This window comes from Falco punctatus (genome assembly GCF_963210335.1).
Source record: "Falco punctatus genome assembly, chromosome: 15".
Classification (NCBI taxonomy): Eukaryota; Metazoa; Chordata; class Aves; order Falconiformes; family Falconidae; genus Falco; species Falco punctatus.
In genome coordinates this window covers 9,300,248-9,444,426 of record NC_137595.1, presented here as the reverse complement: position 1 = coordinate 9,444,426, position 144,179 = coordinate 9,300,248, and the positions used below count along the sequence as shown (strand labels likewise).

General features: G+C 47.3%; 1 protein-coding gene across 1 annotated transcript; it reads right to left on the bottom strand.

The window, feature by feature from the left end:
- Nucleotides 1–66,560: 66,560 nt before the first annotated feature.
- GPC4 (glypican 4) lies at nucleotides 66,561–136,893 on the bottom strand. Its single transcript, XM_080366173.1, has 9 exons — nucleotides 136,481–136,893; nucleotides 104,727–104,885; nucleotides 90,320–90,711; nucleotides 79,571–79,736; nucleotides 73,643–73,773; nucleotides 73,292–73,438; nucleotides 72,739–72,875; nucleotides 70,360–70,535; nucleotides 66,561–69,397 (listed from the first exon to the last, which is right to left on the bottom strand). Exons 1-9 carry the CDS (start codon nucleotides 136,830–136,832, stop codon nucleotides 69,189–69,191), a joined length of 1,869 nt encoding a protein of 622 aa, XP_080222299.1. The 5' UTR covers nucleotides 136,833–136,893; the 3' UTR covers nucleotides 66,561–69,188.
- Nucleotides 136,894–144,179: the final 7,286 nt, after the last annotated feature.

Sequence of the window (144,179 nt, the reverse complement as noted above, 5' to 3'; positions counted from 1 at the left end):
ATTCTCTTCCTCCCATGCAGCTGAGGGGAGAGAGAGCACTCAGCTGTGTGGTGCTCAGTTGCAGGCTGGGGTTAAACAACGATAGCCTCATTCTTGAAGCTTCTACTTCAAGAGGTGTCAAAGTGATAGGTACGGACGGCCTTGATCAAGCACAAGTAATATGGCTTAATGCAAGACTCAGTAGAGGGACCCTCCTCTCCCTCGGATATCTAGGCCAGACCATCAGAGAGGTCTTATCAAACGCAAAGCCCAGGCATTTCTCAACCTTACCCACCTATTGAGCAGGGCTTCCAGACAGCTCCCATGAAGTCAAACTGTTCTTACATTCCTCATATGTTGCATTCCTTCTAAACTTTGTTTTCACAGTCAGCAGTTTTGTTCGCCTCTGTGACACTTGTAGTGTACAAGACCTACAAGATGATCAGCAGCTGGTGTTTCTCTTGCCCTTTGCACACGCAACAGCAAGGCTACGACTTTGTGCCACGTTTTTCAGCCAGGAAGTTATTGATATTTATAGCAGTGATATAGCAGATCATTTGGACATGGAAAAGAGACAGGAAATCAATTAGCATCGATACATGTCTCCAGACTGTTAACTTGCTCATACAAACACAAACGACCTTCCCTCTCAACACCCCATGGTGCTCAGGATGGGAACAGGCCCTGACCGTCCTCCAGAGGGATTCAGAAAACAGGAGGAAACACAAACGGGAAGAAAACAGCAGTTTCTTTGCACGCAGTAAGGAGTGCAACAGCCTCACTAAGCACTACACAGAACTAGCAAAGCACCAGCAGAATGAGTAACAATAGAGTGAAACCACTAAAACCGAGCCATAAAAGACCCAGACACAGTTTTTCCTCCAGCCTTCTGCTCTCTCAGGGATGCACACAGTGGGCAAGATGGGACACTTTGCCTGACGCTTCTAAGCCCACTGCAACCAGATGTCCTGCAAACACCGTCCTGCACTGAGCCTCATGCTCTGGCCCATGAAAGGCAAAATTTCCTGTCCCCAAGAACCCAGAACCACAAGCCAAAATTCTTGTGTGACCAAGGGGAGGGCTGGGAAGGTGGTAGAATCTCCACTATGCAGGCACTGGGAGATGCTAAAGCTCCCCAGATGTCCCTTGCCATCTTGCTGCACGTCATACGTATGACACACGTGTGGCTGCCTCTGCTGCCGCAGCACGGCAATGCTTGGATACTCCAGCAGGCTTTTTCATAGAAAGTATTCTAGTCTGGGGGAGTGGGAGGGCGAGATATACTGGTCATCTTCTTGCAGAAAAATCTGGGAAACTAGGTTTTCTAGAGGCTGTAAAGCTCTGCTGCTAAGCTCAGAGAGCTGCAAAAAACGAATTACCAAGGAGCTGCGTGATATGATATGAAACAAGTTCCTTTTGAATATCATCTAAGAGTGAGAGCATTCCCACTGGAGCTATGCATAGATGAAGGAACCAGTCCGTACAGGAGGGAGAAGCACAGCAGAGCAAGCAAACAACATCCCCGTGCTATGATACTCACCGACATCACTGAGACATGCCAGCACCCCACCTCCTGCAGGGCATCCCAGCATCCTGAGCTGGAAGGAGGATGAGTAGAGTGTGGCCAAGGACCATCATCTCTATGGGGGGGACCCAGTGGGTGTTGAGAGAAACGAACACCCACAGAAATTTGGATGTCACCTTCCAGCCCAGGCTTTTTGCCTTTAGCAGGTCCCTCCCTGCTTCCCCAGGGCTCTTTTCTTTGTGAGCACAATCCTTCCTAGGTGAGGCACCTCACAGCCCCTGTGGGAAAGCTCATTGCTTACACATCCAGACTAAATCCCTCTTTATTTGGGAGCCAAGGCAGGAAGAACTCTTGGCAAGATGCAGGCTGCCGTGCTGTGTGCTGCTGGGCTTCCCCCGGGAGGGATGCATCCCACAGGGCTGACTCACAACGGAGACACGTTCATGTCTGCTGACTCCTGCCTTGGCTTTTGCTTTCCAAAGCTAAAACAAGTCCTTGCTGTGATCCTAGCCCCACTTGACCCCCACGTTAGATGTAGGCGGTGGCACAGAGCCACACTGTTTGGTCTGAAGCAGAAAGAGGGCAGAGTCCCAGCAGGAATAGAGCTGTGCAGCTGGTGGGTGCACCCGGCTGCTGCGCACACACCGCAGGGCTCAGGGAGGGATGGGCTGTCCCCCTTGCCTGAGCTTCGTCAGGCCACATTGCTCCTGGCATCCCCACCAAGTGCTGGGGCTTGCACCCAACCCTCTCCTGCTCCGCTGCCTGCAGGCACTGCACCCACACACTTGGGAGAGGCTGTCCTCCAAAGTCCTCTAAAAATGCAGTTCACCACGTCTCGAGCTGGCTGTCCCAAACCAACAGGCTTTAAAAAAAAATAAATTAAAAAATAAAAAGAGCTTCTTGCAAACATCTGAAGGATACTGTGGTCTAGGAACAAGATGCTCCTCATGGTTACATTCCTACACCAAATCCCTTCAGGGCTATGCAGCCCCAGTTCAGCTGAGCATCTCATCATCCCGAGCATTTGGTGATTCACCAGCCTGAGCACACGCTAGGCAATTCTGCATACGTCTGCTGTTCCTGTCAATCTGTCTCCTTGTGTACAGACAGAGAGAGAGAGAGCAGAGATCTCTGACAGTGGGCAGATTAATAATACATTTATTTTCTCCATGCATCATGAGGAAGAGGAAGAGCCGTAATTCAAGAGCCTCCCTGAGAGTTTTGCAAATTCTTCACGATAGGAGACAAGAGCAGGAAAGGAGCTTTTGTGCTTCAACTCTTTAAAGCTGGTGCCACTCTGTATTTTAATGTAACATTTAAAAGGTGCACAAAGAACTGCATGTACCATAAATATAAAGTGAAGCTATTCAACCAGCTGATACAGCCAGGGCATCGTTTTTCATAAGCTCTCAAGATGAGGAGATAGCAGCAAAAAGTGGGTCTCTGTGGCATTAAGGGATCCTCAGTATCTTTAAGGAAAAGCTTTTTTAGCACCCATAAGGGGTCTGAATTGGAGCGTATCTCCATGAAGAAACCACCATGGTGCTGCAGAGCAGGGCTGGTCCGTGGCACCAGGGAAGGAAGGTCTGGTTCCCCTGCACTGCCCTTCCCAGGGAGACACATCTGCTTGGCAAGAAAAACACGTGTTTTGTTTCAGGAGAAATGCTGGGTTCTAAACATCCCGGGTGGAAATCTGATAATGTCAGAAAGAACTGGCATTATTTCAAAGCTTGCAGGCGGGAGTGTGGCAGCTCCTGCCTGCCCATGCAGTGTGCTCTGCTGCCTTTCCCACCGGCGAGGCGCTTCCCAGTGCCTCCCAGCTCTCCCTTCCCAGATCGTTTCTGTTCCCATCTCCTCTTTGCCTCTTATCTTCATGAAGTTTCCCCAATGCCTGATGAAAACGATGAGGCAGGGAGAGTACACACGGCATTTCTTGTCCACTTAAATATTGGCGTTCCCGTTTAGGGAAGGAAATTGTTATTTAAAAAGCCAAAGCTATGTCTCACAGTCCTTTTTCCCCCCTTTTTTTTTAATATCCTACCTCATTTGCACATGTGCCTACTTTCAGAAAAAAGGGAAGAAGATGAGATTTTCTGATATAGGCTTTGCTTTACATACCTGATGGGTAGTTATAGAACAGGGTAATAATGAAGGCATGCTGGTGTGTATTAATCAGAAACACACACAGAAAAGCACAGGCTGAGACTAGTAATTTATATGTCTCTTTCTTCACAGTTTTTTGAAGCCTCAAGAAGAGGAAAATATAGAGGGATAAGAATGAAATGTCTGCATTTTAGAGAGCAGATCTGAGCCAGTCTCCATGAGCACGCCAGCCCCGAGAGGTCCTGGTTTCCTTAGGGCTGCACAAACTGGAACAAACACAGCAAACTAGAGCAGAAACCCAGAATAAGATAAGCAGACCAGGATGAGCTGGGAAAAGCTGAGCTTTTGGCTTGGCCAAGAGGCCCTAATTTCACTTGGCCCAGAAACTTTTTTTAAAACAGATGTTGGCTGAGAGATTGAGGAGTATGGAGAATGCCCTTGTCTTTCCTAATGGCCAGCTACTGACCTGAGACCACAGACACTGTCCATTTAAGTACCAAAATTACTTTTCTTTTTAAAACTACTGATGAAAATGAGAGCACAGGATGCTGTTATTTTACCAATAGGCAGCATAAGCCACGCCAATAACCTGCCAAAGACAACCCCTGCAGCAGATGTGACCTCATGGGACAGTCCGAGTCCTTATGGTATCATGCAGAAGCCAAATGCCGTAAGGATGGCGAAAAACAATTTTAAAGAATCTGAATTTAGCTAAGCATGTAAGCCATAGTTTTCAACCTGTCCACATTATCAACAACTCCTATGATCATGACACAGCATTATGGAGCCTCATTTATGCTTATGTTAGGTCATTATTCGAGTAAGTAAAGCCACCGTTCCATCATCGTTTCAGTTATAAAACTACTTTGTAGAAATTAATAACAGCAATTTTTTCCCCCCTTCAAAATTTCATTAAAGTCTGCTGATAGAGCAAAAAGTGCAGGGACTTTTTTGTAGTTTCAGATGCTACTTCCATACTCTCTCTCTCACTGTAGAGAAATTTTGCTCCAGGCAATTAGTTCTTAGCTGGGACCAGTCGCTCCTGACCTCTAACATTCCAAAGAAAACACAGATCCGACACAGCCCAAATACCACTGCAAGAAGTCTGTGCAGGAACAGCGATTCTCCCACTATGGCAATGGCCTGTATGTATTATTCTCAATATTGACCAGGTCTTGTGCTCGATACAGCCAATTCCCAGTGAAAGAACATGTTAAGCCTGAACTCTGCAAATGCCTGAGTGTGTTGCAGACATGTGGCATGCTGTGGAGCTGGACGGGTCTAAGATGCTACCCCTAAGCATGCCAGACCCTGCCTGTTTTCCATCAAAGTAATGGCTACAGACTATGAGAAAAACACGTTGCTACAACACTTCACTCCATTATTCCAACCAAGCACTGCTGTGATTTACTACCTACAGTGTGTTCAAAACAGTGGAAAGAAAACATCATTTGTGAGAAAAGGATCTTTCTAGCAAGTCATGAAGCAGTGACTGAAGCCATGTCAGGGAATTGCCTCCCAGCCTCTGTCCCCGCCACACCTTCTTCCCAAAGCCTCCTCCCTACACGGGCCATGCTGGTATGAGACCAGCTCCATGCGGGGTCCAGCAAACAGGCAGCAGGAGAGGCTGGGTTAGCAACCTGGTCTCATCTAAGGTTTTCCCACCAGTGGTTTAACCCCGTGCTCTAAAGAGCTTTTGTTGTGGCTTGATGCCCTTTACAAAAGCCTCTGACCTCAGGGAGATGCCACCAGTGTTATTTCCAAACTCCACTGCTCTGTGATAAAGGGCTGCTGTCCCTTGGAGACATACCTGTGCCTCTCCCAAGGCCAATTTATCAGGCAGATTTGGAATATTCTCCCAATTTTCATTTTTTCCTCCACATCTGTCTTCTTTCCTTCTGAGTCTTTTCCTGGGTTTCAGTGAGCCAAGCAGCAGGATGGCAAAAACAATCATATTTACCTGAAGAGAAATTTAATCATAACATTATAGGATTTCCATCCGTAAGCATTCCGTTCTCAATTTCAGTGTGTTTTGTCTTGCTTTGCCTTAATGGTCAATAGAAAGATTCTCTAAGACCTTGACAGGATAAAAGAAAACTTGTTACCATAATAACAGCATCTCAGAGAATTCATTTCAAGCCACCGAGGACTTTCTGCTCCTTCCTAACTGCCTCAGCAGGTTAGTCCTGAGTGCTGCGGGCAAAGATCACATCTCATTCTTCCAACAGAGTCCTGGAGGATGGGTCCAGAGGCACCTGTAAATCAGAGATTCATGATTCACATTATTAGGTGAAAAGATGGTTACGTACCTACAAAAATACACCTGCATCTGTTAACAAAAATCTACAAAACACTGCATAAAGTCAAAGGCAGAGTTAAAATGCCAGACCCTTTATGACATACACCACGGCTGGGGACATGTGTGCATCTCACCTATATGGTACAGCCTTTTAGGTAACACCTTACACTGGTAAACTTTTAGTTAGTTTTTTTTTTTCCAGAAAAGCAGCAAAAATGTGGATTTTTGCATTTCCCACCTCCAAGGTGAGAGTGGTCAAAAAGCATTTTGCTTTAGAAAGATCAGGACTCAAATCGGTCTTTGAGGAAGGAGCAGAGAGCTGTTTGCAATGTTTCTCAGGTGCCGGGAAGCTCGTGACTTTCTTTTGGAGAAGGCTGCTGGAAAGCCGTGGCACCAGTGCTGCTGCAGCATAGGTCAGTGCTCCCCAGTGTGCACATCCCACCGCCTTTCTGGTGAAGATGTAAATCCCAGGATAGGGAATTTAAGCCTAGCTTTTGTTAGCTGTTTGGTACAGACTCCTGGAAACAACCCATACACCTCCAGGGGGTGGGCTGAACTGCAGCAATGAAAATCCAGTGGCTCTATGCAAGGAAGCTGTAATCCACAGCCCTCTCTGCTGCTTGCACGGTATTTGAGCAGCACGGGTGCAAAGAAAGGATGCTAAACACCAAGACCAGAAACTCCCTTTTTTTTGTTTGACGAGAAGCCTAAAGCAGAGCGCTAACATACCTATCATGGTTTGCAATGGGCCGCAGCACAGCTCAGCTTCGTGCAAGGCTGATGCGGGATGCAGCCAGCTCAGCCGTGTTGCTCACAGCTGGACCCGCTCTGCTGCCCACGCCGCGCAGTCCAGCTCACTGTTAGCCAAGGCAAAACCATGTTATTAAACCACAACCTGAGTGTACTTTAAAAAGTACAGTAGCTAGTTGTTTGGCTAATTTGACTATTAGATTACACTGTAAAAATAAAGATTTGGAAGTTTCAAGCAAGACAAAGCCATGAATACTAAGAGCTCCCCAACTTAGCATGATTGATTACACAAACAAACCATATGTATTGAAGAAGTGTAACGAAAAAACATCGCTTTCATCAAATTTTAAGCGAACAGTTGTAGAGTGAGGAGGGGGAAATTAATTAATTACACTCTGAAACATTTTACTGATTGAATCCGTGACCCCAGCACTTGTAAGGTCATCAAATGATAGATTAGTGCTGCACAGAGTATCACAAATGGCATTTGCGCAGGGAAGCTCATTATATGAGATGTCAGGTCATGTAAATCATAGGAAACAAATACAAACATCCATCAGAAAAATGCAGACAGTCATTACAGGCAGCAGAGAGGAGTTGAATTATTATGCAAAATTTATTTTGACTATTAAAATACAAAGAGGTGACACAAAATTGTCCCTTAAACAAACATAAACTACAAGCACACTGACAGGAAGTTTTGTTTATAAATTTTTCATCTCCTCAGTATACCACGGCTGTAAACAGTCCTGGAAAATAAAGGAGGGAAAGGGGAGAAAAAAACCCACAAACCAACGATCCAGTATTTGGGTCTTCAGATCTTTTCTTTTCTTCAAGAAAGGGCTATTCTTTCTACATCTGAATAATCAATGCAAGATAGGAAGAAATAGACTGTAATTACTGCATGTGAGTCATTTGTTACAGATCCTGTCTGCTCAGAGAGAACACAAGCGAGCACTGCTTCTTGACAAGCAATTTTTATTTTTTTAGGGAGATGCACTAAACAGTTTGGCAGAAATATGTGGGTGCTCAAGGAGAGAAAACCAAGCAGCAGGAGATACTAAACGAGAGGGGCTATTAGCACCCTCCAAAGGGCCAGACAGGAGCCTGCTTAGCTGTTCCCAACAGCATCCATGACTCCAGGAGGCGGACCGGCTTCTGCTGGAGTTAATTTCCTTGCTCATTAAAATAACCCTTGGGTGTCCTTCCTATTTCTTTTTCATTTGCTTGATGAAGCCCAGTTCATACCTGTTAACAGGACAGAAGACACTGGTTTTGGTTGGTCCACCAGGGAAGCAAGTTCTTTCTTAAGCCCAGAATACAGGAGCTGAGCACCTGAATCATAACTAATACTGATAATTTCGAAGCACTGTAAATTACAACCAAAGCATCATTTCCCCACATTGAATGCAAATTAAAAAGCTTCTTGAAAAGCTCGGTGACACAACGTTTAAAGGACACCATTTTAGAGCAACGTCATAAAGAAGACTAGTGGGTCGGAAAGAAGTTTCAGGAACCTTCAAACTGAATTTCCTGGTTGGTTTTATAAAAAGATAAAATCGGGGCTGGTGGGTCATGTTTTCAGATGGGTGCTGAAAGCCTTCAAAGGTACATCTAAATCCCCTAGACCACTTTGGAAAATCACAGCACATCTTCCTGAGCGATGCAAGTTCGTTCCAACAGCCACAGGATAATGTCTAATGAGTCACATCTCCGCTTAGTCTTGTTCCATCTCTCACTATTGTAAATCACTCTAATCTCATTTTATGAACACTACATAAGAAGGCAGGCACTGAAAATTACAAATAATAGGTCAAACTGTGATTTGTGAATAGCGAATGCAATATCCCTTCCATTACCTGAAAGTTGTTTGTATGATGGAAAGGAAGAACTGGACCTTACAATGAAACAGAATAAAGCAGATTTATTGGATCTTTTACCATCTTAAAAAATGTTTACAGTGTTTCTAATGTAAGACTGATTCATACCAACCGTACGGTTCCTCTATTGCTGCTCCGTGGTGGGATAAATTAGTATGCTCTGAACTTCCCTTGGGTAACAAGCCGTGAGTGCCCAGCCACTGCCAGTCTCGATACATTCAGTGCTGCCAATATAAATTGCCTAGTCCCTTTGCCACCAGATAAATGGAGTACAATTCCAGTAAAATAAACACAATTCCAGCACTGAAAGAAATTGCATCTGCTGGTGATGCCTTTTCTGCCCAAGCACAAAAGGAGGTTGTGACAAGGAGCTAAACACAGTTGTTAAGAGATGCAGTGAGTGGGTCTTGAGTTCACCCAGAGACAGAGAAGAAGAAAAATACTGTGGGATCCAGTTCCACCTGGCTGTGTTTTTGGAAAGCACTGTGACTACAGCTTTTGCAGGGAGCCTGGTTAGCACCCGGGAAAGCCCCTGGCCTGGTGAGCAGTGAGCCCGGCAAGCCCGTGCTAGCACCTGCAGGTGTATGGTGCTCTTGCAGAAATGCTGGGAAAGGAAAGTCGGAGTGGTAATATAGGAATGGGAACGCTGGGGTGGGGGGCGTGTGAGAATTTAAAAATCAATGCCATCAGCTGCTGTGCCATTTTGTAACCAGAAAGGCTGCTGATCTTGTTAGAGATGGTGACCTTGAAAAACTGTGAATCCTGTGGTTGAGGGGGGCAAAACCATTCCCAACCTCAAAACGAGGGTAGCTTCGCGGAGGTCTTGTTATATGCTGGGTGTTTTGATTGCCAGACCTACATCTAAACCTCCTGGCACGGGACCGCTGTGGGAAGTGCTGGTGCCCCAGGGATTTAAGGTGTTTAGGATTAAGTCTCCACTGAAGCTCTTGCGAGAGAGCAGATAGTATGATCCACCTCTGGGAAGCGGTGCCTGGCACAGCCCTTCCTGGGGAACCAGCACCCCAAGGCTGAGGGCTGGCACAGACAGTCCCCGTACATCTGTGATGCGTGGTTTAGATAGATGGCACTGCCCCACGGGATGCTACATCTCGATGCTACATCATGGTGTGGCTTAATATATAGTGTTAAACTTGGTGACATCTTTATCTTGATGCAGCAGCAGCCGGTGTGTGTTATTTTCAGCTCGCAGACTTGTTTTGAGCATCTCCCCCACTGTTGCTCGAGTTGAAGCCCCAGGGGAGTTTACCTGAGAGGGAAGAACAGCGATACCTCGGTGAGCACACAAGAATGTGCCCGGAGCAGGGAAGGAGCCTGCCGGTCTGTCCTGACCCACTCCCAAACACCAGCTGGGAGTCAGGACCCCCAGCACCTTACCTGCTCCGGCAGCCCTCACCCCTTCGGACAGGCAGGGGCTGTCCCTGTCTGCGATGGAGACCACACCAGGCTCGGTACCAGAGCACCCTGCCCCATGCCCGCTCTCCTCGCCTTGGACTTGCACTAACAATAAGCTATTGCTGTATTATTTTAAACAGGGGAAGCTTATTAGAGTCTCCTGTAAGTCAGGCCTGAAATTACCGCCGTGGTTTTTCCATAAGCCCCAGTCCTGCTGAACAGCTCACGCGGCTTCTAGTTGAAAGTCTTATTTTAAAACCACTTTTGTGGCTCCCCCATGGAAGCAGCTTTGTAGCTGTACGCCACGACACAGCATGGCCCGCCAAGCCAGAGAGGCTCTTTCCCTTTAATGACAGCCATCTGCAGGTTCCTATAACTTAGCAATGTTCCCAGCTATGATTTATGGAGGGTGCTTAGCTTTACGGTATAATCTTTACTATTTTACAGGGTTCCCTTTTTCTCAGTTAAATGTTGTTTTCTGAATAATTCCAAGCTGCCAGTAGGTTTACAGAGGAGAAAACCGGAATGAATCTCTCCTTGCTTTTATTTACTCCTATTTGAGTACTGTGTTTCTGCATCCATTTTGGAGATTTACAATGGTATTAAGGTTGCTTCCCTCATCCTCATTTTATAGATTTCTGCTGCAATCATTTTGAAAGCCAGAAAGCTGACAGGAAAATTAGGAAATTAGATAGCACGTTCCTATTCCCTCCAGTGCCTTGATGAAGAAGGGGAGAAGAAAAAGAAACTGAAGGCATTATAAATAACACTATACATCCCAGAGTCCCCTGACCACTGCTGGCACTTCCTCCAGGCATCCCACCGCATCCCACCCTGCCAGCCCTGCTCTGACCCCAGGAGCACTGGGCTGTACAGCGGCTGTGGGAGGCTCCTGCAGAGGCTGTCAAGGCAGTGGTGGTCTGAGTGCCAAGTTCACAGGCTAATCGTTTATCTAATTTTAATTTCTAATGGTTGCCCATGGTGCTGTGGCTCCCTTCACTGAAGTTATCTCAGCCAATTGTTCAAGTTTATTGAAAATAATTGCCCCAGAGAGAGAAAAGTGGCGGCGGTGACCACAGGATTTGGGGATGATGGTGGGGTAGCTTACCATGTATGTCACCCTGCTCCCTGTGACCCAAATCTGAGAGCAGAAAGGTCTCATTAGTGTGACGAGCTGGACTCACTGGCACACCAAACACTGGGAGAGCTGCAGGTGCTGCTGGAAGAAACAGCATTTTTGCTTCCAGCTGAGCTGCAGTCAGAGGTGGCCATGGTGGCAAAGGGCTGCTGTGCAGGGAGGATGCTGGGCAGAGACCATCCTGCAGCTCACTGCATGCAGGAGTTGCACTAACTCGCTCCAGCATCACCAGCTCACCAGAAAAAACACCTCCAAATCAACCTTTCAAATCATTCTCCTGACTGTGTGGACCAAATTTAAGCTTTTCAAACCAAAACAGGCATGCTGAGACTTGCAGAGAGGTTGCTTATCTAGTGATGCTTGACGGCTGGCTATCTCATGAAAGTTTGTACCACCTGCACCCAGCGGCAACCTCACCTGCAGCATGGGCAACACTCATCTAGGTGCAGGTTTCTGCTCTGCTGGAGATGTCGTTGGTGCAGGCAGAACAAAAATACTGGAAATCACCCTAGGTCACGAAGTTACCTACTTCTTCCCATCTTGGATACAAAGATGGGTGTTTTGCATAGTTTATCCTGTTCCTGTTTCCAGTGATGTGTTGACTAGGGAAGGGGTTTTACTTGCTCATTTTACCCCAGATACGGCTGATTTTCCACCTACCTTTAAAATCTGACTCATCCATTTTGTGTGGTACATCGGCCTTGATTCAGGCTCAGAGCAGGTATTTTCATTTAACAGAGAGAACAGCCATTCCGTTTTTCCTGCTTTTTATGGAAACATCTGTGAAACAAAGCAACCAAACACAGCAAAATGTTGAAATTGCCCAGGGAGTGAAATTCTGAAATTGCGTCCTACAAAAATGCCATTTCCATTTAGCCCAGTGAGTTAGAAAGAGATTCAAATGTAAAGTATCATTTTGGCTTCATGAACTCAACCTTTAAACAACATGAAGTATGACTTTATGTTAATATAAGACATAATATACAAATAAAATAGCCCCATCTTTTTACTGCATGTGTTCTTTACATTTGTACACTATTATATCTTAAAACGCGTGTTTAAAATTCATCTAAATTATAATATGAATTATTCCCTTTGAGTGACTTACACTTTGATTTGACACCCGATGTTCTGATAGGCAACAGGGGATTTTCTAAAGCTGTAAGTACGTCGGCTATAAAATATAAAGATGAAAACGCAAATATAAATAGAACAACGATAAAGTAAAGAACCAAGCATGCTGCTGGCTGCAGCGCGGGGCCCAGCTGTCCCAGGGAGCCAGCCAGCTGGGCAGCAGGCAAGGGGGCCAGGCAGATGTCTGGCTTCTGCTGACGGCTTTGATGGCATTGACATGTTCCCACAGAGCATCTTGATACCATCGAATCAGCATTTTCCAACAGAAAGTGGCTCGGGAAACTATTCTGCTGGAAAATTGTTGACCCGCTCTACTGGTGGCTGATCATTCAGCGATACAGCTGAGTCGCCCTTCAAAATAAATTAATAAATAAAGAAACTAGCCCTCTTCTCCCTAAACCGGGAGTCTGGCACTCGCCTTCTTGAATTGCAGGCAACGTTTAACCCTGTCAACCTCCACATCACTCAAGGTAGCACAGAACTCTACCCTTTCCCCTTCAATCCTGTCCTTTCCAAGCAAGAGCCCTGAACGTACTGAGCTTTTCCAATCCCAGAGGCTAGTCCCTGTGTCTAAGGAGATTTGTTGCCTTCCCCATACCTTCTCTTCTTCTCCTGCAACCTTTCTGCAATGGGCGACCAGACCCGCACACAGGATTGGAAGTGTGTGCATGCAGGGCACAGTGATGCTCCTCGTGCTCAGAGCCTTCCTCCGTCCTCCCTGTGGCCATGAGGACGGTGCCAGTATTCGGAGAGGAGCAGCCGTAAAAGTTCCAGCACATTCTCCGGCTTGAGGGTAAGTGCTAATTCAAAGCCCATCATTCTGTGTACATAGGTAGACCGGTTTTAACAAGGGCATTAATTCCTACTTACCAGCACTGAATTTTGCCTGCCAGTTTGTATCACCGACACGCTTATTTCTCCAAGATCCTTCTGCAAACCTCTGCTTTAGGGCTGGCTACCCTGGGCAAATCTGCGTCACCTGTAAACTTCATCATCTCACCACTCACCTCTTTTTTCCAGTTCCTGCAGGATTTCTACTCTAATTTCCACCCAGTGCAAAAAACTGTCATAGGACTTTGTTCCTAGTCTGCGTTTCCTAACTGTTACCAGTCCATAGGAGGTTAATGTTGTGAAAGCCCTAGAGCCATCAAGTCCTTTTGGTGATTCTCTTCTGTCCTTCAGCCCTGCTGACTTATTTTCTGGTGTGTTTGCATGCTTTTGGTAAGCATTAAATGAGCAATCTCTGCCTGTAGGCAGCATTTAAGCAACTTTTATTTTTTTTAAAAAAAAAAACTTTTTAATTTAATTCCTTCAAATTTCTTCTTAATCTGTTTCCTCATTCTCCTCTAGCTTCTTCATTTAAAATGAAATATAGCTGTGGTAGGATTTTTTTCCCATAAGGATGCTGAATTTGGTAACAACAGTCACTACTAGAGCAGCTCATCAGTACTTACATCTTGAACGAGGTCCTCAGGAATAGATCAAGAGCTGCTTCTCCTCACCTGGGTTCTCTAATTGTTTAAAAAAAATAATTAAAAAAGCTCACTTAACTGTGTTTCCAAACCTGGTCTGCGTGTCATCACCCCACATGACATCTTTACGGGGAAAACTGTCGCCTCCTTTATTATCAAGAGGACGCTTTCTTTGCACGAACTCTCAAAGTCTGTAGGATTTAACATATATATTCAGAAAAGCCTCAGCACAAGGAAGCCTGAAAGGAAGTTTCAAATCTACCTTGGCAAACCCAAAGCCCCACCGTGCTGGGGAGGGTGGGCAGGACTGTCCCACGGGGGAGCAGGCAGCATCCATCTCCCGGCCGGCACAGTGGGGCCACTCCATATTGACCCATTGGGAATGAGAATTGATTTTCGTAGCATCACATTGTTAATCCTTTTGGATCACCGAATGGTTGCATCACTTTCTTCTCTGGCTGCTTGCAGGCTCCTCAGCAAAGCTGGAGCTTTCTCCGCTGTGTGTTCGGCTGTGTCCAGAGCTCCTGCTGGCGAGCTGGGAGTGATGGGGAAGGGGCTGTCGGCACTGGGAAGCAGGCGATGAAATACTATAAAAATCCTTTCTAGTAAATCAGATTTAATACTTTTATGCTATTACAAGCTCCATTGAAAACAGTGCAAAAACTCTTAGTAAATCTGTCCCCTAGGTGCCTTATGTCTGTATTTATTTTGTCTTTTGAAATTCATTCATTTACCCAGTTCAGTTTTTGCTGCTGGGTGTTAGTTTTTATCCAACATGATTTAATTTTATACTGGGGATTGAGTTGAAAGCTTGCACCATGATATCTAAATAAGTTCATTAAATGCTCTAAGTTTCTCTGGTTACAAGTATAAATTCATCAGCATGGAAATAATGACATCTTAAACCTATTAAATTTAAAATATCTTTATGCTCAACCCCAGAGCTCAGATATGCCAGCCAATGATAATCAAATGCCACCCGACCACTCAAAAAATCCAGGGAAGAGAAAATGAGCTGGTTTGAGGATGCCTGCGAGGCAAATCAGGCTGTCAAAATCCTATCATTCTTGGGAGGAATTTACATAGCTCATATTAAACTCACCAGAGCGACTGGAAACCCAGAGTAATTAAATGCTGGGGGGGAGGTGGGATGCTGGATGTGCCTTAGCCAGGAGGCCCCTGCAAAAGCAGGAGGTGCAGGAGGGGTCCCCCAGAAGAGCTGGGGTGCGCCGGGGACTGGGGAGGCGCTGAGCTGGGCTCCTGCAGAGGGGAGAGGAGCAGCACCCCGGGCTCCCCACCACGGCTCGTCAGGGCGGTGGCTGGATGGGTAGCCGAGGGAGGAAGGCAGACATCTCTTACGCTTGAGGAAAGCCCCTTGGCTTCCCACCGAGCACGCGGCATCCTCCCCGTGCGGGGCTCGCAGGGCTCCGCGTGCCGTCCTGCCGCCCTGCAGCAAGGCTTCCTGCGCACCCATTTCTCCCAGATTTCAGAGGGAAAGCGCTCTGCCTTATTTCCATAACGAGGACTGGGAGCTACCCCCAAACCCACCAGTTTGCTCCATTCTCCTTAGCAGATGACCCTGGGCTCCAGCTGCCCATGGCCCAGGAGCAGGTGAGCCCAGGGGGCTGGAGATGGAGCGCGGTGGCTGATCTGCACAATCGTCCTTGGGTTGCAATAAATTACAGCAGAGGCATCCCCGGCCCCAGAACACAGCTCCACTGCAGGTTTTTTTTTTAAAAGGCGATCACTTTTGTTTAACACCGGTTTGCAGCAGATAGATTCTGTCACGGCACCAAGTGGAAGGGACTTTAATCCTCCTCTTATTGACATGAAATATCGTAATGGCTTCTTTGGTTACCTATCAAGTTACTGTGTACTTAGAAAGCTTTAATCTGCAGATTATTTACTCAATAGACTGTAACGGCTTCGCATAATAGCCCATAACAGCTTCCAGCAGTTATGGCCTGTTGTGTCACAAGGAGTTTGTGTTGATTTCCACCCCTAAATCTAGCACAAAGCATCTAAGACAATATACGGTATTGTGCCAGCCTAATAGGAGGTGCCTAAATTCTCACTTGGGTTGTTTTCGGTTGTTTGGGTTTTTTTTACTTCTAAAAAGTCAATATCCAGAGTAGTATTTGTTTTCCCAAAAACAGCAAGAAGGAAAACAGAAACCCCTCTCCTTCGGAGAACTGGATTTTATCCACCACCTCCCACTCTGATCTCACCTTGCTCCATCTCCTTCCAGTGTGGGCACTCCTCTGGGCTCCCTCCCCTTCCCAGCTGTGGGTTTTCACAATACCTGTAAGAATTTTGTAATTCTTGACATTTCTGTCCCACCACCCAAAGTGGCCAAAAGCAGGCAGAAAGCTCACAGATCCTGGAGACTGAACGTAAAACACCCGTATTGCACCCGTGTCCAGCAATCACATTAATGACAACTTATTTGCCCACTTTCATTATTCACCTGTTGGTGTAAGGGCTATGTTGCACCATGACAAGCTGTAATAAAAAGGTAAAACGATATATCAAAGACCCTATAAGCCAAGTTTAAGATGAGTTCTGGGTACTGCATGTCTAGAAGATGTCGTGTAAATGCTGACTGAAGCGGGCAGAGACCAGAAGGCTCTAATTCAGACACACTGTTATAACAATTACAGTAATGCCAGATTGTCAGAATACTGGCCATTCTCTGGGTAAATGGGAAGAGGAAAAGGAACTATGTGGATGCAATTTCTTAAAGGCATTTTTAATTTTCATTGTCTTTAACATGATCAGATTTTGAAGGACGTTTCCCACCAGGTGAAAACAACTTTAATTTTGAGCCTAACTGCTCCAAATTGATTTGATTTCATTTAAAACCTAGCTAATTAATTAAAACCACTTGACAATGCCCCTTTAATATTTAACCAAAGAGCACACCATACTCCAGCTGAGCTGCTAAATGTTTATGTCTTATTAGCAGGCTTCCCAAAGCTTGGAGAAAAGAATTTCCATGTAAGTTCTCACCCCATCTTTTAATTACACCTAAACAACTCAGCTCATTATGATTCTACAAAATTTGCTCACAAGAGCATCCTGCAACATGCATTTAGCAGGTACCAACAAGACCTACTCCCACATTCGTACTCACATGTCTCTCTCCATTTTTAAGTGGAATTTCCTCAGCTGAAGACCTCAGAAAGTCACCCTGCTCCATTTCTGGCACAGCGAGCACTTTGGAATTAATTGCAAATGTGAAATAAACACACTGTGATGATATGCATTAAAACCACGTTAATTAAGCAATATGGAGATTTGCACCCAGTAATCAGGAAGCTCAAGGAACCTGCAAGTAGCTGGGGCTGTGGGTGGCATGGGGAAAGGCTGCGAACGGTTCTCCCTCAGGGGGTGTTTCACCATATGCTCCCCCCTCTTTCCCCCCCACCCACAAAAGCTGTGGGCTCAGCGGTGAGCTGCGCCGGCTGGCAGCTGGCTGGGCACTGTGGGCACCCCGTGGAGCTCGCCTCTTCCAGCCACCCTCCCCACGTCCCCGTTTCTGTCCCCATGCCAGTGCTTTCCCCATCCCACTCCAGCATCCCCATACACCAACAGGGCTCCCAGCTCGGAAGGTGGGAGCGGAGCCCTTAGGGACACATCTCTGTAGCTCGCTGGCCACAGGGGCGAGACACAAGTACCGCTCTGCCAGACAAGGGTGGGGACGGACTCCGAGCATCTCCCGTGGTATTTTTCCACGGTAACAGACTCCCCCCCAAACTTGCAGATGGTTAGTCACACAGAGCAGAAATAACATTGAATTCAGCCTTCAGGCGCCGTCAGATCAGGCCTCCCTTCTTAACTCAACCTGGGGGCTGGGATGATAATTCGCCTTTGCTTAAGGAGTAATTTTTGAAAACATAAACAACATCTTGCCATGTGCTGGCCTTTTTCTGTTTACTGGGTTTGATTTCACGCCTGAAAAAAAAAGCCCGTTGCGACATCCTGGTGGAGGGATTCTGCAAGAAAATATTGGCTGAGCGAGTAAAATCATTAATGCCAGCTCAGGAGTCCTAATTGCCCCAAATGAATTGCAAGCTAAAATAGTCTGGCCCAATTATTAGCAACCACCATACCCGTAAGAGCTGGGCATGGCAGAATGGAGAGAAAGCTGCATGCAAGACACAGTTCTCAATCTTCTCCCTTTCCCCATTGCTTTTCTAAACAACTCCATCAGGATTTATACTGTCGATATGGGATTATTCCCTATACTTCTATTTCTTGTTCAAATGTATAGAAATTAATTTTCTGGTCATAATTTCAGTACCTCTGGGACATTAGCAGGCTGGAAGTAAAAATAGAACTTCATTACAGTGTCAGGTAATGCGGATGAGTGTGACTAATAACCTAAGTGTCATTGATTTAATAATCTAATAACGTCTCTGCACACTCAGCGCTCAGACTCACCGATTGCAGATAAAGATTTAAACCTGGCTGCAGCCGCAGATTAGAATCAGCACCTCAGCTTTACGGATCAGAACCAATGATAAGCAACCCATGGCTGGCATCCAAAAAATTAAAGCAGGCGAAGGAGCTGCATGGTATCTGCAAGCCCATGACACAAAGGAGGCAGGTTTTCCATTCCCCGGGGTGACAGCAGCAGGAGGTCACAGCTCCCCATCAGAGACATTTCTTAAGCTCAAAGAGAAATGCTCACCAGTTAGCAAAGGTCTGACAGCTTTCAAATAGCCACTGGCCCACCAACAGCTTGGTCTATGGTGGTCTAAGATGCAAAGGCAAAGTGTATTAATGTCGGTTATGACACAAACCTGGGAAGGTCCGATCCACAACCTTGAAACAGGAGGGAGAGTGAAGCGAGTGGGCTTTGAAGTGGGACCCAAATTTTTTGACCTGGGATAATCTGGGTTATTCATTTGCAGAAAAGCTGCCACAACAGCCCCCAGGCTCCTTGCAGAAAAGACCTCTTTCCCCTTAGAGCATCCCTTTATCCAGGCCCACCCCTCACCTCCACTTCCAGGAGCACAGCCTCCTCCGAGCAGTGATGCTGGGTCCAGCCGCTGCCACGCTGCCGTTGGAGGGTGGTAAAGGTGTTGCTTCCCCCTGGCAGCCCCGTGATGAGCTGGGAGATGGATCTCACCCACAGGGTATGAAACACACAGGGCTGCCTGCCTATGAGACACGACACCAGGTTTGTTATAACTTGGTTGGAACAGGGACTATCGACCTTCCCAAACTGCCTGTGAAAATTCCATTCCCCAGCAAGGCGCCTCCAGGCTTGGCTGGTTTGGGCTCCATGTGTTTTATTATTAATGCAGCAAAATTTGCCTCTACCTGGGACTACGCTGGCACCACAGAGGGCAAATGCATTTTCAGCAAAATCTTTGACTGTGGAAGCCTCAAGCCCCTTCCAGGGGGGATTTCCTGCAAATAATTCAGCTTTTTTTCAGACCACGCTCTGAAGGCCACATCAGTCTTCTCCAACACCACTTCATCTCAAGCATATTTACTTGTTTCCAGTTAACTTCACCCAGATAACAGAAAAACTCCCCGGGGAGTTGCCATAGAAACACCCGATGGAGACAAGGTGAGATTAGGGCAGCAGAGCCCGAAGATACCGTTAAGATTAAGAGAGATTTCGCTCCTGCTCTATAAGTATCATTCCCCTGGAAAAAGAGCAAAAATAGGAGTTAAAATGGAAAATGTCCTGCGTGGTTAGTAATGGAGTGACTGCTGATAGCTCCATTCCCCCAGGGAGATCCGCCACCACAAAGCAGCAGAAAAACCTTTCCAGGGGTCCTCTCAGAAGGTTTCCAACCTCAGCGAAGCTCTGCTGCATCTCAATAGGACCTGTGAGTCCCATCCGCAAAAAGGTGTACAAAAATGTACCCGGATCTTTTCCAATGCCTGGTGACATTGATAACCCTTTAAGCAAAGCAGTGTCCTTCTGCATAATGGACTGAGAAGGATGGAATTAAATGCAAGAAAGAAATATAACAAGAAGTCAAGGAGCTACCTACCATTAGCAGCTATTTGAGTGTCAGGCAGTCTCGTTTCAGGCGATTTACCAGCGCTTTTGCTCAAGCCATTCATTCAACAAAACACTATTATGAGAATAGCTGTTGTTAGGAGCACTTTTTAATATATAAAATATTCTTTTCTTTTCTTTTTTTTTTTTTTTTTTTGCTATTCAACAGTGTATGCAACTTCATTTTTCTATTACATTCTGTTAAATTTCCTAGAGTTTTAACAGAAAGCCCCAACAATAAGAAATTGGTGTTCTGGTCTTCTGCATAAACCAAATTTTTGGGACAGTTGCTGTGCTTCCTCCTATTTGATGCTCATACACACAAATACTGGAGATCATTAGAAATTAATTATCCTTAACTGTAAAACAGAAGGGAATTCATCAACTATATCGACTTTTCTTTGTGTGCGTAGGTCCTTTGACAAAGAGTCACTGAATAAACCACTGTTTCATTCCTGTGAAACAAATTTTAGTTGCAGAGTTTTCTTGATTCTAGCAGTAAGCTTTCCTTTGCACTATTTTTCCTCGTGTGGATTGTCAACCTGGATTTGCAGGCAAATTTCTCTTACAGCCAGCGGGGTGGTTAATTAACACGTACTCCATGAGTCAAAGGTGGGGCTGATGGTGGAGCCTAAAGAAAACCGGATCTTCATCAGGAATGCACGTGTGCCTGCTCAGGAGCTGGAGGATGGATAGCCCTTAGCAGGCTGCTAAAAACACATGCAAACTCAGAAAACTCCCAAGGCAAGAAGAAAAAACAATTGGTGCACACCGAACACTTAATAGAAATTCAGAAGAAACAAAAAAGGAAAAGAAAAACCCCAGTAATTTTATAGAAAAGGCACATACTATAGCCCCAAGTCCCTCTCTCACTCTAATTGTAAGCCGGGAGCTTGGCTGGGCTGGGTGGAATCTGTTGAGGGTTTGTGAGTACATTTATCTTAATTGCATTCATGCAGTTGCGGGGTTATTTGATTTGATCTTGAGATAACTGATGTCTGATTTTTATGTGTGTTTCTGGCAGGTGGGAAGGATGCTCGGAGCAGGAATGGATGGTCCCTATGCGCAAAGTTGTGGAAAATGTTCTTAATGCCAAAACAAAGTCAAGTATCAAATCTCATAAAGAAACAGGCAAATCCTGCATCTAACGACTTATCATGTAAACTTGTAGTCAGAGTAGATTATATCCATTTCTGTGGTTTATGAGCACCAGAGAGACACTTCATAAAAGGAAGAATAATATGATTAAAATTAATGTAAAATACCATAGGAAGCATAACTTTTGAGTTTTATTTTTCCAATACTGGGACTTCTAGAACTAGTTAGAATAAAATAATCTTCGAGCATATTGCTTTCCACTGTAATTACACACACAGAAATTAATGCTCCTAGAAACTAGCATTTTCATGAACAACAGAACCGTAATTGATCACCAACCAGCTTCAGCATCTGAGCAAACACTCCGTCAAATCAGTCAGCTGCTCCAGGTTCATTACTTGGTGTGCTAATGCCCTACACAATAAACACAACACATGAAATAGAAAATTACTCCAACCACAAAATCATTACTGATTGGTAATCCCCAGGAACAGCAAGATTCAGGGAAGAAATACCACTTTGCATAGTTTTCTGCAATGTTATCCCTGGGCACCCTTTCAGGTCTGCACCTTCCCTGCCACAGAGGAGCAGGCGCTCAGCGCTGCCTTGGCGAGCTGGCTTCCTCCGGGACACGATCCACGCGGTGAGGTCACCTGGATTGCTTTTCCCATTCATCACACCTCATCCATCCTGAGTTCTGCATTCCGTGCTGTATTCAGTCAATTCAATTTTGTGAACTTATTTACAAAACTTCATCTTGATTCTGTTTCCCCACAGGTTATTTATCCTTAAATTCCATACTGATCCACAATAATTGCTTAAAACATGATGCAGCCAAACTCTTCAATCCTACATTGGCTGAACCACACTGATTATTATGGAATATATAGCTTAAACAATGCTTACATTATTCTGATTAACCTATTTACTGGTTACTTCATTTTTACCTTAGTTTTCTTAGCACATGCAAAAGAGCCTGAGAATTTAATAAGCTGTTTCCAGTTTTGCATTGCAGTTCAGAGTGTGCTGCCTCTCCTCATATGAGAGATATATATTTCATATATATGTCCCTGCCATATATATGGTTTAATCCTTTTGAGGATGAGACGGTTGCATCAGTGACCTGTAAGGGATTGTCAGGCAACACATAACATTTGCAAATCCTTCTATCTCCTATACAGTAGAGTCCCCAAACCTGCTCTCACACAATTTGAAATGGCAGTTTTTGAGCCTCCCATCAGAGCTGTTATTTAATTTCCAAGTGGATGTAAATTAACACATTTTATTAATCAAACAGCATTTAAGTCTGAACAAGAAATCAGCCTCCTCTCAAAATTGTAGTATGGCCTGTATGAAACTCTTCTGGCTTTGCCTATGAACAGGAGCGGATCTTTTTACCACCTTAGACAGGCTCAGAGGCTAATGAAGACAAAGCCCAAGAGAAGCACATGCAAAAGGACAAAAATTTTCTTCCACGTATTAGCTATAAAAATGCAGCTTACATAGTGCAGTGTCCAGGCACCAATGAAGTCAAATTACCAGCAGAGTTAATCTTGGTGTGAAGTGTCTTAACATTACCAATATAAAAAGACAAATTAGCCACACATGTGTTGGACAGGATATTGGAGTCTGGCTCGGTAGGGCAGTACATAATTCTCCCATTCTCACTGAAAGGTAAAAAGCCTCACATTAGAGCTCATTCAGAAATTGCTGACAAAACTTCATCTCTCTTTCCTCCCCTTATTCCTGACACAGGAAAGAAAAAGAAGGGGGGCAAGAGGGTCAAAGTCAAAACTTTTCACAGCCATGTGTGAGCTCTGGGTGACTGTTCCAGTACAAAGGGTGCTGGTTCCTTGCCAGTCCTGCCAGCACAGCCCAGGGAAGGCACACGGGACCCCGGGTCTGACCTCTCTGGACCACCCAGGTAAATCCTTAACCCCTGGAATCCACGGCACTCTGTCTCTCTCCCTCTCCTTTTAAAAATATATCTCCTTATGGCAGTTTGGGTGGTTTTTTTTGCTGTTACCCATTTGACTCTGTTCCTCACATGAACACCAAATGCTATCCCCTCTAGTTTTTCAATTTAAAAAGGCACAAACAGAGAGGCTGCTGGTTCAGCACTATTAATTTGATATAGCAACATTTTCCTTGAGGAAACATCAGCACACCAGGTAAGAAATAATCCTTAGAAATGCATAGCTTTTGATTAAGCTTTTTCCTTGACAGGCCATAGGAAGAGCCCCTGCCAGCCCTGCAGCTGCATACCAGCACTGCCAGTCCAGGGTGGTCCAGTGTCTCTGAGCTGGAGGGCTCAGCACAAGCCTGTTCCCCCCATCCCAAAGAAACTGATATCCCAAGAGCTGCGAAGTCTTGCAAAAACTGCTGTTACCTTTTAATTTAATAAAGCAGCTGGAGCTGGTTCTTCACCATGCGATAACTGGCTGCCCTGATCGTCTGGCAGACCTGGGGTCTCCAGCTGCAGACGTGACCCTTGGGAGCCATCATGTTGGTTAATGAAGCTGTCCCCATCACAGCTCTCACTTAGTGAAGTGACAAGAATCACATACGTCTCTGTTCTCCCCTGCCAGGACCACCGATTGCTGGTTTTGGAAACACAAAGTGAAAATCCATAGTTAGTGGTATTCCCCAGGAGACTGGGGACTTCCACACACCCTCTGAACTGGAATAATAGCAAATCATAAAATGGTTGGAGTTTGCATGCACCTGGATTTATGGATGCCCATCAACACTGAACACAGGCATGGGACCTTGTGTTTGACTGATTTCAGCTCTAGTCTGATTAAGTGTTTAGGAGGGTCACCAGAATCCCAAGATCTTTATCCTCATAAACCTTCTGGATTGAATAGTGACAACTTCTGCTGGGCAAATTAGGCAAGTCAATTTTATAGCAAAGGCAAGTCAAATCTGCTATAATTAATTCAAATTAACAACCCACAAGCTCCTGAAGCCTGTCATTGCTAAGTTGTCGCTTCAGGGATGTCTGCAGAAACATCCAGATACAAGTCATTATTAAGAACCTTAAAATCACACATTTCACAGGAAACCAAAAATAACCTGCATGAAAGCAGGCTGGATTACAGAAGCTCAGATGTTATCCTCCTGCAAAACTTTATTATTAACATGGTCAACAAAGCAAAACACTTTCCTGTAAATTTGATTCTTTAACGTTACATTTAACTGTTCAATACTAAGCCTCTACGGAGAATTACTGGAGCGTATCCCATACTACATATGGTCTACGATAGCAAATAATACCTCTGGAACTCTGAATAGCATGATGCCATTCAGGAAATGAGAAAGAATTGTGGTTTGCAGTTACTACCTTCACGTGTCACTTGCTGATTTGGTTTTTTCCTTCAGGAAAGCACAGTGTCCCGCGTGGATATTTAACGTGATCAGGTATTTATGAGAGAGAATGTCAGAGCAAGAGCTCTAAGGCCAAAAAAGCTTGTCCTGAGACAACCAAATTATTATTTAGACACAGAAAAAAATCAGTTTTGGTGTTAGAATGTGTACACGGTCCAATCGCTTCAGCTCTTTATTTTATGCACCGGACAAGGCTGCTGGAAATGGAGGCCGGGGGGATTTTGGAGCATTGGGTTGTGGAACAGGCTCACAGACCATTGCTGGAGCACAATCAAGCTTCCTTGAGCTGTTAAATGTTAAACAGTTAATTGTACAGAGGGGGAGAATAGCCAGAGAAATGTTGCTAGGTGCAGAGGACATTATTGCTGGTGTACTGACAGCCTAAATACTGTGTGTGCTACCCTGATGCAATCTCGGGTGGAGCTGGGGCAGATCTTGTCTGCAGCGCAGCACGGATGCTTGGCACCAACCTCGCCACTGCAAGAAAATTGCTTTGGGTTTGATGTTCATGCAAGAAATTCACCTCTAATACAACAAAAATGGCCACATTTGTTGCTATCGAAAAAAAGATTTGGCTTCATTTGGTGATGAAGCGCTGCCAGAAGTCAGGAGAGGCAGTAAGACAGAAATTAAATTGGATGCTGAGTGTCCAGAGAACCCAGTGACTGGTGAGGAACAGGGAAACTTTGCCAGCAGAAAAAGCACAGCAACCACACACCGATGTGACCAGCCTTCACCCCACTGAACGAAGGAGGCTATTCGAGCAGAGAATCACATGAGAAAAAATACGCTGGTTTGTTGAGACTGGTCACCCAGCTCTACTCTGTGCCAGCCCTGCATCAGCCACTGTTTCTCCTCCCCATCCCCGGGGCAGAAACCAGCGGTTCAGCAGAAGCAGGAGGATGCTCCTGCTGCACCGTAAGCATCTCTGTGTGACACTCCAGACAGCAGCGGAGGAGGCAGGTTTCCTCAGGCTGGGTGAACCAAGGCTGCTCTGGAGATGCTTTGCATTAAATGAGACTCTGCAAGCGCCGAAACGCCCACCGGCACGGCAGGGCTGGGGAGGCAGACATGCGTGACAGGGGAGGGAGGCTCAGCAAAAAGGGGCGCATTTTCTACAGGCTCTCTTCAGACGTGAACGCACTTCTGTAAGCGATGCTAAATGACACCACCCCCCCGCCACCCCTCGCTCCCAATTGCCTACTTACATTAGCATTTGCCAGCTGTCAAGCTCTTGCTCAGTTCCAGTGAAATCTCCTGGATTTTCTCTGCTTTCAGTGATTATGTTGAACTGCTGGGAACAGCTCCTGCTGACACTGGAATTGCCAAACCACCCTCTGCTTTTTCCTATCTTTTTTTCCCTCCTCCCTTCTCCTTACTAACTTGAACCGATGCAGACCCCAGCACAGACACGATGTTCTCCAGCAGGACACAGGCGTCGCTGCTAGCCTCCTCAGGACTGTCTCCTGAAAAAGAGCTCTCAGAGACACTGAGAGCTCACGTCACTTACCAAGGAGATCGTACAGACTTCACATCTTCATGTGCTGTCTTAAAACAGAGATGAAAACAAGTCATCTCCTTCTGCTTTATGAGAACGGCCAGGCTGGCTCAGATCACAAGTCCCTCTAGCCCGGTACCCCACCTCTAACACCAAGTAGTCGTGGATGTCTACAGAAAAGATTAGGAACAGGACAAGCACACACACTAATTGCCTGGGGTGCTTTGACAGGCCCCAGTAATCAGGGCTTAGAGACTTTCTGAGCCAGCGGTGATCTCCTGGTGTGTAATAGCCATCACCGCATCACTCTGCCGTGAACACATCTGCAGTGGTTTTTGCACCATTTAAGCTTTTGGCCCACCACAGCCTCTCGCGGCAATGAGCGCCACAGCGGAATTTCACGTTGGGAGAGGAAACAGCTCCCTCGTTTGTGCTGACAAGGTCTCAAGCTGCAAAGTTTGCTCTCTTCTGCAAAAGCCCCGCGCGTTCAGCGAAGGCACCCCTTACCGTGCTAGTCCTGAAGCTCCACAGAAAGCCCAGCCTTGGGGTCTCACCCACATCTACCAGCTGCAGCACCACTTGCTAACAGGCAGACAATGTCGTTACAGGGCAGAACGGGCCCTGGACCCCCAAAAGGCTCATAAAAAATATGAATGACTGAAAATTAAGCCTGGTTAAAGTTTTGCTTTCTCACGGACCCCACGGCTCAGCAGCTGCACTTGGACAAGCCTTTAAACATCTGGCTTACCTGAAGACCTTTGAGCCACCCTGGGCTTTAGACCAGAAGATTGTACCAAAAAAGCAGGCATGTAGATTTGAGATATATGTAGGCATATAGAAATCCCTCCATTCCACTCATGAGGTTTTTAAAAATCATTTTCTCCCAAAGCCCAATTTAGCAACCACAGTAGAGACTTGGTGTTTTTATGCAAATTCTCGAATTTACAGAAGTGCTGAGCTGAACTAGGATTTGAAGGGAAGGCTTCCTTGCTATTCCTCCTGCCATTTAAACACCAAGCAGGGGTACACTGGCAGAGGCAGCCAGAAATAGATCTGAAACTTCAAAAGTGTCAAAATTGAATCCTGATGAACTGGGGATTGAGAGAGAGCCAGCCAGCGCAGCCTGGGTCTCAGAAGTCTGAGCACTCATCCGGGGCTTCAGAAAATAAGGTTTAGATAATAAACTCATCACTGGTGAATGCCATAACCCTTGTGTTTTGCTGGAGCTAGTACTCCGTGCCAAAAGTTTGGGGCTGGATAAACTAATATTTTCTGTTGAGAAATTGTTTTTCTGAAAGTTTCTGACTAGCTCTCCGTATCACATCGCACCCAGATGCGGGATCACAGCCTTTGCCAGATAACATATTTCTGCACTGTGACACTCCACCCGGGCCAGCCTGCAAAAGTTAATTTACTGTAAGTTACTGATAGTGTCACTGATGGTTTATCATTCCCAGATTGGTATGTCTTTAATCTGATTTAAACTGGTAACAGCTTGGATCCCATTTAATTGCAGTTTGAGTATAGCTGTCTGGTTATTTGTATAGGCAAAAATATTGGCGTGCCAATCAGGTCATAAACCATCACTCAGCCAGATCACATAGAGGAACAGCTAAAATGCCACGTATGTTACTGTCACAAGCATCACTCCTAATAATTGTGTACTCCGTGAAATACAGTTTTTAGCAAGCTGTGTTTAAAAAACAGATTGTATTTCTGATACGCCCTGCCAACAAGGTATTTAACAGGGGCGCGCTGACTCTAATGTCCCTCTTTTGCATCCTTTCAGGGACAAGAACAGATACATCACCATCGTGACATTAGCAAACATGGAGACTGCAGACACTTTGTGAAATAAATTGGGAATGGCAGGCTAAGTACTTGAATTGACAACGCAGGAACCACTGGGCCTGTCACACTACTGCTGGGAGAACCCACGGCACACCTTGCCATCTCCAGCATTAACAACCGCAGCTTCGTCAGCCACGTGAGCCCGGGGGTACGGCTGGAACATCACCTCCACGCAGCCCAGGTGAGGCAAAATTAAGGTACAGCCGTGCCTTGGTGGGGGAATCTTACAGACCCGCTGCCACCCTGCTACTCCACCTGCCGCGTACTTCACCTGCTACTTTAAATGTGGTTTTTCTCTGTAAACGCCTCAAACATTGCAGCGCCAGCCTGTCACAGTGCCTTCACGAACAGAATGACCTGCCAGATGAAAAGCTCTTGACCTGATCTTGGAGTTGATGAAAGAATGGTTAAAAAAAAAAAACACAACAAAAAACCCCAAAAAAACCCAGAAAAGAAAAAAAGGTTACATTAAGGACTAAAAATAAAAAATATAAAAGTAATTATTTAATTTAAACAAGCAATTGAATAAAAAGGCAATCTGTTCATGTGTTTCTAATCTAGAAGTCAGGAAGAAAGTGTCATTTCCAGATATTTTATCTAAGCTGTGAGACAAGGTGAACCAGAAGGAAGCACGTCCTTGACACTCAGCAGGCGCAGGCTGCAAACCCAGAGCACGGTCTGCCCGCCACCAGGTGTAACCCGCCAGCACAGCATGCCACTGCCATACCCACCTTCCCTGCTGCTGGAGGTGCGGGCTCTGAAGTTCACCCAGAAGCACCATCTCCCATGGCTCCATCATCATGATGCCCCATGGCCGTGCAGAAGGCACGGGCCTGTCGGACAAACCAGCGCCTGCAAAAAGACCGGGTAAACCAACCAAACGCTGTGTGTGCAGTCTGACAATAAGAAGGTGGGAAATGACCAACAGATTTCCCAGGCAAATCACGGCAAACCAATTTGTCAGGATAATTAGTGTGGAGGCAAAGGGGAGCGGTAGATGTGATACATCTCGGCTCAGGAAGGCTCTTGACACCATCCCATTTAACTTTCACACAAGCAAAATGAGGAAATGGAAGCTAAATGAAAATTTGCCGCAAATCTACGCTCTCAATATGATTATCTGCAGCTCACTGTCAAACACAGCCCTGTCCTGTAGCTCATCTTTCTGCTGGCACGATGGCTAGTTCACCCACAAACCTGCAAAGGCACGGCTGCAAGGGGGCACGGCGCTCTGGGCAACAGGATCACGGTTCAAGATGACCTTCCGAGGTAGGAGAGCTCACCCAGCATCACCACGGTGAAGTCCAATAAAGCCATTTGTGAGACAACCCAACAAGTAGGTTGAGGCTTTCCAAAGCCATCCATCTTCCTCTTGGAGGAAGAGACAGTCCCTTTCCTTGAGAAACCTTCTGCTGAGCCTGCCTTGAGAAATTCTCCTTGCAATTAAACCTAAGAGAGCGTTTCCAGCAACAGCTGGGTTTCATCGGTGCCCGATTTCCAGACGGATGCAGTGTACCTTACTCCTGGCCCTGTGCTGCTGCGTCCTGAGGGACCTGGGTGGTTACCTTTGTCCCAAAGCTTGGGCCACAAGTCTTTTGGTGACTTTTGCAAGTGAGACCGAACCTTGAAAAACATAAATCTGAGTTCTTTCCCAAATTTTAACCCTACCCTTAAGTTTTTCCATTTTTGTTGGGTGTATTTTTACCTTTTAGCACGATACTGCCTTTAAAACACCACAAGCAACATTTCAATAGATAAATAATTTAAAGACAAGAAAATGGATGCTTTATCCGAGTACCCAGCTGTTCAGCCATCCGGCAGGGCATGCTAGACTGGGGACAGTCAAGGGCTGTGCAGAGACCTGATTGCCCATTAAAGAAGCATACATTTCACAATGCTGCAATCAAAGCTCTCTGGAGAATTAAGCATTGTGCCCACGTGTAATATGTCAGTTATTTGGCAGCAGGGGAAACACTGTAAGAAGTGAATGAGTTTTACTCTGTTCAGTGACATTACTAATGACTCATGCAGGATTATGGGTAACAAACCTTTGAAATGAGAGGTTGAGTTGTACACTACATTATACATCTGAATTTCATGGTATATTAGTGACAGTGATTGGTAATACAATATGATGGGAAATTGCTAACATCAGAGAGAAGTTAATACGATGCACTTCAATTTCTCAAAGAGTCCCATACTTTTTCTAGCGCCACCCATAATCTGCTCATTATGGTTTGGCAAAGAGCAATCCCTCTCGAGGAGCGAGGGGCACCAGCGCTCTGACAGCTGGTCATAAATTTGAATAGAAGATACGCAATCTGAAATGTTCATGTTTCCATGGATCGTTACCCAATTGTATCTCCTCTAAGAAGCAGGTGATTTTTTAACATCCTTGCGACAGTTTGTTTCTGCCGATATTTTCTCTCTCCAGATAAATCTGATGCCAGCTCGGTGCCTTATAGCGTTTCTTCCCCGTCTTGTTCTATTAAAATGGCTGATACAGTCCACAGGCGCGTTAACTAAACACCAGGTAATGGAGCGTAACTAAGAAGAATTAATGTATTTACAAAAAAAAGTATTTCTCGGCCATTAAAATAAGTGTAAAATGTCTCACATAAGGCATTAAAACTACAAACATGACCACAGATTTATGTTTACAGACTCTGGCAAACCTTGTGGCCACATGTGTCCCCTCATTCCCTCCTGTTCCAAACAGCAAATGTTTAAACTCTTTACTTGATAGTAACCTGGAATATTCTGTGTCTGTTTTATGAAGCCAGTAAATGCCCATCTGACCTTCTCCATTTCTAGGATATTTGGTGTTTCCTGGGGAAAGAGCCTATAAATAGAGCAGTGTCCTGGAGTGATGGCCCTGCAGACCAAACCCCACGCATCTATACAGCAGATGCACCAAGAGCATCACCTTCGCAAGGAACTTGGCGCAAGGAGTCATTCCCAAGACAAGGTGGGAACACCATTCTCCATACTCACGCCAAACCCACTGTTGCTGACATTCATTTCTCCTCCTCTGTCTGCATTGCTAGAGGTGGCCGCGTACAAACGTTTCTAGCTATTTCAAGGTCATTTCTGAGCCCAGCCACCAGTGTGCAGAAACACTCCAGGTTTAACAGCGAGAATGGCTCGTTTTTATGGTTCGCTCATCACTGACACCCACCTGCTGGCCAGCAGCAGAAATCTCTGCTCTTATATTGCCCTGTGGAGCTGAAGGGATGAACAAAGGGGCAGCACGAGGCTGATCAGGTAAGTTATTGAGGGGTCAATGGGTCTGAGGCTGAAGCAAAGTCACCTTTGTACAGTCACGCACTCCTCCGTGTATCTGCTCTTCTTCTACTGCTGCTCTGTGCTGTGCGTTCACACCTCAGCCGACCAAACATCTCCAGGGCTGCCCCTGCAGAGTCTCCAACACAAAGGAGCCTTCTCCTCTCCTAGAGGCCACCTGTGATACCTCGAGATATGTAGAAAGCAGAAGAATTACACATCCTGCCACCGATACTGCTCAGCTCCCAGGCCAAATCAATGGGTTTAAAGACTGCATTATTTGTTTTAATCCTGCTTTTGCTGGAGAAGCGCTTGGAGGGAGGCTCAAAACACTTTGCATAGCAAGTCCATTGAAAACCATAGCTGTGATCCCATCAGCGGGTAGGACAGGAACTGGATGGTAATTATGACGAGCAAATGGAAGACAGTATCTCCCTCCAGCATTAAATTCAAGCCCTGACCTTTTCCAACATAATGACTAACTCAACCTTTACATAATAATGTGTGTGATATTTGGAGAGTATAACATATGTGTCATTTTAATTAATTGAACAGAAATAGATTCACAGAAGAAAAATGAATTAACCAATCGGCAATCACCTTTCTATCTATTTGATGTCAGAATAATTAGTTTATTCTCCTAATCTCTTGACCCCTCTAGAAATCATAACCTTGGTGACCTCCTTGAGAATAGGAGCTCATATGAATAGCACCATAATTGCACTCTGGGTGCATTATCATCTAGTTTCATTTTTATTAAGGTAGTTTTACCCCTTCTTATTATGTCTCTCTCTGAAAGGCTGACCCAAACCCTGGGAAAGAGCGCAGGACTTTGCTCAAGAACATCAGCGTGCTTTGGATCAAGACTACAGACAGCAGAGTCCTTCCTCCTAGAAGATGTGCTGGTTTTGTTAGCTGGAGGATCAGCAATAATTTTACCGCTGTTCTGTCTGTGGACAGCAATATTCAGACACGTGTCCTGACATTGGCAGTTGCAGACTGTTACCAACTAGCAAATGCTTAAACAAGATCACAATTTGTTCCAGAATGATAAAATGACCCTACGAAGTGAATTACACTGTGAAAAATAAATGTAAAATACTGTGTAGATGCACAAATGATTATTTCATTATCTGGCCAATGTATGAACGACAGATACAAATTGTTCCAATCATAGAGTGATGAAAGAGTAATGAACAATGGGTTCTTGAATGAGCACAGGAAGAAAATAATGAATTGCAGTTTAAATGAAATCAGGAGTCAATGGACTGGATCACAGACTGTCCTTCAGACATAGGAATTCTGCATTAGTTAAACACTATCATTTGGAGAAACGTCCTTTAAGAGGCAGGAATCTAAATGGGTCAGAGAAAGAGACAAATATGATGAGCCTGGCCACTGGCTTGCTTTTAGCAAGCTGGACTGGAGCATTCCCATTCCTGCTGCTTTGCTAATTCACATGGTGATCTACTTCAAAGTAGCAGCTTGCATTCTGCAAAGCTAACATACCATTTGTACTTCTGCCTTTTCCCCATTTTAACCTTGCTCTTCCTCTACTACTCAATTACGTTAAGGCAACAAATTACACATAATCTGGGCACAGAATAAAGACCAAGACACCAGCAGTTTCTGGAAAGGAAAGTGTCAGTTACGTAGAAATAACATACATGGCAAAAGTCCTCTTATATTTTTGTTGGAAAACTTTCTGCAATAGATGGATTTATCTTCTTTTCCTTTGTTTCATACCAATAAACCCAGAATAAGCCAAGGATTTCTAACAATAACGTTAGAAATCGAAGAAACATGTCACATTTTGTGTATCATATCTATCCATCACATGGCACAGCATCTTGTTAGACCTGTACTGAAGTACATTTCTCTTGCAAGTGCAGGACATCTGACCAACTTAGCTTGCTGTACAGAATTCCTTTACATTCCACAAAGATAGAAACTTAAAAACTGGCAGAAACTAGTTGGTTTCACAGGCAGGGCTCAAAAGTCTCATAAACCAGCTCACTCCTACTGCTGCTCTGCTCCTGCTGCAGCCAGGGCCCACGCTGCTCCCCAGCATCTGCCCTCCTGCCCCTCACACAGTAGCAAGCAAAAAGCAAGAGACAGCGCTTGGAGCCTTATATGCCTCAGCAAAGGGGATGGTGCTCTGGGCTGGGCATCCCCAAGGGAAAGGTCATCTTTGATCACCTGGTACCCAATAGCCTCAAGACGTTTAAAAACCAAGAAAGTACCAAATCCAGCAAGCATGAGCGCCTTCAAAACCCAGAGTATGGCAACAAGATGAAAAGCAGGGGGAAATAGTCTTGCATTGTGGACAGAAATAAACATTTATCGGAGAAAAAACTAAGGGAGAAAGGTGGCATCTCTGCTGTGTAAGTGACTGAAAGGCCACCTGCTTCTGCCTAATTCAATGACATCTGTGAAGGGTCTCTCCCCTGCAAGGTCAGGGTAAACTTCGTGTGCATGTGAGACATCATCCATAGAGCGCTATCCGTCACTATATGTAGGCAGCCTGCCCAGGCTGATCAGACCGCAACCAGCCCCTTACTCTTCCCCTAACCAGACTCATGTTTCAACAGACCCTGATGCTGAGCACACGAGCCCTTAAGCAAACTTCCCTGCAACTCCATCAGGGTGCCCAGGGATACTGGCACAGGCTAAGACAACCAGCCTACCACACCACAAGCAGCCTATGGAGCTATAGGGTACCATTAACGTATAGAGAACAGGGGGAAAATACCTTCCTGGGGATTTTTCCTGGATATTCAATCCAGGAAAAAATTTACCTCATTGACTCAGAGAAACAGAATTCTTGTCTGACAGATGAGTTTTACAAAACGTGATGACGACTGTGAACTCCAGAGCATTTTGGTTCCCCATGCAAGCCTGGTAGAGGGATGAAACACTGTGCTGCAGCTCTGTGGAGTGGAAGGGAGCTCTGAGGACAGGCTCTCCTCTCCTGCTGTGCCTGTGTCTGGAGAGGTGCTTTAAGGCACAGCCACCTCCACCCGCTGCCGTGCCAGAGGCCTTTTCCACTTCCATCTCTGTCCCTGACAAGAGCATCAGAACAAGGGGATCCCAATCCCCTGGAGTCTGATAAGCATCCCCCTACTAAGCCATTAGGCAAAATACCCCAGCATCAGACCCAAAATCAAGCTGATCCAATGCATTAACTTATCACTGGCTTGCTCTCACACCTCTTCACTGATTTGGGGTCTCAGATCATCAATGGCATAAAATGACACAATCCTTTCACTGTCTCCTCCACACAAACCTGGTGTCAGCAGTTCGTTCAGCCAAGCAAAATGGCAGTTCAAACATCTGGCTCTAAAGAGCCACCCAGCCACCACCACGGATTTGAAACCAAACAGAAAATATTTATTCCCTGGCGCGTGCTGCAAAGAGCGCTGCTCCTGTCTGGTGATCAGATCACTGCCTGCAAAAATCCATGGCACCCTGCTTGGGTGACTGGGGAGTCCAATCCCAGACACTGGCATGTGGAAGACCAGAAGGATGCTCCCCACTCCTCCTGCCTCAGTTCCAGTCCTTGCCGTCTGGTTTGATAATAATCAACACAGCTTTGGTCTGAAAGAGACTTGGGCTTCAAAGGCTCCAGTCAGGCTGAGCGCTGCTTCAAGATGAAAACAGCGAGCAACGGTGGCAGCACTGGCTTTTAGATGGGAAAACACAAACGCATTAGATAATTTTGGGTAGCCAGCCTCGAGATGTGATCTGGCACAGGCACTGAAGACAAAAAGGATAAACTGGGCACATCGTGTTAATAGTTCGGAGCCCCGAGGCAAGGCGAGACCCCAGCTCCCTGGCCCACAGCCCGTCTGCTGCTGCTGTCGGCAGGGAGCCCTGGCCCTGCAGCGTGGAGGGGGCAGGATCTGACTCCCACACAGCAGTGCTCTCATCCCACAAAGCACAACAGCCCCAAGGTGCTGCAGCGGCTCTCCACAAGCGAACTGAAATCAAAATTACAGAAAAGATACACCCCGTGCTGAAAGGGGTGTGCTCCGGCCAAGCCTTCTGCTCCGGTGGCCAAGTCCTCCTTCCCCAGCAGAATAACTGTGTCAGCAGAGGATGTCAGCACAGCCCAGTTAGCGCCAGCGCCAGCAGCACCAAAACCTTAACTCAGGCTAGCAGCTAGTGCCCCGCTCAGTCCTGCCTCGTGTTGAGGCCCATGCTCTCTTGGCTTCACCGCTTTTGTTATCCGGGTGCTTCGATGCCACCAGGAGAGGAACCATCACCTGCATAGCAGTGCTGTGAGCTGCACGCTCACCCTGCAGGATGGAAGCTGTCTGCCTGGCTGGGCTCTTGCATGAGCTGCATCCAACACGTCTCCCTGGCGTGAGGTTCAGGCAGTGCTGCACTTCCAGCCCGACAGTCCCAGCGGGATGGACAGCCAGCCAAGCCCCAGAGGCGAGTGGTGCTGTCCTGCCACAGCACTGGACTCCGCTGGCTGCACAGACTCTTCTAAGACAGTGGACAGGTCAGAACATCCCTGCCAGTGCATCTCCATCGAAGTGCTGCTGCTCACACCATGCATGTAGCAGCTGCCAGATGTTAAGCCGCAGCATCTCTACCTGGCACCAAGCAACATTGCTGCTGGGAAACCTGGGGAAGTTTTGAGCGACACACCTCAGCTTGGAGCCCACCTCTTGTGCTGCTCAGACCTGGGAGCTGATTCTGATTAAACTGATTAAAACCATAAGTCTCACAGCCAGCCACTCCATCTGTGCCACCAGCCCCCCTGGCTGGCCAAATTCCCCTGTGGATGGTGCTCGCCAGCTTATGAAATGCCTCAACAGGCAAAAGCTGCTTGCCAAAGGGTTGGTCATACCTCCTCACCCCCCTCCATCATCACAGATTTCGGAAATAACCACAAGTGCCTCCTTGCTTTGCTAACAGTGAGTGAGTGCTGTAACAGCAGGCTGCTGGGAGCAGCAAGGCGATGGTGCACGTTGCAAGACTGTGCAGGAAGGAGGGGGTGAGCGACAGGAGCCAGCCTCTTCGCTAAGAGTAATCTACAGCAGGGAAATGCCTGGAAAACAGTGCACTACACATCACCCGGGTGGGGTGGGGGGAGGAGGGGGCGGGAAAAGCCAATACAGACAGTGGAGAACACAGCATCGCTTCTGCTGGGCGATACGGGAAGAGGTAAGCGCTGGCGATGGGGGAGGTGTGCGGGCTGTGCCTTAGGAACGTGCCCGAGTAGCGCAGGGCTCTCCGTGGGCACACGTTTGTTGGGCTGGGTTTGTGCCCTCCTTGCCTCGGTGTGCATAGCTGCACGGGCAACGAATGCGCCTATTACAATCCAGCCAGAACATTTGTCTCTGTAGCTGGCAGAGAGGCTTCCACACCTCGGCGATACGCTGCGTTTGTTTGCGTTTGCTCTGAAAGCTCCACACGCTTGGTTCAGCGCTTTTAGACTCCGAGGCAGATGCATTGGATTGATTTCTAACGTTAACTTTCATAATTACTTATACTTTGTAATGGTCTCAATGCAAACATGAAGCAGACTTGGAGGCACAGACTCCGCTGCATTACACCATAGCTTCCCACATACTTTATGTCGTTCCAGGGCACGGTGCCTCATTCTGGGTTAATATTCGCTAAACAGGAGCTTCAATTACCCAGTTGCACAAAGGACAAATGCGCAGTTAGTAAGCGGGCACAGCTTCACTGAAGTCATTACTGGTTACATCGCAAGCACTTGGTTTTCTAACTCCAATTTCACTCAAACTTGGCTGGTTACAGAAAATTTGCGTGAGATTTCAAAATCTCATCAGAAACAAAATTAATAATAAACTGCGCTGTTCACAGTGCTCAGTGAGGAGTCCAGTGTGGCCTTTATCAACTGAAGGGCTGTTAATGCAGAAGTTAGAGATGTTTTGAGTGAGCTTTCAGCTCTCAGCATTTCCCAACTCCTACACCTTTGTTTTTCCTTTCTTATCATTACATTAACGCTTTTATGTTATGGAATATTCATGATGCACACCACACGCTTAATGGATTTCCTCCTTTATTTGCAGTTAGCCTGCATTAATACAAGAATCACAGTATTCAATCTGAAAGCCATCAAGGATTCCCGGGCTTAATATCACCGCTGCTTTTAATGGGAAAGGAAATCTGTAAATCAAATCTGCAAAAGCAAAACCAAAGGCTGTATGGGAGCAGCGCAAGCAGTTCAAAAGCATCCTTCACATTAAAAGCATCTAGAAGTAAACTTCTGCTAATTGAACCAGTTCTAAAGCTGTGAATTACAAATAAACTCTCTGTCCTAAATGACAGCTATAGTTCCCCAAAAGTAGACACCCACACACCATCATGCATCCCTCTCCCTACTGCATATCCTGCAACATGGGGACACCATGGGCAACATGAGAGGTCAGATGGAGAGGTCAGAGCTGGCCTTGGGACTCCAGTGGTACCCAAAACACTCATATTTATATCTCTTGTGGGAGTAAGAAATCAGCTGAAGACAAAGCATGCATTATGGTATATTTGCTTAGATCTCATTTGCTGGGCATGAGCTGCTTGGCCTTGTGCTGTCAGCACAATTAGATGCAGATGAATACTCACCATTCCTCAACCCTGTCATGTCTTAGTGCACCAGTAAATCTCCAAGCATGTGTACAGCAGAAGGCGTTGTGTCACTAGGGCAATGTGGACCATCCTCAGCCAGGGAATTCTCTGCCCAACGTGATCAACCAGCTATTGCTGCCAACTGACGCGATCCCACAGAGTTCCACGATATGTTTTTGTTTATAGAAGTCATTCTTCCCTATCAATATTTTCTCATTATTATCTTCTACACACACACGTGCACAAAAGTTAACCCTGAGTATTACCAGAAGCAACAAATCTTGTTCCTAATGAGACCACTGCAACCCCACATAAATCAATCCAATTGCACGAAGTAACAGCACAACATTTAGTGCCATTTAGCTGCAAGACGTGCACTGAAAACAAATACGTAGGTGCAAAGACAAGCTGACGCTTTGCAGGTTAAAAAACCAGCTAAAATCAGTAGGTGGTACTTTCCTGAAAGACCCCTAAGAAGCCTTCAAGGCCAGACCTTCTTGGATATACACCAGTGCAGACCCAGTGGGACCAGCAGAACACCTCACACTTCTCCAGCGGAGGATCTGACTCTGCGTACTTACTCTCTGTCAGCGGCAAATGTCCCTGAGCTGGTACCTCGAAAGGAACCTCAGCACCAGCCCTTGGGTGCACTCACTTCTCCAGCTACTCGAAGCACAGTCTCAGCACCGGTATGTGTAAATTTGAGCTCCTCGTATTTCTGTTTCAGCAAGGGACCTCAGGACATGCCTAACTTCCAGCTACAGCTCTCTCCCTTTGAAGATAATGGGGTAATCACACATTTAAAGTTAGATGTGTCCTCCTCTCTTGGTAAAAGGGGTCCGTAATACCTCCAAGTTTAAAAGAAGACCTTGCAATATTTCTATTCATCATCATGCAAAAGGCAGAAGTTGCAGATTTGAGAGTGGAAGGTAATTTTCCCTTCTGAGCTCAGCAACAAAGAACAGTGCTGTAGGCTTTCTAACAGCAAATCCATTTTGGTACTTCACTGACAAGGTTAAAACAGTCAGAAATATATTGTGCCACCCTTGGAACAGAGGTTTTTTGCTCATATGTATCTAATTTCTACCAAGATGTTGGTTAAGGAAAAAGCATTTGATAATCTGAGTTTGTAACCAATGGCGGAGTCACCAGGTAGGAAGCAGAAGGAATTCAAACACAGGCTAGTTTGCTATTTGCCAAGCATTTCATTTCCAAAGAAAGGAACACATTCAACAAACCAAAGTGAACCTGAAGGTGCAGGAACAGAGCTGGGGGATGGCACATCGCTCCCAAAGAGCATCCAGGAGAGAAATGGGGACTAAGGGGATGTCACAGGCTGGAGACAAAGTATCCCAAGACAGCTCCACTCTCCTCTGCAAATCCTGATGCACCACCGCTCAGAAATGGGATGCCGTCAACTTCAAAAGCACATCCCAGACAACCCTAGTTCTGCTCTTGCCTCCTGGGTGCCTGCAGGTCCTCTCTGCTGCGCTGACACTGCCTGTTTCATGGTGTGACATTGATGGGGAATGGTACCCAGCCTCTGACTGAATCCAGATGGGAGGCTGAGATAAACGAAAGGAAACTGATGTCTAAATCAGCACATGAAAAGAAGCAAGCAGAAAAAACCCAAAGATTAATCTGTGCTACAGTGTTCCTGCTCAAAAATAGGAAAGCCTGCTGCAAACTCAGACCCAAGGTCAGGGAAAAAGCCCTTAAGAAAGCAGAGGGGCTCAGGAACACCACTGGTAATGGGCACTACTGCTCCATAAAGAAAACACACACCAGGTTTTGACAAAAAGCAGCTTCAGCAGAAGGTATCTCGGCAGGATGGGCTCCCCAGCAGCACGCTGCAAGGAATCCCCTGCCAGCACTGTGCCGCCCACATCCAGCGCTTGGCTCCAGCCACACTGCAGCATCCCATCTGCAAAGCACAGATAATGCTCCCGTGGCCTCCCGCCCGCCCAGCGCTTTGGATTTGAGGCTCGTGGTAGTACAAATCGCCTCCTGCACAGGGACCCTTCACTGAGCCGGCCCCCAGGGTGCCAGCATCATCACCCCGAGGAGCGGGTACCACCAACTATGCCTGGACGAGCCGCAGCCTGCCCCAGTTCCTGGCTAAACCTGTGCCAAGGCTATCCTGGAGGCACTGCCGCTGCACCCGGGCGGGCTGGAAGCAGCACAAACCTGTGCTGGAAACATTTCTTTCCTGGAGAAAACATCACCTGAAACTTCACAGCTTTCTGAGCCACTCTAGGGGAGCCCAGCTCGCACGCCTGGGCACATCTTGCACACTCAGCCAAGCTTTTGTATTGCATTATTCCATCTTTCCAAAAATAACATTTTGAAGCAGGGTTAATTTTTTCCCTCACACGCACCTCCAAAGATTAAATAACGGTGGCACTGGAAATGGATGAGCTTGAAGCTGAAAACAGGGTCACTTGGTGTGACCTTCAGAAAAAAATAGTAGGAAATAGCAGCCTGGGTAGAGTTTGAAGCACCTGGCCCCTTTTTGGCTGCTTGTAGTAATTAGCTCATACAGGGGCAGTGCCCTTGCAGAGCGCCAGCCCTGCGTGTAACTTACACCAGCAAAACAAGGTGCGGTGTCAAGAAAGGGAGGAAGGTACAAGGGAGCCTGCTGAATGGGTATCAATCCTGCAAAGAGTGTTTAAGCTCCACCAGCAAGTGCAGAGCATCCGCTGCTGTATCCCAAACATCTTCCATCCACACTGCTGCCAGCTCTACTGCAGCATCTCCTGGAAGTCTCCAGGATCCACGCACTGGGGATTACCAGGGGTCACCCCCTTGGCTCCAAGGCTGACGCTGCATCTGTAAGCACAACTTCAGTGTGGGTCAGAAAAACTATATGCAGAACCAGTAACTGCAACACGGAATTTGAGGCTGGTCTTGGCTGAAATTCAGCAGGTCCACACCATCAGATTTCACTGGTGGCTGAGACAGACCCCCCCGGCATTTTTAGATGACTTTGTGATAGTTATCTTCCCTTTCTACTATTTGCTTTACGCTTGAAAAAAAAAACTTATCTCAGGAGTCCTTTGAACATTAAAATGTATGCCACGCATGCTACTTTCTTCAAATATTTTAAAATATTCGAAACGTAAGGACCTTGGCACAGTGCCTGGGATCCTGTCTTTTCGGATAAAAGTTTCAGATAACCGACACTTCCAATTACCATTTCTCCCTGAAGAGGTCATCTCCACTTTGGCTCCAGAGCAGAGCAGGGGAGGTACCTGAGGTCCCCGAATTTCACAAAAGGTTAAAAAATCTGCACAGTTGCTAATTAAAGCCAACGCACTCTGTGTCTGACCTAGTTCTGCCTTGCTTTCGGGAGGCTTTACCTGAGTATCTTTCAAACCACTTAAAAATTAAAATGGTTAATAATGCATCAGAGCCAAATGTTACCCAGGGGCTCACTACATGGGGAACTGTAGTTTTGCTTGCAGATGGCATTGTTCATTGTTGCAGTGGGTGGGGAACACTACCAGCCTGATTCCTGCCTTTACTCCAGCTGTGCGCACCTTTATGTCACTTACTGATGCCTCAAACCTCTTCTGGCTGATTTCTGTAAATGCTGAAGAGTACACTGGCCGAATCAGGGGGCAGAAGTTGGCTGAGCTGTTCATCTGGTCCCCTAAGCATCCATCCGCACGCTCAGCTTCTCCTAAGAAAAACCTTTACGTATTCCTACAACCTCTGCTGTTGCCATCTCCTCCCAAGCTTTAATAACTAAGGGTAAACAGTGGGGTATTGCCAAGCTCAGGAAGAAGGGCTTCGAAATTTTCTTTTTGCTTCTGCGCATTGACACGGGATGAAATATTTATTCGGGAAGGTTTCGGAGCACTATATTTTTTACTTGACTGCCACCTAGTGGCAATGTGAAGTAATAGCTGGGGAACATGTACGGGCAAACCTGCAAATCAATCCGGGATTTCAGTGACTCTTGCAGGCAGTGTGGGGCAGGTTACCTGCTCAATAAGTCAGTTTTCACCCAAAGCATTTTCTACAGGTTATGAAGAACATAATGGACTTGATATTTTTAACGCTTTTTTTAAAGGAGATGGGATGTCGTAATGAAGGCAACACCCATCTTGCGGTGCTTTTCATTCCTAAGAAAAGTTGGTGGTGTCTACCAGCACACACCTGTACAGGCTCAGATGTCCATCAGCTCCCCTGGTAAGGCAGATGCAGCATCACCGGTGAGCCTGCTGCTGTCACCACCCCACCAAAAGGGTCTGTCTTCCATGGGGAAAAAATATATACATGTTTCTTCCTGAAAAACCAAACTTCTGGAAAGTGAAGCGAGCTGTTTCCTACACCCCAGCACCATATCGCATGGCAATTCCCAGCACGAGGGAAGGATACGTCCAAGCTCCCACTTGCCTGCCGTGTTGCAGCTGCTCTTCTGAAGCAAAACAGTTGGTTTATCAAGTTTCTGCTGAAATGTCAATATTTCCTGTGGAAATGTTGGAAATAAATCATGGCATTGTGATTTTTTTTTTGGGGGGGGGAATAAATCTACACAGTAATTATCACACTAGGGCAGCATTTTTAAGAGGCAAGTGACATTTTCAAGAGGGGAGCTTGCACGCTTTCTGTGGAGCCTCTGTGCTCAAAGTCTGGCATCTCTGAGAGGCAGCAACTTTCATTTCCATAAGTTTCGTTTCTATCTCCATAATTGCACTGGAAATATCAAAAAAGAACATTTCTTTTTTGGTATTCTCCATAGAGGTGGAAGAGAAGGGGCTGAAATTACAGCATTCTGAAGCCTTCACACTGCAAATGCTTTAAGTTTATCTTCTTTCTTTTCTTTTAGAACTTGCATTGATTAATGCTGAGACAGATTGCTTGGTGTGAAATAGAGGTAAGTCCTTGTAACCAGACCCTGAACTGAAAGCAGCAGTAATGTTATCTAATGTAAAATAAAGAAGAAAGAAAGTCAGCCAAGCTAAAAAAAAATAAAATAAATAATGGTAATATTCAAACCTCATCCAAGCCCCCAGTTTCACCTCTCACTCTAATCACAGCTCCTGCAGAAGCACCATCTTGCAAAGTCACCTGAAGGGCTCCCCTGCACCCAGCAAGCATCGCCACTCAGCAGCATCCCTTGTGCACTAACCCTGCACACATCAGAGCACCAGCAGCAGCTTTTGCCAGACGGGGTGGCAATATATACTGCCTTTTGCTCTCACATCAAGCAGATAAGAGACACCTTAACTCCGTTTCCTTGCTGTATCTGAACTCATTTGGAGACCTTATCACACCAGGACCATGCTGCAGCTCTGCTTTGCCCTGCATTGCTTAAAATCATCCCAGGGAATGGAGGAGAAGCCCTACCAGCCCATGTGCAGAGATGCTGTGGACCTCTAGGTCCTGCTGGCAGCACGATGGGGACCCCTCATCTTGCCCATGGGGACTACAGCAGCACCCTGACACAGCAAGCTCAGAAATAGGTCAAAAGATGCCATTTTTTTTTGTGCTGTGAGTTTCTTTGTGATGAATTGTAATGGTACTTCAGATTAGTTAGGCTGCTGAGAGCAGTTTGCATCCCATTTGAACAGCTCTACCTGCACTGGCATTAAGATGAAATGTTTATTTTTCATATGTCTGCACTTGAAGCTGTGTTGCGGAATCCAGCTTTTCAGAGCTTGAGCCTGCCTAGGCACCTAGATCCCTTTTCATCCGCTTTATCAATTGTCTCCTTGAGGAAACATTTTGCCAACATTGGGGACGATTAAAGGCTCAGGACAGCATGCCAAGAGACAGCTGGGAGCACTCTGCCATGGGAACATCCCCCAGCAAATGCAACAGGACCCTAAAGCGGGGTGACTTCATGCTGTTGCCAGTACAGTCTAATGGGGAAAGCACCAAAGGTGCGGGGAGATCCGCAGGGTTGACCCATGGGAGCAGCAGAGGCAGGGTCTGCTCTCCTGATGCCATCATGGTCGGCTCCTGATGTCTCTCCCTGGGAAGCAACATTTTGCACAGCCCATTTCATCCGGCACTCGTCAGGGGTCGGCTCAAAGCCATCCCACCCCAGCCAGCCCCTCTGCAGCTCAGCAAAGCTAGAGCAAGAGCTGGGCTCTGGTGGACATCTCCACTCTGACTCACGATACAGCACAAAGTAACATCTAGCAGAGCAACCTGCTGATAAAGAATGCACACCAAAAAAAAAAGTCTTCATGGCTTCCATGACACTGACTTTGCTGGACTCATTTCCAACATATTTTACTCACTTTGAACCATAAGAAAGACTCAGATGGGGTGTCCTGGCTGATGTGGATGGACACAGCTTCACAGCCAGCTATAGATAAGAGAAAGCAGGGTAACTAATGGTCTTGCTAATAATTACATGTAGTTTATTGGGTCTAGGAAGAGCCATCTACAACAGGCAGCTGCAGGAGCAGGTAACGTTTAGTTCATTCCTTGACAAGGAAGAGCTGAGAGTAATAACATGGAATCAATAAATATAAATGAGCACAGTAAAAATAAATCACCCAGCTGGGATAAAACAGAAGCAAGCTGTCTGTAGCTGAGATTCAAACCTACAACATTTAAGGCACAGTTGGTTATTGGGGGCTCTCTTGACCTAAAGATACTTTGCCTTCTTTGGGAAGATGCTTCAGAACATCTACAGGTCCTGGTAAGTTTTGCTTGCCCGTACGCAGCGGGGGGCAGCCCCCCCCGGAATGCACTTGCCATGCCTGTTTCATGCTCCCAATGCAAAGTTCAAGGCACTTTGTAGGTGGGAGAGATGCCCCTCACCAGCATCCCGGAGCGATGGGCTTGGCAGGGCGGCACTTTTCCCTTTGAGAGAATATTTTAGGGAAAATGGGATAACTGCATTTTTGTAAAAAGAGCAGCATTAAAATTCTGCCGTGCTAGCCTTGCCTTGCCCAGGGCAAGTAATTTTTTTGACAGGTGAATAAAATATCATTAGTTTCTCCACTGTCATCAATCATCAAAGTGAAGGCTGGGCGAGTAACCTCTCCAGACAGTCCTGGGGACTGCATTAGCCCCTGGTTTCTAAAGAAGCAGAGAGGGGCCGAGCTGGGAGGCTCCCTTTATATCTAAATGCATGGGAGGCAGACAGCTAAAACCTCTCCCCAACTTTGACTTTTTTCCCCTAAGTGTTAGAAGCTGACAACAGCATAGAAATGGAGATTTCACGTTGTCACTCCAGCCTTGCCCAGCTATTTGTGGCCAGGTAGCCCAAGCTGGGCTACATATTGTATCGGGGCATGGCTGAGAGCGGCGGCATAAGTTAAGGAGAGAGAATGACAAATCTGAAGCTTTTGTCTAAAGGTCACACACTTGATGCTTCTTTCACATTTGTGTGAGTTAATTTACTTTAAAAAAAAAAAAAAAAAAAAAAAGGAGAGAAAGAAAAAGTCTTCACAACAAAGAAAAATGAACAGAAATCTGTCCCTGAGACTGCAGTGGCCATGAACTTCCAAAGCTATTGTGATTTCAATAGAAGAATAGGAGACATTGCCATCGAAATCGCCATTGATATTGTAACAGATCATTGCCTAAATAGACCATAACAGCCCCGTTTCAATGGTTACTGAGAAACGCGTTAACCCCTTCCCGTCTGAGCGCCTGCACAATCTCTGCGTGACACATCAAAGGAGACACACCAGATAGTACGAATTTCACACCCTTTTTCTGCCTCTGTCAGCTCCTCTGAGCTTCCCCGTCCCTTTCCTTTTCCACACCGCATCAGAGCCAGCCGCAAGGGCAAATCCTTTTAAGCACAGGCAGAAAACCTGGGGTTAGCGCACTGTCTCACCCCCCCCAGCCCCGCTCCCCAAACCACCCAGGAGAAGGCAGAGCTTTCCCCAGAAGTCTTGGACTCAGTGGTAGCTGAAATGCCAACACTTTACAAAAAGGATATACATATTATTTTAATATGTTTTAATTCCCAGTGGACTGAGCCCCAAACGCTTCTGACCCTGAAAGGGCTTTTGAGGAAAAATCGAAAACAAACAAACAGCATACTACTTTTCTGTATTTTTTTTCCTTTTTTTTTTTTTTTACTATGGCTCTTCTCTTCCAGACCCAGGGAGGCTATTGCAGTAGACCCCCATTAAGCTCCTCTTTCAGGTTCCTTGTTTAGCTTGTTCTTGAACACTTTGCCATGTCCCACCACTGGGACCTCCAGAAATACCAAGCTAAACATCTTTCAAAATGTGCCTTGCCTCCAATCACCTTGATTTACAGATCCTGGGGAGGCAGAGTTTCTTTGGAAAAAAGGACTATTTCCATAATGCTCCACATTAATTGACTCTCAGTCCTTTAGTTCTTTACTAATTGAATCTGAGGCCACGTTTGCTGTTACTTGCACAGGCCAGATGCCAGGCTAACCAGTGCTGGCTACACAGAGCATCCTCCTGCCTTTCCTGCACCATGCCCCAGGCAAACACTGCTCGGGATTTGCGACATGCATTCATTTCTTCTATATGCACGTACGTATAGGTGCTACCTATATACATGTATCAATAAATATGAATACAAATACAGCATGCAATCCCCCTGCACTCCTCCTTACTCAGTTGTTCATCTTGAGTTTCTCCAGGCTGATTTTTTTCTACCGAATGCTACCCTGTTATACTGCAGCTGTTCGCTGTTTCATGAGTTCATAATCTCTTAGCTACAGTCCTGCAGCCTCTTCTCCAGAGGGATACAAGTAAGAGGCACACCAGAAGTGCCCCAGCTTTCCACAGGCGAGGGCACCTGGCTGCAAGCTGGGACCCTTCCCCTGCTGGCAGCCCATGGCCGTGTCCCCGAGTCCCTGCTCAGTCATTTGCCACCCAAAAGCACCAAGGGGCCACCAGCCAAACAGGTACAGGGACCTTTCTTGGGACTTCCAGCTGTTACCAGACAGCATTGAATTAAGAGAAAATTGCAAGGGGTAAATACACTTTTTGGTGAGTCCTGCAGGCAGTGGAGGTCCTGGGGAGGACACCCCTTGGACTGAGAGTTCATTAATCCTAACAAAAGGACCAAGGGCTCATTAATCCTGCAAAACTCAGACTCCTCAGGGCCTCCCAGGGAAGATCCTCAGCTCATTCTGACATCCCAGGCAGAAACCCACCCTCTCTTGAGCCTCCAGTAAGGCCCTGGGCACATCCCCCACAGCAGCTGCGATGGGATCAAAGCTCTTTGCAGCCAGGTGCAGCTGGACCAGCGGCTGCTTTGGGAGGTGCTGTGTGGGCAGCAAGGATGCTTTTGGTGTCTGGCATGGACAAATGCAGCACAGAGACAGGCAGGGATGCTCTCTGTGTCTGGCACAGGCAAATGCAGTGCAGGGGCAGGCAGGGATGCTCTTGGTCCCTGGCATGGATGATGCAGCACCCACGCTTCGGCCTGCTTCACTGATAAGGTCTGAGCGAGGCTGAGAAGACACCAACTAGGACATTATTTGCTTCTCACTTCTGGGGAGAAGATGGTTATATTTTCATTTTGTTCCCATTATTTATGAACCTTAATTACTTTCACTTTTCCAGAAGATTCAGAGGCAAATAGCCCTGACAGCCTCCCCTCTCTGCAAACAAAAAGGCAACCAATTCAGAGAGCTGTCACAAAACGACTCCTATAACCCCCTGTCCTGTTTCATGGAGGCCTTGGGTGAGCCCAGTACAACAAGAAATAAAGCTACACTTTGCAGGGCTTCAGTGGCAATTTCCTCCCCATATGTTTCTCAAGACACTCTCTTAATTTAGTTTGTCTATAATGAATTCTGTCATTATTCCAAACATCCATTCTCATGACCTAGTCTTATAGCATATCACCACCAAGTATCTTTTTTTGGCTATACAATCTCCCGGGGGAACTGGAAATTGTCTCCGTCTGCAGCACAACTATGCTGGGGAGCAGCCTGGAAAACAGATCTGAGATTATTCCTTTCTGTGTCAGTCATTTAAGCCTCTTTGTGTTAAAGTTGACATTTGTCTCGATGCTGTCTCAATAGGCCCCGCTGGCTGGGTTTCATTCAGCGCTTTGAGCCGGGGGGAGAACTTGCCTCTTGTTTTACTTTCAGGCCATTATTGTGCCAAAGCGTGAAGGGAGGGAGCTGAATAACCACAAACAGGTGAGGCAGGGAGAGGTTTTCTGTCTCCGCTCTCAGCTTGCGAGAGCTGAGCTCTTTGGATGCCTTTCAAAGCCAGGAGAAGCCAAAAGCAATAATCCCCGCCATGGGAGCAGGCAGGAAGGAAGGGGATCTGGTGTTGGCCAGCGATGTCCCAGCGCAGGGGAAGCGCATTCCCGCACGGTGACATCGCAGCGAGCCAGGACAGCCTCGGCGGGGCCAGAAACGCAGAATCTGAAAAATGTCCAAGCTCCACACCCACCTCGACTGGAGCTGCAGAGGAGCGGGACAGCGAGGGAGGCTTTTTAAGTCTATCCACATGTGAAACGGCTGCTAAGGGGTCTTTCCACTAGCCACCACAGCCTCTGCCCACCCCCGCTGGCGGTCTGTAGGTGTCTCACGTAGGCTTCTTGGCAAACCACAACCACTCTTGTCCCCTTCTCCTCCTCCCTACCCCTCGATTTCATTCTATCAGCCTTGCAAAAAGAGCTATTCTTTTCACCTGACCTTCACACGGCTGCAGGCTGGCTGGCAGCGGGTGTGTGCCAACGGGAAGCACAGGGAGCATCCTGCGTCGGATGCGGGGCTCCTGCCACATGCCTGCTGCTCGTGGCCTGGTCTTCACTGTGCGGTGCTTTTGTATGCACATCCTCACCACCAAGCTAAGAAGGTGGCATTTTCCTGAGGCACCCCTGAAATGGCCACCCCAAACTGTACCCAGAGGCTCTCAGGGGTCCCTAGGAGCAGGAAAAACACATAAATGCTCTTGGAGGCAAACAGGATCAACTGTTTTTCTCCCCACTATTCCATCCACCCTGGAATCTCAGCCATGGCTCCAGGAGAAATGTTTGGCTAACGCAGTCACCCTGTTTGGGAAGGCTCTCCAAGGCATGGCAAAGCGCACAGCAAAGCATCCCGCCTTTGGGAAAGCACAATCAGGCACCTGTAGTAACACTCCAGCAATATCTGCATCCCTGCCCTGGATGGCGTCCTGGCTCTGTCCCAGCCCACCTCACTCACTTCAGACTCCATGTCCTGAGGAGGTGTACACTGTTATGCCAGCATCGCTCTGTAAAGAGAGAGAGGGAACAAGAGCGCATTGTTGGTAGCATCATCCCTCGTAATTGTGTCAGCCGATCAGCAGTATTACATGCATGTCTCTCGTGCGACTTCAGACACCTCACCCCAACAGCTCCTGTAGCAAGGGATTAGGGAAGATGCTGGGGAAGTTAAAAACTCTCCACTAGAAGCTTGTTTCTTAAGAAAGGTGCTTACAGCCAGCTCCTGTTCAGAAAAGGGGCTGCTTCGTCTGTGCGTTACCTGGCAAACCCCAGGGCTGCACACACTGAATGACCAGCACCGCCGGCCCACTCTCACCAAACAGCCCTGCAAAGACAAAAGCAACCAGCAGGAACGTGGTACCCCAGGCTGAACCTGCACCAGACTGAGGACAAAGCATCTGTACACACCTTGTTCTCTCGTGGTAAAAGTCCCGGTTTAATTCGGACAGGCGCACAGGGTCCCTCCACCACCACCCAGGAAGCTTTGTGCGATGGAAACAAGCCCGTGCCCTTGGAAAGGCGCAGGGGCCGCACTCACTGCTCGGGGGTATTGGAGGGGATACCCCTGAACTAGGGTCAAAGGCATACACCCACCCACCCACCCCCAGCCCCAAATCCAAGTATTGCGTGAAGCAGAATGAAATGGAAATGTTTGTGGTAGAAACAGCGATTTCTCAGGGCCCAGTTTGGATGATGCATGAAAGAACATGTTTCCCAGCCAACATTAGCTGGCAGAGCTGGTTCGTAATCAGCCAGGACAGATGGGAACACACAATGCCTTGAACCCAATCAAGAAAACATCCCAGGAATGCCTGTTAATGCAAACCTTTGGAGGGGTCATTCAAATCAGAGCAGGATGATTGATACCAACCTAAGAGAAAAGCACAAATCAAACTGATTCCTATCCGGGGAGGGGGGGAAACCCTGTTTGATCTGAAGCAAGGCTTGACAGCAGATGAATTCAAATTTTTTCAGCTTCCAAGATAAACTAATACAATGGGAATCTGGATGCATAGGCACTGAGGAAAGCTGTAAGTCCTGTTTGGAAATTTTGCAAAAGCAGCTGAAAGGTAACACTCAAACTATCATGAGTATCGCTTTTCCTCCTCAGAAGCATCCTTTTCTTCCCTGCTTTACCTGTAAACCACCTTTACCCCCAGGTGTGTCACTGCAGTAGTAAATCAGAGCTGGCCCTTTGGAAGGGCTTGGGCAGCCGCTCCAGTTCACCTGAGAGGTCACCTCCTCTTCTTAACATTTCCCTCCAATGTAGAATTATAATCTCATGTGTCAGTATGCATTTTGGTTTATAAAACAGGCATGCAACACATCTAGAAGAAAAATTGCACCTGTCAAATGCCCTACCCCATGAAATAAACCTGTGCAATTTCACTTTTCACCTAGTAAATACCCAAAGCGCTCTCCAGAGCGGCCCCTTCCAGTATTCAAATCTGTTTCCATTAATATTAGAAGTTAGGAGAGTTTGAGAGAAAAGGAAGGAATTGATTAAAAGCAGATGGTATTCATTATCTTGCTAATCACAATCCTGCAAGGGTTTTTGCAAAGAAAAAAAAAAAAAGAGAAAGAAAAAGCAACATCAAGAAAAGGTCATGCTAGTACTTTTCAAATAAAACATTAGAAAAATAACACTTCCAAGGATTTACTCCCCTCTCATGAGAAAATCAGCTTGTTTCATATCACAGCTCAACCACACTGGGAAAATGTCTTCGTGATACAGACATCATTCTCACATTTTGTGCTGGAACTGCAAACCTTTGCCGAATGTCTGAGAAAAAACCTGTTGAAAGGGTCATTACCATGTGCACCGTCCCACAGCCCCGACCCAGTGGTGCTGCTGTACCTCCCAGCCTCTTTTTTTTTTTTTTTTTCCCCTAAAGGGACATCACAAATAAGCAAATAAAGCAAACAAAACCAAACAGAAATAAAATAAATAAGCAGTTTATTGACCTGAACCAGCATAGTGGGAAAATCCAAGGATGGATTATGTTCAAACTGCCTGGCTGGAGCTCACTCAGAACAATTTTCTTGGGAGGATTTTCGCTCCTGGTATCTGATCCTGCTCCCATTAAAGTCAACAAAAACGTTGTTATTAACCGTCCATAGCACTGGGAGGGAGCAATATGCCTATAACAAAGACCTTGGCACTTTTTCCCATTATAAAGTCTCCAGATTCAAAGGGGTCACATTCAGCTTTGCTTCAGGACAGCAGAACAGGATGCCATTCGCGAGGAGGCAGCTTGCAAAACAAAATCCCAGTAGTATTTTTCAACTGCAGGAGCAAAACCATTTGCTTGCTCACCACCACGCTCTCCTCTGGCTTTTCAAAACCCACCAGCCCTTCAGAAAAACTACCCAGAAAAAGCATTAAACCAAACCTACGGGCGCTCCTGCTCACGGCCGTGCTGCTGGGTAGCCAGGGCAGGGGGGACTGGTCCCCCTAAGGTAGCAGCATCTTGGGGTGGGTTCAGCAAAGACGGGATGCAAAATCTGGTTAGGGTATGCTCAGCCTCTCTGAATGAGAGGCACTAGGAAACCACAAGCAGTTGTCACTGACAATAGACTTTATTCTTTTCCTGTGATATTTTTTTTTTAAATAGGAAGCGGTTTTACAACACACGGCCAAAATGTTCCGCAAGTAGACATGGTGCTGCATAAGCCAAAAAAGCTATGCACTGGTGAGATTTTGTGGTCTTCGGGCTGAGATTCCTAAGCAGCTATTTATATGATAATTTATTTTTTAAGCCACAACGACTCAAGACTGCCCTGAATGGCAGAAGATTCATTGTTAATGGTCTTTCTGTGCCATCTCACAAGGTACTAAATAGCTCAGAGACAAGTGAGTCCCAAATATGCCTCAACACCACTCCGTCTGGGTACGTACAGTTATGCTGATATTTAGACTTGACCTAAGGTTTTCCTTCAACTATCCCCAGCTTTTCTTGCTGTCATTTTCTTGCCCTCAGGTCAGTCCTTTTGCAAGGCAAGGGTCTCATCTGCAATGCATTTAATTTTCAAGATAAGGTGAAAAAGTATGAAAGAGAGAAAGGTGGATGTATGTCTTGTTTGTAGGCACACGTACAAGAAAAACAAGCAGGCAGGCCTGTGAACAGTTAAAACTTAGGAAACTTAGTTTTCTGCAGCTTTTGCCTGTGGGTTTTCTGAAAGCAACTGAGGCTGAGACTCACATGCTGCCACCTTATCCCCACAGGGACCAACCTGAGTCCCTCTCCACCACTCTGCTACTTGTTTTTATGAAACGTGGAAAAGCTTGACCTCTTTGGAATACCAACCCACGTGTCAAACAGGGCTGGAATCAAGCAACTGGGTCAAAAGCTTTTCTGTTTGTTTTTTTTGTTTGTTTGTTTGTTTTTTTACCTAAGCACCATTTCCTTATGAAACCAAACGAAAACTCCAAGGCTGTTCCTTGGGCACGCGAGGAGGCAGCACACTGTATCTTCAGAGCTACAGCTGGTCTCCGCATCCCACGTGCACGCATGGCTGCTGTACGTACGTTTGGTAGAACATGCCACCAAGGCTGCAGAAGCCTGTGCCCGCTGCAGTGAAGAGCACCAGCAGCCGGGCTCCCTGTCGGGGCTTGGCTCCCATCGGGAAGGGGGTGCTTTGGAAGACAGAGACACCCACATGGCTCCAGCCCAGTGCTGCATGTAACATCCCACCTTTCCAGGTTTGAGCTTTAAGTGCTCCCACCACAGGACAGAAATAAAACCAGAGCAAAACTGGGGCGACGTAAGAAACACTGAGAAGAAAATACATGACTATAGCATCTCCTCAAGGAGCTGGGCGATACTAAGAGCTGTCATTTCCAACACCCCCACGATGCAAGGGTCTGCTCCCCAGCCCACAGTGTTAAAACCCAACCGTTACAGGCAAGGGCTGACCATTCACCCGGGGTTTTGTTTGCTGTTATCTTGCCTGCAAGGACCAAGTCTCTGCGGTATTTGCAAAAGGAAAGCTGGAAAGCATGCATTTCTGGTTAGCACTTATTAAATAAAAGAGACTAGATGAAAGAAAGGGATAGTGTGCTAATGCTGTCGCTCAGGAAGATAAATGGCAGCCTGGAGTCCTGCGGGGCTCTAAGCTATCTAGTTAAATAAACTGCCCCACCCTGCACGCCGAGAATGAAGTGGGGCAGCGACCGCCCGGCGGTGAGCTCAGCCTGACAGCCCAGCCAAGAGAGACCACCACACCCAAGAGAAGCAAAACCCTCCAGGAAACATGATTCTCCTCGATGTCGGTTTTTGTTTTAATAATTTTGTTTCATTTCCATTTAAACTCCTTGACCCGCAAGCAATGCTGCTGGGTCAATCTTCTATTTGCCCAAAGCCACCAGCCAAAAGCTCCCCCTTCTCTCTCACTCCTTCCCCCTCCATATGTATGGATGTATTTAAGGAAGGGGAAAAAAACCCCAAACAATATTTCCATCCATCCCCACCTGAACACCATGAGCTCTCAGGGTCACACAATGTGCCATGATGCTTTGGTGGAGCCAAAAACCAAGTCACCTGGGCAGAGAAAAGGCAAAACATCCCAGTAACGCTTGTGATCTGGCTGGCTTTTGGGCCAGGGATGGCTGCCCAGGCTCGGTGGGCTCCTTGATGGCTCCAGCTGCAAACTCTTCCATGCACTAGTCTTTCTCCCTCACCCAAGTCACTTGGTTAGATTTAGGCTAGATCTTTAAATGAGAATCTTTTGGGCTAGGACCAATATGGCAAAACTTCTGCCAAAAAGGCCAGCTTCTCAAAGGAAAGCCTGCTTGCCAGGACAGGTGCAGGTGGTCACAGAGGGAGGAGGGACGTTTATTCATCACCCACAGCAGGGCCATCAAAATTTAGCCACAGGGGGCTTTCTTGGCTGGTAAGACACCACCAGCCAAAACAAATGCTAAACATATTCCTTGCTGTATTTCTTAAATTTTTGGATTTTCTTTTTTTAAACATGGTGATTTTGGGGCACAGGGGATGTTTGCTGGCTGACTTCCTTGGGGACTTTAGCCCTGGGAATCCACCCGCATTACTCCTGCGCTTACAACATAACCACAGTATCTGTGCCCAGGGAGAGCATCCCTGAGCCACCAGTGCACAGAGCAAAGGAGTGGCCATGGGAACTTCCAGCAGCTCCCTGGGCCTTGGGAGAACGTCTTTGCAGGAAAGGGCTCCAGCTGAGCACACAAGATTTTTCCTAAGACAAAATGCCTTTCTTAATTTTTTTTTTTTCTCCTCCTCAGAGTTGATGGGAAACTGTTTGCAAAACTAGAAATATCCCCTATGGAAAAGCCTAAAAGAATTCAAAAAGAGCGAAACAGCTGCATTCTTTAAAAGTCACTGGAGTGGAATTTGATAGAAGGTAAGATCTTCTCCACTGTGTTTTCTAATGCCTTTAAGAATTTGGTGGCAGAGATCTAATTTTCTGTTAAGTTCCACAAGGAGGTTATGAACAAAATCCATCAAGATAAACCCCACTGTTCAGTATTGCACACTTAAGGTTTTTTTTTTCTTTCTTTCTTCCTAGATAGTCAAACCTTCACCTAGATACTAAACTGCAGAGGTTTAGCTGTAATTTTAAGATAGAGCTCACATTGAAAGACAGATCATGTCTCAAGCATATTCTGAAACATACTTTTAGGTATTAATTCTGTTATGAAAGCACTAACATCAGCCCCCAACTTTAGACGGAGCTGGCTCTGCACTTACAACACAGTTAATGCTGATACACATGGAAACTGCAGCACGGCTTCTTCCTGCATACGGCATCCCGAGCCTCTGACTACTGATACTGCTGCAGCAAGGCAGGCTGAGTTTGCAAGCTGGACTCACAGATTTGCTGGTCGCTGGGGTAATTTGGGAGTTACTACTTAATTTTTTGAGATCGCCTTCAGAAATGGATAGTTTGCCATCAGGCTACTTTTTGCTCTGATTTACTTTGATGCCAAAAGAGCACAGACCTGCTCCAACTCCTTCATTCAGAAATCTACCTGTAAGAGTGGGAGGGATGGGGGGGATGTTGTTTAGCAGCAAATGGATACCATCCCTCAACACAAAATCATCTCAATAATAAAGACAATGAAGCTTTTTATAATCTGAGAATGACGCAGTTTTACAACCTTTCAGAACAGCAAAAGCGCAGCACATCACAAAATCAGTATGTCAGTCTAACCCGCTGTGTTGCTGTTCCTCAACAGTGGTGCAAGGAGGCATAATTTAGGATCATATAAATTTCTAAGTTTCTACTTTAATTTCTTTTAACTTCTAATGACTGCCCGTGCCTGCAAATATACCCTACGTTACCCACATGTGGACTGAGCACCAACCTAAGGTAGTTTATAACTGCTCAGCCCGAGCAGCCGGAGTCACCCCTGGTTTGTCATCCCAGGTAGCACAGAAATTACTTTAGATTCAACTAATGGCACATCCCATGGAGCCAAAGGAATTGCTCTTAGGACTGGAAAAAAACCAAAACACAAAAGCACACAGCCCAGAAGTGTCATGTGCTGAATTGCTCAGAAACACATCAGGGTGGGAAACTGCTCCGCGCAGCGGAAAGCAGACAAACGCTGACACGGCGGTGCAGAATTTACCATCATGACGCACATTCTCCTATTGATAGTCAACGTCCCACTGACGTGCGAGTTGGAAAGACCCCAGTGGGGATCAGCGGTTTGTGGTTCAATGAGGTCCCCCAGCACCAGCAGCTCCACTGCAATGGGCTGCAAACGGCGCCCTGCCCTGCCGCCACTGCACGCCCCGAGCGTGGGATGCTGAGGCGGTGCAAGAGCCACTGGCAGTAACACAGGTAGGAGGATGCATCACTGCACAGCATCTGGCCCTGGCTGGGAAAGATATTACTGGGAATTGCCCGAGTTAAATGGGAAGCTTTGGGTCAGACTTTTGGGGAGAGTTTCTAACCTGCTCTTCCAGATGAAGTCACCATGCAGTCCCGCAGCCTCCAAGGCAAATCTCACCGAGAGACTTCCGCGAGACGCTGACTGCCTGGATGAGTAACGTGCAATGAAAGTAGTCAAGCCTGGCAGCATGAGGGCCAGCCGAATACTCACACAATTTAATTGTAAATACAAGTTTCTCACTGTTATTTACCTAGCAGATGAACACCACTCAGAGTGACTGGTGCAATCATAATATTTGGACACCGGCACTCCAAGTTCATGCATACGCATAACTGGCTCCTTTAATAAAGCTGGAGACTTTGACACACTCTTTTACCCTTCTCTTTACAAACACTTATGCTTACAGTAGTCTCAAGGATTATATCCATACATATGCTTCCTAATTCATCCCATTAAGACAGATATTAGAGACGCTGCCGCTTTATTTTCATGGCTTTAAAGATACAGGCACTGCTTGGGGCCCGGTTTTTTGCACAAGGAATGTATGTGGTTTGAGATCACATGAATCTAATGAGATTTCTTTCCTGAGTGTGCAGCAAAAATGCATGTTGCTTGTCCACTGCAGAGTCCCTGATAGGGATGTTCTGGTTCTTTCAACATGTCACATTACCCAGGTCTGCAGGAACACCAAGGAGTGAGCTGCATTTTAGGTTAGTCAAATAAAGTGCGGACAGCAAATTAATACATTTTATGGTGGCAGATTTTTTGGTTCCTGAGACAATTGGTACGTTCAAATAACTTAAAGGAGAAAAAAAAGAATTACAGTGCGGCTCAGCATTAAAATATGAACCACCAAGTTCTTGGAGGTTTGCTCAGCAACCCAAGCACGAGACCCTGCACACGCGGCTGGCTCACGCTAATGGGAGAATTGCTGTAATCCATCAGAGATGGCAACACACGGCACTGGTGGGGCCACTGATGCGGGGCAGTAAAGCAGGGGTTAGCAGGAGCGGAGAGTCCTGCAGCAGCACCTTCAGCTCGCAGCTATCTTAGTTCTTTGCTACAGATAAGGTTTTAGGTCTGTTCCTCCAAAGGGGTAACAGAGACAGAGAAGGGACTTGCCAAAGATCATACAAAATATGTCTCATACAAAACAAGGCACAAAACCAAGTACTGCTGATTGACAGTGCTGCAATGGCCCAAACAACACACTCAGGCCAAGTCCTCCTTCCGGGAAGCTCAACTGAGCACAAATACCTCATCTTCCAAAAGCAGCTCTGTTCAAAGCCTTGCATCTCCTGGTCAGGAAAGACAGCCAGCTCCCTCTCCATGGAAACTTGAATATCCAAAGTGGTGCAAGCAGTTCTCTGCGCAACCAAACACTCACTCACATGCAGATAAATGTATTTTGCAAGTCTGCAGAGCAGTGCTGCATCCTCAAGTCTCCCATATCACCAGTTTTTAGGGGGTTCCAAAAGGAGCACAGAACTCACTGTCCAAGGGGGAGATTTATCCTGAAGACTTTTCATGAGCATTTCTGCAACTCCTACACTGATCATGTAGCCGAGCAGCTTGGAAAGTCACACAGATACTTTAAGATGCTAACACAACACAAATAATATTTTTGTTGATCACCAGATCTACTGGCAGCCACACACCAGTACCCTGTACAGACACCCCAGGCAACCAAAGGGAACTCTAAACAAAAAATAATCCAGGATCAACCCACCTGAGTACCCTGGGATGACACAAGCTGGAGCCAGCCGGTATTTCTAGGGAAGCATATCCTTTGTTGACTGCCATCTGGGAAAGCAAGAACTCTGTTTCACTTGAATGCTACTTGGGATTTTGTTTTCAAGAGAAACTGCAAGGCAGGATACAAACAATGACACATTTGTCCCAGCGAAGCCTTGGGGCTGGCACCTGCAGGGCAGGAGGTGCTCACAGGTTGGAGCACAAACACCCAAGAGAGCACCAGGTAGCCCCAGCTGCTCAGCCCCACATTGTTCAGCATCCCAGGGCTGCACAGGGGGGTCAGACATCCTGGAGAACCTGCCCTGGGACGGGTTTCATGCTTTCAGATACACGGCTCTGCTGCAGACCTACCCTAGGCATCCCTCCTGGATTTTACTGATTTGGTTTGCTCTCTGCAAAGGGATGCAGGGCCAGCAGAGCACACAAATACCAGCAAGGTACCTCTGGGCCCTTAAAAAGCCTCTCAGAGTCCAAGGAACAAGTGACAGTGCAGGAAGACTCAGAGGTTTACAGTTCCTCCGTTTTTGGCACGCTTTCCTGGCATTCAGCACCAGCTGCCATACCCACAGAACCAGGTAACAACCGCTCAGGTGCACCCTCTTCCCACAGCGTTCCGTTCAGCACCAGTGATACTGACCTTAGCCCAGCACGCACAGCCGGGGCAGGAACGGAGGTGGGCAGGATGGGTGCAAGGCTCCCTCCATGGAGACAGCGAAGGGAATAGCCTGAACAGGGGACCGAGAGGTGCTGCTTAACTCCTGACGTCTCTGGTATTTAGGTGCCACCCCAAGATGCCAATGACCTGGCCTCTCTCATATTTGGCCAAGTCACCTGTAAGGGGTTGTTGGCCGCAGCAAAGACAGTTTCTTGCTCTGTGCTCGGCCAGTGCCCAAAAGCGGGACCCCCAGCTGAGCCCCAGCTGCTAACCACCGGCACAACCCCCAGCCCAGCCACGCCGGCTGCACCAGCGGCTCCGGGATGCCCAGGCACCAGCACCTGGAGCTGGCTTGGGTCCGACGCTGCAGCTGTACCGCACTCTCCCCAGCAAAGAGAAGCTTCCAAGTAAAAAACCCTCACAAATTATCCTCAACAGCACCACTGATGCACAGAGTGCCCCAGAGCTCGGATCCACGCAAATAACGCCTGTTACTGGAGGCTGCCCAAGCACCACCCAGGAGGCTGCTCAGGTCGGGCAGCAGTGCAGGGTGCCAGGCAGCGCCGGGGGCTGCAGCCCCTCGCCCCGGGCCACCGAAGCCCACTCCCCGTCGCCGAGTTGGCAATGCCATCTAGTGCATAGAGGCAGAAATAGCAGAGAAATAGCACGGCCGGCGGGCAGGCGCGCACGGCGCCAGATGTGCAGCCCAGATGTGCTCCCAGCCAGGGCGGCGGAGATGGAGATGGGCATGGCCCCATACTCCAGCCGCGGGGTACCGGTGCCCCTGGCCACCCTCCCTGCCCTCGTGCCACACATCCACGCAGGCTGACACATCGCATCACCTGCCCGGCGTTTTTCCCACCCAAAAAGAACCTGGCCTTGCCCAGAAATCCCCGCTCGCCCCGAGAGGTAGGGGAAATCCTCCCATTTCCCCAAAGGGTTGCAACCGAATTGTTCCAGCTTCATCAGCCTGTGGTCTTTACGGCCGACATAGCTCAACATTTTGGCTCTCTGGCGTCACTCGAATGTAAAACATCTCCCACAGAAACCATTTTTTTATGCAAGGCAAACACTCGCACAGTAACAAGAAACATTTTTCTCAGACATGAACAAAGGGTGAGGTTTCTTCAGACAAAGGAACCAAAGGTTTCCTTTTATTGAGAGCGCTCTGACGCAGACCAAAATCTTTTGCGCGTTGGCTTGGTTTTTTTCTGAGCGTCTGCTTTTTCCAAAAATATATCTAGGCTGATTATAATGTTCTTCTTGTGCAACTTTTCTGTAATTTTACCAGTGATTTAAAACAATTTTTTTAAATGGAAATCATTTGGCATTTAAAAATATTTTAAACCAAAAACCTGATATGTCTTTCACTAAGAATGTGTGACCTCTACAAGCAAAATATTTCAACAGCTATTGAAAACAGATATTTTGTTGAGAAAATGTTGAGTTATGAACTTTTTGTTTTGTTGAAAAACAGGTCCATTTCTAGCTCTGTAAGGTACAGCTCTGTCTCCGATTATTTTCCTAAGTTGTTCTTTAACCTGGTTTAAAGGAGACTACTTTCTTTTTTAAAGCTTTCCATTTTTCCCATACCTTTAACAAAACACTCAAGACTACTCTGTTCCTCATTACAAATTCTTTGCCTTACAAGCACTTTATACATTCAATTGGAACAAAAAGTCAGAGGAGGGGGGAAATTGGTCTGTCTGGGCTTGATTTAGAAATAGTTTAATACACACACCAGGTCCACCCTGCTTGTTGCTGAAGGTGTAAGACCCAGACTGGCTCTCCACCCTGTACCGAATGAACAAAATTATGTGGAGGTAGAGCAGAGGGGATACTTCACGGTGGCTACTGCTTTGCTTGAAGCCTTAAATCCACCTTGGTCATGCAAGGACCGGCAAAGGTTCTCTGCAGATGAAGCCAAAGCTGTCTGGGCTGGGTGAAGGGGGACCCAGAACAGGTTCAATCCAACCGGAGTCCGTCTGCGGGAGCTGCTCCGCAGGCTTGGAGCTAAGTCAAGGCTTAAGTAGGAACTGGAAGGATAAAAGCTTGTGGGATCAAGCCTTAAACCAACAGCTCCCAACTTGGTACAGCCTTGGAAAATGTCTAAAATAACCAATACTGTTACAGGCCCATATGTTAAAATTAATGAAAATCAGTAACATTAATAGACATTAATTCATGTTAATAGAATCACTGCTCCAAAAGCAGAGTTAATAAGCCCAGCTAGACCACTACCACCGTCTACATATTAAAAAGATCCAAAACATTTAAGTATTGACCACGTTCCTTCCCAAATTAATAGTATTTCCTTTGGATTACACATTGATCACAGCTGAGCTGTAGTTGACATCTGGAGCAGTTAAAATAGCAACCTGAACAGCCACAGTCTGCCAGTAATTTTGTAAAGAAAAAAACCCAACAATTTTAACTTACATGTTCTCATTAAAACCACCCCGCTGTCTCAGTGCTGGGCCCAGAAGAGGAGAGCCACGAATCCATCACCCGGAGACAGCTGAGCCATGGCTGCTGCCGGTGCCGGAGGCGGCTGTACCACCACAGCCCAGCTCACCCCAGCTCAAGCCCTGGGGCTGTTTACATGGGTCCCCAAAATCCCCATCTTCCTGGTGGAATGGAACCTAGTGCAGAGCCCTGATTCGTGATGAATTTGGGTTCATTACAGCCAGGAATGTTCCTGTGCTGGGTCCTGTGCCATGGAGCTGCCCGTCCCCCTGGGGACACACAGCCTCAGCACAACCTTCATCACTGCAGACTCCTAGGAAGCCTCCTGCATTGCCTCACCCAACCGTGCACATGCCCCTGGGGCTGGAGGGGGTTTGTGTGCTGGTGGGGTTATTTTCCCTTTAATATGTTTTTGAAAACCAAAGGATAGAATGCATTAACGCATTGCTTCCTCCATCCATTGAGACGGGACAAAAATACAGGCTCGCTCATGGTTTTACTCAAGTTTTCCATGCACCTCCAATTGTATAGGTTTAGCAGCCTCTCACAGCTGGGGTTCCTGCTTCCTTAATGCTGTGGGTGTGAGCAGCAAGGGCATGAAAACGAGGAAGTAAGTAAACCCTCTTTGCAATGCAATGACAAAAATCCTAACGGGGGAGGTTTCCCCTTCCAGAAGCCTCAAATTCACGTCTGGTTCCTGCGATCGCCTGGAGGGCGCAGCACAAAATCCACGAACAAACCTGGCTCCTGTGCCCTTCTGTCAGCTGCATCTCCCTCCCGAGCTGCAAACAAAACGCTCTCACCCTGCAGCAGGGTTTAAATGCCGCAGTAAAAAGCACAGACTGGGTAAGCGTGGCTCTGTCGGGAGGACAGGCAGCGAGAGCCTCCGCAATGCTTGTTGCAAAGGTGGCCAACAAAAGAGAGAACACGGGAAACGCTGCAACCCCGCTGCCTTTTGATGGAGATCGCGCCCCATGGCAGAGAAAACCAGCACGGGAGTGTGGGCCAAATGATGCTGCCACCAGCCCCTCTCAGGAAAGAAGCTGCTAATACACCACCACAAGGCAGGCCGCTATTTAATGCACTTGAAATAATCAAGAGTGAAAGCAAGCACAGAAATCAAGTAAGTGGCAAAGATGCAGCTCAAGTGCTGCCCAAGGCACTCATCTCACATCTCCCTCTCATTTCCAACCATCATCTATTGGCCCCACAACGCTGGGAGCTCCTGGATGAGCCTCTGACTCATCCAGTGCCACACCTGCACTAACGTGTTGGAGCACACCAAGGAAGGGAATTGCTACCCCTGTTCTAAACGCGTTTGCAGCCGAACATGGCCTCTGTGGCAGGTTACACTTCCACCCAGGAGCCAAAGGGCAGCTCTGCCCACCCCCCATCCAGCTGGCCACGAGCTCCCCAGGCATCTCATCCCCATCCCTTTGGTCAGCACAAGGCTCCCCAACAGCTTCTCCTTCTGTTATAATCTGTGCAAACTCCTCCCCGGGTGCAGGCAGCAGCGAGCAGAGCTGTCGTGGGGGCGGCTGACAAAAGACCAGCTGAGCTATCTGCCGTATATACATTACCCCTTTCGCTAGGAAGCCAAATGTCAGAATTACTTAGTACGGAACACACAAGGAATAGAACATACCTAATTTATTTAGCTAATTATTTTCAGACAACGAGGCTCCGGAAGACCTCTGTCAAAGACAACGGCTTCTTTGTAATGCTGACTCTCCTGGCCTCTGGCTAGCCAAGAGCCCTCTCTCTCCCACGTGAGCACCGATTCCCAACTGTTCCTGCTCAAACCTGAAAATCCCACCACTATTTTGTAGCAACAAATTCTTATTCGATACTAAAGTGCTTCTGAATGCACAACCAAGCAAAGGAACTAATAATAAATAAGCAGTGGTTATGTATTTTAATTTTGTTTTCCAAATTTGGAAAATTTTTTTCCTATGCAAGAAGCCAAAGTAGCAAAGCCATGGCACACCAGCCAAAGTTCCCACTTGCCCCAAGACACAGCAGCACCATTCTCTCAGAAGTCAGCGCCTCACCTCATTCTCCAAGGCATTTTACCAGAAGCATCCTCATGAAAGCAGCGTGGGAGATTCAGAGCAAACAACAAAGTCATTTAGGACTGTTAAGGCGAGAGCCACTTCTCTCGCTCCGCTACCCCACACGTTTATCAAGGTGCCCAGCTTCTCAGCTGCAAATAGGGCAGGGTGGCTGCTCACCCAAAATCAGAGGGGTGGTGTGAAGACAAATGCATTGAAAGCTGCCTCCAGAGCCCTGTCATACAGGTATAGTTATTTAGGATTGCACATCGCAGCTTCGATACAAACACATCCTGTTATGGGGATGTGAACAAAGGCAGCCATAAAAAAAAAAGAAAAAAACCCCAAACAAAAAAAAACCAAAAAAAGCTCTTGGTTAAACCAGAATAGTTTTCGTACTGCAGCACCCCAGTTGATAAGTAACTGTGACCTTGCATCCATCAGAGTCCCTGCAAATGCAGATGCACCCCCTGTTAACGTCAGCGAAATGCCTCCTGTGGACTGAACCGTCCTCAGATCTGCTGCTTGCACAAGACAGCAAGCGCGTGTGTGGTACTGGCATGGGGGAAATGGCTGAACATGTACAACAATTAGCTTTAAAAATGTAAGATTTCAGCTATTGTTCTAGTTGCCTGTCCCTGGGGATCCTCAGCATTACTGTATTATTGATGATGCTAAATGGGGTTTTCAACAAAGCTGGTTTGAAGGCTTGTGAATGCCAAAACAGCATTTCAACCCATTAAACTTCACAGACGAAACAATTTCTTCTAAAAATAATCATCAGTTCTTCCCACCAGAAAAAATAAAAGCCTGGCCAATTCCTAACGTGCCAAGTTTTCAGGCAGGCCTGATTTTTATGGCTGAGCTTATAGAGCTCTGAAGAAAAGCAGGTTTATAATGGGAACGCCAACAGAGCTGCGTTACAGGTAAAGAGCAGCCACCCTGCACAACAGGGCTGCCAGCAACCGTTGGCAAACGCATTCCACCTTGCTAATCCTGAATTTTCCCAATCAGAGGAAAAGATGAGATGTCTTAACTCCTGCTAACATCCTCACCATTATGTCGATGCAAATACAGCCATGAGGCAATTACCAGCCCAGCCAAGGGCCAGCCATTGTGGGGCTGACAATGGCTTGTCAGCCCTTCAGAGAAGAAACAAATACCCTCAAGCTTCTCCAAGATTTTAAGTCTCATTAGTATAAATCAGTAACCCAATTAATGAGGGGTTTAGCATATTGATTTGCACCAGATTACATGAATTAATGACACACGTAGTAGGAGACAATGCAGCAGGACACACTGGGAAGATGAACAGCTACATAGGGGAATTGTATTGCCGCAGTACATGAAGAGGGGCACGGGCACCCCAAATTTTATGATGGGGATGAAGCCGCTCCCACTCAGCTCCTATGTGACCGCTGGGGAGGCAGAGACATCACCTGGCTGTTGAAATGGCTAACAACCTGAGGCAGATTTGCCAATATAAATTTTAAGAGCTGCTTTTTCAATGAAAACTCCTGTTTTAATGCTTGCAGCAGTCTCTGGTTGAGAGTTAAACGGAGATCACTTGCAGAGGAGACCACCAGGTCCACGGGGGAGACACATCCCTGCTCTGCTCCTGCTGGGACACGGGGCACACGTAAAAGAGTCCACCACAAAAAGCAAAGATTTGGGAAAAAGCAGCCAGGGCAGCAAGAAAACACAGGACAAAGTCACAGTGAGCAGGCTGGAAGGAGCCCAAAAGGGCAAAGGCAAATGAGGCAGAGCAGGTTTAGGGAGGAAAAACATCTCCACCAGCTACCCACCGGCACCCAGCCTACAGCACACAGGTAGTAAACATCAAGAAAGCAACACAACATCAGGACACTCCATCAGCATTCCCCAAAACTCACCAGGTTTAGCAAAAGCCTCTTCCCCACGGCCACCCACCCCTTCTGCACCTGTCTGGGTCCCCAGCTCTCACCAGGCTGCCTAGCCCAAGGGACGGCTGGAAAGGATGGTCCTCCCTCCCAGAGGAGAGGGACAAAGGGCCATGCCCAGGTTACCTTCCCCTCCTCTCAGGGTGGGAGCCCCTCCTTGCTCCAGTAGTTACAAAAGGGCTCTCAATCCATTAGATACAAATTACAGCAATTTAAGCACACTTGACCCAGAATTACAGCAAGTCCATGAAGAGCTGCCTCTTCCCAAGCAATTTACAGTCACAAGCCCTCAAACAAACTACAACAGAGGATTAAAAAAAAACAACAAAGCAAACCAAACCCAGAAAACATGATACCTGAAACAGCATTATCAAGAAATGAAAAAAAATTACTAGGCTTAGTTCACATTCAGGTGGTTCTAAAAACACCACTGTTGCACAATGCCTAACCAACGTGTGTTTTGCAGATACCTCGAACCGTTAAATCACAGCCACCACAACGAACACGCCACGAAGCACAGACCCGTTTGGGATGGGGACTGCAACCCCCCGGCCAGGGGACAGAGGCAGGAGGGGCAGTGCTGACCTGGTGGCTGCTCGGCCTCCTGGGGTGGCTCCCTGCTGTGAGCCCCCCCCCCCCCCCCCCCCCCCGCCATGTAGCAGCTCAGGACAATAGAGATCCCACCAGCCAGGAAGGGGATTGCAATGTTCCTTCATCAATCTTCATCCCCTTCTACATTATTTTTTTAAATTTATTTTTAAATTACTAGTAATCCTAGATAGCATCCCAAGGAAGAGAATCAGCAGAGGACAGGCCACCCTCCTGCCTGCCTTGCAGGCACTGCAGTGATGGCTTATGGACCACTGTAGGCAGGTGGCCACTGGCCATCACACCAGGCAGAGACTTGAGGCAGTGACACTCCGCAGTTCTCCTAGATACTCAGCCTGGCTTACATGGAAAAATAAAGCCACCGGCATTAAAAAAAAATATATGTTAAAAAACCATGCAAGTTATTTTCTTCCAGTAGTCCGAGATGGATTTATCCAGGCTTGGGTTTCCTTTAGCAGCCATGCCCACCAGCTTCCACACACACAATCCTTGGTCCACAGAGTCCCCCAAGATGCTCCAGGGCCTGCCTGTGCCGGCAGAACCTCAGTGTCTCCGCTCCTGGCTGTGGAGGTATGCCAGTGGCACAGGCTTTCCCAGGGACAAGAAGAAATGCCATGGGTTTGTGCTGGCAAGCGAAGGGTGTGAGCAGGAGCAGGTCAGACTGTCACTCATCTGGCTGCCACCTCCACCACAGGGGGACACTGCTCCATAGGAGGGAAGAGGGTGGCTTTGGGTGGAGGGTGACAATCAGAGCCAGCAGTTACTGTGGGACACGTGATAATTAAAAACATCCAAACAGACTGAAGAGATTTTTTTATGTGCCTTGCTCTAAAACGTCCAACACCAGACACTACCATGAAAGCAGCCAGGACCGTGCCAGAGGTCTTGCCAGGTCCAGCAAGTCTTAGATCCAGCTAAAGCAGTTAAGAGGATGGTGATGGAAACTTCAGCACCATCAGGTCTAAGAAACGACCAATGTACTGAGAGGTCGCAGTTTCCAGAATTAATACACCAACTTGCCCGTGAGGACAAAAGCTCAGCTGGGGGCAGGGGCAGGACCCTGCCCCAGGGCTGCGGGGGGACTCCTCTTGCTGCCAGGGTCATGTGTCCCAACTTAGGGCCACATTACCACCACAGCACAGAACAAGAGTCCCATTATGTGCTCTCCTTTTCCCCCTGCACTGAAGCACAGACACAGCCGGAGGAACCCAGAGCAGCCTGCACACGCCGTGCAAGCGTTGCCTGCGAGGCTGTCGCAGCACACAGCTGCTAAAGCAGGTCCTTTCAAGGGCTGTATTTTTTTATTCCAGCTCTTTGGGAGACAGCACCTCATATGCTGCCAAGAACACCACCTTCCTGGTTCGTTTTGCATTTGAAGCTCGTTACCAATGCCATTAATTTTAATTATTAATTCTATGTATGGGAATTTTTCTTTAAATCATGCTTGTAACGGCAATGGTTATGTGAAAAAAAAAAACCACAAACCATACTTGAAGCAAGGGAGCACATGCCTTCCTCGAAGTCAGCAGCATGCCTCGTCCCTGCTCGCATGGTTCAGTTTACAAGCTTGTGTCAGAGAGCCGATTTCACACACAAACACAAAATAAAAGCAGGAACACAACTTTTGATCATCCTACATTGATGTTTACTCTTGTTTTCTGTAGCCCCAGGTGACAAATCTGTCCTTTATATAGCAGAGGATTGTTGTGCTATTAACAAAGTCAACTGGACACACTTAAAACTCACCACAGGTCTTTGCATTGGTGGCTTGTACCAAACTAAGGAATAATAATTAGTTGTAAAATGATAAATATAAATTCAAAAACGTTTTTTTCTGAGCAGTAACGCTCAAAAGCAGGAGAATTTACAAGCAACTTTCTTACATATGAACACTTATGCCAAGAAGGGAGATGTTGGAGAAGTCAGCCCCTCCGAACACAAGGGCTTTTGTTCCACCACTCTCTGAGCTCTGAAGAAGTTTAATTTTATTTTTTTTCTCCTCATTTAACTTTGCCAGCCTGCCAGCTGGGTATAAGCCAGAAGGGTTATCCAGTCAGACCTTACTGCGATATATTTACAATGGTAGTGCATCTAAGGTTTGTTTATTTCAGGATTAAAATTCAAATGGCTAGAACCATTTAAATAATTAAAGGGCAATCAGAAAATGCCATGAAACCAAACAAATCAGGAAAAGTCATGGAAACCATCAGCAATATTTAATTCAGAAATTCTCTTTGTTAGGGAACTTAGCTGAAAGAAAACAGCTGGATGTAGTTCAACCCTCTAAATTAAAAACAATCTAACAAGGTCTATAGGGATAACTCTTTCAGCTACATATTGGAGACCAGATTCACTTCTACCAAGTAAATGTAATAGCACTCAAAGCTAGAAAGGAAATTCCTCAGAACTGAGGTAGTTTCTAAGTATCAGCACATTTTCCAATTCCTTGCAAAGCAACTTAGCTATTTACAATCCATTTTTTCCCACACATAAATTTATAACTTTTTCAACTTTATGGTTCCATGATTTATTTTCTAAAGAAAAATAATCTAGCCAGAATATCCCTAACTCTACTAACATCATGTTTTAATAAATAACTGGCTACTTCTAGTAAAATTAAGCCTCCAGGATTGTTTATACCAGCCAAGAATACTCCGTCTTTATAGCTTTGCAGAAACTTGGTGTGAAAATAAAAGTTGAATATAACGCTGACCCTGAGCTAACAAGTAATTAATGCTTCAATATAAAAATAGAAAATTATCCTTACAACACAAGGGTGGAATACAGCAAACCCTCTCTCTCTGGATTGCTCTCCCAGCTGGATCCCAGTATCCAGCCAGACCTAAAGGCTACCTAAAGCAGGAGGAGACATGCAGAATAATTTTGAGTCTTTCCAAAGACTTTGTTTTCCCTAAACTCTTTTAAAAATTATTTAATCTCTTTTCTTAAAAATATACATTTCTTTTATTAATGAGTTGCTGTTCACCACAAAACTGTTCCAACTACAAAAGCGCAGGTAGAGAGAGGAAGGTGTCTCAGGTAGTGCCTAAAAGCTACAGTCGCTGGGCATCAGCTCCCAGGAGACCAAATACACTGAAAAAGAGACATCTTCAGCCCTGCCAGCTCCTGACTGCTCCTACTCCGACCTGCCTGCAACGGTGCCGCGGGGCACTGCCCGCCTGCTCCTTCCCTTTTGCCCCCCCATCAGAGAGAAAACACAACTCTTGCAAGAACAAACTTGGCACCCCCCCGCCTCCCCCTTGCCAGAGTATTCCTTAAAAACAAACAAATTTTAAAAAATCAATCCAACATTCATCTTAACAAATTTGCAGACAAGACACATGTTGGCATTTGGATCTGCGAGACGACACGTTGCTTCCAACCGAACAAGTTTAATGCCTTATTCCCACGGGGGATGGACGTCGGGAACTGACCTACAGGTTACAGCTAATTGCAAGGATCCTGGGGAACAAACGACAGCTCTTCTTAGCACCTGCGGAATTGGAATTCTCTGTAGACTCTTCCAATTTAACCAAACCTCCTGTAAAGAAAGTACAACCTGCTCCTCGCATTAACGCCCTATGCAAACAGGGCACTTGGCACACCGACCAGCTCTGCCTTCACCTTCTGTTTCACCACGTAATAAAGACAAATTACTTCCACTTCTTTCCAGATAAGGCAACTAACATAATGTGGATAAATGGGAAGTTAACTACATGAAACACGTTTTCTGCTTGTTGGGCAATTATTTTTTTCCCCCATAAGATAACATGATAAATAAAACCTGCTTCTGTACAGATATTTCTCATTTCAGAAACACATACTTGTTACAGGCCAAAAGAAGACCCTGGTTTTTTTTTTTTGTTTTCATAAGAAATATAGTAAAAAAAAAAAAAAAAAAGAAAAAAAAAAGAAAAAAAAGGAAAAAAAGAAAAGAAAAAAGTCATAAAGACACAAATGCAGAGCTAACTACAGGCTTGTATATACATTTTTGTTATCCACCTCTAATATGGATTCTTGGTGAACGGGACAGACTGGTAGCCCCTGTCCATTCCTGTTATTCCCAGAATAGCAAGGGAAAAAAAAAAAATACATCAGTATCTTAAAACCAGTGGCAACGTAGTAAAAACTGTACACTGTTGTCCATTAACTTAAAAAGCAATGTCCCTAGATGGTATAAAAGTGAAAGCAGGTGCCTTCTAACTTTGATAATTAAAAGTCTTTCCCCACCCCCCACCTACGCTGCACAATTATCTCCATTGTCTTTGCATGGCCAAGAACAAAATGCTAAGGAGCAAGGCTGCTTGTGATAAACCGCTCCTGGTAGCGGCAGAAGTGTTCACGTTCTTATCACTCTTGTTGGAGTTCCCAGTGACTTCGGTGGCATTGAATTCGAACTCGGCGGAGCACTGCTGGAGCTCGCAGCCACTGCCGCTCTCCTCCCCGCTGCTCTCCTCACCTGTGGGAGACAAACACACGCACTGTCCTCCTCTGCCATCTGCAGCACCAAGCTTCGCTCGCAGAAGGCAGTGGGGGCAGCGAGGAAAGCAAGCGCATGGATGTTTCAACATTTACGCAACAGAAGCCCAGGTCCTCTGGTTAATGTGGCTTCGGCGTGCCGTCCATCGCACCCATCCGTGAGCTGGCAACGTGTGCTCATGGCCCAGAAAGCCAACCATAGCCTGGGCTCCCAAAAAGAACCATGGCCAGCAAGGTGAGGGAGGTGGTTCTGCCCCTCTGCACTGGTGAGACCCCAGCTAAGCACTGCCTCCAGCTCCGGAGTCCTCAGTACGGGAAAGACATGGACCTGTTGGAGTGAGTCCAGAGGAGGGCCAGGAAAACGGTCAGAGGGCTGGATCACCTCTCCTATCAGGACAGGCTAAGAGATTTGGGATTGTTCGGCCTGGAGAAGACAATGCTCCAGGGAAACCTTATTGCAGTCTTTCAGTACTTAAAGGAGACTTATAAGAAAGATGGGGACAGGCTTTTTAGTAGGGTTTGTAGCCATAGGTATAAGGGGTAATGGTTTTAAACTAAAAGAGGGTAGATTCAAGCTAGATATAAAGAAGAAATTCTTTAGCGTGAGAGTGGTGAAACGCTGGAAGAGGTTGCCCAGAGAGGTGGTAGATGCCCCATCCCTGGAAACATTCAAAGTCAGCCTGGATGGGGCTCTGAGCAACCTGATCTAGCCGAAGACGTCCCTGCTTATTGCAGGGGTTGGGCTAGATGATCATTAAAGGTCCTTTCCAACCCAAATCATTCTGTGATTCAATGGAAACAAGCCTCCTCACACAGCCTGTTGGAGATGCTGTTTCCCACCCTCTTTACCAACATGCTTTAGCCACAGCTGAAGCTTAACCAGCTACTCTTGTGTTAGCATGAAATGCAATTAAAGAAAAAGGCAAACAGGAGCACACATACTTATGTCAATGAAGTCGACATCGTTCCCACTGTACGCATTCTTCAGCTTGTTGGTCATCACCCGCAGAGCCATGATTTGCCGGCGAATCACCATGTCTGGTTTGGTAATATCAACTTCTACCTCCGGGTTATTCACTTGACTTGCTAGGCCGTTTCCAGTCACCGCAAAGTCATACCTGAAAAGAAACCACTCCTGCTGGTACCAGAGCTGCAGCTTGGCAGGGTCCCACACTGATGGGCAACAGTGTGGGAACTTGGTGATGCCACCTTTGTTCCAACCTGGGAGATACTCTGAGCCCAACGTGATCTTCCCACATAATAACCCTCATGGAGCCCTTCTCCAGCTTCTTACCCCATCTCCCCTCCCTGCAATCTGAGCAGCATGTGGAATTAAACACTGTTTTCACATACCCTGTGCCGCAAAGGCAGGGGAAAGAATTTTCTCCCCAACCTGAAAAGTGAAGGAAAATCTAGGGCTTATAGTAATAATAGCTTACAACAGCATAAATCAGCTCACTGCAGGCAACAGAGAAAAACAAGCTGCTGAGATGCCTAGGTGCCTCGATGCCCAGTTAGATGACCCTTCCAGGAAAACAACCTTTGGGGCCATAGTTATCCCAGAGAAACCTATAGTAACTGTTGGAGCCAAGCGTGTCATTCTGGCTTTGCATAATGCACCTTAACCATCAAGCTGGGGTATTAAATGTGTACTTCCCACCACGCAGACATGAGATGCAATTTCCCTAATAACCCCAGCAGGAGAAACATCTGTGATGTTGAAGATGAGATAACATAACCCCATGCATTGAAGCAGAGAAGAGACGAGCTGCTCAGCCTGAGGAGGTGTGCATGCTCAGAACTGAATACACATACAGCGTCTGGGTTTAAAAGAGACTGAGCAACAAACCCCAACAGAATACATCTCCTGAAACAGGTATTTGGAGTATCACCTTACAGAGCAGGGATATAACAATTTTTTCTCTCCTCCAATTACCTGACTTGACAAGCAAAAAAAAATAATCATTGTTTAACTGAAGAAAGCACTGCTTTTCTTAGTTATGATGCCAATGTCAGTATCACAAGAGAGAAAAAAGCCTTTAGCACAACCTACTGACCCTTGAGACCAGGCAGTGAGATATAAGCATACATATGAAGGGCATGCTCAAATCCTATCCTATATATGGAAGGCTTTATTATTATTATTGGTTTTGTTACTATTTGTGATCAATATTATATGTTTCAAAGAAGTCAGAGAAACCACTGAACTTTTAGCTTATTGGAGCCACAGAGAAAATACTAACAACAAAGCAAAATATAAGATATCCAGCCTCCCCTTTGTCTCCTTGCCCAGTGCTGCAGAGTCTCCATCTCCCCTCCTTACTGGTGCTGGCCCCTGTGCGCACTGGGGAAATCTGCTGTGGAAAGCCCTGTACGTGCTGCTGATAAACAAAACCTGAAGAGGACTGAGTCATTTCTTGTCAGAGAGACCTAAACCATCACCCCGGCCAAGTGAGACGAAGTTAAAGGCGCGCACACAAAACAGCACAAAATTTATGCAGTACGGCTTTGCCCTGTGCCCCCAAAATAACAAAGGTAAAAACTACTATTACTTAGAAAAACTGCTGAAAACCCTGGTAGACTGTCTTGGTTGTTTTTTGGTTTTTTTTTCTTAATGGAACATCTTCGATTTTGCTTATTTCCCTTAGTAAGCAAACAAAATAAAGAAACTTCTATTTCCAAAACAAAGGTTAGTTACACAAACAATATGACAGAAAACCTTTGGCTTATTCATATGTTGGCAATTTCTTCCTCACAAGAAAGGAAAGGGGGAAAAAAAGATTTGTAAGTATTTTTCCACAAAAAGCATGCAAGAAAACCACTGGCCCCCTTGTGTCACTGACCTCAGCAGTGCAGAAGAGGACCTTTCACCAGCCTCTATCTCCCCTGCTCTTGCTCAACAGGGAGCCCAGCAACAGCTTCTGGTAGAAACACCAGCTGGGGGCACTGGGGCCACAGCTCTGTCAGACACCACAATCATCCCTACCCTGTGCCCATGATACAAGATTTTGTACAAATTACCTCCAAAAACCCGTGAGCAACCAGTAAGAGGTTTAAATCCAAGGAGAGATGCCTTATCTGCATATCTAGTCTCAGTTCCCTCCTTTAAAACAAACCACTACACAGAGTTTGAACAACCCTTTAGCTTTGTGTTCAAGCTCTCCCACCTACAAAAAACAAAGGGGTAATAGCAGCAACCTTTCTTGGGGGAGCTGGGATCACTCCTGTAGGAGAAGAACACTTGGGGAGAGGGGCCAGTGGGCCAAGAAAGGCTGGGGTGAGGGGAAAGAGTTAACTGGGGGTGGCCAAACTTCGCCAAACCTGCTCTTGGCGCTCCCATTCCAGCACTCGTTCTCATTGACTGTGCCTACAGACATCTTTTCATCATTGCAAATGTTGCCAGGGAGAGATGACCAAAATTTTTTGGCTTGCTTCAACTTCTCTTTCACATCAGTAACCTATTAAGTAAAACAAAAAAAAAAAAAAAAAGAAAGAAAAAAGAAACACGGCACATAATCCAGAATACCACTCATTAAAAGTGAAGCTGGAAAGGTATTTTTTATCACAACAGATGTGTATAGGCCAGATCTTCAGGCTGCGTGTTTTGATGGTTGATTTACTTTTTTTAATACAAAATTAAACATGGCTCCTCACACACGTATTACTCATAAGCCAAGCCTTAAACACAGGCACTTTTCTAACATAGAAGTGTTGAGGTAATTCATGTCTAGAGCCATGGGCAGATTACACCCCTCAGAGAGTTTAAGACAGCCAAGGAATATTAAGAAACCCTATAAATTACAACTGGAAAATTATATGCTATGGCACATGGGTGCAAAGCGCCTGTGCAGCACTAGCAGGATCAGGCACTCACCAGTCGGTCCAAGCTCGTGCCGGCCGCTGTAGTTGGCCGCTCCTCCGGGTTGTAGGGTCTGAAACGAGCGCTGAAACCGCTTTCAGAGACAGAGCGAGCAGTCCGGCCCTGGGCAAGCGTTTTTGGCTGGCCGCATCCTTGGAAAACCTACACAAGAGGAGGAAAGGGTTTTATGAAATGGGAGGTCACAAGAGCCTCCCTTCTCCAGGCTCCAACCCAGTCCCTGCCCAAAATAATACGTCAGCTTTATATACCTACTTGAAAAAGCATCAAAGAAAAAACATTGACAAGAGTGTGAAAACAAAACACGTTGGGATAAATAAAGCCTCAGTGTCTTCTTGGCCCTTTTACCTTCTGAGACACCTGCATACTGTTCTCCTGCATGTTCATGATTGCATCAGAAATTTTCACATCAATGGGGTCCATGACGGACTCGATATTGAAAGGACCCTCCAGCCTCTCTGCTACCAGCAGCATCGAATCTAACACAAAGAAAGAAACAAAGGCTTTTAATGGTGGCGCTTCAGGAGTAACAGTAACAAGGATAACAGATTGAGCACACAGCCATTACCCACTGCAACATCGCTTCTGACCAGCACACATCTCCAGGAAACATTTTGCTGTTCCCAGAGCCTACAGCTTCACCAGGCACGTACAGGCTGCCAGCATCGAGCCATGGGCTCATATACATCAAACACCACATTAAATGAGGGAGAGCCATCGCAGCCTGCCAGCAGGCAGCCTGTAATCAGCTCCTCCCATTAGAACGAGCATTACTAACACTCTCCTCTCCGTGCCTGTTTATTAAAAGTTGCCTTGTGTCATTTGTTTTTCAAGACTGCTTTCAAATCCACTGGCTTCCTCAGGCTGGTCCTGAATACAAGACACCAATGCAAAAGGGCACAAGATGATCACTGCTACCATCTCTCCCTTACGGAAGGCTACAGGCTTTGTCGTGCATTGGGAAGCCAAGGGGTCGCACCTTCTGGCATTACGTGGACAATCTGCACAAGGGAGACTGCATGAGACCAGGGTAAACGCTGTGCACTAATATTTGGCACATTTCCAGGCAAGGGGAGATGGAAAAGTCCCTCAGCCGACACGGGGTCACTCCTCCTGTGCAGACATGCACATCTTCACCAAATACATCATTAAACAGAGCAGCTACTGAACATCCAGCACTTCTTCTGAGAAGTTATTATTGGCACAAAGACCTTCACCCTGCATTGAATTTAAGCCTTCTCTCTGGTTCTCCCCTAGAAGGTGCCTCCAGGTACACACCTGGTGCTCAGCACTTGTCTCTTCTCACCCATCGCAACCTTTATTTAGTTTTCACTGTGGTCCCTCAACCCAAAAGCACTCCGTTTGATGGCCTCCTCTTCTGCGTCACTTCATGACACTCTGCCATAAACTGATTTCCCAGTTGTGTTTCAATTTTTCCTAGCCTTGTGACATGGAAGGCCAGGGCACAAGGGCCCCACTGGCCTAGAGGTAAAATAGTCTCCCGAAGAGCTCCTCCCCACTCCCAAAATAGGCTTGTTCCCTTCCGAGAAGGAGAAATGGGCATTTCACAGTCAGTCTATTAATAATTCATGAAAAGGGTTTCTCATGACGTTCACCTTTCTCCTAAGCACAAGAAGGTACTTCCAACAAGCAGAGAACTTCTGTGGGCTCCAGTTAACCTGTTAAAGCCCTATAAAGATATCCCACATACTGAACAATTTAGTAATACCTCTGCCTGAGCGCCCAAGTCATGTTAAACTACAGTAAAAAATCCACAAGCTGACGACAACTATATAACTAATCTAGTTGTACTTAAATTATTATTGTAACATTAATAAATAGTAATAAAAATTAAAAAAAACTACCCTACACCAAAACCCCCACTTAAACTGCAGGTGCTTTCCTAGCCTGTAAATCCATTTTTTTCAAGACAACTCAGTATCCTAGAGATTTGCTGGGTGTTAGTTAACGGTCTATCAGTTGATCAATCCATCCTAAAAACCGTGTCAGCTAGGACTCACAGAGCTCCACTAAGGTGCTGGTGGTGTTGAAGGAGTGAACCCTGGGAGGAGCTGGAGCCCCCAGGAAAGCCACTCGCCCCGCAAGCACACACCACCAGCATCAATGATGGAGCTGTTGCAGGGCATGGCTGGAATTTAGCCGTAGGTCTGAACTAAACACATTTAAAAAAAAAAAAAAAAAAAAAAAAAAAAAAAAAAAGGAAAAGAAGAAGGTAATAACAAATGAAACAAAGAGTCTTAGACTGTATTGTGGTGGGCTCCAATAAAGTGATGCTTCAAATCTCTGAGTAATGACTGCTAGCATGAATATACCATTGTGCCGGAGGGGAGAAAAATGCTTTTGATGTGCTACCAAATGGAGACTTTTGTAAACAAGTGGAGCACAACTTAAATGTGTTCATCATTGTCAAAGCTTTTGGGGTTTTTCACGTGCATAAAGAACATCCCAGTGCAGTTTGCAGGAAGCCGCTCATTTCAAATAAAAATATTATGAATAGACAGATAATAAAACACACAAAATGCATAGTTAAAAAAAAAAAAATCATTCCATTTTGTAACTACTTAATTCTCTGAGTGGCCAGGAAAGGCCGCAGATCAATAAAGTGTTTGTGAAAGACTGAAAGGAAACATAAACCCCAATTCTTCTGGCTGTTTGGCGTCTTTGTAAACTTTGAGCCGGGCAGGCCATCCACAAGACCATGGGAATGTAGAGCGAATTGGGTCCTTTGTTAGCAGGGGTGCCATGGCGTTACATGTATCACAGCCCAGGAATGCAGCCTCCGCTTTGACTGCCGATAGAGAAAATGCATTCGGCCTCCAGCAGAGCTGCCAAAGCTGGCGAGAAAAGATAAGGAAAGTAATAATTGCCCTTGGAAAATATATTCAACTGGAGCTCTTCAGGAGCTGGGATTGATACTGGCAAGGAGCACTAAACGAAATAAACTTTTATTAAAATTTAGAATGGGGGGGGTGGCTCTACCTCATCCACAATTTTGATTTTGGAAACATCCTGCAAAAACTTTTACCTCCCACCAGGAGCTGGCTGGTGTCCCCACCAGCAGTCGTGGTGAGCAGCGATTCCCTCTGGCAGCCACGTTTGACATTAATAAGGTTGGCTGGGGTTCAAGATAACGCTAGCATCACTGCGCGTCGAGAGGGGAGGCACGCTGCACTGACACCAGAAATGAAGCTTCAGTACAATTCATCTCCCAAAAAGACTTCCCACTTCTGGGAGAGACAAGCTGATTATAAATATCAATTATTTTGCCCCAGCTGTGGTGCAAAATAATTGATATTCATAAACCACGGTGAGGCGGCTCAGATCTGCATCACCAAAAAAAAAAAAAAAAAAGTCTGGCAGAGTGAAAAATGTACCCTGGGCACTTATTACAAATACACAGCACGACAAAGACTGTCTCTCCTCCCTGTGATGGGGAGACAGAAGTGGATTTGGCGGGGGGTGGGGTGGGGTGGGGGGGAACCCCAACCCACACCATATAGGCCATCACTTAAAGACCCTTTTCCTCCTGCATACATTTGTCCTTGCTACTGGCATCGAGACAATCCTTGGCGACAAAGCACCTCACTCTCATGAAGGAAAGCAATTCTTTCGCATTGTGCCACCAATAATCAGAAACCCACATCTTCAGCCTCACTGTCTGACTTGAAGAACAAAAGGCAGTTTTCAGTCTTAACCCCAAGATCTGATTTAAAAGGGGAGGGAAAGAGGGGGAAGACCTTGACCATTCATCAACAACAATCTTTTCTTCTTTTTTTTTTTTCTTAAGGGGAAAAAAATTCTTTGCACACAAAGTAGTACTCCAGATATGTGTATGGAACCTAAATTTGACATCTCTGAGCAGAGTGAACCTTTGGAAGGGGGGGCAGGAATTATGAAAAGGCACTGGAGATTAACACTGTTCATTCAGGAAAGCTCTAACTCCCCCCGAAGAGCTTGTTTGAAACAAAGTCTAATTGGTGTACAATTGTGCCAGGAATAGAGGGTGAAATAATTCAGATAGTTGAATGGAAGAAAAGAGGGTAATTCAGTCATTATTTCATATACCACAACTTTAAAAGGTACTTTGCAAAGTAAGGAAGTATAAAGTCTTGTCTTGAAAACCTGACAAACTTTACATCCCAGTTTGGAAATGCTTTACATAACTGACTTATATATAGACCCATTAACACATGCACATGCATATTTCATATGCACATGCACCCAAATTCATATATACTTGCAACATTTGTTGCAACTTCTCCCATTAATTATCTTTAAATTATTTTGCTAGGTTCAAAATCTGCTTTTCACATGTAATAAATAATTGTCGTAACATAAAACTTAAGTTTTGACATAATTTAAACCCACAATGCAAAACAGCATTGACCCCATGCAGGTGGGCTGATTTTTATTGGGGGGGGGGGGGGGGGAGGGGATTTTTTTGTTTGTTTGTTTATTTATTTATTTAAACCTTTGAACACACATGCAGGTTGTATTTGTGACATATGCCCTGCCCCAAACACCAGATCTATTTAATTTAATTTGCCTCAAGTGGCAAATTGCAATAGAAACGAAAATCTGGAACATAACCAGCACCTGTTCAGGTATTAAACCATCTAAAAAAGCACAACTCAAGTTTTCAGTATACACACTCCACCGCACGAATCAACCCAGAGCGCAAGAACCAAGTAAATACTGCCAATAAATGTAACAATGCTTAATACCATACTTAAGTAATGAGCAAGCAAGAAGCCCCTGGGGAGGAAGCACTGCAAGAACAAAGCTTTGCTTCCAACCTAGAATCACATTTATTTATTTTGTCTTGTTTAATAATCTTAATTATTGTATGCAGTCCCTGATCAGTCTCGTGTGACAGGGCTCGCCAGCTTCCCCTGAGGTTCGTTTTTAGCTGCATACCACCTACAGCAATTAGCTGCTTGTGCTTTTGTCTGTTTTCTGGCATTATGCCCTTCCCTTTCATGGGATTCCTCTTTTCTACTTGGACTAGATGTTTGCAAGTCTCCTGGCTTTGAGCTATTTCAGCAACAATTGTAGCTGAAATACTTAATATTCTCAAGAGAAAGACGGCTGGAAGGAATGGGGGGGGTGAGGGGTGTCAGCCTCCCAGAGAATGACTTGGAAACCCAATTTAATGTCACATTTAACTCCCTATATGGAATACACAGGCAAAAAAATGCCTTCTGAAAATAATACCCTGCACACATCCAGTCAGCATGGGCAACGAAGTGAAAAGCCAGTGCACAAAACATGAGAAAACAAGTTCTAAGATTTAAATCTAGCTTGAAATGCCAATTACCAGCAAGTTTCCTTTTTTTAATCTCACGGCTTAGTAAAGGGAAATTTTTCTTTCTAACAGTCTTTTTCTTCCATGAGTGGGATGGGAAGAGTACTGCAGCCTTGTCAGTAGCAGCAGATACTTTACATGTGCACTTCATCACACATCAACTGGAGTGAAATGACTGCTCCCAAAGGATGCTCATTCAGAGATAAATCAAGCCTTCTGGAAAAGGAGCACAAATGAAAACATTAAACATTGCCTATTGCCTGTGCCCCCAAAACATGATGCATCACCAATTCTACTGAGCCTTGACCCAAGGTAGAATTTAACATCTCAGTCTAAATTTCATGTATCAAATAATAATGTTCATGAGCAGATAAGAGACATAACAAACAGGAGGAACAGGATGGTGAAAACACTTGCAGAGCACCACGTAAGGCCTATCAACATCTCAAAACGACAGTGGCCAAGCACCAAATGAGCTGTTTAAGAACAGATTCAGACACATGTCCCATTCAATTTTTTAATGTAAAATAGAGGCCTACAGCTTTTCCCAAAGGTCACCACGGCTGGCAGGGAGACTCCCAGGCTGTTGAGCAAAAAAACTGGCTTCAAGAAAGGACAGCTGTATGGTGACAACGATGTATAAGGAGTAGTATGGAAAAAACATTTGCATACATGTTTGGTCCAGCAAGTAGAGACACCCCAAGCCTACAAGCACACTGCACCTCCACCCTCCTAAAGCTCGCTGCCGCAGAGGTCACTAGCACGACAGAAGTCTTATTCATTTAGAAACTAACGTGAACAGCAAAAGGTGTGCTGTATACAGAGATGTGGAAGTAAAACATACCCATCAAAAACCTGCTACAGCTCAGCACAGCCACTCACAAAAACTGTTCAGGTGAGGGATGCAGTATCAATATATACTCATGCAGTTTTAACCCCTGTTGCCTTACCCATAAAGATATTCCACTCGGCATCCAAGTCCCCTTGGTTGGCCAAGCAGCCTCTCATGACGTTAAAGCAGTAGTTGTAACAAGGCTTCACCGATACCAGACCTCGGCAATGTGGGCAGTACATCATTTTCAGCAGTGCCCGCGTACCCTGCGGTGTGGGGTTCACCTTTAAAAGAGGAAAAAAGAGAAAGAAGAAAATTAGCCCTCTGTCACTGAAGCAAAAAACTTCACGTATTTACCCCAGGGTGGGTGGGGACAGAGCTGTGCAGAGGAGATGCAACAGGATCAGCCACCACCAACCGGGTCAGAGCTCCCCACTTATGTGATCCAGGGATCTGAGCAGCAGATGAAGAAGCCTGGCTCACCTCCTGGGTATACATGCCACTCCAGGGGGCACAGACAGTCCCCATGTCTGCAAAACATTATCTGCACTGCAATACACCTTGCGTATTTGGGCTGCAAGGACAGGAGCCCTGAGGGAACACGCAGCACTCGAGCTCAGGGAAGGCAGTAAAAAGAAACCAAGCCAAAAGGCATAACTGCAAGGCTGTGCTACCCAAGCTCTGCTGCAAACACACACTGAAGACAACGATGCCAGGACTTCTTGGGAAAAAACGGATGAGATGGGATGTGTGCCGCTATCCCTGCACCAAACCCACCAGGAGCATGCCCTCCTCCTCTGCGGAGCCCCGGCTCAGCTCTTCCCAGACAATTGCACAGCAGGGCTCTCCGGCAGAGACTGGCTCCTTTATCTTCTATTCAACTCCTGCAACACAGCGTTTACATGACAGATACCCAGGTTCATTTATAGTCAGCACTCGTCATGCTAAATAACGCTGTTCCCCACACCTGAAGGAGGTGGCAGCCACAGCCCCACTGCTGGGGACAAGCTGGGAGGACCCTCGAAGCCAATGTGCAACTGCTGGGCACGCAAGCGGAGCTATCTGCAGCAGGCACGTCACCCCCCCACACCCCGAGCCCTTGACAGGGCTATTTTCCAAAGTGACTCATGGTCATTCATGTTTGATTCACTCTCTGGCCCAGCTTCAAAACATTCATTGAAACCATTTCCACCCAGCCGGTCTGAGGAGCATTCGCTCCAGCACCACATACTAGCACCGACCACATGGTGGGTCCACCTATAGCACTGAACAGAGAAGCTCCCTCAAGAGCAAGTTTAAGTGTTAATTAGCCACACGTGAAAAAGGAAAATTAAGATACGATCAGAGATACACGGACAAAATAGAAGTGGTCTCTGGTGTTTTAAGCAATGCACTTGAGACTTCTTGTAAGGTGTTTATGGCGAGTGCTCTCAATACGTTATGATCCAAGACTATGCTGAAGGAGATACACACACAGCCCCGAGGAAGAAGTCATTATGTCATTCAGTACGAGTGGCTGGAGAGTGGATGGCCTCCACACCTCATCTGCTGGAGGTCTGGAAACTAACTTCATGGCAAAAAGGGTGACAGGACTGAATGGCAATCAACATATATGAGGAAGACCTGGTACCACATGTACGCTGAGGACCTTACTATTGTGAATCCCATCTCAGCACAAGGGCTATAGAGAAACTGAGCACAATCAACTAGTTGGCAGCACATGAAACTAAGAGGCAACAGATTTTAACAGAAACAAACCAGAAAACAAAAACACCACTATATAATCAGGCTGGCTTTGCTATATCATCAGCAGATTCTTAAACCCTCTTTTCTTATGAAAAAAGATGACAGATAAAAATCCGTTGTGTTTCTGACAACTCCAGAAAGATCACAGTTTCTCTTCAGTAGGCAAGGAAACTTAGAAAGACAGGACAATTTTATGCAGTTGATGGAACTCAGCGTTGGATTTTGGCTGGCCAACAATGTTTGTTCAGACATCACTTTACCCCTCTTTTGTCCACAAAGAGCCCGTTTGGCTGAGCAAAAGGAGACACAATGTAGAAAGCTGTTTGTGGGTGGGGGGAATCAGATTCAGACGTTTCAGGGCACATATATATATATATATATTTATATTTGGAAGAAGCAGCAGGAGCCCCAGCAGAAAGCTCCCTATTGGGGCAGCATGGCTTTAAAGCAGAGCTAGTTCAAACACTGGAAGAACTCAAGCAACAGAAACCAGCCAGATCAGATGATTTATAGTTAGAAAACTGAAAACAGACAAATGTAAAGGTATCATCTGCCATCCAGATGGCGCAGTCCTTGCATAACAAAAAGTTGCGGGGGGGGGGGGGGGGGGGGGGAGAAGAACTAAATACCATCTCGCACCCAGAGACAGAGCTCTGAAGGATTCCCCAGTTTAGCAGTTTCTCTGATAAACATCCCTTTATGTCATTTGGTGGTAGATGCCAGGACCTCCACACCTAGTCCTGAGGCTTATCAGTAAATCCTGGCTATCCTAGCACTACTGGCCCTCAAAGAAGTGCTCTGCATCCTCCTCAGGAAGAAAATTATGAAAATGCTGACAGCACCAACCAGGTGCTAGAGCAGTTTGAAGTGGGACGAGGAGCAGGATACTTCCCAACCCCATCATGCATGGCACGGGATCGCATGGCAGCGTGTTGCAGAAAATCACCCGCCCAGCAGTGACCCAGGAGGCAGCTTCCCATCTTAGGTTCCCCGCTCGCGACTGCAATCCTGCAGCATCCCCCGGCTTTGATATTTCATAGGGGTTGATCTTTATGAATCCCAGCAGATGCATGGGAAACTGAAGCCGCTTTCCCACGTTCCACGGCAGACAACTTGGGATGGTCAGTCAGATTAGGTCCTTTGAACAAAGACCCAGGATGATTTTAAAAGCAAAGGGGGTTTTTGCTTCCTTGCCCGCACAGGTTTGCAGCTCTGAGCCCTACAGAGCTGAGCAGAGGGTGATGGCAAAGGGGACAAAGAAAAGACAAACCCCAGCCTGCAGCGACTGCCAAACCGAGCCCTAACTAGCAATGGACGTAACCCACAGAGATGATGTTAGTTTGCAATACAGTTGCAGATGAAGAGGAAGACAAAGAGGGGAAATTCATCAGTCCAGATCTGACATTTTATGGTGTCAGAAAGCAACAGGAAGGCACAAACACAGATCACCTCCAAGAGAGTTTCGTGGAAGATTATGAGCAATTACACCTCATTACATCAGTGATAAATGCTTAACTGCTGTGTATCGCAGCAATGAGAACCTTAACCCCTGGCAAGGGGCCCATACCCAGTCCAGACCAACTCTGGATCTGTCAGTGGGATGTGCCATATGTTGCACTGGCAATTCTTCACAAGCTTTTAATGTTCACTCTGCCACGCCAGGTGCAAGCTCTTAAAACACCATTGTATGTAACCGTAAACCCAGATATGCTTTGTTCTGGGGTTGTGTTTATCTTGGAAAGCAATCCAAGTTCATTCAAACTCTACTCTAGAATGACCCTCAAAACCAAATAATCTCCTTTCTAATAAAGCAGAAAGCTTTATTTGCTGAAGAGGATTTACTCTAGTAGATTTGAGCCCAGGTAGTACTACGCTATAGTGCTCATACCCTGTAAAAACTTCTAATAGAAGTAAATGCACTCCAACCCCTTCCTTTTATCTTGTGAAATTTATTTCCTTTCCATGGCGTTCCACACCACTGCAGCAATCCATCACCCTGTGGTTTCATCATGTAAATTACAATTTGTCCATATCTATATGCTTTGTCAAACGTGAAGATTAAAAGCTGCTAACAGATGTGTTTTGGCACCAATCTTCACATTCGTATTGATCTTGCTCCTTAAAAATACAGATTCACACACAATTCACAAAAATTAAGTGAAAAGCAAACAATTCTGGGCCTAATTCAAATGCTTCATATCACGTTTGTTGAAATAGCCCCCCAAATTCCATTGACTGTTGAAGGTACAATCACATTCTTGTAAAAAAGACATGCTCTTGGTATAATAAAATCTAGTTTTAGTTGGTACCTTGTCATACCCATCCTGCTTCATTTTCACATAAGGGAAACTGCCTTACATCCTTAGCCTTTTCCAGCTTGTTGGCAATTACATCTGGATGCATACATCTGGTAGAAACTACACACCTATCAAGTGAAACGCCTTGTTAACAGCCTACCACAAAGCCACCAAAACTCAAAGATAAACCAATCTGTGCAAGCAGATAAAAGCTCAAAGAAGCAACCAGCTTCTTTTCCCCCCCTTTCCAAAGGCAAGGAATAGCTGAGGAAGGATGAAGGATGACAGAGCTCCAGCCATGGATGGTCCTGCGGGGAGCTCCCACCAGCTGCCAGACAGCCGGAGCCACATTCTATTCTCTCACTCTACCCTCAAGTTAACATTAAGAATGTTAATAACAATATTTAAAATCCTGTCAGCTTTAATAACTATTTATAATAACACTGATAACTCAGGCTTTCTTATTTTCCAAGCTTGCACAACAACAGTGTTGCCACGCCAGCAGCACAGCCACCAGAAAACATAAAAATCCAACAATCTGAAAGTAAATGCAGTGAAATTACTTTTGATTTATACTGTGTTTTCTTTGGAGAAAAAAATGAATTAGGGCATATACATGCAACACTGCATAAGAAATACTGAAGGAGTAACTTCCCAGTGACATGGAAAGATGATTTCATGACTTAAAGTAATTCCAAAGCTGACTGAAGGACTGTGGGATGTTCCAGGTGAGCAGCCAATTTAGACAAGTGAAGTGTCACCGATTTTTGGGACCAACACAGCCTTACTTGTATCACTTTTTCCTTCCCTCAGTGTTGTGCAAGAGCATCATCCTGGCCCATGCCAGTCCAGACATTCGGCTCATTGTGAAGCAGAGAATCACTCCAGAGGCTCATGGTTTGCTTCCCCACCCCAAATATTCCAATGAAAGTGTTCTGGAATTCACTACACATTTAACCAATTTTGCTGGCCCAGTGCTAGCACACAAATAATTTAGAAAGCATCTGGTTCAACCACAAAGTTGAGCCTCCGAGGTCTTGCACAAGGGAGCACATTTAGGAGTGATATTTGGGAACTGCACAGCTCTGTGCCTTGTCAGTATTTGCTACCCATGGCAGTGTGTGCTGCAGCTTTATCTTGGGCAAGGAAAATTTCAAGACTACACTTATGCTCTACTCCCTACTTACAGCTTGCTTTACCTCCCCCCAACCCCACCCAGATGTGACACTGCCAGAGAGGAACAGCAGAGCTCCCAAGAATCACACACCACCAGCCACTCAACCAGCTCAGTCTTAACATTAACAAGTCAAACAGGAGCACTGCGTGCTTGTCCTCCCCATTGGCACTTCCAGCCCACACAGGGCAGAGGGGACCCCAGGGTGCCAAGTGGATGCTTCTTCCACTGAACACTTATGGAGAGATGCCAGCGTTAGCATCTTCTGCACTCCGTGTCCTCGGGACCAATGTGCCTTTCACACAAAGCTTGATCTCTGCAGCACCTGCCTTTCCTTGACCCAGAGACACAGCAGATTTTTAGAAGTGTTTTGTTTGCTTTAATGAGCAAAACAGCAAGAACATTTCATCTTGGCAGCTATACCCAAAAACTTCCTTAGTTATCCCTCACATCGGTTCTGCTGCTAATGTTGAAAACACAGCGCAGGGCGAGGCAAAGAAAGAAAAAAACCCTGAAAAAAACGAACAAAAAAATACCCCAAAACCCAAACCAGTGGACTGAAACACTCCTGCATGATGCCACCAGCTCCAAACCCACTGTCACATCCACGTGCACCCTCAGCCTGTCAAATCCGTGATGATTGCTGCTCGAGCATGCTTTGAAGGCTATGCCTAGTGCAGACCCTCAGATCACGGGAGCAGAGGCAGATGCAGCCACATTCTTGGCAGGTCTTCTCAGGGTCATCTTTGATATGGAGAAGTGCTTGGTATTGTTTTCTGCATTGATGTTTGCCCTTGGCACATGGAAGGCAACATCCTTATGTACGGCAGCCCCCTGGTCTGGCCCCACAGCTTGCAACTTGCTGCCTGGACAGCGCTGCTTCTTTGGAGGTCCCTCTGCAACACTGAAAGGGCTCCTCGGCTCTTCCTCAGTTGCCCATGAAGCAGCATGACCTGCACCCCATCTCCCCTCAGTGCACGCAAGCAACACATTACATTTATTGTCACTTCCCTGGGAGGGGTCTCCTCTTGCCTGAAGTCTGCCCAGCTTCATGGGATACAGGGATATGAACTTCTTCCTGAAGAAGGATTAAGGTCACATTCCCCTTCAAGTCAAACCAAGGGCAAAGACTGCACAAAGGGAGACTGGACCTTTGCTCTCTGCCTAAACTTTTAGAGCCTCAAAAGGTAATTAATAGGGGCACTATTTTTAATGAAATGGGAGCTCAGTGCCCTTATGTTTTTGATGATACAGGCCTTAATTCTTGTTTCATTATTTTCATCACCGCTTTTCCTAAGCTAATGTCTGGTCCACATGCAGCATCCATGCAGAGAAGGGTAGGAGCCACAGTTCAGGAGATGCAGCTGGAGGTAAGGGAGCTCACACAGGCCAGCAGTAGGTTGGTTTATGCAGGTTCAGAGCTTCAACTTGTGCTCCATAGAAGCCTGAGTAAAGATGAGGCAGCTCAGAGCAAAAGAGGTTAAAAAGCCACCGGGCTCTCACTCCAGCTTTGGAACAGCTGTGGGAAGGCAATCACCTGTCCCCGCTGCAACCATCCACCATAAACGCTTTGAAGAACATGCCCTCCTTGGCTGCTATCATCACAATTTATTAGGGAAGAAATGCTGATACCAAGGAAGCCGAGCCTTCTCCACCCACTGCGAACATCTCCAGCAGCTTCCTCTCAGCTGTTAATGTCTCTTGAGGACAGCAGACAGAGGAGGTAGGTGTATTCTTCATATGAAGCTGTGCATTATTTCATACAGCTCATATTTGTGCTTCGAAATTAAACGCTCTTTCTTGCATACAACTTTGAAGTAGTCATCTTTCCACGTTTCCCATGGACGGGCTGCAAGCCCCTTTTCCAATGGCCCTGCTGCTTTGGTTGCACCTCATGTGGCTCCCCAAGCACGCAAACGCCCGTCAGGGAGGCGATTTGGGAGCCTCCAGAGCTCCCAGCAGTTCCTCACACCATCGGACACAAGGGCAAAAGTGGTAAAAGAATCCCAAAACAACAGTTCATCATCATCAATCTCCTGGGGGGCTGCAGAAAATTCTCACCACCACTGCAACTGCAGGAGGTCCCATCTGCATGTCCCCATTCACAACTCTGCAGAGACACAGTGACACAAACGCAGGGATTTGATGTCAAGTGGCTGCACACTTCACCCTTCACACTCCTCCGCTGCTAACCTCCCCTCCCAGCCCGTGGGTCAAGCAGGCTCCTCCTGACCCTACAAAATGCTGTCAGGGGGCTCAATCCTCGACTTCACCTTCTTCTCCCCCCTCAACAGGGACCTCCACCCCATACCTATAGTTGACCTGCCCTCAGCAAGCCCCTGGGCGCTTTGCTCTCAAAGGTGTCATGACCCTCGACCAGGCTGGGATCTAATCACATGTTGACTAATTAAGGGAACATCTCTGCAGCTTGAGAACTGCCCAGTTGCAGGTTCTCATCCTTTTTCAGTCACTCTGGGCTCTGGCTTGTATTTGTTCCTTTTTTCCACCCCTGACTGGGGCAGGAAATGTCACTGCTGGCAGCAATTTAACCCGGCTGATTTTAGTGCTTGTCGAGGGCTAAGTAGCAAGTGAGCGATTAGGGGATGGAGATATTTCCGTCTCCCAAAGGCAGGGGCAGGAAGGTCAGAGAGAAAGCACCACGCGTCAGCAGATGGCAGAGGGAAGCACTGGAGGCCCCCAGCCCCTTGCAGCCCACCTCAGATGCAGGACATCTCTAGCATCCTAGGTTTTCTTCTCAGACCTGCTGTTCAGGACAGATTTGGAGAATTTTGTACTTTTTCATTCCAAAGGAGGGAATTTGAGGGGTGAAGACTTGAGCATCAAAACCATGGCATTTAAATGCAGTTTGCAAAAGTCTGTGCTTTCTCTCAAAACCATACAGCTTTCTCACTGTTGTGTGCTTGGGCAGCAGCACACAGCTTCTGCTTCTTCCAAGGTCAAATTCAAAGTTATTTCCTATAATTCTGGCTCAGAAATCAAGCATACTCACAGCTTTTCAATATTTCCTCTTCCTTTCCCCCTTTACTTCCAAACTCATGCAAGAACAATACCTTTTTAAATGTATCTCCCTAGTGAAGATGTAAAAATATATAGGATCATTAAAAAAACATCAAGACCATTCTACCATAAAGTGCTCTTTGCTCTCCTCATAGCACCCCAGGAAAGTAAAAAGCAGCTGGGTCTTGCAGTAGTTTGTATTTCTCCTCCTGAGGATTTTCAATCAAGCATTTTTAACTTCCTTGTTACAAAACACATTAAAAGTAAATCTAATTTGCATTACTTTGGACATTTCTTCATAAAGAAGAATAGAAGATTTATCCCTCAAGTTAATCCCTGGTATAAGCAGTCATCCCACTATAACTCCTGAGTAAAAATAATAAGAAAGCAGAGTCAATAGAGTCATTATACAGAGCTCAGCAAAGCCAGGCTAATCTATATGTAATGTGGGATGCCCCAAAACACAACCACAAAGCAGCAGGCATAAACACATCAGCTTTTAAACTCACATACAGAATTTCCCATTGTGTCTTGCAGAAACGTGATGTTAAATTTCCACTGAATCAGATTAGAACTCACAATTAAAAAAAAGATTATTATTCCTTCTACTGCTGCAACTAAAGCTTAGGTGATCAGCAGCAGGAAGTTTTGCTGCTGCTTGGAAAAGTGTCTCTGTTGCACGATGTCCAGTGCAACTTGTGAAAGTGAAGTGGAAAGTGCAGTAACTGTGATCGTCCACGGTGTGTGAGCTATTTTTGCAGCTAAGTGCGTCTCTGGGTAACCTTCCACACTCGAGCAATTAATTCTAGGGTTGAAGGCAACTGTACACTCAAGGATCTTCAAAAGGGAAAGAGAAATCACGATGCCACCTTGGGTTCACGACTCTGATTCATAACAGATGCGGGGACTGTAGCCCTCATGGTCCCGTGTCAAGTCTGGAGACGATTTGATGAATTCTGAGCAGATGGAGCATAAACACGATCCCTCACCCATGCACGTTTACTGCCTATCAAGTGATTGCACATTCCCGAAAACCATACTGGAGCTTAACAGACGGACCTCCCACCCAAATACTTCATCTGCTCTCTCCAGCAGTGAAAACCCCATCCCCTGACCACAGTATCTGCCACACAGCCAGAAATAAGAGCCACCAAATCTGAAACCCCAACCAAAAGGTTGGCAGGCTTGGCCAGTGACCTGGCAGGGAGACACGATGCTTAGCCTCATCCAGCACCGACCCTCCCTCCCACATATTCTTCCCACCACAGGACAGTGTTCCCGAGGCTGAAGGATTTTGTGGTCTTATCCTCAACCAGCAGCACGCAGACATAACATGAGAGTCATCACTATTAAACGGGGAGTCAAAGTGCCCAAGGACCTAAACCTGCCCCTGCTAACTTACAACTCGCTCCTGGAGCCTGCATATTAGTATAGCAACTCTTCCCTTGCTAATATTCTCTGCCCTATCGCACATATACAGGCTTATCACAGGCTGTTTTCCTCACTTCTCTTTGAGAAAAATTAACATGGAAACAATTTTTTTTTCTTTCTAGAGAGATAGAGTATTTTAATATTATCCCTTGTAAAGTCAAAGCAATATGAATTATTATCTCACTTAAGGATGCTGCTTGTGCTGCCTCCAAAATTGCATTCTGCTTCTAAAAGTACCTGAACGGCTATTCTTTTATGGTTTACTACTTTTTTTTTCGTGGCACTTAGGGGGATTCAAACTACTGCCTGCCCTTTAAGCCTGGTGTTTCACTACTCTGTAAGCAGGCAGACAGAAAGTAAACCTCTCTGCCCGATTAAATGATTATACTAAATCTTCTATAGCCCACAGGAAATGAGCTGAGTTTTTTTAAAAGGAAATCACTAATATTTATTATCTTACACAATCACTTTAAACGGATTATTGACTACACCTGTTCCCTGTACCATACAACTCAGACTAAAATTAAAGACAAATCTCGTGTCAAAAAAAAAAAAAAAAAGAAAAAAAATCACCTCACTTAAACCACTTCAAAGTGGTTTATAAGAAGAGGGAGGTAAACATTTAAGTGACCAACACATATCTATTTGATCAGAAAAAGAATTTACTTTATCATAAAAGTCTGAGCTGTAACTCATGCAGTGTGTGTGGCACAAAGTACAGCTGGCTCCTGCCCTGTGCCCATGGCTCCAGCTTACTGTTATCATAAAAGTACTGTTTGCTCATGCGAACAGCCTCTCCCCATGCCTGGGAGCAAGGAGCAAATCATCAGCTGCTCCATAATAGATGCGCACAGTATCCATGACTCTCTGTAATTTGAAGGCAATATTAAGAAGAAGATAGGGCCATTACACAAGCAAACATTGTTATTTCCACTGCAGAAGATATTTAATTTCCTGCTCGTTGCTGTACCCTGGACAGGAGGACAGCATCAACCTGGGGAACATCCCTGCTGCTGGGATGCAGCACTAGATGGTGGTGTGCCCAGAACGTGACCAAGGGCACAGCCTACACGGATGGAGTGCAGTCCCACCTGTGCTCAACTACCACCAACACCTTTGGGTACCTAGTCAGGACAACAGGGAAAGATGCTACCCATCACAGGTCCACGGGACTTGGGAATTATCACAAGACAGAGCTCACCGCAGACACTTTGCTCACAACGTCCCTTGCGACGGCAAGGCCCTGCGCGAAGGTGCGGGCAGCCACAAATGCTCGTGTGACTTGTAGCTTGAGCTTCCTCGGCACATCCCCGAAAGGCTTCAGCTGCTCGGTGTACTTGCTAACGCACTCGAGGTACTCGTCCGTGAAGTGGTACTGGGGATTGACCAGCCGGAACATGCGCTCCAGTAAGCGTGCCCAGAACTCGTTGAGCATCTCCTCCAGGTTGACGTTGCCGCCCACATAGTACCGCTTCAGCTCCACGAAGAGGTCCTTGAACAGCTCTGAGTTCTGCATGTACAAACGGCCATATGTCCGCACAAACATGTCATTCAGCGACTTCTCAGCATTTTCGAGAAGTTCTTTGAAGAACTCTAGAAAAGAGGAAGAGAAGATGTGGTAAACACAGGCATTGGATTGTGTGTTCACACACTTCTACAACCATTGCAATTGCTTAACTGGAAAATTCAGCACAAGACCCTCATCCAAATGAAATGTAAGGTTAAAGGACTCCCAAAGATTTTCAAACAATTTCTGTATCTCAAAATTTTTCTTATTACACTTCATAAAACACCCTCCACCAAACCTCTCTCCAGATCAAAAGACTTGCATGAATGAAGTCTCTTTTGATGCAAATCTGAATACCATGACAAAAGGGGGGGGGGGGGGGGAGCCAGTTTCTTATGTTACCATTCAGCCATCTTAAAAGTCGTCATTTCAAAGCACAAGAATATCAGAAAGCAGAAAGCAAAAAAGGTGGTCTTTTTGTTAAACAGGTATTTTGCACAAAAGGGTCTTTTCTTTTCAGTTCTCATCAATTAACTTTCTGAAATGATCATAAACCAGCCTCAAAAATGAACAAATTTTAATAAATTCAAAGACAAACCCAAAAATCTACCTGTGGGTTCTTTCTCTCATCTTGCAAGTTTATCATCTCTCAGGGCAGAGCCTGTCTCTAATTACCTAAATGGTCATGATTACAGACAGGGCTTCAGATGTTTAGCAGTACAAAAAAAACCCCACGACAATTAAGCCAGAATTTGCTCAAAATCCAAATGCTAAACACTTGGCATAAGAATGACGAGATTTTTCAGATTACAAAGGACACACAGGGGCCCCTGGGTTTCATCACTTAAAAGCAAATCCCCATTTCAGCTCACCCTCCCAGAGCACCAGACAGCCTGGTGCTGGAGAGCGGCCACTGCTGAAGCACTGTCACCGTGTCTTGGCAGCGCCACACACATCTCCAACTCCAGTAACAAGCTGATCTGGCACATCAGATGCAACCGCCAGGTCAGTTTAAAGAACATCCCTTGCCAAGACAGCACCACTGAAGCCTTGGCATGTGGCTCTAAGTAAAAACACAAAGTCTTTGCCTTGGAGACTCTGTGTAGATTATTTAAAAAATAGGGGAGGGGTCCATTAAGCCAAGTGCATCTGGGCAATTTTGGAACAAAACTCCACACTATGTGGCCTTGGGAAGGAGCTAAGGAGAACAAGGGTAGGTGCCACTGGGACAAACCATCACATGCCGGTGGTGCTCACGCCAGGCTGCCACCCATTTGCCCCAGCCCCAAGCGAGACACTGGGGCACAGGCGCAGCCTCTCCACCGCCACAGCACAGTCAAGAAGCATATTATTTTATGCATGCCATCAGCAATTGAGGATTCTGACCTCTGCTTTTCTGTGACTCATATTCAATAAATATTTTTTAATCAAACATGCCTCTGTGGGTTTTTTTAATCCTCAAAGGAGTAATGTTTAAAGCCAGAAGTTGTTGTTGGGGGGGGGGGGGGGGGGGGGGGGGGGGGGGAACGCGATATTTTGGCCTAGTGTGAATTTAAACCTTGTTAAAACATATTAAAAGTATGCCTAAGTTCAGATTTTCGTCTTCAAAGTGCTCCAGTACAAACAAAGCCTAACACAGAAAACATCTTCTGGAAAAACTGAAACATTCTTCAAGTTCCTGACGAACAAAGTCATGGGGCTCAGTGCCTGACATGGCTGTATATAATGCAGCCTCTTAGGAGCACAAGAGAAATGATCCAGGGAAGAAGAGATTGATTTCAAACACCCAACACATCCTCTGTCCAATATCAGCAGGAACCTCCACTTTCGTTCCCATGACTGGCATTTCCTCTCCAGGAAGATTTTTTTCTGTTGAGTTTATACTATAGAGATTAGCTTGGTGTATATTAATTTCTAATTCACTTAATCATTTTGAAGGCTCACTTCCTTCCTTTGCTCAGACCTTTTAGCATCACAAATAAGTAGTTTATTTAAATACTTTTGTGCCAGGCACAAGAGCTGGCAGATGCATCAGCAAATTCTTCAGAAGAATTACATACTATATTGATGGGAAATCTGTTAAATAGTTCCAACCACCAGTCTAAAGGAACCAAAACCAGTGTTTTGAGCCAAGGAAGTTATCTCAAGTAATACATCCATATTACCATAACTGAGTTATTCTCCTGCCCAAACTCATTTTATTGGTTACACTCCAAAGTGGAAGTTGAATAAACCACATCCAGGCTTTAGAGCCCTTCATCTCTTAGCAATTTTTCATGTGGGCTAGAACCAAGTGTGTTCATTAATTATCCTGAAAAGAAAAAAAGGCAACCTAATTAGTAGCATATACCTGCACACCTGCAGTCTTCCAGCCAGCAGCTTCTCCTTGCCCAAAAGGAAGGTAAATAAAAGAAACAAAAACTTCACAAGAAAACCAGCCACTTCTAAAACCCCAACACAACACTGCTGAAGAAGGCACCACTTACTAGCCAGCACTTCCGTAGGCAGAAAACACCCATTTAGGTGCCACTTTCCAAATAAGAAGGGGAGGGGGACAGAGGAGGGGCTGTGTGTCTGTAGCACAGAGGCAGCACCCACCCTCCTGCCCAGTGAAGCTTCCCTGCCAGCATATGCCTGCATCCCCAAACTGTGCTGCATGGGATGCCCTGGTGACTGGCACCAACGGTAAGCCTCACTGCCCACGGGTGGCCTCACTGGCACCTCACGGCTCCTGGAGTGGGCACGGGGTTGGGAAAAGGTAGAGAGGAAGGGTGCTGAGCACGGCACCAGGGACAAGGAGCCACCCCACACCAGCAAGCAGGGATAGACCCAGCAGTGGGATGTGCATGGCAACATCTTCCCCCATGCAATGCACAGCACTCAACTTGGGCAGCAGCAGCAGCAATTAAATGAGATTATATATAGATAAGTTTTACTCGAGCTGTTGGCATACTGTAAATCTTCATCCTCAGTTTCTGTCTTCCCATCAAGAAATCAGCTTGGGCACAGGAAGGAACATTAAGCTTTTCTCTGTGCAAACCATGGGCAAAGGCGTCTGCAATGAAGAGAAGAAAGCCCAAGAGTCCTTTTTATGGCTTAAATGCTAATCTGACTAGTAACTCCCTACATCTAATTAGATATTAATTCTCCCCTTCACAGAAACGAGCTGATTAGCAAACACCAACATAACCCAGCATTAACCTTGCCACCACAAGAAGAAAAATGGCAGCTTCCTCTCTTACGTCTTGACTGTTTGCTGGGTGAAATAAATGACCACCTTTCATTTGTATTAGAAGTTGACTTGTTCTCAAACAAAGCAAACACACAAAAGCCTTGGTTGCTTATTTTACAGCACTCTAAAAGCATGTTTTACAGCTGTGTCGCAAGCAATCTGTACTCATTAAATTATCACTCTGACAGGCTTCCTGTGAAAAGCTGTCAAACGCAAACGTTTTTCACAGACAACGAATCATACTTTGCCAGTACTCCCCAAGACACTGCTATCTAGAGAGATGGCAGGCTCTCTTTTCCCTCCAGTTATCTTGTTTAAACTCCCAGAACAAGGGCTGGCCCCTCTGTCCACAAACAGGCATAAAAGCACACACACCGATGGGAAAGGGCTTCACAAACTGACCTGCAGAAGCAGCACGTGGCTGGAAAGTCTCCCTGGTTCTCCCAGCTAAGAGCAGAGCACGGAGAGATGTCTGGGTTACACAGAGGGGATGGACCATAGAGAAGGTGCTGGACTAACATGGCTCAGCCAGCTCTGGTCCAACCCGATATGGGAGCAAGTCCACATTTTACTGCTTCAGCCCATCTCAGCTAAGCCCTGCTGATGAAAAGTCATCTTGTTGCTCAGGGTGATGCTCAGGAGGGTGAGTGCAGGGGCAAAGATACCAGAGCTGCCACCCACAGAGCCCAGCCAAGCTGTCCAGTGGGACCAGAGCTACAAAACCATTCCTAACATCAAGAAGAAAGTTTAAAATTTGTCTGTATTGCAAAATAAATCCTGTGGATGCTACGGACTTTGATGTTCAAAGGAAGATGACATTTCCAATGCAATTAACTTTTAGAGATAGAAGAGGCTGTAATCTGCAGTCAAGCAATCTACAGCTCTGGGCTCTGTTTACTCTTTTAACACATTAGAATTTCAGGTTAGAATTTAAATAGCCAACACTCAGGAAACCCTAGAGATGTCATAAAACTGTAAGAAAGACTGGATGTGACATATCTGGTATTTCTGCAATAAGAACCCTGGGTGGGAGTGGGTGGAATCTTTGCTTTAGAACAAACCCTTCCATAAAAGGGCACAGTGGGAAACAAAACCATAGTTGGCAAATTCCTTCTTTTAGGTATTAAGATGTATTACCTGTTTGCAGCTTGAGGGCAGACCAGCCCTGCCAGTAACCCAGTGCAGGAGTGCACCACACACCCCCAAGGTGCTTCCACATGACATTAGTTTCCACTGCCAGAATAATTCAAAACAATTTTTCTTCCGAATTGCAGATACACGAGCTACTTGAAGAAACGCAACCGCTCCACCCACTGCGAGGCACAGGGCAAATCCACCTCCAGATAACGTAGCCACTTTGATTTTTGTACCCAATATTTTTTTGACCTTGGATTCATAGGTCTCATCTGAAAATACCCTTTTTTTTAAGTAAGAAGGGATGCAACATTTTCCTATTCCTCATGCTAACGTTTTCATGTGAAGAGTGAGATTTTCATACAAGAGGGCTTTTGATGAGGACAACCTGCTGCTGTAGGGCACAGTCCTACCTAAATCAAAGGCAGCTCCTGGAAATTAGATGAACACATCAAAGGGGCACGTTCCCCTTCACCCACAGGCAGGTATGGCATTTCCCCAAGAACACTGGTGACAAAAGCAGCAGCAGCACAACTGCCTGGCCTGAGCTGCCTCCTGCCACCACCAGCACCCGCTGCCCCTCAGCAGCAGTGAAGCACTGGCATCCTCTGCCCCTCCAGCCATGCCCCAGGCAGGGAGCCCTCAGGATTGAACCCATAACCACAGTGCAAAGTTTTGCCTTGATTTTGCTGATCTTCAGGAACGAAACACATTTATTTCAGAGAATAATTTCACGCCGAGAAGCACAGTGCTCCATGGCACCCCACTTGCTCCTCTTCCAACTGCAAAGTCAAACTGTAAGCGATCGGGAGCTCAGCACAAAAATAGCAAACCTTACCTGCAGTGCAAAAAAAAGGCTGCAAGTCTTATCCAAGAGCTCAGCAAGGCTGTTGAGCCAACATGCGCTCTACAGATGCCCATCTGTTGGCCATGTTCAGGTGTGCTGGTGTCCTTCCAAACGGAGACCAGAGCTACCACGCACATTTCTGCTCCCAAAGGCTACCAGACATGTTACATTTCCCATGCACCAGGTTTGCTTAAGTTTAGAGCTGAGTTTTCAACTGGCCTAAATTTGGAAACCTCAAACAGAACAACTATGCAAACAGATACCAGGTAGACATGCAATTACTTGACACACCTTAAAAACCAAATAAAACCCGGCTCAAGCATGCAGAGGGAACGTGATGAATTTTTATGGACACAATTAATTAGTTTCAGATAATTTGCCACCTAGCTTTTTGGGTATACCCTTAATACGTTGTCCAGATTACTATTAAGGACTGTCTGTTTTACCAAAACCTTTAATTTGCTTGTCTGTATAGACAATTATGCTTTCTAGTATGTACAGGAGAACACTGCCACAAAGAGATTAATTATATTTTCTTGTAAAATGGTTTACTCATAAAACGTCCATAGCAGCAAGATGGATTCTTAGACGAATGCTCTTGCCCAAGCCATGGCCCCAAAGGCTGTGCTGCAGAGGGGCCGGCACCAGCCCAGTGCCTTCACAGAGGTGCATTTGCAGATGCAAACTCCACCCTGCAGCTGCTCCTACCATGCAAAGCGAAATTCAATCCAGACAGATAAAAGGAATTTGGAGGGAAAAGACAAATTTTCACAGCTCTCATTTGTAGCCACACCACCTACTCCAAAGGAAAGAGAGATATTATTTTTTTTCTAAATGTGCCTCACGATTTTTAATATGCCTTCACTTCCTTTATTGCATATACCGCATTTGTAATTTCCACCAGGGAAAAACAAACCATAGCTTAACAACCTTTTTCCAGAAGTGTTGAGAAACTGATGAATACATAGTGCTAACACATTTATTGAATATGAACTCAGGAAGGGCAGGGCAAATCCACAAGCTGTTTCTCTGTCCTGTTTTCAAACATATGTTAGCACTTACTGACATGGGAAGAACTCTTCCACAGAGTTTGAAATAGTACAGGCTTAAATCATGGCAGTGTCACAGCAACAGCACCGACATGTAAACGTTGGAGAGCTAGGAGGGACAACATCTCCTCAAACTCTGCTTGATTAATAAAAGGTTTCACAACAATAACAATTGGGCTGCAGCCTCACAGGGGGGGGAAAAACAACAAGAACCCAGGATTTCTGCAACTTCTTGTTTCTGGAGGGCCCATGAGCATAATCTCCATCTGCACCCTGGGGCTGGCAGAACCCCAGAAGAGCAGGGCAGAATGTAACACAGCACAAGATCACCACCATCACACAGAGACCAAGCTTGTTAGAAGAATAAGAAGCCACGAAGGAGGAGGAAAAAACAGCTGAGACTGTAGTCTTTGATTCAAGAAGCAAATAGCAGCGCACTGCGTTCTGCTGCATCTAGCAGTCACCCCACAAATTAGAAAAGCAGCGACAACAGAAATGCTCTTGGTCCCCTCTTGGTCCATCCTGCTCTCCAGCACCCCACATAGCAGGACAAGGCAGACTTTGCAGCCTCCTCATCCCTATTTCCAGGGACCACCACTGCTCATGCATCCTGTTCTGGGTCAGCTATAGCAGGTTTCTCCCACTGTTCCCATGCTGCCTCCTCCCCGAGCAGCAGATCCTTCATTCTGAGCTCTTCCATCCTCCTCTTAATGACCACAACTCAACAACAGTCTTCCCCAACACACCTCCCTTGCTGCTGCTTCTTTTCCCTCCATTTGCTTCCTCCATAGCCCCCCACATCTAATTTCCACTGCACCCATTCCTCAATCCCAGCTGACCTTTCAAACACATCTACTACTTCTCAGCTGCTTTACCTGCTGACCTACGTCCATTTGGTACCAACACACCGACTTTCCACACCAAACAGCCAACACCACCTGCAAAATCTAGAAGCGAGCTCCTTTCAGGTTGCCTCCCACATACCCCTGATTCAGAGGGGCTTTCTGGGACACTCACCAAGGTATTTCACATATAGGTATTTCTCCAAGCCTCCCTTCCTATTGCTGTTGAAGAGCTTGAGGAGGACCCATGCTGCTGAACAGAGGAATGAGAAAACCATCCCCAGTTACCTCAGTTCCCCTCATCTCACTATATTTGCAAAGAGAGCTCTTCCAGTTAGGGCCACCTCTCTTATTTGTTCATCCAGCATGCATATGGCTGGATGCTAAGACATTACAGCATATTTAACACTAACGAAATAGCTCTAGCTCTGCACCAATGGAATATCTTATCCCGAAGCCCACCACAAGACCTCAAAATGCCACCAACTCAACCAGCATCCAGGGGAGCAGCCTGCAGGACTATGCAAGCACACCAAACCCACACATAGGCTAGGTGGCTCTTTGTGCAGGAAGGAGGAAAAAGAGAGTTAATTTTAAACAGACAAACAATAGCTCATTGACCGGTTGACAGCAATTAGTAACCAGAGGGCACCAGGCACATTTCCTGTAGCCAAGTATAAAGGTCTTTGCTTTTGGAATAAAACCAAAAGGGTAACAGCAGTTTACCTGTGATCTTAACAGCAGAACTGCTGTTCTGATGGTAGAAGACTGATCCCTCCAACCTCATACACAAAGTGGTTTTGCGCACTGCTGAGGTCTTTGCTCACTTACAAAATCTAGTCTCCCTCTCTACCCCAAACCTACAGGGCAGGAGCCTCCCCCACTTTTGAGCCTAGATCTTTCTGAGCCTCCCAAAACAGAGGTTTGGTCCCCACGACTGTCAGACAAGCATCACCCTTCTCAACGAGCAAGACTAAAAACCACAGTGGTCTACGGACCTCCTTAAAAATCTCCAGATGGAGAGGAGCCAGTTAAGTGCAAACATGTAAACAAACTTCCACTGCAGAGACAGCAGACAATTTGTTTCATTATTGTTGCAGTGAGTGAGAAAGCACAAACAAAAGCCCACAAGTGGCATTTTCTAAAGGAAGCGTGTTGGTGGTTGCTCCCTCCTGCTTCTCCGAGATCACTCCATCCCTACACCTCTGGTAAGCACAGGTCTGAAAACAAGTCTGAAGGACTGGCTCTCAGCAACTGCTGCTTCTGCAAAACTTAAAGGATCTTCCCACTGTTTTCTGCCCTGGTTAGTATGAGGTTTGGTGCCACCCCTTTCCAGAGAGGAAAGGACAAGGCTGTGCCTTTATATCTAGACATAAGTGGCAACGGATAGACAAAACCACTCTATTATTTGTACGTTAATGATGCAGTCATCAGCGTACCTGCCAGGGGATGGGTTGTAATGGCAAGAGCTCTCTCCACCACACACAGATTTATTCAGAAGCACGAACACCACGCACCTCTGGCACAGTAGGTATCAAAGGTCCACCAGGTCTCTCCTCTCGGCGCTCCTGCTGTGCCACAATACCAGGAGCAGCCTCCTGCAGAGATGAATGTGCTGGCAGCCAGGACTAAGCCCACAGTCCTGGGTGCCATGGACATGGAGCAGGGGGGAGGACTGGCACACGAGCAGGATGAGGCATCAGGTCTCTGCCCTTGCAGGCAGTCTCCAAGAAAAGAGTTAATGCAAGATGAAGGTCCCCAAAGGGCAGTTATTTCAGTAAGGCAGAGAGCCCCTCTGGTCTGCCAGATTCTAACTATAGGAGCAGTAGGCTGGGCACCTGTGAGGCTTGTCTTTCACTGTTTGCATCCACACTGCCTGGAGCAGCAGAGGGGAAACCACCGAAAGCTTTCCCTTGTCCCTTTGTCTCATTCCCAGTTATTAATGCTTCCCAGACATTCATCCTACTGTCCCAGCACACCTCCCTGCAAACTCCTACCTGGAGACAGCAGCTGGAAGCCAGGGGTTACCAATTCAGACATGACATTCCAGGGCATTTTGTCCCTAGTTTCAGAATAGTTTGGAAGGCATTTAGCCAATGCCCCTCCTTGACTAGTCACACGGACTCAGCCACAGCCTGTTACTGGAATTAATTCATGCACCCAGGAGTAAACACAGGGCTCACACCAGAAGATCAAGGCCACCCCATGATGCTTCAAAGAAGCACAGTACAACTGCACTTTACACCTGAGGCTACTCTGCCCAACATAAACACGGAACTCACAAACAGGGGTCCCTCTCCAGCCCCTCTGCCTGGTCCCCATGCAGCAGAGGGGTGGACGCACCACAGTTATGGGGACCCCTGGCCAGCTCCTGCTGCTTGGATTTGGTTTCATTCCACTCATTGCCCCAAAGGGGGTTTGTTTTACACTCCTGTATTTGTTTTATCTTAAATGCTAATGGAAAAGTCAGGAGGAGCAGACCAGAAACAGGACTCTGGGCATTTAATAGTTTCCCAGATGCTTGCTTGGGTTGTACCATTTTGTAAAAATCTTTCTGTTGCTTGGGTGCTGGGAACACCAAACCTACTGCCAGCCCAGCCCACAAACAGACCACCTCACATTGGAGAGTTCATCTCTTACATCATTCCCGCACAACAAGAGTTGCAGAAGCTTGCTTGCCTCCCCTAAATCCAGACCACGCAGAAAGGACAAGACTTGGTTTAAGTGCAACAGCAAAAGCACTTGTCAAATGCAGGGACAGGAGAATAAGCATCCACTTGCTGGACTCGGCCCCACAGGGCAGAGGCTCAGCAGCCACTCTGCTCACAGGGGTTTGGGGCTCTGTCCTCCCCAATCCCTCTGCAACCAGCCTACAAAAAAAACTATTTTTCCCTTCAGAAAAGGCCTAGCACAACAGCTAGGTCTTCTGGGAGATTCAGGAGGCATCTTTAATAAGAAAAAAAACCCTAAGAACATCTTCCATAGAAAGCAACAGAACAGCAGAAATGCTCAAGAAGAGTTATGGGCTATGTCCTGTCCCTGCTCCAATTCCTCAAAACAGCTGAACAATTTCCCCAAAGCACTGCTTGGCTAGCACAGACCCCAGTGTGGAAAACTTCAGCCTGAAAGGGCAAAAGAGGTGAAAGTTTGAGTTTAATGAATGGGACCAAGCATTTATGCAGTCTTAATGTCACCATTAATCCTATTAATGCTATTAATCCCTGGGAGAGGGAAGGGGAGAGCACTAACTGCTGAAGATGAGACAAGGCAAAAGAAATTTTAAAGGGGGAAGAAAAAAAAAAAAAAAGAAAAAAAAGGAAAGGCTTAGCTGCTATAGCTGCTTCTGTGGCATGAGATGTCACAGTCACACAGCTTTGTGGCTTTCCCACGGCTGTCATTGTCAGAGGGAGACGCTTACATAGTCAGAGAATCTCACCTGCTAGTTTCTAAACGCAGCCCATACACATATCTGAAATCAGGTATGCCAGAGAAACCAGCAAATTTTCACTTCTAAAAACATTAGCAATGGGTAATCCAACAACTCCCAAAGTATTTTTTATTTTATCAAAAAGGCATTTCCCTTACTCCTGAAAATATATATCTTACTGCTACACTGGGATCAGACTAGTGGTTTAAATCACAACAGGAGACCCCCAGGAACATACATAGCTATACAGTAAGCAAGTATTTAGACAGAATATATACATTATGGGACTCCAAAGTTCCAGTTTTCTCCCAGTGTCTGCAAACCAAACAAATGCAGGAGGATCTGACGCTGTTGCATTACGCATTAGGAGCCAAAATTACTTCTGGTCAGCCCTTTGGGGACGGATAATCAGCAGCTTGTTCCATGCTCCCGATTAAGAGGAGATAATCCATTTCTGTACGGCTTTGGTGTCAGATCAGAGCAATTCTGGCAACGGTTCCAACAGCACACAGTGCTCCAGCAACAGCTGATGCAAACGCTCCAAAAGCCACAGGGCATCACAGCCTCCATCCAAAGGACATGCCGCCACTTTGACTATCCTTTTGCAGCAGCAACTGCTGCAAAGGTCAAGCACATAACGGAGGCAGCATGGGTTTGCTTCTCCTCTAGGACTGGAATGTCAAGGCTAAGAGATTAGCAGCCAGAGAACCCATAAAGATTCCCAAAATGCTGGAAGACACAGTTTGATGCTTGAGCTGCATCCTGGAGTAGCCTTTCGCAGCATGGGCATGTGTCACCCTGCAAGAACGTTCATCCCACTTTCTGGGATGCCAGTTAAGCGAAGTAAATTTGGTCTCTGTAGTATCTTACCTGCTCAGTCCCCCTACACAGCTGTAGCACAGAGGATTTCTTGTTAAACAGAGGAAGGTGCACAGCTCATGAATAGCTTTGGCTACTAGTAATGAGGCAGCCCCAAAGAGCTGCAAACGCTAAAATCAGAGCATGGGCCCACGCACAGGAAAAGCTCTGGAGGGGATCACGTGCTTTTCCAATCTCATCCCTAGAGGTCAGGACAAATATATGGGTCTTGATTGTCTCTCCTTCCTGTAGTTTGGGCACATCACATCAAAAAGTGTGGGAAGAATTACTTTGGACAAGAAGTCGTCAAACATGCAAGGCAGAACTGACCAGCTGATCCGATGACCAAGCACCAGGACCAAAGGAAGGGAACACCACACCACAGGCAGCTGATCACTCAATAGCAGGCTCTTGACCAAATGAAACTACCACAGCAGTCTAGGGCACAGCACTCCAAAATGTTTGCAGAAGAGTCTGAGGACCTCAGAGGGGAGACTCCTCAGCGAGCCCCAGCCACCAACAGGAGTGCTGCTGAAGATGTGCCTTAGGCCTCCAGGTGGCTGGGCTGGAGAGAGAGAGGCAGTCACTATTAAAAAAATTCCAAGAGGTAAATGATGGAGGACAATAATCAGTTAATCTCTGCTTCCACCCCAGGTAAGATTAAAGAATCCCTAAATTAGCTTTGTCTGCAGCAAATGAAGATTTAGATCTGATATTAGCAAACGCTCAGAGACGGGGCCATTAGGCTTTGGTACAAGCTGAGGAGGTTACGAATTCTCCTTCATTAGTTTTGTGCAGGGCAGAGAAACACCCTTCAGGGACAGGCTGGGCATAGTAAATCCAGCTTCTAGGAACAGTATCACACCATCTCCTTCCAGAGTTGCCTGTCAAGGACTCCCAGGGCTAAGACCAGGATGAGACCAGCACAGGGCATCCTGCGAGGGGCTGGTGGAAAAGCCATGCAGCACAAATTAACTAGCTCATACAGGGCTCCCTAGCAAAGCTCACCCATTTTGAAGCCTTGTGCTTTGACAGCTATCCAGCTCAGCTTAGCTTAATGTCCCCCTACCATCATGCAGCCCTGCAGCCATCTCTCACCCTACAAACGGGCAGACACACCTAGCAGTATGTCTGCACCACGTAAGGGATGCTAATACAGCGAACCATGCATGCTCTTTGTTTCAACACAGCATTTCAAAAACCCTCATCGTTCATTTAAGGTGAAGTAGATGCTGCTCATCTAGTCTCTTTGAAAGAGCTTATCTATGGGCTGGATTTCATTAAGTGTCTTGTTCTGCATTTAATAAGCTTGCAAGTCCAGACACTTCTGTTCTCTCTCTATCGCTCCTTTGGTGTACCAGCAGGTAGAGACAACAGAGGTTAAGAGAGAAATATTTAGCTAGCAGATTTAGATGCTATCAAGATGATTGCGTAATTCCTCTTTGACTCATTGCAATTTCATACCCAGGGACTTCTTCGCTCACCCTAGTGCTAATCTGTTTTGAAAGAAAGGGGCTGCAATAGTGTAGAGGAGGCCCTGGGAGGTTCAAGGCACAGACTTCAGGATGTTAGTAGAAAATCCATGTCGAACCAATGACCGAACAAGGGAAAGAAAGGTCCAGAGGAGCTGTGCAGTGGAATTGTCCTCTACTACCAGACAGCGATGATGACCTATGAGCAGAACAGTCTCAGCAATCTAGTCCACCTGACTCTTCAGATATTTCCATGTGCAACCAGGTGTTGCCTCATTACTCCAGCCAACAAGGACACACAGCAGGAGCCTGATACTCTGCTCCTCCCCTCCTGGGGATGCCCAGGCACAGGGGCTGCAGTGACTGGGAGCCCTGCAGTGCCTGCAGCACCCTGCAGGAACGGTCACAACCAAGAACTCAGCAGCAAAACTGAGACACACCGCTCAGACCTCATAAGAGTGCTGTGTCTGATGCCTGGGCATCAACTTCAACTCTTTGCAAGAGGCACTCCCAAAAGAAAGGCACCCGGCTGCAAGGTGGGTAACGCTGGGAAGGGGTGTGCCAGCTACCTCTGGAGGGGGATTCTTCCTGCAGCTCCCGTGAACTTGGCATGCCCTGCAGAGGCCCAGTCTGATGGGACACCGCTGCAGATCCCAAGGCAATTCTGAGACCAGTCATTTGCTTATCAGACAGCGTCACTCGAGCGATAGGAACTCAGCCAAGACTTTGTTCATTTTGCTTCTGATCCTGCATCACACTTGAACCCTCGGCCTCTGATAAACCACCTCTATTTATCTGCTGTACTGCTTAGCCCCAAAGGCTAAGTGAGATATATACAAATCCTGTTGGTTCACAACACACTGGGAAAGATCAGCATTTTTGTGGATCAGGGCTGCAAGATGCGCATATTACCATTACACGTGCTGCAGGGACGTACCAACAAAACTAACTGCAATCTTACATTAAGAGCAGAATTTTTTTTTCAAATGATTAATCAGAAAGGAAGATCTCTCTCTTTGGGAAACACACAGGCATAATCAGCAGATATTTCTCTCTCACGGGATTGCAAAACAAGGCATGCTCTGCCCTCTGAGCCATGAACCATGAACCTTCCCAGCAAAGGGGGAGGCACAGCAGAATAACTACATAAAAAACAACAGGATGGGTGGTGTTTTTTGTTTGTTTGTTTGTTTTTTACATTTTATCCCAAGGAGAACAAGTTCAAGGTCTCTGCACTTACCATCAAACTTTTTGTATCGGGAACTAAACATGGTTTGTAGGTGATTGCTAAGCTCTACGACAGCGTTTCTGAAGTCGTGTTTACTCTGCTGGCTGTACTTCTCCTCCATTTCTTGAGAGCAGCATGTGTAGTCTTGAGAGCAGACTTTCAAGTGGTCACCTGAAAAGCAGTGAAGAAAACACCCCGAGTTAAAAAGGCCTCTCTATGCAAAGGCAAATAGGTCAGCTTACAAGGCAGGGGGCACGAGGACCTGCAGCCCCCTATCCTCCCGAGGGGACACAGCACACTTCCTCCCCCCTGCCACTGCAATTGCTGGACCAGGCATATCAAAACTCGATTCTGTAGAGGAATTTCATAGCCACACATGCAAACACCATGCGTTGTCTTTCTGCAACAACATTATAAAGTGTCCTCTTATTTATTCGGTTAATAAACAGAACAAACAGCTATCTTGCTCAGTATCATTTAAGAATGAGCAAATTGACCTGTATATACTATGATATCTTCTATGAAGTTTCTGCGGAGTATTTTAATTACTTCTAATTCATTCAGTGAATACACAACATAGTATCAATGGCAATGGTCCTTTTTGTGCAAATAAATCCTTTTTTCTTCACAACCCGCCCCCCAGTTACCACAGGAACAATAATCTCTCCCAGAAGCACAGTTATCCCTGATACTAAAATATACTTGTTTTATGTAATGGCTTATGAAAAAGCTTTATATTTCCCAGCTTCTACATTTACAGTTTTTTGTCATCATCCTGGGTGAAACTGGTGGATGTTTTTGGAGAATTCAAACAGATTTTTCTGCCTTCATCCTGAAAAATAATTCTCTCCTAAGGGTCACCTCGCAAACTGGTTTGGTCAGAGAATCATAAAGTGCTTCAGTATCTACCACAGCTCCACTTCAAAACTTCACAATTTGAATACAGGGTCTGGCCCCACATAATTCGCTTTTAGAGCCTCTTGCTGCAGTGTGGGATGAAGCTGTCCTCTTCTAGCACCACCAATAAAATGCTGCTGTCAAGTATTGTGGACCAAGATAAACTCTTGTGTAGCAAACCTCAAGCTCCAACTTCTCTGACATGCCCCACAAGGCAGCACTGTCACAGGCAGGTGGGCTAATGATAAAGTGGTTCAAAATTTGGGCAAATTGTGCAAATCTTTGTCAACGCTGAAGATATGATCAAAACAAGCAGTTAGGATGAGAAACTCATCCTTTCAAGTCAGATGGTATTTTAAAAGACACAGCTTACAAGTAAGCTGCTGCCTTCTCTCCCATTTCACACCCTGCTGCCAAACCGTACCCTGCATCCCAAAGAAGCAGATGGAGAAGCGAAGGCTCATCCCTACCTGCTTATATCCTGGAAGTCACCAACAACCTTTTAACTACCACCAAGGTTCAGAGACTCACTACCAGAGTGCAAAGGACTTGTCAGCCCCTGCACAGAAAGTAACATCTTCACAACAGGCCGCGAACCATGCACTTACTGAAGAACCATCCTACCTGCTAGAATCAAAAGTGGGTTCAGAGAAACAAAAGCAGATTCTGCACAGTGCAAACCAAAGCCTGCCCGTGACTAACACAAGCAGCTGCTGCTCTGTCTGCCCTGCACAAGATCTTGTAACATCATTTGCCCAGCTATTGAACCTTTGCATCACTTTGCATGACTTTATAGCCCAGAAATGTTGTCTCTCTCCTTTCAGACACTTAAGGACCATTTTAAAATAAGATACAAATATTTTTTTATATATAGATACAGATATATATAGAGATAATTCCTAAGCACCCCTCCCCCTAAATCTAGTTTCCTTTTGTGCTACAGGGTTTGTTTGTTTTCCCTAGCATTACAGAGCGACCTTGACCGACAGATAATTCTGCCACAGCTGATTTATTGCACAAGACCATCCGCTGCTCTTGAATTACGGAAAGCTCGAAGTCTGTTATGGGAAGTGGCACTGGTCAGGCACAGCCTTCAGAAAACACAGACAAATCTCGCTGTCTTCTTACAGATACATTTTTTCTTTCATGGACTCTGTTTCTTTCCGTCTCAGAGGAGCACCTCCAGCAGCAAATACACGGCACTAAGTGGCACAGCACAGAGGGATGCAGCTCTGTTTAGCTTGCTAACTCATTTAGAAGACGCACATCCATGATTTTCAAATCCTGCCCACCAATCCATCCCAGAGCATGCCTGGGCACTCCTCTATAAGCCTGCGTTACAAGAAAGCATTAAATAATAAAAAAGTGCCCGAGCACCACCACTTTATTCCACTTGGAATCTTTTTGCTTCAGTTCGAATACAGGACTATGGCTCTTTGACACAACGGGAAACAGCAGCAAACCAAAAATTAGAGCTCAAGTGACAGTTAGTTTCAAGGTGTCAAAATAATTTAGTTGCAAAACTCTTGTATGGGAGGGAGTATGTTGGAAATATTTCACCTGAAACGTACTTCATGATTTCAGTACCATTTCCACAATGCATGCCTGCCTTTGGTTGTCACAATTTACATACTTCCCATTCTTTTGTACCGGAGTGGTAAGCCTCTACCCTACTTGGCACATTGAAACCTACTGATAGTGGGATTTCTTTTCCTAGTTACACTTTGCAGATACTTCTGAAGTTGTCCACAGATGCCCTAGGATCCCTGAAACTGTGGTTTTAACAACTACTCTGATTTATTTATGATAAACAAATAAACCCCCACAATATTTCACAAATACAAGTTAACAGTTTTGTATCTATTTATCCTATTAAACTAAAGTTACCATCCCACCTAATGTTACAGAGCAAAGCCATTTTTCTTTGATGCCTCTCATCCCAGATTTGCATGGTGCCTCCCCAGGACATACATGCAAAGCCAAGCAAGGAGAACTCTACTGATAGTAAATCAATCTTGCACAGATTCCATTTGGTTGATCATTAAGAAATTACGCTCCAAAATGTAACTCAGACATTCAAAAATGAATGACCAAGCAATCTAATTATGGAAGATATTTCTCAGTCTTGTCAGCACTATGTGGTCTTGGCTTGTGATCAAGAATTATATCTATCTGTCTGGAGCTGAGGAGCTCTGGCTACTCAGTGCTAATCGTAGGAGGATGCACTGTATTACTCAGTGTTAAAAAACAGAAAGTTTAGGGCTGTGGGCTGCATTTCTTGCAGTTTTATTACACCACAGTGTGAGATACCAATGGAGAGTCACTGAAAGACACTGGGGGCCCCAGTTTTCCCACAGGAAGGGTTGTCTTTGGCACCTACACATCCCTGAGAAGATATCCTTGCTTGAGCAAAGAAACATGCACTGACATAATTTGCAAGAAACCTGATGTCTAGCCTTCATTTTAATATCGGCCAGCAAAGCTGATCTGTTCAGCATCCATCCACAGGACTCATTCCGTGCCTGAGTCTGCAGGGAGAACAATGCAACAGTCCAGCATCCCATTGCCTGCTCAGGTGATGGATCCATCACACGCCCTTCAAAGAGCAGTTTTAGCATTGGGAACTGCTTACACCTCCACAGACAGACCCCGAAGCATGGCACTGTCAGACAACAGCTTCAAAACACAACAGTGCTACGGCCATGGTATGCAGAGGAATGAAAATGATGAAGCTTGGAAAGCAGCTGCTGCCAGTGGTCCACGTGAGCACAGACCGGTTATGCATGCAGAGAACACCAACCTAAAGCCGAGACCAAAGACAACACTCTTCATCTTTCCAACTGGCAGCGAACTCCTCCAAGGAAAAAAAAAAAAAAAAAAAAAAAAAGAGTGAAAAATACAAGCATTTAGGCCTACTTAAACAGAGATCTAATGTTTATGTATATTATGTAAAGAACACTCATGGTGTGCGCTCACTGTCAAGGACACATTCGGCAATAATTATTTCGGCAAGTTAAAACTCATCAAACAATGCCCATACAAGGCAACTCTTCATCTACTGTTGAGTGTTAAAGACTCGGCAGCTTTTCTAATTTATCACCATGTGAGCACTGCAAAAATATAACTCTGCCACAGCTTCCTTTCAAGTTAGGCTTTTTATTGAATTGTTTGGCAGGGTGTGCAATCATCACATCGGGGGCTGCATGGCAAAAAGAGCTTAAGTAGCAGAGAATAACTCCAAATAAAAATCTACCGCATATGCACACCATCACTGCAGCTTGCCATGCATTTACAGCAGATCTTTCCCATGGCCTGTTGCAGCAAGACTTTTTCTCTATTTTATATTACATATGAATACAGAGGGAGAAATGAGGGACCAAAATTATGAAAGAAGCTTGCTCCTTGGCTAGTTAACAGCACACCTCTGGCGAACGGAGGCGGTGGTTTAAAGATAGAAATGCAATGGCACACGATGTTACCATCTGCACATGCAAGGAAATGTGCTCAGAAAGGTAATCTTGCAAACTTATGATTTAAGCCATTACAGAAACACCACATTTAGCAGACTCCAAGCACACAGAGTTTCTTCCAAATCAAGTAACTATTTTGCAGTTTTCATCGAATGAGTAAGTGTGCAGCGCAAACTCTGGGGCTCCATGATCTTGAAAAGCAGTTCCCTTCACCAAACCATTTTCCAAGACCTTTTAAAAATGTTGTTTCTGGATGTCTAACATGCCTTCACAGCTTGCTTCTCCTCACCTTGATCAAGTTCATACTTTAAGTATAGCTATCAGCAAAACTAGCTAAAGTTTCAGGAGTGGTTTGCTGTGAGACAGGGGAGGTTATTTCTTTAAAAGACTCCCATACGCAGCCTAACCCTTCATTGCAGCTCAGTAAACAAGCCAAATCAGTTTACAATCTGCGATGTTACTTTTGGGCTCTGCTCCCATATGAGAAAACAGGCTGGGGCAAGGGGGACCAGTTGAGGAGCGGGAGGTGAACACTGCTGGGGGACCAGTAGGCAGGGCTACCATTTCAGCCTCATGTTCTGCTTCTTCCCTCTAGCACACATGGGCTTGTGTCATCTTTTAAAAGAGTTTTATGACTTCCTCTGAACCAGCTACCAAAGGGATCCTGGACTGTAATGTCAGGCTCTAATCCGATTTCACACTAGACTTGCCATCTAATTATCACAGAATATTAGGCTTCCACCCATCATATATAATTGACATGCTACTGAGGCTTTACAAAAACCCCAACAAAGATGACAAGAAACACTAGCATCACCCCTGAGCACAGCTCTGCTGCTCCAGCCCCACATTAACAAGGGGCAAGAAGAAAGAAAAGCATGAGCTTGCGATCAACTCCAGCGGAGTCATTGAGACAGACAAGGCTGCTGAACCATCCACCCAATCCGATCACTTTTAATTGTACCAAATATACCAAAATCTGCCCAGTTTTCCTGGCTACAAAATGAGCCAGGGATGCTCGGCACCTCCGGGAATGGACCATGATCTCTTGCTCATCTGCATCAGTGCCACAACTGATGTGTGTGTGTGCACAACCACACACCCCACAGCCACCACTGTCCCAGCCCTGCAAGGCAAGGCTGGGTCACTCAAATCACTGCTTATGCTGCTTTTAGCTATCTGCTATCAAAAAGCACTACTAAAATGCAGATAGCACCTTGGCATATAAATATTTCCAGGTGAAAGGACACTAGGCTGCAAACACTAAAGGGAAGAAAAAAATCCTGCTCAGAGGTACACTGCAAACTCAAAATGACCCTACAGCCTCCTCCCCAGCTGTCACACACGCACACTGCTTGAAGGCATGCTTTTTACCTAGCATAAACAGCAAACTTTAATTTTTAGTTGATGACTCTCATCGGAGTATTCCTTTTTCACCTGGCGGTCAGTCTTCCGCACTTGCTTTAAAGCTGCGCTGTTGTGGGACTTGTTTATTTTACTGGGGAGAACACTTCTGTGGAGACAGTCACATGCCAGCAAGGAGAGAGATAAAACAGCACTGAGGTCCTGCATCCACGAACGGCAGCAGAGTTAGAAATTTCTAAGCTCACATCCTGCAAACACAGCACTGCTGGTACCCTATGGTTGGAGTGTGTCAAACTGGGTTGCGACATTTGGAAGTTGTATTTCCCTCAATGCTCCCAAGCACACGGTGCTATTTCCAGCCCAAACCACTATTTCAATTGCACACTTTGTGGAGAAGTGCTTTGAGCAGCATCCTTCCCACATCTATCACCATCAGACACAAAGTAATATATCCCATTTCCAGTACAAATCATTTCCCATCCTAAAGGCCACCACCATGCAACCAGTCAGCTTTCCCTTCTCAAACACATTTCCAATTGCCATTGGGATCTCAAACCCAAAAAGCACCAGAAAAGAGTGAGCACCCCATGTACCCACACCCAGGTCCTTGCTGTGGAGGTCAGCAGCCAGCATTGCCTTCTAGCTGGGCACAGGGGCACCAGCTACAGAAGCCCTGGCCCTGAATTCAACCATCATGGATATCTGTCCCCACTCGCACCCCTTTCTTCCAACTGCCCAGGATTTTTTAGGCCAGAAAACATCCTCATGTGCAGTTGGCTCCCAGAGCTAACTGGTAGGGTTGTGGAAATACTGCAATTCGGCAGCATGTGCCAGTGTGCAGCATATTTAACATCCCACTCAATTAGCAACCGTTTCATATAAATGGTTTATCTGCCTTATTAATGTTAAAGCCACTTGTTTCCCCTGCGCTTCCACTTAGGTTATTAATCAATGTGCATTTTGGTTTTCTGCTGATTACTCTAATGGCGCAGAAGAATTCCTCAGACTCACAGGGAAAGTTTATAATATTGAAATGATTTTTTTTTTTTTTGCAAACTTGTCAGGCAGTCAAAATACACTCTTTGATACGCAAACCAAAGCCCTTTCACCTACGCTTAACAACCGTGAACTATTTTCAGTCGAGCTTTACTGCATCTGTTAACTCAGCTGCTAATCCATCTTGCAAGCGCAGGGAACACCAGCACACACAATATCTCAGTGACATATCTCCCTTCAACACAACAAATAATCCTAATTATTTCTATAGTGCGTACCTACAGTTACTTAAAATATCGTACACAACCAAAGTCTGTCTGGCTTCTATTTTTCCATTTCGCTTTGTTGACAGCTGCGGGTTCCCAAATTTACTGCCAAGAGGGTCAGGGACTGAAGAGAACAAGAGAGATTTATATCCACGTGTGTACATTAAGCCAAATGCACATTAGGAACCTTAATTTTCCACTGGAAAGAGCAACTTAGGACACAAAAAGGGCTCTTGCCTTCCACCCATTCAGGTCCAAATTAGCACTGCAAAGCTGGTCTTAGAGCTGATGACAGAGTCAGGACCGAGTCTGGGCAAAAACAGCCCATTGAGGCCAACCAGTGTGATTTTGGGACATCCCTCCTAGGGGGGGAAGACAGGAAAGCCCTTCCCACACTCCTAACGCAGCTCTTCAACCGTGAACAAAAAAGACCAAGACCTTGTCTCCACTCTCCGCAGGGCTGAAGAAGCATCACTCACTGGTCAGCTGCAGCCCCCTCCTGCCCAGCTCTCCTACTGAGGTTGGGGCAATAGAGAGGTTCAGGTGGATGACCCCAAGGACCAAACTCGAACTCCCTACAGTGCATCAGAGCCTGGGACTACACCCTTTGCAGGTGATGTCCAGGTGAAGAGGATGTAGGGTCTCACCTTCAGCAGGGTTTTAAGAATTCATTTAAAGTTAAAACCCTACTCACCTGAGGAAAAATACCATCACCACCTCATTTCCACAGTGTAACGAACAATTTCCTTCCTGACAGGGTGGCCCGAATACTGCAAGGTTTTACACCCTGGAAAAATATGCCACGTTAGAGTGTGTTTTCATTCCAACAAACAGGATATTGAGTCAATTAGTGGCACACCAAACACAAACCAGACAGATGAAGATAATGCATTTCTGCAAACATCAAAAGAAAGAGAAACCACACAAAGACCTGAATATACAAATAAGGCAAGAGGGGAAAAAAAACCCTACATAATTAAAATTATTTAAACAAACCTGGAGAGTAAAACAGCTCTGGTTAACTAGAGGGCTCTCCCTGGCTCTAGCCAAGATAGAAACCTTCAATGAAAACCAGGAGTTGTTTCTTAATTAAAAAAAACAAAACAAAACAACCCTATTTGACATCACTGAGTGAGAACTTAGGAAATGCAAATTCTCTTTATTATCACTGAATTCTTTAGGCATGAAATAGTTTTTGTAATGTGTGTCTGCCTACATGCACTAAGTGAGACATGTTACACAACAGACAAGTTATGCTGAAAATTATCTTTGCTTTTTTTCCATTTCTCTGGCAAGGAGGATGGATACACAAGGCACAAGAGAGATCCATCTCCAGGATGGCCGAGACAGGTAGTGCCCTGTCCCTCCATCAACCAAAGTACAGCTAGAAACGCCAACACTTCCAGTCAATAATTCTGAGTATACGTAAAAGGTAAGAATAAAAGTCATGATAAAACAAAAAAACAACCCTGCGCAGAGCCATTGATCAGATGTAAAAATTCAACAAAAGTCATCCAGCACATTTTACAGGGATAAGCCCCAAACACCCCACCAAGTATAATTTCATGCAATTAAAGAGTTGGGGGGGGGGGGGGGGGGAGGGAAATCCATTAGGAACAGCAAATACACAGAATTACTGAAGCTTCCTGCACAAGGAACAGTAAATAGAAGAGATCTGGATGGGAGACAGTTACTTTCTTGGTAAGACTTCTAATTTTTTCCTCAAACTCCCCATTAAGGTGGCAAAACAAAGCCAAAAAACCTGCCTCTTTGGTTTTTTCCCATAAAGCTTCAGGCTATTTGCCAAAAAAGCAGCTTTTAACCAAAACAAATTCCACCACAAACACTGTCATTCGGACTGGAATATTTTTCCTTCTTAACAATATTGTCTCCCTTCAGTTTCAGCCCCTCCATCAGGGAGGCCACCTGGTGCAGGAAGGCGCCACACATGGGCAGGCAGGAGAAGCAGGAACACACCACTGGCAACTTTGCCAGCAATGTTTCTTTTTTTCCTTTTCAAACATAGCCGATTCCAGCATCAGTGCACAAAAACACGTTTCAGAGCCACACAGTAGTTTCTTGTGAGATGCACCTCACCTATTTGTGCCAACAGACTGGTCATCTGCTGGCAAGTCCCAGATCTGGCAGTAGATGACCCTCAAAAATTTCAGCAACATTTTGAGGTCATACAGTCCTAGTGATTCTGAGGATTATGCTTTATTTGGAAAAAACGCCAAACAAATGACCAAAACAAACCCCCTCAAAGTAAGGTGTTCATGGTTTTGTGGAAGCACTCTGTCTGATGGAGGTCTCTCCAGTTGAGAGCTGCACCACCACAGAAAGTTGCAGCTCTTTCCTAATGGTGGAACCAGCACATTTCAAAGCAAGAACCACTGTCCCAAGGTGCTGGTGCTGTGGCTGTGTGGTCAACCTCCCTGAACATCCCACCTTTCCAATGTCACCAGCTATGCAGGGGCTCCACAGAAGTGAAGTTTTCCTGCTTGTAAACGCAAAAACAAGCATGAACCATTGCACAAAGCAAAGCTACCATTTCCACATGTTAAAAGCACACCAACAGGAATAGAAGTACTAAGGGCATGTGAGCTGGAAGCTATGACCCAAGCAAAGTTTTTAAAAAAACGCACCAAAACTTAAAGATGTTTTTAATTCTTTAAATAAGAAGCAAAGCTTGTGAAATTCAGCCACAATTTCCTGTTTTTGACTTAAGATAAAATTTAAAAAATATCCCAGGCTTTATACAAATAATAATCTAATCTATAAATTGGAATGCAAGAGACGTTAATTACATTTCAGAGAGATTAATTCTGTATTGTGGGATCCAAAACAGGCACTGCAGAACCTGCTGCAATTCTGAGACCAACCTTACACAGAAGGGAAGGGGGGGAAAAAAAAAAAAAAACACCCCAAAAACCCGCAAAACACAACACCAAGCTGCAAGCAACTCTATTGAAGAGCAGTATACAAATAAATAGGCAAATATCTGGGAAGTTGCAGGGCGTTTCTCATCCATGAGGAGACACCTTTTCTCCCTGCCTTGGGTGGTTTTGGACAGGGAGGACAGCGGGTGGCATGCAGGGGCTTGGTGCAGAGCCAGGACCACCTGAAAGCCCTAGGTAACATGGACAGGTGGTCTTCTTTTGCTCCCCTTGCAGTGACAGCAAAACCCACACAAGCCCCTCGCTCTGCACAGCTGCCAACAGCAGGGCTTACTTCCCACCCCGCAAAGGCAGCCTGGACCAGGGACCAGAGCACCGACTCCTTCTTCCCTTCCTCCTGCCACCCCACGTGCCACCGGCCACCCACCCAGGGCCACCCACCCACACTGCAGCACCCGGCACCACTGATCCCCAGGATCCCATGCCGGGAGCAGGGGTAGCAAGCCGAAGTGAGCCAGAGTATTGCCTGCTTGGGGTTTTGGGGGGGCAGTAGTTCAGATTTCTGGTAATTGAAAGCATAAACAAAAAGATGAAAAGCTTTAAGGGTTCGGGTGTAGCAAAGTCCAGCTATAACCCAACAGTTGGCTCATGCCAGGGAAGTGGGCACTCTCCCCTGTCTCTGCTCATGCCCCAGAGGTGCCCTGTGAGCTTTGGGCTGCTTCTGTCAGGAATGGCTGAAGCCCAAGGGCCAGGGAGGAACAAGTTCACTCACGCAGGTTGCCCATCCGCACCCGCCAAGAGCCACAGACAGTCCCGCCCCATGGCCCTGCCCTGCAGGTGCCACAGCCGCCACCCAGGCGAACAACAGAAGGGTTTACCAGGCTGGGAAGAGCCCGACACCAGCATTTCGAGACCAGTTGGATGTAATGTTCTTCCCAGGCCTGGTCTGGAAGAGATTCGCTCTCACCCAGCAGCACAGTGTCGGCACCCGGAGCCGTGCCCTTATCCCGCTGCGCTGCTGGCCTGGAGGGCCCAGCCTCGTGCAAACTCCACTTTCACAGAAATACAATGTGATCAGCTCTTTGATCTGGCGGCCCAGCTCCCTCAGGTCCCCCTTGATGGATGGCTGGCTCCAGCCAGCATTTCACGCCCCTTTGGCTCGCCAAGGACCAACCCTGAGGGCCTTCGCTCCCCAAATCCCCCCTCACTCAAGCTGAGAGATACCCATGGCCCAAGTAATGAGCCTGACCTGCAAGGGGCTGCAAGGTTCCCAAAACACCTTTGACAGAACCACACTGTTTCTGAAAACAAACTCCCTGGCATGCAACGTCCTCCAGGGAGAGAGAGGCCTGCAGGCAGCTCCAGCGCAGCCCCGGGCCGAGCGTCCCGCCATCGCAGGACATCAGCTCCCTGCACAACCTGACAGCTGTGCAACGCCAGCAAAAACAGCCCGGGCATGGCGAGAGCCGATCATCTGTAGGATGTTTCCCACCAACTGCAGAAATATTTGCTTGAACAGCCTTGAAGTCTTTAAGGAAGAACTCTACCTTTTTTTTCTTTCCCTTTTATCCCGCCCTTTCCTATCCACTATTTCCATTTCTCCATACAGCCAACTAAACCAACCTGACCCACCCAAGCCCTCCACGAACAGACCCAAACTACCAACCTTCCCCTCGCGGAACAGTCACCCCGCGTGGCCATATCCTGCTGCCCCTCTTCAGACAATTAGCCTTAATCCTCGTTAGTTCTGTACGTTTCCTTTAAATCCTGTTACCACATTCCTCCGCGCACTGGAGCACGGCTCAGCCGGCCTCGGCCTCCTTGGTGGTGGCGGCGGTGACCTCGCCGTGCCTCCCGGCTCCTGACCCGCCGGAGCTGCGCTGCTCCCAAGGGCTGAAACACTCCCCAACTAATCTATCTTCACTGATTAGTTCTTAATCAGGAAGGCAGACATGAACGAAAGGTGCAGATGAAAAGAGAAAGGGGGAGGGGGGGGGGGTCAACAAGAAAAAAAAAATAATACGGTTTTCTTCAAGGAAAGGTTCCCCTTTGCTGCTGCTTTAGGAGACCACTACGAAAACTTGCTCCAAAAGCAGCGTTTGAAGTGTAGCTACTTTCATATTTATAACATTTGAGTCACTCCAGAAAACCTCTGCCAAAGCAGGCCAAGTTGGACTACTACATTCATTTATTTTGGAAGTTTATCCAAGCCTTGGTTAAAGATAAACAGCTCGCTTGGATGTGAAAGAACATCAGAGCCGGGCTGCCAGAGCAGCGGGGAGCTTCCAGCCGCTTTGATAGCGCCAAGGCACGAGATGGTATCAGCGCAACCCAAAATGTACTTACTCCTTCCTGGAGAGGCACGGCAAAAAGCACCGGGAAGTTACTGCTTGTCCTTAGGAGGCATGCGTGCCATACTAACGTTATGCAAAGGATTCAGCTTTGAAATCTCAGGCACAATCAAGGCATTTAGACCTGACTCATTAATGGCTTACAGTTAATAGGCTGGAGCTTTAATTCCTCTGTCTGGGGGCTTGGGGGTATTTAAGCCAAATCTGTAAAAAAAAAGTTATATATATTACAGCTGCACTATTGATCTCTTACTGCAGGTAGGAAGCACCTTCCAGTCCAAAACACCCTAAAAACCCAAAGTAAAACCAGACTTTATCAGGTCTCCACTGATTCCTAAACAAAGTAAGTGCGTCAGTATTCCTAAACCTGTTTCCAGCAGGGACATGGAAAAAAAAGTAATTGGTAACACGTCTTAACGCTCACTACTCAAACACGCCCAAGGAAAATCCTCCATGAAACAAAGGTTTTACAGAGTGTAATTCTCTCAAGAGCAGCACCTGCACTTCCAAGACTGCAAATTAAGTCTTTCAACTGAAATTTTAAGGCAACGCCAAAACCCTGGATCTTTCTTGTGAAAAGCTGATCTAAAAACACATGGTTAACATATTGCCAAATTTGCGAGACACCCCGAAAGTGACGATGCGAACTTTTGGGACTTCAAATAAACAAATTTGAACTAATCAATCTGGAAAGTCTGTTTTCTATTTGTGGCTTCGGGTTTGCTGTTTTATGTTTCTTTTTTTGTCTTCGCTGTTTGTTTGCTTTCAATTACCCGGGCCCCTTCTTATCCTAACCTCTAAAATTCCCTGTACTGTGTGCCGGCCGGGAGGCGGGCAGCAAGACACCATAGTCATGCAATTCCAAATGTGAGCTGGAGGATGAGCTGGAGCCTGCTCCTTCTTCAAAAGCTGCTGGTTTTGCTCTCAAATGAACATTATTTTTTGGTGTGCATCCCCCACAGCAAGAGTATGGCACTGGCAGCTTGGCGTCCTCTCCTCTAGAGCAGGGACTATTTGCTGTCTCCCAGGTCATCAGGAGGTAGCAAGCAAAGCTTACCAGATGCAGGTTTTATCACCTCAAGTGGAACTACTATTTTCTTTATGGGAACCCTGGTTTTTAAGGTTTTATCAGATCACTGTGATTACAAAAGCTTCACTTACATGCTCAAAAGCTCCTATAAAACCTCTAGTTCAAGGTTTATTTGGTCTAGGTGGTTTTCAACTTGGAGGAATGACTTGCAGACACAAGTAATTTGTCCTGTAAGCTTTGACTGACCAGTCGCTCCATGTGCTTGAACCACGCCTGCCTTCTGAGCAAAATTCCATCAACTCACTGACCAAAAGATGTTCTTTTAAGAATATGTTAAAAAAAAAAAGGGGGGGGGGGGGAAGACCTTGCAGCAAAAAGGAAGTTTCAATTACTTTGTGAAATCAAGCAGAAAAATTAAGATCCAAGCAAACTTTATTAGCTCTGACAAGCAAATGCTGATGCCTTTGTTTCCGATGTGTGCAAAACTTTTACTAAGGAGGGAGGAGCGTGTGGCTTGGGGTTTTTCTTCTTTTTAAACTACAGAAATATGCTTGGGTTTTTGTTTTGTTTTGGGGGTGGGGGTTTTGGTTGTTTTTTTTACAACGTGCTTTGCTACAACTGGGTTTTGTAAAGGTATTCAAACAAAGGAGTTGGCACAGAGCTATTACTAAGCAGCTGATTCTTCTCTAAGCATCCACCAACATTTCCATATGTCAATAGTACTTCGCAACCACATTTATCTATCTAAGAATCCATATTAATAAGCCCTTCCCCTGCCTGCAGAACTTGCCAAGCAGAGTAACAGTGCAGATAACTTAAGAACTTAGAGCAGGTTAAAAGATTCCAGAAAAAGATATACAAAAGGCCAGATTTTTTCAAATGCATTTTGCATCCATGCATTTTTTTTCCAAGGCAGTTTGGCTCTTATTAAGCATTTCAGTTTGTTCAGTTTGTGGTCTGCGATCCAGGGGCGACTGGAGGGGTCTCTGGAAGCGTACACAGAGGCAGCAGCCTGAAGCTTGCAACATAGGGAGCTCTAGGCCCCCCCCCCCCCCCCCCCGAAATTAATTTTTAGAGAGCTCACAAGCTAAGTCAGTTCAAGAGCTCTACGGTATCCACTGCCTCGCTCAGCCCTACACCCCTCCTGCTGAACAAACTACCTCCTCTGCCAGCAACTCCCACTGGCTCCCAGCTCCCCCAGGGCAGGCAGGCTGCAAAGCTGACGGAACCGTTTTTTTCCCCCCCACCCTCAAGGACCAAAAAGTCTCATTTGCTTAGAAAATAAAATTCAGTCCAAGAACAGGTCCTGGACAGACATAAATGAGACTTCAGTTATAAGCGGAAAGTTTTCCACAAGACATTTTCATAGCAAACTGAGACCGTTTTGGCACCCAAAGGGAAGGCAGAGCACTTGCGCTGCTCCAAGCTTGCAGCTCCCTGGTTGTCCCCCCAGTTTAGCTCAGTGCAGGATAACCACCTCAGCCCAGACAGAGGCAAAGCCCTTTCCACAGCAAGCTACTGTTGGGCCCAGTATTTCAGCTGGGAACCACCCACTGCAGAGCAGCTTTCCAGAACAGGAGCCTGGAGGAACCACTGCCATCAACCCAGAGACGCTTTTCCACAGCATCACAGCCACAACGCAATTTTTGAGTTTATCAGCAAGAACCCACATTACATGTCACTATGTAGCTGCACACTACAAACATCCAGTAAGGCAGCAAGTTTGTGGCATGCTGCATTTTCCAGCCTTGCCCACAAAAGCACAGAAAGCCTTTTCTTGCTTCATCAGTGACTCCAGCAATGCTGCCAAGCCCTCGCTTCAGCCTGCCTTCCTGGGAAGGAAGGTGCTGCTCTGCCACACATCTTCCCTCTGCTCATGACTGCAGAAACAGTTTCCCAGTTTCAGCTGGACTCAGAAAGAGGCACCAATTAAAGGGGTTTCAGAAATAATTAGCTCACGTCAATCTGATGCAAACCAGGGTTGGGGAAACAAACGCAGATGAAGGGCTCTAGGAGAGACAGCCAGCAGAGCTTGATCTCACAGCAATCCTTCCATCGCAGCTGGAGGACCAAGGCACGCACGTGTGCTCCCCAGCTCACCCCCTCCCAAGGTCAGAGCTAGCAGGGACTGTTGGGACACATGACAGGCTCCCAGTAGCTATCAGGTCCTGGCTTGCCAGGCCATCAGAAGAAAGGCTGCATGGGAAATTAATGAGCAAACTGTGTATATGATATTGGGGGGGATGATTAAAAAAATAATCATCATACACTGCTGCCTGCAGCAAGCAGGACACCACGATTTAACATAACTTTCCAATTTTAAAGGTTAAAAGACACACACCATGTGTTATTGCAAAAGGCAGGAAAGAACATATTGCTCAAAGGGGACGCCAGCACTGAAAACAAGGAGGTGGGTCAGATTTAAATCTAAACAGGTCCACCGCACATCCATCCTAGGGCCCCTGTTTATAAGTAGGGAAAGCCAACTTTATACACAAAGATCACACACTAGTAGTTCTGGCTGCTCCCAGGAAGAGAAGCTGCTTTTCAGCTGAACTTTGAGAACCGTTCGTGTAAATAACACGAACCTCCAAAACCACATGTGGCTGAGCCTGGAGCATCACAGAGAGAGAGCAAATAAGCGGCACAAGAGGAGACAGGGGAAGTGCAGTGCCAGAACACCCAAGGTGCAACTTTGCCAAGACCTTCGAAACACCCCTGAAACTGGGCCACCGTGCACAGCTAAGAGCCAGGGAGGGAAGAGAGAAACTGCTGGTGGAAATCCTCCCTCCAGCAAGCAGCACAGCCCCAGGTTTAGCACCCCTGAAAAAAGGGGAGCAGACCCCTTCCACGCCCTGGAAAGGCAGGAGGCACCAACCCCAGCTCTGCCTTGCCCCAGGCATGGCAGGCAGGACACCCACTGGGAGATGCCACCCTGGGAGAGCCCAGTGCCAGGGCTGCTGCCTCCTCACCTGGGGGTATTTACTGGGAGCAGCAGCATGGTGATGGGACCACAGCCCCCCAGCACTGGTGACAGTCTGAACCATCCCCTCCACCTCCCACGTCTCAGCTTTATCTCCCCTCAGACAAACCACCTCAGAGCTAAGACCGCAGCTGAGTTTGCGAATACGATTTTTACCTGGAAAAAAAAAAAAGTGCTTTTAAGCCCTTGCCTGCTACTCCCACCAAGCATTACTTTTTTTAACGGCCTGGGCATCTGCTGCAGAAGCCACCCAGCTCACACAAGCAGCACACTGTGCTCAGCCAGCATAACACGACCTACGTCCGAAAACCCATCCCGCTGCTGGAACAGACTCCCAATGTATTCATCCAGCCTGGAACTAGCAGCCCGCCGGTATTTGTGGAAAAGGCAAGACTCGAATAGCTTAACCTACCCTGGAAATGGTGAGGAGAGGGTGGGAGACAGGGGAGAAAGGATTAAGATAAGGATATCACAAAATTAAAAATTCCTCCTTCTCCCCCTATCACCCTGCTCACCTCGGCACAGCTGTGAACACCAGCCTTATCTGCCAGCAGGTTCACAGGGGCACTCCTCCTCCTCCTCACATTAGCATAGATAAACTCAGCATCTTTTCAACAATTTACAAGCCAGCTTCTTTGCCACCAAGTTCGTTTGAGCCAAGTCCTCCCAGGAGGGACAGCAGCATCCCAGAGGGACACAGCCCACAGGGAGAGCAGGAGGGCACGGGAGGCCACCTCAGCCTTTTAAGACGAGACCACCTTTTAGGTTTCCCTGCCCTCCCTCCAAACACTGTGGGGGCACATGCCTTCTCGGCACTGCTCTGTACAGGAACATGGCACCTCTCCTTCCCCACACCTGGGGTGGCTTCGCCTGCCCCACACGTTGGATGGCTCATGCTGCCAAGGCAAGCTGAGCCACCTGGTTTTGCAGAAACCCTTCCCCAGCCTGGAAAGGGACCCAAAGCTGGGATCTGCCCTGCAGCCAGCAACAGACCCTACACCCACCCAGGACAGTCTCCTCCCCTCTAGCTAACAGTGTCACATTTTCTTAGGCCTCCCAGAAAAAGCAGGTTTGGGAGACCTCAGTCCCAGGTACCACAGAGCGTCCCCCTGCAGACCCAAATTTTGATCCCTTCTCATGCACAGCAGCCAGGCTTGTGCAAACAGCTTTGGTGGGATGGAAAAACAACACACCCAGCTGAAAGCACCTTATCATACCAGGGGCATAATTGCATCAAGGCTTCTGCTAGCAGGAATCGAAGGGGTTTATTTTGTCTTTTTAAGAATGGCCCTGAGCAGCCTGGGGGGAGCACCAAGTGCAAACAGGACCTTTGCCATCCACCTCCCAGGTGGTACCATCCAAAATCCACCAGCAGGAAGGTAAACAGCCCTGGGCACACTGTGAGCCCCAGGGAAGGGATGGCTGATTAGAAGGATAGGATGCACTTACCAGTTTTGTGAGTCCTCCCCAAGCAGGGAGAGGGGCTCCCACCCTCCCCACAGCCACTGCTCTGCTGTCACAGCACCCTTCATCAGCAAACACACTCTATAAAAAATTTGCAGCTAAAATGAGCGCAGAGGAGAGCTGGGCAGTCCCCACAGCACGGGGACATTTAGCAACCTGCAGGTGACACGAGGAGATGCTAGCAGGGCTGAGGCAAGGCTTTAGTGCGAGGGCTGCCGTCAAGATTTATTTTTTTTAATTCTACTCCCTCTTAAAAAAAAAAAAAAAAAAAAAGAGAGAGAGAAGTTTCCTATCCTTCATTACCAAAGGGACAGAATTGCAGCCTTCCATCCTGCACCCTGGGACAAAAGTCCAAGTTAATTCTGAAGCCTTGAAGCTTCACCCAAGCCCCCAGGTAAGAACATTTCCAGGACTGCGGCAGGCTTAGGGACAGTGCCCCTCCTGCTCTCATGCTATTTTCAAACAATGACATTTTTTCCAAAACAAAGTGTTTTGCAATCCTTGAGCAATCCTTTCCTTTTCCAATAAAAAGTGAAATTCTTTTCATTCTCTGCCAGTCAAGATGCACAACCACAGGCAAAACCACCAGCTCTAAATCCACCCACCCCACAGCCAGCCATGTCAGAGCCCTCTCCCTGGGCTCCCGCACTGGGCTGGCACCAGGCAGGTCTTGCTGCACCATGAGCTGCTCCCAGGAGATTTGGGAAAGGTTAAATTATAACTTGAAATTTTCCCTAAACGGCTTGACTTGTCTTCTGAACCTAGCTCCTGTAATTGAGGGATTTCACTTAATCTATTTAACTTCCAAGTGTGCTTCTTCTGCCATAACTTGTTTCCCCAAAAAGAAACTGCTTAATGTCTCAGAATATTAAAATATATTTATTACTGAAAAGCCACAGAGCTGAAAATGATCTATTTCTCATAGCAATATAAATATTTCCAGCTCCTAACAAAGGCACAGGAGAAAGAGCTCTACATCAAAACATAACTGAAGCCAATAAAGAGATTTGCTCTGAAAAAAATTAATATGAATCAAATCCCGAGGAAGCGGATTTCATGGCACAATCCTCCTATGTTAACTGCCCGGTAGTCTCCCAAACTGCCAGTCCAAAGGCAACATACAGTAAAATTTACATTCTGTGGTCACTCAGACACACATCTGGAGCAAAGGCCTGCACTTTAAAATAAAAACCCATTGAGAACATTTCTGGAAGAGCTTTGCAGTTTAAAAACACCACCTAGGAACTAAGTGGGACTGAGCAATTTAATCCCAGAAGACACACAGTGAGCCCCAGCACACATCCCTGGATCCAGCTGGGAGAAGACAAGGGGTTAAAACATGTGGTGGGCTCATCCAACAGGAGGAGCACGAAGAACCTATTTAAAAGGAAGGATCAGAAATAAGGAATTTTGCCAGTTTTTACCCCTGATAAATCTGCATTCCAGTCTGTCAGCTATCTTGTTATCCCCAGAGCTGCTGAAGTGTCTTTGGCTGTAACTATGCATGACTCCGGCTTTGAGTAATGGAAATAAAGTATGTGCATTGCAACTGCAGCGTTCCTTTCCCAACCCCAGAAAAAGACAGACAGAGCAGGAGGAGATCCTAGAGCAGCTCAGGGATTTTGTACAGAGAAGCTGGAAAGCTGCTCGCACTCTGCATCAGCTGCCCACCCCACCAAACCTGCCTGGGGAAGGATGCCTAGAAGTTGTAAAGGAGATGCCAAGTTTTAGCCTAATACAGCAGCTTTTATTGTCTGCTATAACAAACAAATAAATACTCTTCCAGATTCACAAGTCCAGTTTAGCTGGCAATACATACCCGGCAAACATTTGGAAGCAGTATTATAAAATTAAACAAAGCTATCATTTACAGGAAACCCTGCCTCGAGTACAAATTATAGAGTTGTTAAGTTTATCTGGCAATGCCTTGCCCCTGAGTGCTATATAATTATTCCTAAATCTTTCAGGAAAGAATGCAAATATTTTAAAACCGTAATTCATTGACAAGTAGGAAGTTGCATTTAACCTTTTGTGCATATTTTGATACCTAGAAATTAACCCTTGCTTGACAACTGTTTTTGAGTAATCTATTGAGCTGGCTGGTTGGCGAGCGGACTCATCCCTGATTTCTTTCGGCAAGGCTGGCATCCTCACCTGGCATCCTCGCCGGCTCACAGACTGTGTTTTCAAAGCAGCTTTGGGGCTGGTTTGGAGCAGCATCGTGCCAGCCAGGTTGTTCCCCACGCAGGAGCCTTCCCAGTAAGGGAGGTTTTCAGGCTGCTGAAAGGGCTGGCTGTTCTCACGGGGGTTACGGCAAAAAAGTGGTATAAAGGGGCCTTTAATAAAGCGGAGAGCAGAGTTATGCAGAGTTTTTGCCAGCTAGGCGGCTGCCACCGGGATCGCCACATCCCTTTGGTGGGCTGGATTCAACAGGACAGAAACAGCCCTGAGCCCTGTCCCTTCAAGCCTCCTCTACCTACCAATCCTGCTCTCCAACCAGCCCCAATTAACTCACATTAATTAGCAAAAGCCATGTGGCTAAGAGCACTGCCACCTTCCCCACCCCCACCCAAAAAAAAAAATATTGTTTTGCAAAGGTGGAGAAGGTCAACTCATCCCCTGCCCAGGCCCTCCTTCCAGCAGCCAAGCCATAAAATCTACCACCGGCAGCAAATCATTTGGGGCATATTTCTAAAGAAGTGGTCACCTGTAGCCAAAGGGGAGAAGGCATGCATCCCCTGGGACAGGCAAGCAGCATCTGCAAAGCCACACACACAACCCTCCACCCTCCCAACAGCACCAGTCAGACAAGCACCTGCTGCCCTGCGGGGACTCATCCTGCTCCAGAGCAGCGCAGTGCCCTGCCGCTGGCGCTCAGCTCTGCCATCAGTGCTGCTCTGAAACCACAACACACCTGCCATTAAGCTAAAAAGGAAAAAAGAACACCTCACAACAAAACATCCACCCTTACCTTTTCAAAAAGTAGCACCCACTCTACTGCATTCTCCTCCCAGTGACATTACTTATTAAGTAAGAGCTCAGCGGTGGGTTTTATCCCCTGGCGCTACGCAGCAGCTTCTCGGCACTGCTTCTCAGACAGCAGGATACTGCAGGAGGCAGGTACTAGCAGCCTGTCATACAGCAACGCCACCGTTCACAATTACTCAGACACAGAAAGCAAACAAGTACTGTATCAAGGTTAGGCTACAGCAGTTAATCCAGTAGCTTCACATACACAAAACAATATCGGGGATGCACGTCAACCATCACAGCTCAGTGCTTCTGACACGGTGGGTCTCAGGCAAAAGGACCTGGCATCTTCCTCCCTGTGGGAGCATGTCAGTGGACTCCCTTGCAAACAGCTAAAACCAAGAGGTTTTAGTACAAAGATAAGCACTGTACTGAGATATCGCCCAAAATGAATTTAAACCTACCTCTGCCAAGATGCTACGATGCTCCAAACCACCACTTGGGTCTTTCAGAAGTTGCCCCAGCAGTACAAGCCCCCTTTGCCTCCTCTCCTTTGCAATGACAAGTCATAAGCTTTCTTCCACAACTGGAGCCAGGGAAGGGCTACCTCCTCACCCCAGTGCAAGCCCACTGCCCTGCTCAGGGAGCAGGGAGGCAGAAGCATGTAAAACTGAACCAGGAAGCGATTGCACTAGAAGAAAGCAATCTCATTATAAGAGGTAATGAAAGCAAACCACAATTATTATGTAAACAGCACTGAATCGTTAGCAGACACTATCAAAGCCATTTTTCCCCCCACTGAAAGGAAAAGCATGTGGTCCTATGGCACCCTCAGCTCCGTCTCTGAACTGAGACAAAACTCCAGAGGAAGCCCGTTTGTCTTCCTCCAGCCCAAACTAAACCAGTGGCACCACTCTGAGCTGCACACCAGGTTTCTGCCAGCTGCCCACTCCCAGTGCCTCTGCCCTGGCAGGGGCTATTGCCACTGGTGCCCCACCACCTCGTCCTGCCAGGCACCCTGTGCTCCCTCACAACTGCCAGCCACTGCGCTTCAGAAATCCAAAGGTTGGCAGGTGGGCAAAAAAAAAATCCGTCCCCCACAGACCAAAGGCAAAGCCAGGGTGCCCATGCATATCTGCCAAGGGAATCATTTTCGATCAGGCTCGTAATTGTGCTGGTTTCTTTTATCACATACCTGCCCTGTCCTCCCATGGGAATGTGCCAAGGAAAGCCAGGGAGGGTGCTGGAGGCTATTTCCCCCCCACTTACAGCTATCACCAGTCTCACCCTATCACAATGTTCTTTCTAATAGCACCCACTGGAGCTGGGCAAAGCTGCTTGCTCTTTAATCTTCCACAGGGCAAAGTTACCTTTAAAACAAACAAGCAAGCTCCCTTGTAAAGAGGACACTGCCAGCCAGTTGGCTATAAAGACACTCAAACAAGATCCTCGTGTTTGTAGAAGCAAAAAACTGCATTTCAGTCCAGTAAAAATCCTGGCTCCGTCTTTATGTTCCAAGAATGCTGAATCAAAACAGGCTTCGCTCTTTAAAAAGAGGAGAGTACAAAGAAGCAAAAAGTTTGTATTAAAACCCATGTAATCTTTTTAAAACACCATTATTAGAACCTGTAGCACCAGCCAAGAGTGATTTATCACCCTCTGTCATCACAGCCTGCAACACAGAGCTTTTTATACCAAACTGTCAATGCTACCAAGCTAAAGTCCCAGCTCATAATTTCTTAAAGTTGGCCCTCCGTTGCCAACAAATCCCCTAAACCTGGGGATCTGGGGGTCCGGAGCACTGCTGCTCCCCATCACAGCCACTGCCAGGGGGACCAGCCACGCGGGGCAATGCGACCCAACACCGAGCATCCAGCACAGGCTCTGCACCCTGCTTTGAGGCCAGAGGATGTTGTAAGTCAACACAGGTAAACAATTCGTCAAGGGTTATTTCAGCTTCTTTCAAAAGGAAAGTCAACGGGCCATAAAGGCTTTAACTACATTTTCCAATGCGAGCACATCCCTTCGAGGGACGTACCAGGAGGTGCCTAGTTTTCACACAGCAAGTGGTCAGAGCTCTCCAAAAAACAGACACCCTGACATTTGGGGTTTTCCTGTGAAGTTGTTACTCCAACACACCCCAAATCACCAGTAATTTCTAGAATAGCTCTACAAACCACAAGAGGTTAAACCGACTGCACATTACTTAAACTAACCTAAGTGTGACCCCTAGAAGGGAACAGCTATTGGATGTTGTGGTTCTGTAGAAACTCAATTACCAAAGCCAATTTCCTATGAGCGTTTTTAAAAAAAGAAGGGAAAAAAGCAGCAACAATGCTGACAATGTGTAAGGGCCACATATTTTCACCTCCTGAAAGCTGCAGCCTCGCCTGTATAAGAACAGTTCCTATTCCCACAAAAATGTTGAAACATATTTTAAACATTTCATCATTGTTTGCTCCCATCTGAATTTGCTTAAAATCCAGACAATTCTCAACTTCTAAATTGGAAACATTAAGAGAAATATTCCTTTGAGATCCTTCACTCAGGGCAGCTCCTCTCTGCTGACCACATACCCTTCCTACACCAAAACCAGCAGAGAGAGCAGTCCCTCACAGGGAACACACAGAAATCCAAGTCCATCAGCCACTGACAGCATAAGCCACAGAAAATACAAAGATGGGAAACTAACAGATTGTATTTTTCTGCTCAAAAGACAAGCAACAAGAAAGAAGTATTTCTAAGAGTGCCTTTCTGGGGGGAGGAGGAATCAGGCAACGCTTTACACAGGGAAGGAGACACTACCACCCCAATTTCACATTAAAATCAACATTGAGCAGCCCTTAACAAATGCCGATGCCACTGGTAGGTACCCACACACACATTTCTTAAGCACCATCTCCATCCTTTCAAGCACTGCACTTGGCCAGTGAGGTGATGCACCACTGCCCTTGGGGGCCACCACTGCTTCCCCGTCCCACCTCACGCCATGAGGACACAAGATGTGCCGGACTGCAATGCATGAACTGGTGGGGAAGATGCCTACACCGGCCATGGCTGTTTGCAAACACAAAACACCACCCTAAAAAAACAATGTCGCAGCCGCATCCTCATGGGGGCAAAGCCTGCTGACAGCCCACATGGCTGCCACCGCACCCATAAAACCTCTGACACCTCCTCACCGGCTCCCTCTTCCCAACATGCTGCTTTTATCTGAGCACCATTCCTTGACCAGAAAGGTGTAAACAAGAAGAAAATCCCCTGGAACAAACACCGCACTTCAGGTGCAGCCTCCACAGGACTGCACGCATGCTGCACAGGCAAAGGAACACACAGAATGACCAAAATCTCTGCTAGAAAAGCAAAAGTGTTTCATGAAATGCTAAGGAATGTCCTTAAACTGGGAAGCAGGTAAGATGGGCGGCAACAAAGTAGTTCTCTTTTAATTAAAATGTTTGGCAATTAAAGAAAAAAATGATACAAGCAGCAGCTTTCTTCCAGAGATGCACAAATCCCAGCAAAGAGTACCAACTGCCCCTTCCAGGGCACCCGAGGGGTTTGCTATGGGGCATCTTGGAGCACACAAGGTAATTTAGGGAGCAAGGAGGAAATTTAAGCGTTTTCACAGGCCCTCGCATTGCTTAGCAAAGGGAGAAGGAAGTTATCTTCATAATCTCAGAAGAAAGAGAAAGCAGGAGGAATGCAAGGAATGCAAGGAGGTTATTGCCCCGGAGACCAGGGCTGGCAGCCCGCTCTCAGCCCCCCCCCCCCCCGGCTGACAGCGAAGAGACCCACATCCTGACCTCTTTGGCTAACAAGAATTTCCTTGGGGGAAAAAAAAGGTAGAACAAAAGCAAGGAATCAGGTCCCAAAGGGTTGCTCCTCTTCTGGGAGGAGGCAAAGGATTTTGCAGGATAATCCTGATGCTCCACGCCAGCACTGCCCAAAACCTGCAGTTTGGAGAGGAAAGCAGGAGGGCAATGGGAAGAATTGATCCCATGCAACTCGACACGCATGCACACCCATAGAAGCCCTGTGGTGAGCACCCCCTACTCATCAGGGGAGCAGCTACAGGTGGAGGGGACAGGAGGTGAGAATCATGCGCCCAACATCTCTCGAGAAGCGCTGGCAGCCTTTCTCCATCTACACAGGCTCCAGGAAGCTCACAGGGCTGGCAACCCATTGCGCATAACCAGGACGATGGGGTTCCGCACAAAGCCTCAGGCAATACAACAGAGCAGGCTGAGACCACGGACATCACCACCCCGAATAACCTGGGACCCTTCCAGCCTCCTGAGAGAGGTCCCAGCCCCGCTGGGCAGATACCACCTGCACCTCCAAGACAGAAGATGCTTGTCTGGGACCTCCTCCCATCAGAGCCATCTCACGCCTATTGCTTGCAGGCAGCAGGGATGCTTCAACCTGAACTTCCTTGGCTCTGCAGGTATCAAGGATAAATACCGTGGCAGAGGGGAGAGGCAGAGACCTGAGGCAAACCCAGCGCCTCGCTGCCATGTCAGCCTTGCTCTGCTGCTGTTTCAGTGAGAATAAAAAGTCTGTTGACATATGAAAAGCCACAGAAAATCTCCCTGAAACTACAAAACAGTACTGAAAACATTGTGCAGCTCAGGCCTCTTGCACAATGTACACACATCTATTCAGCCTCTTAAAAAACAGCTACATGTCTAAGGAAACATCTGATAATTAAGGCAATTTTAATAATAGATAATAATTTGACTATGAATTGTATGGAATGTAATGACTGCTTATTCTGGCAGAAAAAACAGAACTTTCTATGAAGTGTCTGCCAAGGAAAACGATACTCCTACTCAGCCCAGACCACTGCAAGCAGTTGCTGCTAACCACATGCTTTGCACTGCTGGCTGCTAGGACACGGCGCGCTGCTGCAGTCGAACAAAACCCCGCGCTGCAGATTTACAGAGAGCGAGCAGAGTCCCAGGCGAGCGGCGGATGGAGCCGTGACTCAGCCGGGGGCCGCCGGCAGCTCTTGCCAACGCTGGCCGAGCCACGCAGCCGCCAGCACCGGACACCAGGGCGCTCGCCAGTGGCCTGTGGGCGACTCCACGCTGCCAGTTCCCCCCTCCCGTTGTTTCCAGTTGCTAAATGACATTAAGAAGCAGCTAAAAATACTTGAAGCGATTCTCTCATTTACTTTTCCATGCCAGCACTTGTGTTTGCCATAGGGATGTTCTCCAATGGTCACTTCCCTACCCACAGGTGGTCAGGCAATTCTTCTAATTAACACATGCCAGGCAGGAAAAACCACCCTGCAGGCCAAGGACCACTGCCTTCACTGGACAAGAGTCACTGCAAACAGCTACAGCTGGTGGCCAGGAAGCTCCACACCTTCAAACGGATGGCGAGGAGGAGGACCAGGCGTTATCTGGTACTTCTCTTATCCCAACGAGCCCAGGAGCCGTCTTGTGCAAACTGCCTGCAACAGGCACAGCAGTGCCAGACAGCACAAGTAACACAGCCCTGGACGAGATCCAGAAACCATTTCTCAGTTGGAAGAGGCCACATGGAAGAGAAGCACATGAAAACCTTAAAAAGTGTTTGCTGAAGCTTATACATAAAACAGCAACGCCAACAAAGCAGCCTTGCCGATCGACCAAGGCAGCACACCTGGGTGACGCATCATCGGCATCCAGCTGACAACCACAAACACGCCAGGGACGAGCGAGCAGCAGGACATCGGGGCACCCCTGCCAAAGTTACTGTGGGCAAAATCCCAGGAGTCTAAAAACCAAGGGCCAAGTGATTTCCTCCATCATGGTGAAAGAACTGCTCTCCATCACTCCAGCCAAATAAATGCGGCTATTCCATTAATTCAGGGACAAAGATCACATCGAGCATCTTCACTAAGACTGAACACAGAGTCCTGCTTGTGCCCAGCTCCCTGCAAAGGCAGGTGCCAGGCTCATTCCGTGCTTCCCAGCAGGGCACCATCCACTCGAGCCTGCCTCCACGCCACTCTGAAATCAGGACAGCAGTGCCAGTGAGAGAGGCATTACACTTCTGCAGGAAATTTGCAGGTTAACTCATACAGTTTTCCATCAACAGGCAAAATTTATTCCCCCCTCCCCACCCCCCTTTTCAATCCAGGAAAAGAAACATCTATTTCTTCCAATTAGCAGGAAAAGGGAAGGAATTTCCATCCATTTAACACCTGATGGCAAGAAGGAGCCTCTTGAAAGAAACATTGGGGGTTTTTGTTTTTAAATCACAGCCACCTGCTGTGGGCCTCTGGATGCCACCAACACCAGCTTGCTTTGCATTTCATGCTGCAGCCGCACCAGACCAACCAGGGCGAGCAGCCCCTGCAGATGGTCACTCTGAGGGAGTTTTGCTCCATCACCACTACAGCCCAGAGACACATACGTGGGTTCAATAAGGAACTCTGAGTAGCATTAGAACAAAAATAGCAGCTACAGACTGCAGGACGGAGACCTTCCCAAGATGTGCCCTTTCCTCAGGAAACTTTCAACATCACCTTATAAAGCAGTTACAGGCTGGTGCTCTCCCCACACCAGCCGTTATCTACACACTATCAAAAGCCAAGTTTCACAAACCAACCATCTACATCAGCTCTATGCAAGCACTGATCTCTCCAGCAACAGCAGCATCAAGATCGTACCTCACCACTTCCGTGAGCTCTGCAAAATATATTTCACAGGGCTATAGGTGCAGAAGCTACTGAAGATCCCTTGGATACAAGGCAGTACCAAAGGGCCGTGACTTATGAAATGTTTCCATGAAGATTTATAGCAGCTGTCTTCACACCTCTAACACTGAGTTAACATAAAAGGAAACAATTTCTATATGCTCCACACTACAAATAACACATTTTAGACCTCTTATCAAGCAAGCAACAAGCTGACCAGCTGCACACTTCTTTCAGAAATGCTTACGTACTTCAGTTAAGATATAACCTGCCATTTATGCATATTCTAATTGGGTCCTAAACCTGGTCTAAACAAATATTAAATTGAACTTATGAGTAATTACAAACAAGGAACAGGCGTTTAATGTGACGGAAGTAGCAATGATACAGATAGAAAGATTACTGAAATAGGCATTTCCTTGAAAGAAAACAAAGTTGTACACAGCTACTGCTCCAGAAGAATATAAGTGTAGCAAAAAAAAAAAAAAAAAATTAAATCCATGTGAGATGCTGCTAAGCCCCAGATGACCCCTGTGAGGGGCAAGTTTCACTTGCAGTCACAGAGCCCAGTGCAGGGGCACATCTGCCCTCATCACCAAGCTGCTGCACTTTAACAATTCAAGGACATTTTAAACCCTGACATGAGAGAAGCCTCTACACTTACAGAAACTAATTTGCCACAGCTTTTAGGACACCTTTTTGGAAAGGTGCGAGGAAGTTTCTGTCTGTGCACTGTGATCTAAAGCAATTGTGTAGAAGAATGGGAGAATAAAGTGCAGTCCACCAAACTGGTACAAAAATCTAAATAACTTACTTGATGGACTTCAGACTCGAGTTCACGCCAGTAACAACCATGTTTCCATACATCATCCCATCAGCACCACAGCCCACTAAACTCTCTCCAACCTGTTCTCCACCACAGTTCAGGGAGCAGAGAGGCATCTCCAAGTGGAAGTCACCAATCCCCACCACCACCCCAGCAAGACACTCCTCCAAACACCCAGTTCTCCCTACACAGATTTATCTCATCCTCACTGATCAGCCAGGCTAACTGCCTTCCCAATTCACTCACCCACCTGGAGGAAAACACACTGCTATCACCTGAAACACAGACTGACATCAAAGGTTTGGCAAGTGACTCATTTTTCAAGAGACAGTACACACCACGGACCTTCCACCCTGGTGCCAGCCCTCAGCCTCCAGCACCATCAGCATCATCATCGCAGGCAGCGCTTCCCACCCAGCCCACCGCACACCCTCTCCCTGCGCTGACTCCGCCAAGGCAACAGCAGGTGAAGCCCCACACGCTCAGAAATTAAAAACCAAAACCAGCAGTGGGGTGAGTGGTTACCACCCGCCTACACCAGCTGAGCGGCACAGGAGGGGAGATCCGGAGCCTCTAAATAGGACACACCACAACCACACGAATTCACAGGGGGAAGGTGAAACTGCAGCAGGTGTAGCACCCCTCTCGAGGTTTAATTTTAAGTGCAGCCGCACTTGAGGTACACCACACTCCGAAGCCGTACTCAGCACACCTCCTTTAAAGGCTTCCACCATCCTCTCCAAAACACCCTGCGGTGCAGGATGACTTTTAAAAAGTAACTTTGCCCAACCTGTTGCTTACCAGGTGAGGCCAGCCGCAGGCTCCCAGCATCCCCCAAACAGTGACATAACCCAGACGATATTTTCAGCGTATCATTGCAGAAAGCCCTTCTTTTGTTAAATAATCTTACCTTGCTCATCACATTTCTCCAACCCCTGATTTCAAAGGCACAGGGTCAAACCAACAACAGTTTCTGAGCCTCAAATAGAAGGCCTGCCAGCACGATCTACTCCCGATATCCTCCAAAGCTAACCAAGTCACCTTAAACAAGAGTATATAGAATAAGGGCTAGGTCAAATCTTCCCAATACGGGACGTATGAGGAAGCCTGCTCGCATCCTGATCCTACACCGATGAGGGCTGGACTCAAACCAAATCCAAGCCTATTTACTAGGGACCATTTTACAGAGCAGGGAGGGTGATGGGGAGAGAGTATTTTAACTGCAACCAGTCAGACGTTTCTCATTAAAATATTTCTTGGAGAAGTAAACGGCCCTGCAATTTTATTCCAACAGATGTAGGCTAAACGCATATCATTAGCCTGACAATATAAAAGCGCAAGCGACTGAAATCATTTCAGTTTTGTCAGTGAAAAGGATAATGTATGCATATCTGGAGGGCACACCAATGGTAAAGATTACCCCCAGCTTCTATCTCAGACGTCTAAAGGTATTTACTTGGGGTCTGTCTGTGTTGTGACAGTGTCCTAGACCGAAATGAATGCCTCTCACACTCCACATTTTTGAGCCATTCAGTCATGCATTTTTGTTATTGTTGAAAGTAGTGCGAAATAGCAGTGCATAAGCTGGAGTCCTTGGTGGTCTCCGAGGGTTCCAGCTAAAAAGGCACTTCCTTTGTTCCGCGGAGAATGCGGTCCAGTAGGTCATTCAGAAGGGGAAATAAAAGCAGCGGCCCTGGGAGGGAGATGAAGGATGAAACAAAAAGAATAAAATGTTTTGGGTGTGAGCACATTAGCTACCATTTCCTACTGCTGCCGGCTGCGAGCACTCCTGTCCCCTGGATGCGGGAGTACCTCAGGACGAAGGTGGAGGGAAGAAACAAAAAGGGGGGTGGGAAAGAAAAGAAAAAAGCGGAAAAGAAACCGTTCCTGCGGCCCTCCGCCGTGCCAGCGGCACCTGGGGCGAGACGGGGCCGCCCGCCGCCGCGCTCCCCCGCCGGGCAGCGGGGCCGGCAACAGGCGCGGTCCGCCCGCCGCCCCGCACGGGGGCCGAGCGCTCCGGGTCCTACCGCTGCCGAGCCGGGCCGGGATAAGCGCCGAGCCCCGGGGGAGCCGGGCCGGGAGGGAACGAGCGCCGAGTCCCCGGGAGAGCCGAGCCGGGCCAGGATAAGCGCCGAGCCCCGGGGGAGCCGAGCCGGCCGGGAGAGCCGGGCCGGGCCAGGATAAGCGCCGAGCCCCGGGGGAGCCGAGCCAAGCGCCGAGCCGAGCCCCGGCGGAGCCGAGCCGGCCGGGAGAGCCGGGCCGGGCCCCGGGGGGAGCCGAGCCGGGCCGGGACAAGCGCCGAGCCGGGCCCCGGGGGGAGCCGAGCCGGGCCGGGACAAGCGCCGAGCCGGGCCCCGGGGGGAGCCGAGCCGGGCCGGGACAAGCGCCGAGCCGGGCCCCGGGGGGAGCCGAGCCGGGCCGGGACAAGCGCCGAGCCGGGCCCCGGGGGGAGCCGAGCCGGGCCGGGACAAGCGCCGAGCCGGGCCCCGGGGGGAGCCGAGCCGGGCCGGGACAAGCGCCGAGCCGGGCCCCGGGGGGAGCCGAGCCGGGCCGGGACAAGCGCCGAGCCGGGCCCCGGGGGGGAGCCGAGCCGGGCCGGGACAAGCGCCGAGCCGGGCCCCGGGGGGAGCCGAGCCGGGCCGGGACAAGCGCCGAGCCGGGCCCCGGGGGAGCCGAGCCGGGCCGGGACAAGCGCCGAGCCGAGCCGGGCCGGGACAAGCGCCGAGCCGAGCCGGGCCGGGACAAGCGCCGAGCCGAGCCGGGCCGGGACAAGCGCCGAGCCGAGCCGGGCCGGGACAAGCGCCGAGCCGAGCCGGGCCGGGACAAGCGCCGAGCCGAGCCGGGCCGGGACAAGCGCCGAGCCGAGCCGGGCCGGGACAAGCGCCGAGCCGGGCCCCGGGGGAGCCGAGCCGGGCCGGGACAAGCGCCGAGCCGAGCCCCGGGGGAGCCGAGCCGGGCCGGGACAAGCGCCGAGCCGAGCCCCGGGGGAGCCGAGCCGGGCCGGGAGAAGCGCCGAGCCGAGCCCCGGGGGAGCCGAGCCGGGCCGGGAGAAGCGCCGAGCCGAGCCCCGGGGGAGCCGAGCCGGGCCGGGAGAAGCGCCGAGCCGAGCCCCGGGGGAGCCGAGCCGGGCCGGGAGAAGCGGCGAGGGGGAGCCCCGGAGGAGCCGAGCCGGGCCGGAATAAGCGGCGAGGGGGAGCCCCGGAGGAGCCGAGCCGGGCCGGAATAAGCGACGAGCCGAGCCCCGGGGGAGCCGAGCCGGGCCGGGCCGGGATAAGCGACGAGCCGAGCCCCGGGGGAGCCGAGCCGGGCCGGGAGAAGCGCCGAGGGGGAGCCCCGGGGGGCCGAGCCGGGCCGGAATAAGCGGCGAGGGGGAGCCCCGGAGGAGCCGAGCCGGGCCGGGATAAGCGGCGAGGGGGAGCCCCGGGGGAGCCGAGCCGGGCCGGGCCGGGATAAGCGCCGAGGGGGAGCCCCGGGGGGCCGAGCCGGGCCGGGCCGTGCCCCCGCACACCGCGGGTCCGGGGCCGGGCCGAGCGCGCACAAAGGCGGCGGCGATGACCGCGACTCACCGCTGATCTCGTGGCTGGGCGCCTCGCTCTGGCTGAAGCCCTTGGCGGCGTAGAGCCTCCGCACTTCGGAGCAACTTTTGGCGCGGGGCTCGGCGGCCAGCAGCAGCGGCAGGCTGAGGGCGGCTAAAGTGCAGAGCAGGGGCGGCAGGCAGCCGCGCCGCCGCGGCATGGTGCGGGCGGGCAGGGGCCGGGCGAGAGCGCCCCGAGGCCGGAGCCGGCCCTCCGCCGAGCCTGCCCCGCCGCGCCGCGCAGCAGCCGCGCCCGCTGCCGTGCACCCTGCTCCGCCGCGGCTCCGCTCCGCTGGCCCGGCGTGCGGCGGCGCTCTGCAAACTTGGCCCGGCAGGAAGCACATGGGGTGGTGAAGGAGGAGGAGGAGGAGGAGGAGGAGGGAGGCGGGGAGGGCGGCAGCCAAGCAGGATCGCGCAGGGCCGGGACAAGCCTCTGCAGCCCCCGGGAAAATCAGGAGCTGGGATTCGCCCGCCCAGCGAGGAGGAGCGGAGCCCGGGGCTGCCTGCCCCCCCTCCCCGCCAGCAGGCTGGCCCCGGCCCCGAGCGGGCGCGCCCCGCTGTGCCCGCCCCCCGCGGGGAGCCCGGCCCGGCCTTGTGCGCCGCCGGGGCCACGCCAGTCCGGGGCCGCCGCGCTCCGCACCGCCGCGGCATCGCTGGCCGCAGCATGGAGCCGGGGCTGCGCATCCCCCGGCCGTGGGGAGCTGCCACCCGGCATTCCCGCTCCCCTCCATCGCCAGCTCCGGAGTGCCCCGCCAGGGAAGGAGAGATTCCCGGGAAGGGGCTGGGCTGGCTGTCCTTCCTGCACTGGAGCTGCAGACGGTTCAGCTCTGCACCAGGTTAATAGGGCCACCAAGCTGATGAATTTTGGCAGCGCTGTGACAGGTTTGAACTATGTACATGTAAGACTCGACAAAACCGACTGGTGTTTTTCTCCGATTTTCTGTGTCCAAGAGTTTGGCAGGACAGAGGCCTCAGGAACACACACACACACCAAGATGCTGTGGCCACTCTTCCTCCTTCACACCCAGCCCTGCTCGCAGACACATGCACCGGTGTGTACAAGCCCTGCTAAACCCTTGGACCAGGGATTTAGGTCCAACAATTACTGCTTGCTTCTGTTTACTGAAAATCACAGAAGCACTACTGCAAGAATAACAGACACTGTCGCAATTCTGCAGGGCTGCGATGTCACTTAAAGGGTCTACTTAAGGAGACCTTGCTCCCCACCTGGCAGGATGAGGTCTCACTGTCCGTGTCCCCTGGGTGCAGATGCTGCGCCGGCAGCCCTGTCCTGCTGCAGCATCCCTGTGTCTGCACCCGGTGCTGTGTCCCGGCGCAATGTCATTTGCCCCATGACACTGTAATGGCCTTGTGACAGCAGCATTTAAAAAAAAAAAAAAAAAAAAAAGAAATGTGTGGCAGTTTACATTTCAATATGCTCCTTTATGATACTCATTTCTCTCATTGCCATGTTGAGGAAGGACAGGCTGAAACAACAGCAAAGGAAGTTGCCGGCTTCACCCCCTTGCTCTCAAGCTTTTGTCAGTGAAATGCCAGGCGGGTCAGGAAGAAAAGACCCTCTATTTATTTCCCTGGCCAGGGCCCGCGGACAGCAAAGCACAGCCACGCTGCCCCGCCAGGCACTTCTCATGGGAATGAGATGCTCGCTCAGCTCTGAGCTTTCCAGCAGCTTTCCTTGGGGCAGTGCAGGTGGCTGCAGTCAAGGAATTACTCCAAAAGCAAGGGAAGGCCATGTTACCACAGCCCAGGTCACCACAGCCCAGGTCAGCCGTGATGGAGAGGCTCCTGCTGTGGCAGGGCTTCCCCTTGGGCAGAGATGCAGGGAGCATCCCTTGCCTGCACAGAAGATGGGCTGCACCATCCCCAAGGGCAAAGAAAGCTCGAGTTTGCTTTATCATGGTTTAAAAACTCTCCAGAGACAAATCCAGCCATCCTGATGGGAAAGGGTGTAGGGTTCTCAGTCACCCTGTCATCCTCCGGGGCCACTCACACCCAGCTGGTGAGACAAGCCAGGCCAGAAGTTCTCATGAAGTTATAAAGTGTCCGGAGAGAAAATAATCCTCTAGGATCTGGCCCTGCAATGTATGACTGAGTTCTGGTTTTCAAAGCACTACCTCACCCCCCCAGCCTTTATTTGAAGAGACAATGTGAATTTTAAAGAGAACTCAGCAGGGAGCACTGCATTTTTTATTCCAAAGTGAGAGAGAAAACGAGAGTGAGAAAGTCTGCAGGGTTAGAGACAGCTTGCCATTTGTTGTTTCTCATAATCCCATACCTCGGCGGGATTTAAGAAACCTCCTGAAAAACACGGAGGGTTTTGTCGAATACTTGATCAAGTAGTTAAATCAAAGGCTGCAGCAAAACAATAGGACTGCCTGAAATTTTTCATGAAAAACTTTTTTTTTTTAAGGAACACAAAAGTAGCCTCTCTCAAAAAAGAGATTTTTCTCTGAATTTTTCGCCTTCTCCAGCATTTTCACACATCTGACAGAACCTCCCCAGCCTCCTCACCCCAAACTGCTTGGGTGATTCCCCTTCCCCAATTCTCTCGCTTTCCCAGGATGAAAAGAGACAAAAGCAGACCCAAAGACTTGCAGTTTAGTTTTAAAAAGACTAGTTTTAAAAAGAGGGTTTTTTCCAGGGTGAAAACTTCTAATTTCCCACCTCCCCCAAAACTCTTCTCTCTCCCCATTAGTATTTCTGCCCCCAGACTCAGTGTTTCTTTTCCAGCCCTAGAAGATACCTTGAGGACTGCCATGGTAGCACAGGATGCTCCCCAGTTCTGGGGCTCACGTCCCCATCTCCCCTACCTGTCAGGGAGCTGAGCTCCTGCTGTCTGTAGGGCTACCAGAGCTGTTTCGGCTCTGCCCGCACACAAAGTTGGCTGCAAGTCTCTTCTGTTATGTAGGGGGACCCCCAAGGTGACCCCACCACTGGCACAGGCACCCCTGGGCTGGGCAGACCTGGTGCAGCCGTTGCTGGCCCTGGTGCAGGAGACTGAGACACGGTGACATCACCCGCATTGCGTCTGCACGGAGCCTCTTCCAGCATATACCACGGGCCTTGTACAACTTGGCATTTCAAATTTCCGTCATCTCATTCAGTGGAAAAATTGCAGCCCTGCCAGCTTTTTGGAGAGAAGGAAGGGTAGGGAAGGAGAAACCAGAGGAGACCTGGTTACCCTGCAGTTTCTCTTCACCTTCCTCCAGTATGCCACCTCTCCTCTCCAGCACAGAGCTCCAGCCATGCTGCTCCTGCCCAAGCATTCGTCTGCACAACAAAGTTACGTCTTTTTAACTAAAACCACTTTGAATTTGCTCCAGACAAATTGGCACAAACCTTTCACAGGGGTGTGGTTAAGTCAGTATAAATCTTACTGGCATCGACCGAGTCCACATCGGCGATGTACAGGCTTACACTAAAAATCAATACAAGTAATTCCCACCTGTGTGGGATTTGCTGGATCGATTTTAACTTCACGTCTGCGGGAGCGGGGCAGCCGTCTAGCACCAACGAATCTTGGCAGCAGAAAGGAACCCCAAGCTCAGAAGCGGCACCGATTACATCTGAAAAATCCAGCTGGGGTCCTGTGAGGGCTTAAGCTTTCAGTTTGATCTAATTCTGGTCCTGGCCAGAGGTCTGCCACAGCCTGGTGGTGTTTCCAGTTGTCTGTCAGGGAATTTACTTGCGAGGTTGTTCTGGGATAAAGATTTCAGATGTAACCCTTTAGGAAAGCCTGGCTGAACGCAGCCCTTGGGCTGGCTATCGTTAAGGGTGGTTAAATCCTACACTCTGGTAGGAAAGCCTGGGCCACAAGGAGGTTCGGAAGTGTTGAAAGGGAACTGGACAGGCGTGTCTTCCCTGCTCCAGCTCATCAGCAGGAGATGGCTCACTGTAAAACTGAACCAGGCGCATTCACTCTCCTGAGGCAGAGCAGTGGGGCTGGAACAAGGGAGGCTTGAGTGGAAACAGTCTCCTTTGATAAAACCCCAGATACCACAAATTCAGGGGGTGTTTAACCCAGGGCATCTGTCACAAGGATGGGGGGATTCTGCTAGTTGCAAAGTGACGCTCTGAATCTGGGTTTCGAATGTCAACGGCCTGATATTTTAGGACAAACAGATCTGGTGCTTCAGCATGGGCTGATGTCTCCATTTATTTTTATCGCTTATTTTTATCCTAGGGCTCCTTCACCCGTCCAGCAGACGGAAACCTCCTGCAGTAACTGCTTGGCTCTGGGGTAAGGGGTGGGTTTGCTCCTCATTACCTTCTGCAGGGGTGCTGACGCCAGCCAGGCTCTGCCACAGCAGGGTGTGAGGTGCTGTACACACCAAAGCAAGATGGAAAGATGCTAAGAGGATGGGGGGAACAGGCTGGGTGTGCAGCAAGGCTGCTGTGAGGGTGTCACTCAGCTTCCCACGTCCGAACCGGCTTCCAGTGCACGAGACTTGCTGTGCAGAGCTCAAGACCATCTCCATTTTAGGGAATGCAAGAGCTTGTCTCTCCCACAGCAGGACAAGAAGTTGTCCCAGCTCCATCTCCAGACACCGCAGGGAGGAGACTTGGGGACACATGGCTTTGAAGGGCACAGGAATACACTCTCTTTCACAGATTTTCATGCCTGCACTTTCCAGCTCTCCCAAAATGACTGTGTGGCAGATGGCTCTGACGTGTAGCACACTCACACCCAGCAGATAAAAATATTCCCCAACAGATTCCCAGCAAGCAAACGTCAGTCACTGTTGCTCCAGAGCTGGCCACAGCTTCCTCTCCTCCCCACTCCCCCATTGTGGGGGTGCAAAGGGGGTTCCCAAGCTATACATCCTCAATGGCTACCACGGGGCTCACTGGACCAACGCCGGCAGCTGGGCTGGCATCCCATATCCATGCTGGCTCACTCACATGCCTTCCCACAGGCCAGCATCCCCAGCAACATGTCCCCATCCTCCCTGCCCCGGGTGGCCATACATCTGGCTGCCACCAAGGAGGATGGATGGTAGGGTGGGACCCTGCATCTGCCTTGCCCAGGCCTTCCTTGGTGTGAATTACAGCCACGATGTTTAATTCTCCAGCCACACTCGCATAATCTTGCTATAGACGTGAATGAAGGGGGGTGGGAGTGTACCGGGTGGGGTGAGTGCAGGGGAGAAGATGAATAGGATAATTCCGGGATGAGAGAGGAAACAAGCGCACAAGTCATTCCTTGCATTTCCACCCCTTCCAAGCAGCAGTCCCATGCTCAGCCTTCCCCTGGCCACTCTGGGCTATATTTGCAACAGCCATCATCGCCTGAGCTGCTTTTTTTGCCTTTTTCCCCTTTTAAGCGTTGGTTTGTTGCCAGTGCCTGCTTGGCACAGGGTGGGTGCTGGCAGGGCAGGAGCAGAGGGAGGTTTTTGGGTGCTGTGAGTGTGGCACAGCCAGCCCACATGCTCCAGCCTGCCCACTTGGGTTAGTCTTGCCTGTTAAATGTGCAGTCTCCTGCTCCACAGATAAGCACATCACCCACCTGGGGGGTCACAAAACCCAGGAGCTGCAGAGATTAGAACTGGAAAAAGGTTCAGATACCTGATGCCTCCCTCACTGGCCCAGCAGAATTGACCTCGAGCTGTCCTCTCCCTCTCTGTTCTCAAAACCCCTCCTTGATCAAGACTGTACAGCCTGTCCCAGCTACTGACTTGGGATCTTATTGCACAAAAGCATTTCTTAATGGCTAACCTAAACCTCCCTGGCCACAATTCAAGCCGGGTATTTTTTTTTCCTCCTATCTCTTGTATGTGGAGAAAACATACCCCGCTCTCAGCAGAGCCCAGAGCTCTCGGCACGTGTGGCTGGCACAGCACAGCATGGCTGGAGGTGGCCCTGGCTGCTGTTGGTGGCCCCACCAGCTGCATAGCCTCGGTCCCTGCAGACCTGGGGCAAAGGGGAACAACCCCAAGCTCTGTCTGGACCAGCAGGAAATAATCTCCTGCTATGGAAAGGAGAGAGACGGGGAGAGGCATGTTCAGAGCAGCAGATAACCCAGCCAGTTGGCACTGCTTAAAAATTACTAATATATACACGTTACCTGATAAAAACCCAGAGCAGAGCCAGGGAAGAAGGGAGCCTGTTGCTCTGCAGTTCTTAGCAAGACCGTCGCGGTCCTCTCTGACGCTGGGCATCACCATTGATGGCAGTTGCTCCCTCTGGGCAGGAGGTTGGTTTCCACCAGCAGCACTGGTGTGTGCTCCAGGTCAAGCTGCGCCTGTTCAGGGATCAAGCCACACTGTAATGGTCAGCAGAGTGACCAAAGTTGGCTTCTTAGAACTTGGAAGATCCATGTAAGCTTGCCAGGGGGAGTTTCAGAGATCCTAATTACTGCACCCACCACTTCATGTAGGGCATTTCATTCCCCTCAAAGCGCTTCCACCTGGGCACCGGTCCAGCAAGTGCTTCGTTGGTAGACATCTGCCTCATTACAGCAGGCATGCATGACAGCACCTCGGAGAATTTCATTAGCAGAGGAGAGCAGAAGTGGCTGCCCCTTTTAATATCACCTGGGATGTGGGAGGCAAAACAGGTCGTAAGAGAGCAGGGGTAGCACCAGCTCTGAGCAAGCGGGACTTGTACCGGTCCTGTTCTGTACAGGGCTTCAGTATCAATAAACCACAAATATAAATAAATAATGATAAAACAGTGACTTTCTTTTTTTTTTTTTAACCCCCAGGCATTCTCTTCATTTAGTTCAAAGGCTATTTCAAACGAATTTGTAAACGCAGAGTGGAAAATATGTGTACTTACAGGAAACAAAACCTGCTGGCAAAGCCCGCTGCCCTGCCTGGATGGGCTGGTGCAGCCCTCTCCCCACAGCACCCTGCTGAAAACAAACCCCATGCAGGAGCAGCCCAGGAGAATGAGGCACAGGATGAGTGCCAGCTCAAGCCCCGCTGCTTGAGGAGGACCCAGCAGACATTGCCTTGGACTGAAATGGTCACAGCTCACGTCCGCGTCTCGGGTGCAATGCCTATCAGAGGGTGCAGCGTGGGTCCCGGAGGATGTAACCCTCCCCGCTGTCACAGTCCCTGAACGGACGAAGCAGGGCACCATCCATCCCACAGCAGGGATGCACTGTGGGGCCAGGCACCGCTCCCCCATGAGGAAAGTCCCCCCAGACAGCAAACGCCATTTCTCTCCATCCTCTCCACCCGGCGGGGCCGGGGCGGCACGCGGGCTGCCAGACGTCCATGGCTATATCGGTGCTGCTCGCAATCCTTTTTTTAAAACTTCTTTTTTCATTCCCCTCTGCTCTCACCCCTCACCCCCCCATGGTTTTAAAGTTTTCAAATGAAAATATGCGAGTTGGGACTTGCGGGTAGCAAGTTGGGGCTCGCGAGGAGAGCCTGGAGGGAGGAAAAGAAAGAGCGATCTGCTCCAAGTGCCAGCAATTGTTTTTATCCTTTCCAGATGAAGGAAAAAGATCATGTTATTTGTTCGGCATAAAGTCCCAGATTTTCAGGAATGAAATCTGAGAGCAACATGTCAACAGTCTGTCTCGAGAGCTGGGGTGGATGGCGGCCTTTGTGCTCCCAAACACCAGCGGGGCCAGTACGCTCAGCTGCGGACAAAAAAGGCTCCATTCTCACATGCTGAAGTGGTGGCATTAGATATCAGCAAGATAATGGGCCCAGGGCCTA

What these genes read in the sequence shown, in the direction of transcription:
- GPC4 (XM_080366173.1), bottom strand. Translation starts at nt 136,832, where the DNA reads ATGTGCTTCCTGCCGGGCCAAGTTTGCAGAGCGCCGCCGCACGCCGGG. An exon ending in CGAGTGGAATATCTTTATGG is followed by an intron (nt 73,774 to 79,570) that starts GTAAGGCAACAG and finishes TCTTTGTGTTAG; the next exon opens with ATTCGATGCTGCTGGTAGCA. An exon ending in AATGGGAGCGCCAAGAGCAG is followed by an intron (nt 70,536 to 72,738) that starts GTTTGGCGAAGT and finishes GTTTCTTTTCAG; the next exon opens with GTATGACTTTGCGGTGACTG.